General features: G+C 38.1%; 1 protein-coding gene and 1 pseudogene across 1 annotated transcript; both read right to left on the reverse strand.

Annotated features, from left to right (window-relative positions):
* Nucleotides 1–11,154: 11,154 nt before the first annotated feature.
* On the reverse strand, nucleotides 11,155–27,604 carry ADH6 (alcohol dehydrogenase 6 (class V)). Its single transcript, XM_025385677.1, has 9 exons — nucleotides 27,493–27,604; nucleotides 24,825–24,926; nucleotides 22,247–22,388; nucleotides 19,051–19,138; nucleotides 18,703–18,919; nucleotides 17,299–17,559; nucleotides 16,082–16,214; nucleotides 13,405–13,543; nucleotides 11,155–12,722 (listed from the first exon to the last, which is right to left on the reverse strand). The coding sequence occupies exons 1-9, from the start codon at nucleotides 27,508–27,510 to the stop codon at nucleotides 12,698–12,700; spliced, it is 1,125 nt and encodes a 374-aa protein (XP_025241462.1). The 5' UTR covers nucleotides 27,511–27,604; the 3' UTR covers nucleotides 11,155–12,697.
* Nucleotides 27,605–33,628: 6,024 nt separating this feature from the next.
* On the reverse strand, nucleotides 33,629–75,581 carry LOC112624342 (annotated as a pseudogene).
* Nucleotides 75,582–124,691: the final 49,110 nt, after the last annotated feature.

Genomic DNA, 124,691 nt, shown 5'->3' on the forward strand with positions numbered 1-124,691 from the left:
ACATTGTGGTAGAATTTCTTTGGGTATATATCCAATAATGAGATTGCTGGGTCAAATAGTAGCTCTAAGTTCTTTGAGAAATCTCCAGACTGCTTTCCACAGTGGCTGAACTAATTTACATTGCCACCAGCAGTGTATAAGCATTCCCTTTTGTCTGCAAATCTCTCTAGCATATGTTATTTTTTGAATTTTTAATCATAGCCATTCTGACTGGTGTGAGTGGTATATCATTGTAGTTTTGATTTACATTTCCCTAATGGTTAGTGATACTGAGCATTTCTTCATATGCTTGTTGGCTGCATATATGTCTTCTTTTAAAATGTCTGTTCATGTCTTTTGTCCACTTTTCCATAGGGTTGTTTGTTTTTGCTTGTTGGTTTACATTCCTTATAAGATTACGATTTGGATCTGGATATTAGAGCTTTATCAGGATGAGCTTCGTCAGATGCATAGTTTGCAAATATTTTCCCTCATTATGTGGGTTGTGTGTTTACTCTGTTGATAGTTTCTTTTGCTGTGTAGAAGCTCTTTAGTTTACATAGGTCCCATATGTCAATTTTTGTTTTTGTCATAATTTTTGTTTCTAGCCTCTTTGTCATGAAGTCTTTACCAGGGCCTTTGTCCAGAATGGCATTTCCTAGGTTTTTCTCAAGGACTTTTATAGTTTTAGGTTTTACAGTTGAGCCTTTAATTAATCTTGAGTTGTTTTTTGTATGTGATTTGAAGAAAGGATCCAGTTAAATCTTTTGTTTTGCTAGTCAATTATCCTGGTACCATTAATTGAATAGGGAGTTCTTTCTCCATTGCTTATTTTTGTCAACTTTGTCAAACATCAGATGGCTGTAGGTGTGTAGATTTACCTCTGAGCTCTCTATTCTGTCTCATTGGTCTATGTGTCTGTTTTTGAATAAATACCATACTGTTTTAGTTACTCTAGTTCTATAGTGTAGTTTGAAGTTGGGTAGGGTGATGATTGCAGCTTTGTTCTTTTTGCTTGAGATTGCTGTGTTGGTTAATATTGGGGGTCAACTTGATTGACTTGAAGGATACCTAGATAGCTGGTAAAATGTTTCTGAGTGTGTCTGTGAGGGTGTTTCCAACATTTGAGTCAGTGGACTGAGAGAGAAAGATCCACCCTCAATGTGTGTGGTCACCACCCAATTGGCTGCCACAGCAGCTAGAACAAAGCAGGTGGAAGAAGGTGGGATAAGCCTGCTTGTGGAGTCTTTTATCTTTCTCTGTGCTAGATGCTTCCTTCCATTCTTCCTGCCCTTGGACATCAGACTCCAGGTTCTACAGCCTTTGGACTCTTGGACTTACACCATTGGTTTTCCGGGGGCTCTCAGGCCTTCTGCCACAGACTGAAGGCTGCACTGTTGGCTTCCCTACTTTCAAAGCTTTTGGACTTGGGCTGAGATACTACTGGCTTCTTTCTTCCTCAGCTTGAAGATGGTCTATTGGGAGACTTCATCTTGTGATCGTGTGAGCCAATTATTCTTAATAAACTCTCTTTTATATATACATATATCCTGTTAGTTTTGTCCCGCTGGAAAACCCTAATACAATTGCTTTGGCTATTCAGGCACCCCCCCTCCCCCGTTTTTTTTTGGTTTCCAAATGGATTATAGAATGGCTTTTCTAATTCTGTGAAGAATGTCATTGGTGGTTTGATAGGCATAGCATTGAATCTGTAAATTACTTTGGGCAGTTTGGCCATTTTAACAATATTGATTCTTCCTATCCACAAGCATGGGATGTTTTTCCATTTGTTTGTCATCACTGATTTCTTTCAGCACTGTTTTGTAATTCTCATTGTAGAGATCTTTCACCTCCATGGTTAGCTGTATTCCTAGGTGTTTTATTTTTCTTGTGTGACTCTTGTGGATGGTATTGCATTCTTGTTTTGACACTCAACTTGCATAGTGTTGGTGTACAGAAATGCTATGTGGTTTTGTATGTTGATTTTATATTCAGAAACTTGACTGAAGTTGTTTGTCAGATCTACAAATTTTTGGACAGAGACTATGTGATGTTCTAGGTATAGTATATCATCTGCAAACAGAGATTGTTTGACTTCTCTTCTTGTTTGGATACCTTTTATTTCTTTCTCTTGCTGATTCGTATGGCTAGCACGTCCAGTACTATGTTGAATAGCAGTGTTGAGTGTGGGCATTTTTGTCTGTTCTGGTTCTCAATAGAAGAGCTTCAGGCTTTTGCACATTCAGTGTGATGTTGGCTGTGGACTTTTTTTTTTTTTTGAGATGGAGTTTCACTCTTGTTGCTGAGGCTGGAATGCAATGGTGTGACCTCAGTTCACCACAACCTCCACCTCCTGGGTTCAAGTGATTCTCCTGCCTCAGCCTCCTGAGTAGCTGGGATTATAGGCATGCGCCACCATGCCCGGCTAATTTTGTATTTTTAGTAGACACAGGGTTTCTCCATGTTGGTCAGGCAGGTCCCAAACTCCCAACCTGAAGTGATCTGCCCACCTCAGCCTCCCAAAGTGTTGGGATTACAGGAGGGAGCCATTACACCTGGACTGGCTGTGGATTTATCATAGACAGTTTTTATAATTTTAAGGTATGTACCTTTAATGCCTACTTTGTTGAGGGTCTTTCACACAACAGGATTTTGACTTTGATCAAAAGCCTTTTCGGCATCTTTTGATGCCAAGACCAGCTCAATCAGGGAGACCCTAACCCAGCAGCACTAGAGGAATTAAAGACACACATACAGAAATACAGAGGTGTGGAGTGGGAAATCAGAGGTCTCATAGCCTTCAGAGCTGAGAACCTGGAACAGAGATTTACCCGAGTATTTATTGACAACAAGCCACTGATAAGCATTGTTTCTATAGATTATAGATTAACTAAAAGCATTCCTTACAGGAAACAAAGGGATGGGCTGAAATAAAGGAACGGACTCTGGTTAGTTATCTGCAGCAGGAGCATGTCCTTAAGGCACAGATCACTCTTGCTATTGTTTGTGGTTTAAGAATGCCTTTAAGTGGTTTTCTGACTTGGGTGAGCCAGGTGTTCCTTTCCCTCATTCTGGTAAACCCACAACCTTCCAGCATAGGTGTCATAGCCATCACGAACATGTCATAGTGCTGTAGAGATTTTGTTCATGGCCAATTTTGGGGCCAGTTTATGGCCAGATTTTGGGGGGCCTGTTTCCAACATGTCCCCCTTATTTGATTTGCAAAGCAATAAAAGCAAAGGCAGCTTTGTCATGGTGAGCTACTGCTTGCAGGAGTCAGGATCCACATATGTGGACAATACAAAGACAAACAAGTCAGATTAAAAACACAATCATCATTGAAATCACAGAGCTTCCAAGTGTTTTTACCCATTTTAATGGGTTAGTAGCTGCTAATCTCTCTGTAGCTCACTCAAGCACTCCAGTTCCTGGCATTAAGGAAAGACATGCCTGGGATGCTTTAAATATTTGTTCTTTTAATTTTGCAATATATAAAGACAAGTTTGTAGTGTTTCCTTCTAGTTTTTTTTATTCTTTCCCAAATTTTGATCTTATTAAGAGCTATTAATAGTTTTCACAAATCTTTATGTTCAGTTCCTACAATGGGCCATACCATTTGAAGTTGAGGTGCCACTATACCACCATGGTTCCAGATAATAGGGACTCTTGCCATACCTCTTACCATTTCTACCATCTGACCGTTTTGTTCAGACTAGCTGAACATAGTGTGGCCGTGGCATGCAGACTGAGAGGTGCAATTCAAGCTAAACATCCCCTTAGGGGACCAATCAATAATAATTCCTAGGAATCACTGTGCAGCACCTCTGCCTGTTTTGCAATGCAGTCTTCCTAAGCAAGTACGTTCACTTTTTCTGGCCATGTTCAATTTTGTTTATGAATAAGTTTTTGAGAGTGGTATGCCTTAATTATAGGAGCAGATTTATTATGGTAAATACTGAGATCAGAAAGCATGTGTAACTGTGTCATAAAGTGATTACATCCAGGCATTATTGCCAGTCAAGATAGATAAATATGACCAATAAGTGTAACTGTTCTCTGTGTCAGCCCTTCTTGAAAGAATACGCATGGCAATGGTGATCACCGCTATCAGCTACCATTAAATTACTCACTGTGACTGGTTGTCCCGCTTTCCTCAGGTTTTCTTCCATCATCTGTGACAGCTTCTTGATCTGTCCCCAGGTGGGTGATGGGTGTTGCTTGTGACAGTTGGGGTCCTCCTCAGCATCAAGTCTTGACATGGCTGCAATGGGGGGTCCTTGGGATCCTCCTGGAATCTCTTCCTCGGCATCTAGCTCATAATAAGGTTTCAGGTGTCTTGGTGGTATCCAAATTGGCTATTGATTTTGGCCTGGAGAAACACAAGCATAACCTCTACCCTAGGTTATCATTTTACCTGTTTCCCAACTTTTTGTTATCGGGTCTCTCCACAAAACCAGTTGTTCTGCTTCTGTCTTTGAGGATGGTTTCTGTAGATGTTGTTCAGCTGCTGATAATATCTGGTCTTTAGGCAGACTCAAAAAATTTAAAGTTAATAATGCTAGATTCAATTGTATATGGGCTGTCCCCAAATCCCTGTTTCTCCCCCTTTTTTGTTTTTTTCATCAGTTGTTCATCTGTGTGAAATTGTAACTGAGCATTTTCAATTAATTGTGTGGAATGAACCACGTATGAGGAATCAGAAATCACATTAATAGGCATATCAAAAGCAGTCAATACCTCAATTACAGCTACAGGCTCCACTTTTTGAGCTGAAGTATAGGGCATCTGGAAAACTTTACTTGTCAAGCCAGAATAAGAAGCTTTACCATTACTAGACCCATCTGTAAAAACATTCTCAGCACCTTCAATTGGTTTAAATTTAATTATTTTAAGGAGAATCCAATTAGTTAATTTCAAAAATTGAAATGGTTTCATTTTTGGAAAATGATAATCGAGAATTGTTCAGTAACCAAGTCCTCTAAAGCCTCCAGTTTCTCTTTACTCAGTGGCCATTGTTCTATCCAAATTGGCTTATCTGTTAACCATTTTAAAGGTATAGGTTCTGGAGGCTTAGCAATGACTGTCATCAAAAATGATATACTAAACCTTGGCAAGGACTTTGTCTTTCTGCTTGAAGCAGTTCTTTCAAACCTTGCACATTTTTTCCTAGTCCCATACCAAGGACATACCCCATTTCATGCGTCATATGTTGACTTTGAGCACTATATAATTGTTCAGGAATTAGAACTTGTGCTCCCCATTGTTGTAATAAATCTCTCCCCATAAATTTATAGGTACAGAAGTTATAATTGGTTGAATAGTCCCAGGTTGTCCAACAGGCCCTTCACAATGCAAAATATAACTACTTTTATATACTTCAGGGGCTTTACCAACTCCATCTATGTTAAATTGAATGGGTGGAATTGGCCACTTGGATGGCCAGTGCTGTAGAGAAATGATTGAAATGTCTGTTCCTTTATCTACCAAAACTTTAAATTTCTTTCCCTGAATAGTTATTTCACAGGTAGGATGTTCATTAGTAATTTGATTTACCTGATAAGCTGCTTTGCTTTGTTAATTTGTGCTTCCAAATCTTCCTGTTCACTTAATTTCACTTTTCCCCATTCCCACATACAGCACAATCAGAAGCTGTGCTATATGCTTTCTTGGCTCTGCTTTCCAGGGAACAGAAGTAGATATAACAATTTGAATTTCCCCATTGTAATCTGAATCAATGACTCCTGTTTGTACTTGTACCCCTTTTAAAATTAAACTAGACCTTCCTAAAAGTAATCCTATCGTCCCCACTGGCATGGGTCCACAGACTCCTGTTCAGACCTTTTGTGGGGGTTCCCCAGGCAGAAGGCTCACAGCTTTTGTGCAGCATAAATCTACTGTGGAACTACCAGCTGTGGTGGGGGACAGACATTGTATATGGGTGAGGGAATGGCCTGAGCTGGAAATGCACCAGTTTGGAACAGGGCCCAGGATGGGCCCCTCATGGCATTTCCTGAATTTAAAAGGAAAAGACTCAAATGTAGCTATAATATTTCCTGTTGATCAGGTGGGTGGTTCTAACAGTGAACTGCCAAGCCTCTAAATCACCCTGTCATCTAGCTTGCTGAATTCCTGCCTGAACAGAACTGAGAGCAGGCGCTCGAGGTGCTGCTCGAACAGTCACTGGGGCAACTACTTTTCACCCTTGTCCTCTGGAAAAGAAAGATCTGGTGGGTCAGACCACTGTTTTTCTTCAAAATAATAATAAGGGGTGCAGAAAGTTAGGGATGAACCTCTCCCTCCTTTGCCACTTTAGCTTTAGCTGGCAAACAAACCTGCTCTGTCACTTCTTCTGTTACTTCGTTATACTCTCCTTCCCCTTATTATTAGTGTGAAAAGGTTCCAAGGTGGAATGAACCAGAGCCCACACTTGTCCCTTTGTTACCCTGATGCTTCTGAGCTCCCCTTCTTACTCACCATGGGGATTGCTTTAAGAGTACTCTAGTGTCCTCCAGCTTAGTTCCATGTTCTCCAGCGGTCACTCTGGCGACCCTTTGACCTGGATTTGAGCCCCCACGTATAGGCGCCACTTGCCGAGATCATCTCAGTTGGGGAGACTGTAACCCAGCGGTGCTAGAGGAATTAAAGACACACACACAGAAATATAGAGGTGTGGAGTGGGAAATCAGGGATCTCACAACCTTCAGAGCTGACAGCCTCGAACAGATTTACCTACATATTTATTGACAGCAAGCCAATCATAAGCATTGTTTCTATAGATTATAGATTAACTGAAAGTATTCCTTATGGGAAACAAAGGGATGGGCTGAAATAAAGGGATGGGCTCTGGCTGGTTATATACAGCAGGAGCATGTCCTTAAGGCACAGATCGCTCATGCTATTGTTTGTGGTTTAAGAACACCTTTAAGTGATTTTCTGCCCTGTGTGGGCCAGGTGTTCCTTGCCCTCATTCTGGTAAACCCACAACCTTCAGCGTGGGTGTCATGGTCATCACGAACATGTCACAGTGCTGCAGAGATGTTGTTCATGGCCAGTTTATGGCCAGATTTTGGGGGGGCCTGTTCCCAACACATTGATATCATCATATGGCTTTTGTTTTTAGTTCTGTTTATGTGATGAATCATATTTATTGATTTGAATATGTTGAACCAGATTTCATTTTTTTGGATAAAGCCTACATGATTGTGGTGGATTACATTTTTGATGTTCTGCTGGGTTTGGTTTGCCAGTATTTTGTTGATGACTTTTACATCTATGTTAATCAGTTGTTGGCCTGAACTTTTCTTTTATTGTTGTGCCTCTGCCAGGTTTTGGTATCAGAGTGATCCCAGCCTCATAGAATGAGTTAGGGAGGAATTCCTCCTCCTTAATTTTTTGGAATAGTTTCAGCAGGAAGGGTACCAGCTCTTCCTTATACATTTGGTAGCATTTGGCTGTGTATTTGTCTGGTCCAGGGCCTTTTCTAATTCTTTTAAATTACTGACTCAATATCAGAACTCATTATTGGTCTGTTCGGGGTTTAAATTTCTTCCTGATTCAATCTTTGGAGGTTGTATCTTTCCAGGAATTCATCCATTTCTTGTAAGTTTTCTAGTGTGTGTCCATAGATGTGTTCATAATAGTCTCTGAGGGCTTTTTTGTGTTTCTATGGGGTCAGTGGTAATGTCCTCTTTGCTCTTTCTGATTATGTTTACTTATATCTTCTCTCTCTTTTTTCTTTATTAGTCTAGCTAGTGGTCTGTCAATATTTTTATGCTTTTGCTGCCACCCTAGAAAGGGGTTATAGTGCTGCAGCGGTCCACTTTCAGGTGACGCCTGCATATCCTGCAGAATCATCTGTGAACCAGGCCCTGGTCTTCTCTTTCTCTGTCAACTGATCATAGGGAACTCCCCTTGAAGCCTTCGGTGCAGGCTGGGGGAGAGAAGACAGTGTGGCAGGAGTGGAGGCCATGGGTATTTGAGCCACTTCCTCATGTAACTTACTTGTGCCTTCAGGACCTGCTCAAGCCCGATCACGTATATACCACTTCCATTTGATGATGGAATGCTGCTGTGCATGACCCACTTTATGGCTACATGGGTCAGAAAGCACCCAGTTCATGATAGGCAGTTCAGGTCACATGGTGACTTGATGACCCATATTTAAACATTCAGTTTCCACCAAAGCCCAGCAACAGGCCAAGAACTATCTCTCAAACTAATTCCTAATTCTCCCCTCCCTGTAGCCCTGGCGACCACCATTCTACTTTTGGTCTCTATGAATTTGACTACTCTAGGTACCTCATGTAAGTGGAACATATAGTATTTGTACTTTTGTGACTGGCTTATTTCACTTAGCTTAATGATATTAACATGTCACTTAGACATTATGCTAAGTGAAATAAGCCATCCATGCCATAGCATATGTCAGAATTTCACCCTATTTAAGGCTGAAAAATATTTTACCATATGTACACACCACATTTTGTTTATCCATCTGATATGGTTTGGGTCTGTGTCCCCACCCACATCTCATGTCGAATTGTAATCCCCAGTGTTGGAGAAGGGGCCTGGTGGGTGGTGATTGGATCATGGTGGTGGTCCTTTATGAATGATTTAACACCATATTCTTGGCGCTTCTCTCATGATAGTGAGTGAGTTATTGCAAGATCTCATTGTTTAAAAGTGTGCAGCACCTCCCCACCCCCTGCTCCTGCTCCCACCATGTGAGATGGCTTGCTCTCCCTTTGCCTTCTGCCGTGATTTTAAGTTTCCTGAACCTCCTTGGAAGCTCAACAGATGCCAGCATCGTGCTTCCTGTATAACCTGTATAGCCTGTGGAACTGTGAGCCAATTAAACCTCTTTTCTTTATAAATTACTGAGATGTTTCTTTATAGCAACTGAAGAATGGACGAATACAACATCTATCCATCAGTTAATATTTGGGCTGCTTCTACCTTTTGGCTATTGTGAACAATGTTGTTATAAACATGGGTGTAAGAGTGCATTTTAAAACTGGCTACCAAAGTAGACAACTAGAGTTTTATCCCATGGAAAACTCTCTGGCCTTGTTTATTTTGTAGAGACTTCTACCAGTCACTTGTGGAGGGCTGCTTGGTGGGGCATAAATTCCCCAGGTCTTCTGGACTGCTTTAACAGAAGTAGGCAGATCAATCTTCTATAGTTCTGGCAAAAGCCCTCAGACATGAGAGTGCCAACACCAGCAGCTGAAAGCCAATAGGGCACAGGGAAGTGGTAAGGTCCTAGGAATATGGATGAGGCACTGATGGCAGCAGCTACAAAAACCCATTGTGTAACTTGTACTCACAGCTATTGGCTTTAGATGCAAAATTTTTCTCCTTATTTGCACCTTCATAAACAGCTTCTCAATTGTGCCTTAATGCACAGCTTGTCAATTATTTTTCCTACTTCCAGTCTCTGTCATCTTCCTACTGTCCTCCACAGTGCTGCCAAAGGATTTTTTTTTTCTTTTTATGAGACAGGGTCTCACTTTTTTTGTCCAGGATGGAGAGCAGTAGCATAATCCTGGCACACTGCAGCCTCCAACTCCTTGGCTCAAGATTCTCCTATCTCAGCCTCCCAAGTAGTTGGGACTAGAGGCGTATACCACCATGTCTGACTAATTTATTTTTATTTTTTTTTTATATTTTTAAAAACTCTTTGTAGAGAATAGGTCTTGCTATGTTGCCCAGGCTGAAAAGTCATGTTTTTTTTCTGAAACACAGATTTGGGCATGCCAATCCTTTCCTTGAAAACCTTCTGTAACTATCCCTAGTCTATAGAATGAAATCCTTCCCCCTCTTCATTGTTTGGTCCAGCCACACCTCTCTCCCACCTTTCTCATATACACCATCACAGACCATACTCTTTCACCAACTTGAACTTTTCTCATGCTATTACATAGGTTTGCAATATTCTTTCTCTACTTGGTAAAACCTGATGCAGCCTTCGAGGCTCAACTCAAGGTTTCCTTCTCTGTGAATTTTTCTCTAATCTCTTCTAGGTAGGACTAATTATTTTCCCTCTGTTTATTGGTTGATTGTTCCTCTGACATAATAGCTATTATATTGCATTTTGATTACTTTCATATATGTGTCCCTAGATGTCAAGCTGTATGAATCATTTTTGTGTCTTCAATACTATGTACATTACTAAATAAATGTTGGTTGAGTGAGTGATTAGTTAAGAGACTATTAAAGCTCATCAAAAAGGCAAAAAAAAAAACAAAAAAAAACGGAGAATGAAGTTCATATTCTTGTCAGTCCTCCAATGATTGGTCACCTGGCTTATGAATGATGCTAGGGATAAATAAGTGGGAGAAATCAGATTCTTTTGAAATTATTGTGTAAGCAAATGTCAAATTTCACCACTAGAGAGAGAGAACCCTAGTGTAAACTTACAACATTTCATAGGAAACTGAGGGTGTGTATAGGATTTAAAACATTTTCAGAAGTTTGTGCCAACACCAATATAAAGGCTTCCTTGCGAATATGTAGGAGCTGATGGTTCTCACTTGAAAATTGTCAGGGCACATTAACTCTCAATGTCTGATAGTGCATATTCCTGGTGGTGCAATTATCGGCTTCTGCATGGACCTCGTGTGTTAGTATGAGGCATTTATATTGTATGGACACACATTATTTTATTATTGTTGGGTGATAGCCTAGAATGTAATTATTCTTGTTCTCAGGTAAAAATATGAAAAGCTTAAAGCTTCTCATTATGCACGCAAAAGCTGGAAAAAACTATAGTTCTCCCTGAAGCCTGGACTCTTATAGTGTGGATCTGGAGTTAGGTAAACATTGCTGAAGTCTGTAAACTGCCCCCATGTAGTGACTGTCTAGGGAAGTACAGTGACAGGGATTGGAAAGAAAGATTTTGCTTTGTGCTTGAAACAAGACATTTAATGTGGACAAAACAGTGGGACTCAGAGACAGTTCACAGAGTCTTTTCACAGAGTTTACTGGGCCTGATAGGATTCAAATGTGGTCTTGAAACTGGCAACAACAGTGAATGGTTATATAGTGATGTAGATAGTCTCCAGTACTTGATAATATGTTTGATTGTATATTAACAGGAAGAAAAAAAAAGTTCCTGCATTTGTGATAAAATTAGGTGAATTTTGCAATGAGCTACAACATAACAAGACATTCAAAGTCGCTTAAGGAACTGAGCTTTATTGGAGCAGAGTGTGGACGCTGTTTACAACAAAACATTTCTGGGAAAACTTGGATTTCCCAAGACCTGAAGACTCCTCCGAGTTCTCACTGTTGTTAGTAAGGTTAATTTGGGGGCAGAACAGGAGCATGCCTTAGCTGCTGTCAGGAAATAGAAGAGCAGAGCAGAGTTGGTCATGGAGGCTCCAGCTCAGACTTGGGAAGATGGAGAAGAGCCATCCCAAGTCCAGAGTGAATAGGTTTCATAGCACCCATCTCCTCTATTTGAAGGGAGCAGGCCCCTAAAGGGAAACACAGGATGCCCAACTCATGAGAATCAGACTCTCATGAGAGTCCTTTGATACCATGTGAAAACCATGACGGCAGAGAGAGACTGAGGGTGCAGCCCACCTTCCTGGCCAATGTTAAATCAGGAAACTATTTTGTTTAGATCAAAACATGATATTCTATTTTTTGGTCTCCCAAGGTCAGCCAAAGTTTGCTGACATGCAGAGGCCCCTCTGTGATCTAGTTGGAGCCCAGAGCTAGGGGAGTCCAGCTGGAGTAGAAGAGCCTGCAACTAGGAAGGGAACTGTTGTTTTGTGTATGGGGGTTCTTTTTGTATCAAGAGGCTTTTTTTGTATTAAGTGCCCAAGAGGGCACTTAACCTTAGTCCTAATTCTAGGAGAACTAAGAAGGGCTGGGGCAGAAAGTCAAAGGGTCAGGGTAGAAGGATTGGATGCCACAAAGAATTACTGGGGCTCATTTTCCCCTTAGCCACTTCTTGGAGGAAGAACTCCATGGGACACATTAGTAAGAAAGTATACAATTATTCCTGTTTTATGTGAAGATTGGAATAAAAAGCAGTTTTGCTGTTTAATATTACAACTGCTTTGTAGGAAGTGTGGATCCTGGTAAATGATGACTCCCCTCACCCCCTTTTTTTTCTGCTGGATCCCTAGGTGGCTTAGCTATGAAGATGGGTACTATGAGCTGCTGATAGTCAAATCATCCTGAGCAATTGAAGAATAATTTGAATTTCCTTTGGCAATCCACGAGAGGAGAAATTTTTGCCAAAGAGATAGGATAAGTGAGCATTTGAGACTGGGTTAACTTGATTCAGGTTAACCTGAATCTTCAATAGACTCATTAATGCGGAGTTTTGTTTCTTCAGAGTAAAATGGCAGAGTTTCATGTCTAGGCCTGTGAGAGAGACATAGTGTACAAGAATATAAAGGTCCACAGGTAGAGGAACTATGAAAATGGAAGCATGTTGCGTTGATCTTTTATGTCTGAAGGATGTGGAGTTGGGAGATTCAAGCCAACCTTAATCTAGCTCTGAAAAGGAGGCTGATCCTGGGTGACACTGGGTTACATAAGAACAATTTTGATGAAATGGTTAGGTCAGAAGCCAGATGTAGGTCCACTGAGGAGTGAATCAGAAGTCAGAATATAGAAACAGGATTGTGTGAATAATTCTTCTAAATCATGAAAATTACATCGAATGCCATTGAGTTGGTGAAATATCCTTCGGAGTCTGTACTTAAAGTATCAGGATACAGCGGATACTGAAAAAAAGAAGAAAGAAAAGGTTGGAACATTTCTAGAGCAATATTTGTGTTGTGGATTTCAAATTCTCACTTTGTAGACCAGTAAACTAGATTTTCTTCTCTTTAGTTTAGGTGAAAAATGAAAGATTAAATAAGCCATGGGAAGATTTTTAAAAAATGACATGAAACTTGAAGGGTAAAAAGTAGGCAAGCAAGTTTATAGTCATGTGGGGAATGCCAATTTCTGGGTTATGGCTGGTTTCTGTTTTTTGGGCCCAAGATAGGATTCAGAATTTGGAATCCTATGAATAATTCCTCTCCTCCCCCAAAGTAGAACAACAAATACAACAATGGCCTATTTGTAAACTACATTCTTATGTTTTTAAACTTGACATACAATTTTACAAGCTGACTTCCATTAATATGTCATGAAAAAAAAAAAGCCATATTGGAAATACAGTGCTAATGGCAAAGGTAACGCTAGGGGAACACTTAAATACTGTCAGGATTATGTATTTTATTAGCTACAAATAAAACAAAATGCAGAGGGGAAGGAGATGCTTTACAAATTCCTGAAAGCCTCTTCATTCATCTGTATATAACTTCTGCAGCAGGGACGACCTTTCTTCTACTCCCAAGCCCATACACCCTTTCTCTTGGTCTCAAACACACAGACATAAAATTTATGTGGGCAGTTTACCATTTTCCAGTTTTCATTAATTCAACTGCTTCATTGATTTTATCAAGACTCCGAGTATGAGTAATTAGTGGATCTAGATTCAACTTCTCTGCCATATAATCAGCAACCAGTTTAGGGATGTGCTCTCTGCTCTTCCAGCCTGAAAATACAGATTAGTGATGAATTTTATACATGAGGCTTCATTATGAAGGAAAGGCCATTTAAAGTAACTGCTGAAGATGCTGGCTTTGACTGAGAAAATCTAAGGCTGTCCCATTTACTTGCCTCAGTCATCAGGAGAATGCCTACCCCAACCACACACCTTATGTAGAGGGTTGGGTTCCTAAAGGAGATGGTACTACAGAGGATAATTAATTCAAAGCAGATAGACCGTGAACCTTGCCGTGAGGTGTTCCTGGTGTCATGTTGCAATCTGTGGAGAGCAGTGAATCCATATCTAATGTATAACAAAGGCCAAGGTCTTGCGAATCATGGAAAGAAGCAATTCAAATGTTAAATATAGCACATTTTTGTGTGTGTGTGCATGCCCTCATGTGTATGTTTTGATCTGCCGCTTCATAAAAGAATCAAATAGCTTAAAGGAAAAGAAGAACTCTCACTGTGGCAGTGGTCCCAATGAAAGCTCTTGGGAAAAGAATGTGTACAAAGCAATGCAAGAATAAAATGTGCTTTCTGGAAGTAAGAATTACACAAGCAAAGATGGAGTTAGCTAAGGTAAGATAAGTTTAGCATTGTATTTTCTCTATTCCCATGATTTTCAAGAAATGCATTAAATTTAGAACTCTGCTAAGTGCCATGCTCAGTGAGTTACCACACAGAATTTGGCAGTCTGCTCATTGCTGGAAAGGGCGGGTGTGGTGTAATTGTGCAAAGTGTAATGTGGCGTAATCTGCTCAGTGTTCTATGCAGATTATTCTGTGATAGAATCTTGGCAGTTACTTGCTTTTCTTGGTTCCAGCTTGGGTTAGGCTCCCCAACTTATTCCCCAAACTATCACAAACTCTTCCAATAGATTTATTTTTAATTTAAGTTGGTTTCTGTTATATGTAACCAAGAATTCTAATTACTGCTCTACGTCATGACATGAAGGGCCAGTGTATATATCTATTTGTTTTTATATTTTGATTGGTGATCTGATAAAGCATTTTTACATCTATATCAACCCCCCACTTTTTTATTATTTCAACCAAATGACAGGAAGGAAAATTCTAGGATCACAGACGGGACTAGGCAGTGTTTCTCAACAAGGACACTCCTGGCATTTTGGGTGGGGAACATTCTTTATTTTGCACATGGTAGGAGGTTTAGCAGGACTGCCCAACACCCATTAAATGCTATTGTTGATTGAAAATCATTGAACCAGAGGACTATACTATTTGTGGAAAAAGTGATTTACATTAATGATCACTATATGAGTGCTAGAGTGGCCAGTGAATCAGGTTCATTCACTGAGGGCTTTAAGAATATTGGTGATCTTTTTTTTACAAGACTTAGCTGAGTATGTATATTTTGAATTAACATTATCATCTATAAATACAATAGAGAGAAATGGCAATGGGTGTATTCAATGATCTTAAATAGAGGAACTAAAATTACAGTTATGAGAAGATTAAATAAGCCATGGGAAGAGTTTTAAAAAATGACATGAAACTCGAAGGGTAAAAAGTAGGTAAGCAAGCTTATATTCATGTGGGGAATGACAATTTCTGGGTTATGGCTGTTACTGAAATTACAATTCCTCTATTTAATAGATTATATGTATAACTGAATTATTATTATTTTTTTCTTACTGGTCCTGCCATGTATCTACTCTTTATAAATGAGTTAGGCAAGGCTTCTAATATTCGTAATAACATGCTGCCATAGCTTACTTGGGGACTACAGATAGCTCCCTTGTGCAAGTAATTCAGGTACTCCTCTAATTCTCATCTCTTTTTGTCCAGGCATTCAGATTGCCCAGAGTTTCTGGATAAATACATTTCTTCATAAATTTCAGATTTCTTGCTTAAGAGCCCAGAATCTTAAGCAGATTTATTTAATTTAGTTTGTCTTCTACTTTTTCAATAAAATACTCTTCTAAAGTCTGTAAAAATGTTCCAGGACAGGTAAAAAACAAAACAAAACAAAACAAAACACAAACAGAAAATCAAAGGATTCTATGATAAGATATTTTTCCTCGGGGTAAAATCATTCTTACTTTTTTATCAATAGTATTTCTTTTAAATCATGAATCCATTGTGTTTAATATATTTGAGTTGGTAGCATGACAACTCATTTGTTTGGGATAAGATTTTACATGAGTTGAACAACGACAACTAATGGCTAAGTATATCCTCCAAAGAATCCCAGCTGGCAGGTGTATAATTTCGCTGAAGTATAGTTATAGATTACACTATTGCCTCCTTTTCAATTTAGAGTTTGCTTTAAACTTTGGACACTGGATTCTTAACCAATCAATTAAAAAACCTCTTTTCCATCTTTGCATGAGAAAAAGCTTTCCAAGAGGAACTAGATACACCCACTATCCATCCCTTTATATTGGGTATTCATATATTGAAAAAAAAATTGTAATATAAAGCTGTTGTTTTATGTCCTTTCTTAAGCATTTATGATATATTTTTCTATTTCCCACCTTCACCTCCTCAGGCATTTCCACCCTTTCCTGCTTCATCCATACCTCCAAAAACAGAACCCTTCAAAGAACGTCCTGAGAATAACTGGCCACTGATGTTGAGTTGACCACCGGCAGGCAACACCCCAACAACCACACAGACCCCATAGCTCTCATTGCAGGAGGCGAGGGCAGCTGCCTGTTATAAAGTGATGCAATACAGTACAGGGGTTAAAAAATGTATGTGAGGATTGAGCCTGCATCTTAATTTCAGCTTAACTCCTGAATGGTCTATGACTTTCTTTTCTGATTCTCCCTATTCTCATTTGAAATAACATTTATCTTGTAAGGATGCTATGAAACACATATAAGATCTTGTATGTTGCCTAGTATAGTACCTGGCATTTTAGGACTCAATAAATGGAAATAACAAAAATGAAAATAGTAAAAACATCCACAGTAGTGATAATAATAAAAATAATTTTTATAAAAATTATTACTGACGCAGGTGGCTGGTAAGAATTGACATTTTTCTTTTAGACAGCTAAGAAGACAGATATTTATATAATAAGATGCTAGTAAAGTGAGAAACAGATACCGTTACATTCATTATGTTCAAAGGCTATTTCTCAGAGTAAGAGTGTGAGAAAGGTTTTGCTGTATCTTCTTACAATAAAGGAATTTATGTATGGTGACTCATGAAAATATTTTTTATGCTGGGAAAAGAGCCCAAGTTGGAAGAGGCAGTTGTTGAGTTTCCATACAGCTGACTAGAAGACAGAGCCATACAACCCAATAATACACTATTTCTCCAAATCTCCAAAGAAAACAAGCCTCAGATTTTGAAGTAACTTCCCCTCAGTTTCTATTCTCTTATGTAAACCATGTTTAGCCAGAAAAACCACCACTTTTTTCCCCTTCAGTTTTGAAATGAACCCGTTTAATCATGACTAGTAAATATTTTTCTTGGAAACTTATATCAGATCTGACATGAAAGACTACCGAAAGTGAAAACACATTGATTTGTAAGGTCAATAATCAAATTTTAACCTTATCTTGCTTAAAACTTCTGGCTTTGAAATTATATGAAAGTTCTAGATTTAGTATCTGGGATAGTGAATAAATTTGTAGGAGTAGACAGAGGGCACCAGCTGAGATGTCATGGAACACAAAGAAAATTAACTAGAGCAAAGTGGAGGGAATTTAAGAAAGCTCATCCAACTATAATCTAAAATGATGACTGGTAAAAGTATTGGTAATTTTCACTCCAGAGGATTACATACCAGAGTGTCCAGATTTCCAATGGCCTCAAAGCAGAAGTCTATACCAGAATCTGTCATATCAAATAAAACTTCTTGAATGGGTTTCTTTAAGTCCAGAGGGTTGAGGCACTCAGTGGCACCCAATTCCTGTGCCTTCTTAAATTTCTCCTTGTTGATGTCCACTCCAATGATCCTGGCTGCTCCTGCCGCTTTACAACCCATGACAACAGACAAGCCAACTCCTCCCAGGCCAAACACAGCACAGGTAGAACCTGGAGTCACCTAAACACATACAGGCAGAAAACCCAGAAAACAAAAAGCAAAGAGAACGTACATCTTTACTCATTTGGGAAGGCTAAGTCTATATGCATGTATTTTTTAATGAGTCATAAGCAAACGATGTTTACATACATAATGTATTATAACTAGAAAGTTTGAATTTTTAAAAATATTTCTAGATATGGAATACTCTTGTCACAGGAACAAAAAACTACCTGAAAGCAGAGTTTCAAGTCATAGGAATTAGTCTGAGTAGTAGTTTAAATGAATTTTCATTGAATCTTAAGACTTATTTGACAGTGTATTTAATTCCAGATTTTTTTGAGTTCTTTAAAATTATCTCTATCTTCCTACAACCATTTTTTTCTCTCTCTCTCCCTCTCTCTCTTTCTTTTGGTATCTGTAAAATTTTCATTACTTATAGGGTCAATGTCTTGTGAAGGCAAAGGCTTTTTTTAAAAAAATTGAGTACTGTCCTACATAGGACTAATTAAAATTTTTTTTTCTATTCTTTCTCTCTGTATAGTATTGGGACTGATGGACAAAATTCAACAGCATCTTTAAGAAGGGAGCTGGGAAGGTTTCAGTGATGTTTTAGAAATAAGAGTTCAATAGCAGCCCATTCAGCCAGAATGGGATCCCCTGGTCAATCTGTCTAACGTAGTAACAATTCCTTCATCACTTGGTTCCTTTGCTCTCCTTTTCTTTTTATTAGCATTTATCACTACCTAATATATCATGCAATATAATATTAACTTCATGAGTTTTGTTAGCTGCTGAATTCTCGCACCTGGGACAGTAAATGGCTCCAGAAATATTTGTCTAAGGAAAGAAAGGATAAATTGGAATATAAAAGGCCACAGAGTCATGTTGTAACTATGTTAGATTTAATTTTCAGGAATTCCTGATATTTCCACTTGTGAATGGCATCCAGACTTAATCTGTCATTTACTACTGACCGAGAGGGAATGGGAAAAATGTTGAAGAGGGTGTGGGAAGACTAGGTAGATAGCAGAGAATTCAAGGATGTTTGGAGTCAGGCTTGGGATTTTTCCTTTGATATGATAAGACATGACCAAGATGCATGAGGCCTTTCAACTCCATATCCCAATAATTCCATTCCAAATGGGTATAAATGCCCCTCACCTTAGCAGTATTGATTGCAGCACCAAACCCAGTGGAAAAGCCACAGCTAATTAGGCATACTTTATCCAGAGGAGCAACTGCATCAATCTTGGCAACTGAGATTTCCTTTATCACTGTGTATTCAGAGAAGGTGCTGGTATTACCAAAGTGATATATTGATTTTCCATTGCAGGTAAACCTGCTGGTACCATCAGACATCAGTTGGGGTTTTGACTGTCTTTTATGGACAAAAAAGAAAAAAAAAATACACATACACACACACAAAGTTTATTTTGAGTTAGAAAGTTTAGATCTTCTCCAATGAAAGTGAATTAAGTTTTCAAAAAGAAAATATTAGTAAAAACTTACTTGACTTGTATACAAAAATTGCCCTCAGAATTCAAGCAAGAGGTACATTCTCCACACTGTGGCAGAAAGAGTGTGATAACTTTGTCACCTAAGAGCAAAATCATGTCTTATTAACATATCATTTTTTAAGGAAACAGATAGCTGTCTTTCAGGATTTTGAGAACAAGGCACCCAAGAAGAAATGACAGCTGAGAATTATTTCCACATTCAGTTGTTCTTGATACCACAAAGCAAATCAAATACTTACAAAAAGAGAGAATGTCTTCAGCATCTGGGCCCAGCCCTGGGCTCAGTGGCTGAATCTTGAGGAACTGGCTCCAGATTTGCCTCCTTTGTGAGTTCTTCTTGGAGTATCAAATAGTTTTTTGTCATATATCCATTCAGTCAAGTCTTATCTCTTCTTAGATTTTCAACACTAATTTCCTTTCTCAGGGATTGAATTTAAAATAGTATGGATACCACATACTCACAGAATAAGTTCTGGATTGGGGAGAAAAAAATTGCTTCTATGCTGTTCTCTGTGTTTGACATCAACCCTTTCTTCTTGACCTTAGAGATCAAAGGTAGGCAGACTTCTGTAGTAGTGGTCAAAGTATCAGGACATGATTAGAAGAGCTTGCCTGTGATGTATTTTACTGGCTGCCCCCATGGTCTAACACTGTAAACCAGATAAATTTGTTTTATACTTTTAGTTAAAAACCTTATTAAGATTTAGTTTCTTCTATTTATTTTTATTTTTAAAAAAGTAACACATACATATGATAAAAATTTAAACTGCACAAAAGTAAAAATTATCACTCTATTCCCCAGTTCCCCATCTTAGAGACAGGTACTCTGACCAGTAACAATGATATTTTTCAGAGCTGAAAAATGCAAAGGTAAGCATACCATCTACCCTGGTTTGGGCCTAGCTTTTTTACTTAACACTCTATCATGGAGCTTTCTATTTTAGTACATATAGTGCTCCATCATTAATCAGTGCCATGAACACTGATAGATATTTAGGTTGTTCTTTGTTTCCCTCCACCCCAACACTAAAACCAATAATGCAATGAGTATCTTGTTGTAGACAGAGTTCTAAAATGTCCTCCCAAAGATATCCTGCACAAATCCCTAGAAACTGTGACTATGTTGTGGTATCATGCCTGTGAGTATGTTATGCTATGTGGCAAGGGCTACTCTCTAGATGTAACTATAGTTACTAATCAGTTGACATTAAGATAGGGAGATTATACTGAATTATCCAGGTGGACTCAAGGTAATCACATGAGCCATTGAAAGAAGAGCAGAGGAAGGCAGAAGAGGAAGTAAAAGTGACTTAACACCTGTGGAAGGATTTAGTGGGCCATGGCTACTTCAAGGCTGGAAGGTGCCACAGAAGAAGAAATGTGAGCAATTTCACGGAGCCGACCGCTGGTGAGGAAATAAGGACCTCAGTCCTACAGCCTCAAGGAATTGGATTCTGAAAACTACTTGAATGAACTTGGAAGTCGATTTTTCTCCAGAGGCTCCAGATAAGGACCCACTTGGCTACTACGATTTTGACCTTGAAACGTGAGCAGAAAACCCAGCCAAGCCCACTCAGATTTCTGATCTATGGAAACTAAGATAATACATTTGTGTTGCTTTAAAATGTTATATTTGTGGTGATTTTTTCCAGCAGCAATAGAAAATGAATATATGAACATATATCTATGAAATAAGTTTCTAGAACTGAAACTGTTGTGTCCAAGAATATCTACATTTAAATGATATTACATATTGCCACATTTAGAGTTGAGCAAATCTACAAATCCAGAAAATCTATGTTCCAAACAATAAGATATGAGGGAGCTGTCTGCCTATATTCTTGTCAACCCTACATATTATCAAACTTCTTAACCTTTGCCGATCTGCTAGATAAAAAGTGTTTCTTCATTGCATTTAAAAATTTTACTGTACATTGACAAATTATGTATTTATGGAGTACAATGTGATATTATGTGTATATAGTATGGGATGATTAAATCAAGCTAATTAATATGTTAAACACTTGAAGATTTATATTTTGTGGTGATAACATTTGAAATGTATACTCTTAGCAATTTTGAAATATAGTATAATTCATTATTATTAACTGTAATCACCATGCTGTTCAATAGATCTCAAAAAACTTATTTTTCCTATCTAGCAGAAATTGTATACCATTTGACCACATCTCTCCATTTTTCCCACCCCCCAGCCTTTTAAAATGTTATTTATTTTTAATATGTCTGAGGTTGGGCATATTTTAATGTATTTAAGAGCATTCATATATATATATACACACACACATATGTATATATGTACATTTCTTTAAACTAGATATGTATTTTGTTTGCCCATTTTTCTACTCAGCTTTTAACAATTGCTTTTAAAGAAATTATTTCTATGTTAAGAAAATTGGTCCATTGTCCTACTGGGTTTTGACTTCTGGGGTTTTTTTAAACATGCAGAATCTATGTAATTTTTACATTGTCAAATTTATTTATATAAATATCTATTTTATATCTTCTGGGTATTTTTTTGTATTGATTAAAATTTTCTTCCCTCCTCGTAGATAATACAGTGTTCTCCCATGTTATTTTATAGTACTTCTATGGTTTTCCTTTTCACATTTAATTTTTAGATTCATGTATATTTTTTTTATATAAAGAATGAGATGGCAACCCAATTTACTTTTTTAGTCCAGATAACTATCTAGTTGTTTCAACACAATTTGTTGAATAATCTGTTTCCCCTCTTGAGTTTGAAAGACAAAACTCATGCTGCATTAACTTCTTATGTTTATTTGGATCCAATCTGGGACTGCTGCTTTATTTGGTTCCACTAATGTGTTTGATTGTTTATCATAATGCCTCATTTAAATAATTGTTCAATAATTATTTAAATTATTCAACCTTTTTTTCATAAATGTTTGTCTCATTTGTACTTTCAAGTCCAGTTTCAGTGCATTCTACTTCTTGTTTTCTTCTTATTTTCAAAATGTAAATGCAAAGAATACAATATATTTAGTATTTTATGTAACTTACAAGTAATTATCCCTCCTTTTCTAAGAAGTTGGCAACATTTCAGCTTTTATTTCACTTGATCCTGACATACTTAAGGGGTGCTTATAATTTTCTTGATGTTGGTTCCAAGTTGTTGCTTTTTTCTATTACCAGGTGCTAATTCCTACCTGGTTTCACTGTGCTTACTCCTTCTCCAATACTCTCAACGATTCCAGCCCCTTCATGACCCAAGATGGTGGGATACAAGAGGTCCAAGTGTTTACTCCCCAATATTTTCATCTCTGTACCACACAGTCCGGTGGCCACAACCTGCATGGAAGGCAAAGAGTACTGCAGTTCCCGCTGTTTCAGATAATGGCGTTTTAGAGTTGTTGATTGTAAGGCTTTTTGCTAGTTTGATATTCTCCATTTATACACTGCATTCATTTCTTATCAGTTTTAATTCTAGGGAAGGGTCAATAATAATTTGTTAAAGCAATGAAATGTTTTTCATTAGCTGATTTCAGAATCAAGATTATGATTGAAAATTTACTGGGGAGGGTGGGTAGAATGGGGTCAGAAGAGAAGCTGTAAAATTACAGTGTGACTTGATGTCTGAGATCTCAATTGGCTTCACTGAGCTTGTAGGTGGAAGTGTGGAGGAGAAAGACCAATTATAAAAATAAAGGAATTGAGCTGAGTGCAGTGGCTTATGCTTAAAATTCCAGCATCTTGGGAGGCTGAGGGAGGAGAATCACTTGAGGGCAGGAGTTTGAGACCAGCCTGGGCAAAATAGTGAGACCCCCATCTCTACAATAAATAAATAAATTAGCCAGGCATGGTGGCATGCACCTGTAGTCCAAGCTGCTTGGGAGGCTGAACTGGGAAGATCACTTGAGCCCAGTAGTTCGAGGCTCCAGTGAGCTATGATTTTGTACCACTGCACTCCAGTCTGGGTGACAGAGTGAGACCCTGTCTCTAAAATGAAATAAAATGTAATGAAATAAAATAAGATAGAATAAAATAAATAAATTGGAACACAGGAGGCAAAGGAATAATGTTTCCTATTATAATATAATTAAAACATTAATTTATTTTACAAGTGAACTTTATAGTTTTGTTATTTGTACAAGTCATAATCTCACTTTATTGTAAGTTAGCCAGACAGTTTAAAATGAAGGCACTCCAGAACAGTGGTTAAGAGTTCAGGGGTGAAAAACTGGCTCTCCCCCTTCTCAGCTGTGTGAACTTGGGGGTAAATTTTTCTTTCTGGGTCTCAGTTTCTTCATTTCTAAAATAAATATGAAGTTTGCATACATGCAGCCACACACTCACACACACACACTCCTTAGTCAAGAAATGAAATATATTGAAATTTGTGCATGTAAAAGGAGGATTATTGGAACAATATCATAAAATTGCCTGAATTACCTGCGACCCAACTGTAGAAACTGCTGTCAGACCTCATAGACCTAGACATTTACCAAATAGTCCTTGTCTTTATCTCTTTACTTGATTCAATATGGGCATAGTTGCATTCACCTATTATTCTCTGCAGATCGGCTTTCTCCATTTATTTTGCTGATCATGGTTAAAAACAGTTACCAGTGATGAGTCTGCCCAACCTAACCATTGCCTGCCATCACTCACTCTGCTATAGTGCCCATATCTTCGTTCAAATTCACTGGTGAGAGCTTCAGATGTGTAGCTTGTCTGATAATGGCTGAATGTCTTTGAGTGAGGGTCTAAACCTGGTTGCATGAGTTGTGACCCTGTGGGTGGGGAGTGGATGCAGACAACCCAATAGCGCACTGCTTACTCCATGGGGGATGTAGGGTGGAGAAGGCACTCTGAAAAGAAGGCACGAACTGTGCAGATGAGATGACTTAGAAAATGACTGTCTCTTTGTAATCTATCATTAAACAGTACTTTTTCTTTATTGTTATAATTGAAATAATAACAAAGGACTCTGAACTTCAAGTCAGGTAAACGATTTTCTAGTTTGGAGGACGCCTATTAGAACCATCTGGAAGTGATTTAAAAAATTTGCATGTCCAGGCTGCACCCCAGACTAATTAAATCACAATTTCAGAATTTCTGGGGATGGGACTTGGTTATCAGCATTTTTCAAAGCTTCCAGCTGATTCCAAATAGGTAACCAAGGTTGAGAAAAACTGTTGTCATCTCCTGCACTCAAGCAATCTTCCCGCCTTTGCCTCCCAAACTGCTGGGATTACAGGGATGAGCTATCACGCTCAGCCGAGAAAAATTAGTCTATATTTTTATTCTACTAGCTGTGTGACCAGTCCCTAAACCGCAGCTGGCTTCAGGCTTCGCATCTGTAAAATATCGGGTTTTCCTAAGGCCCTTCCAGCTCTAACTTGAGTTTCCAGACTCAGCTATGATTTGTTTGTAATCAAACAATTTTTTATTCAAAATATTTCAAGATAAATGTTATGAAGAATGCCATAAAAATTTACAAGTAGAGATTAAAATAGGGCTTGAGGGTAGAAATTTTTTAAATTAATAGTTAGTACAATAGCTGTAAATTAGCCTCAGTTTTATTCTTTGGGCAGTTAGCCTATGCTTTACTTCCCTAACCTTTTATCTGGCTGGATTTAAAAATTGATGGAAATGTTTATGAAAAAGAAATGCAAAGATATGCAGTTTTATTTTTTTTCTGAGTTGAATATCCTGAGAAGAATATGTAACTTACAGTAAGAAGCTCTGGCTTTTGGTGTGACTTTTTTTGTTTGTTCGTTTTACCTTTATGCGAACTTCCTTTGCCTTTGGTGGGGCCACTTCTACCTCCTCAATAGAAAATGGTGCACCAGGCTTCCAGAGTATGGCTGCTTTGCATCTTATAACCTGGGAAATAGAATATGGGGGCAGAATGAGAAACTCCGTAAGTTTGAGAGTTGGAAGATTGCTATATTAGTGATATAGAATCACTAAATTGGATTAGTCCAATTTTCTGCACTCAAGAAAACAAAAATAATAAATATATGCTGAAGGTAGTCTTTCTGACCCCAATTTAAGTTTTTTTGTATTATCAGCCTCGGTTGGTATTAGTTTTGCAAATACCAACTGTATTTACAAAATGTAACATGACCAAGAGGATAGATGTCATACTTTTAAAGATTCTAATTAAAAAAATTGTGCCTATTGGCTGGGCACCGTGGCTCACGCCCGTAATCCCAGCACTTTGGGAGGCCGAGGCCGGTGGATCACGAAGTCAGGAGTTTGAGGCCAGCCTGCCCAACATGGTGAAACCCTGTCTCTGCTAAAAATATAAAAATTAGTCGGGCGTGGTGGCGTGTGCCTGTAATCCCAGCTACTCAGGAGGTTGAGGCAGGAGAATCACTTGAACCTGGGAGGCGGAGGTTACAGCGAGCCGAGATCATGCCACTGCACTCCAGCCTGGCAACAGAGTGAGACTCCATCTCAAAAAAAAAAAAAAAAAAAAAAAATTGTGCCTATTTATGGGATACCTGAAAAATTTTGTTACATGTATATAATGTGTAGTGACCAAGTCAGGGTATTCAGGGTGTACATTACCTGAGTATAATACAGTTTTGTTGAGTATAGTCATCTTACTCTGGTATCAAACATTGAATTTATTCCTTCTATCTTATTGTATGTTTGTACCTTTTAACCCACTTCTCATCATCCTCTCCACTCACCCTTCCCAGTCTCTATTATCTATTTTTCCACTCTCTACTTCCATGTGTTCAAACTTTTCAGATCTCACATTTAAGTAAGAACATGTGATATTTGTCTTTTTGTGCCTGGCTTATTTCACTTAAGATAATGATCTTCAGTTCTATCCCTGTTGCTGCAAATGACAGGATCTCATTCTTTTTTGTGGCTGAATAGTACTCCATTGTGTATATATACCACATGTTGTTTACCCATTCATCCGTTGATGGATAATTAGGTTGATTCTATATCTTTGCTATTGTGAGTAGTGCTTAGGCAAGTTCAGGTATACCTTTAATATATTATTTTCGTGTAGGTAGGTATCCTGTAGTGGGATTGCAGATGTCATACTTTTTATATTACTATGAATAAAGTGGCCTGGTGGCTGTTTCAGGGTAGGAATGGCATTACAGTGTGGGAGTTATTTGTGATCCTAAGCATGGGAAAAATCAGTTTTGGAGTGGAAGGGTGAGTTATGGAGCAAGGAATGGAGGCAATCATCAAATGGTGTCTATTGGCAGACTGAGATTGGAGAATTTGTTGGTGGCAAGGTAGTTCTTAAAGGTTCTGATTTCAGGCCACCACTGTTGTCACTATAAATTCTCTTTCTGTGTGGTCTTATCTATTTTGCAGATTCAACCAGTACCTTTATGTGAGTAATCTATATTTATGAGGCATATTTCTCCCTAGACTAATGTATTCATTTGCTGTTTGAAGTTCCTGGAGGTATTTCAAACTCAACATGTTAAAACATGAACGTGTCATTATTTCTTTTTCCCATTTCCACCTTCCTCCATGCTCTAGTAGACAAAACACTCAATATATTCCTCCCTCTGCTACCTCTATTTCAACTAGCAGCCATGCAATGTGTTCACTCACTCAAGATAGAAACCTGGGAAGTAGCCTCAATTTTTCTCTCCCTCAGTCTTCACAGTCTAAATTTTTCAGGGATATGTCGCCTTTTCTCCACTCCTGCTACTACTGAAAAAGCTTCCTGCTTTATCTCTGTCTTGCTTTTACCACCTTCGAAATCACCCTTTATACCATTGCCATTTGAAGTATAATCCTAGTCACACCAATCTCTTATCTAAAAATGATGTTGTTACCTTTTGCTTAACTGGATCCACTGACATCAGGATTCTCTCTCTGTCAGTCTCTCCAACCTTATATCCCGTCTTGTGCTTCAGGCTTTACCTTTCAGCTCCCAAACATATTCTGAAATTTCTTACATGGGATATTTTCTCAGTCTCTGTATTACTCCTCATGTTGTTTTATCTGCCTGCACACACTTCTTCTTTACCTGGTGAATTCATATTTCTCCAGTGATTTCCCCTTCGGTATCACCTCCGGGAAACCAAACTGGGTTAGGAGCATTTCCTTGAGGCTCCCATCCTCTTTCTCTTTACTATTCTTGTATATTGCTTTATAATTGCTCTTTTATAATTATTGTCTCTCTGTGAGATCCTTGGAGAAGGGGATATATCTTTGACTCTGGAAATTCTGATAAAGAGCTTGGACATTACTTATTGAAGAGATGAGAGAACTGAGGGAAGTCAAAGCAGATAAAGTGAATTAAGAAAAAGGGAGAGGAGGAGGAGGAGAGATACTATGATTATGACAGCTTCTCACCTTTAGGAGCCCAAAGACTAGCTCTGGGTGATTAGATGTTGGTAAAGAGATGAGCACACAAACTAACAAAGATATGACACAACATAAAGAATAAGACTTCACCTACTTGGCCTGTAGTGTTCATGCTGATTTTCTCCACCACGGACAAATTTATTGAGAAAGGGAGGCCCTGTCGCAACTTTCACTGTAGAAAGTACAAAGGTACACAGGTGACTGGTAGATCAGAAGGCTGGGTCCTGAGCTTTCTATGCAGTCAGGTGATTATTAAACAGGAAATACAGATTCTCCTGCTTCTTGAGGGAGGTTCCTAAGTGTAATCTGAAATAAGCTCAGCTCAATGAAAGAGCACAAAAGGTGAAATTGCAAACTATCTTTTTTCCCCTTAATCAAACAGGTCCCCTCTTAGTATCCACTCTTTCGAGTTTTAAATTTGGACTTTTAAACGTCCAAACTTAAAGTTTCTAACAGAGTGTGTAAAATTATTTCTTTTCTGTTGTTTTCAAAATACAGAAATGGTCATATTTGTCTCTAAACTTGAGTAATTCTTTCGAGTTTCTGAATGTAGACCCCTTGTTGAGAGATAAGGATGGTATCAGATTTTCTCTTGTAGTTTATCAAGAGCTCCTCTTTGGTGTGCAGAACTGGTTACTCAGAGGAAGTGAAACTAATTTGCATACAGGGCCTACCAACTTGGATTTGGCCCCAAGAAAATCTCTGTGTGTGGACCTGGGTCTTGAGCCAAGGCCCAAGCATCTTGATGAAGAAAGGAGATAAAATACTTTTCCAATGAAAGGCAACACCAGGGGGAATGGTTTAGCTAGAAGACAAGAGAGAATAAGTAAATGCTTGTTCTGTGTAAAATGATACAATCATATTATTTTTCATTTTTAGCATGTTGATATGGTAGATTACATTGATTACTTTTCAAATGTTGAACCAGCCTTGCATACCTGGAAAAAAATCACACTTGTTGTATGATTCTTTTTTACATATCAATCACTGGATTCACTTTGCTAACATTCTGTTAAAGATTTTTGTGTCTATAATCATAAGAGTTATTAATGTTTTCTTTTTTTGGCACCATCTTTGGTTTTGGTGTCACAGTAATTTTATAAAATGAACTTGGAAGTATTTTCACCTCATCCATTTTATGGAGGAGATTGTGTAGAACTGTTATTTCTTTTTCATTTTTTTTTTTAGAGACAGATTCTTGCTTTGTCATCTAGGCTGGAGTGCAGTGGTGCGATCATAGCTCATTGCAGCCTCAACTTCCCAGGTTCAACTGATCCTCCCACCTCAGCCTCCTGAGTAGCTGGAACTACATGTATGTGTCACTAAACCCAGCTAATTGTTGTATTTTTTGTAGAGGTGGGGTCTCACTATGTTGCCCAGACTGGTCTGGAGTCCCTGGGCTCAAATGATCCACCCACCTTGGCCTCCCAAAGTGCTGGAATTACAGGCATGTGCCACCATTCCCAACCTATGTTAATTCTTTAAATGTTTGGTAGAATCTCCTTTTTGAGATGTCTTAAGTTATAAATTAAATTACCTTAATAATTGTAAGGTTATACAAATAATGTATTTCTTATTTGATGAGTTTTCATAGTTTGCAATTTTGAGGAATTGGTCAACGTTACCTAAATTGTCAAATTTATCCGTGTAGAGTTGTTAATAGTGTTATTCCCTTATTATCTTTTTGATGTCTGCAGTGTCTGCAGCCATATTCTTGTTTTATTATTATTTTTTTTTGAGATGAAGTTTCAATCTTGTTGCCCAGGCTGGAGTGCAGTGGTGTGATCTCTGCTCACTGCAACCTCCGCCTCTATTGGGGGACCTGGCCAGCAGCCCACAATACACGGGGCTCTCTCTTTGTTCCCAGGTTGATCGGCAGGTTGAGAAATAATAGACACACACAAGATAGTGAAAGCTGGGTCCAGGGCGGGCACCACCTTCTGGTCCTGCGGTGCCAACAATGTGCTGGATATGCCAGCATTTATTATTAAGTTTAGTGAGGGCAGGGGTAGGTTAGCGAGGGATTTAGGGTCATTTGATTATGAGGTGAGATGGTCACATGGGGATGAAGTAATTCTTTAACGTAACATCTGTATGCAGAAGTACAGTATACAGAGGTAAGAATTTACAATATAGTGTGTGCATCAGTAATTTCTAACAGAGCCTTAAAACAGAAACACAGTCTTTCCATAACCTATGATTAGCAAGATATTAATCAGCAGTAACAGTTGCAGCAAGAGCTGGATACAAACAATCCATAGTAACAGGATGTGAAGTTAGACAACCGGTTAGACTAGAAATTCTCAGAAGGGAGTATGCCTTAACCCTAAAGAGGCCTGGAAGAGCCATGGCAAGATGAAGGCATTTATAGCCCTATCTTATCCATATGGACAGGCGCCCCCCATGCATCCGCTTCTAGGCTCTCCACGGGGGTTGAATTCCATTCCCAGAGCTATGAACATCTGCTTTTCTGGGATAGGAATCTTGGTGATGTGAAACCTCCCTGACTGCATGTCCACTCATAGGCTCTCTGCAGGGGGGAGCACATCACGCGCTGTTGGCTCATTCTGGCAGTCCAGCTTGTCATTGTCTTTACACAATCCTGCATGCAATTTTGTATTTATAATAACCAGGGGCATTTCATCTTTTATTCAGTAGTAATAGTTTCAGGGGGTCTCCCTACATGCCTCCCAGGTTCAAGTGATTCTCCTGCCTCAGCCTCCTGAGTAGTTGGGATAACAGGCATCTGCTACCATGACCAGCTAATTTTTGTATTTTTTTAGTAGAGACGGGCTTTTGTCATGTTGACCAGGCTGGTCCTGAACTCTTGACTGCAGGTGATCCACCTGCCTTGGCCTCCCAAAGTGCTGGGATTACAGGCGTGAGCCTCCACACCAAGCTGTTTAATTCTGAATATTAGTAATTTATGTCTTCTGTTTTTCTTAGTTTATTAATTCTATTGATCTTTTCAGTTGCTCTTGTTTCTTTGATTTTTCTCTTCTGTTTCATTAATTTCTGCTCTTATTTTTCTTATTTCCTTTCTTCTGTTTGTTTTGGTTTTGTTTGCTTTATTTCTTTTGTTTATTTATCTCTGGGAACTGAGAGACAGTGTATATAACCTAGATATCTGAGAACTTAGAGGCCTTGCTAAACTGTGATTTGGACAATGAATAGGAGTTAATGAGACATGGAGTTTGATGAGAGTGGGGTATGGCATGGATGGATTCCAAAACAAAGAACTACAAGTGTGAAGGCTCAGAGACAAGAAAGCCTGAGATCATTCTTTGAGGGGCAGACTTTGAGGGAAGCATTGACAGGACCTCAGTGTGATTGAGGCATTGAATTCAAGGGGTGAAATGACAAAATGTGAGAATAACATGGAAGGTTGATGTAGAGAAAGGAGTCGTAGGCTGGACGCAGTGGCTTACGGCTGTAATCCCAGCAGTCTGGGAGGCCTAGGTGGGCGGATCACCTGAGGTCAGGAGTTTGAGACCAGCCTGGCCAACATGGTGAAACCCTGTCTCTACAAAAAATTATAAAATTATTATATAAAAATTAGCCAGATGTGGTGGTGCACCCCTGTAATCCCAGCTATTTAGGAGGCTGAGGCATGAGAATCACTTGAACTCGGGAGGCAGAGGCTACAGTGAGCCGAGATCATGCCATTGCACTCCAGCCTGGGCGACAGAGTGAGACTCCATTTCAAAAAAAAGAAAGGATTAGTTGAGAATCCAGGAGAATCTGCTTAACTGGTAACTAGCTATGTAATTCCAGAAAGTCACTGTACTTCTTTGGGTCTCGATTTCCCTCTCCATAAATGAAAGAGGCAGTCAAGTGATGTCAGAGCTTACATCAGTTCATATCCTATAAATGCTAAGTTCAAGAGGTTCCTCTAACAAATGGCTTCTGTTTGTGGGGTTGGAGGGGGTTAATACCATTCTTGCCTAAGAGTCTTTGTCTAAGCTCTGGAGGCTCGGTCTGCATTTTTCTTTTTTTCCTCTCAGGGAAGTTTATCCCAGATCCTCTTTAGCACATTTTATTCTGTTACACACATCATGCTAATGTTACAAAGGCAATATTAATGTTTTACCACTGGTGCCAAAATCAAATGTTCCTAAGTCATTAAAAAAAATTATCAAGTCAATTCCAATAAAGTATATTTAAAGAGAAGTAGTATTTCCTGACAGCTATTTCAGTAATGTAAGTTGTGTGAGGTCTTTGTGAATAAGTAAATGAAAAATGCCTTCTTCCAGGGTTAAGTTCTGGAATTAGGTTTCAAGGTAGGGATAATACTGCTTAAAATAAATTTCTAAGGCTCATTAGTAGTCACTACCTATTAGTCATAGTTAATGTGAGTGGCAGAAATGGCAGATTTTCTGTTCTTTTTATTGCTTCTCAACTTTGCAAAAGTGGCCATTCCATAAATAAAGCATGCCTTCCATCAAATTATTATCAATGCCTATCTCATCTCCTCAGGTAATTAGATTTACTCTTTGCATTTTCCCCCAAAACTTTGGTGGCTTTGGTCTTTAAGTATTTTTGAGAATTAATTAAAAAATAACATGATAACTCTATGTGCTTTCTAACCTTTAGCTTAGGTTTTCTCACAGACACTGTTGTATGAAACATTGTGTTAGTCTGATGCTTTGAATATGAATACCTGCAATTTCACTAAATTCTCAGTGTGTTTATGATTTCCTATAGAGGTGAAGCTTCTAATCCACTGTTAGCAATGGAAGGGTGTCTTTTACTTTTCTAGGACTAGTGATGGATGGATTTCAATACTGCCTCGCTATTGGTGACTGATGGATTGCACCTCTTTGAATACTGCCTGGGTGTAGGAGTCAAATATTTAGCTAAAGATTTTTTAAAGACAGCTAATTAAAGGTAAATTTTAAAGTTCTATAAATCTATTTGATTATATTGTTATAGAACCCACAACACTAGTCTCATTTGCTCTGATCTCAATTTACATAGAGACACAAGTGGCATCACCAAGCTGGAAAGTGGCTTTAAGGTCAAACAAACTAGATGCTTTGGAGCTCTACTGATTTCAGCCAATCCACTCAATCCACTAGTAATTTCAACTGAAACGATTGTTGATTTTTGTCAGTCAATACTAGATGAGATTTCATAGCAGTATCATATACTTAGGTTCAGGAAAAGCAAGGTCATAGGCTAGGGAAACCTAGTTCTCTTTAGATATAAAAGTTCTTGCACTCTAATTTATTTAGATTAAAAACATACTTTGGAATCAAGACCTTTACATTCACTACTCAAACACAGTGTGGTCCTTGCAAACTATATTTTTTGCTATTTTCTATATGCAAATTTTATTTTCTGTCCTATGGATTCTTGTCCCAATTTCTATGATGCTTTTTACCTAGAAGTTTGTGTTATAGATCTACAAGCTCCCAAGTCCTAACTCAGTGGTGTTTTCCCAACTCTATCCAGTTAGTAATGAGGTCCCTATGCCCTGAATCTTGAGTCTTAGCCTTTCTGACCAGACTTCACATCCAGCGTTCTATTGTGAGTTATGCAGATATGTAGCACCGTAAACTCCAGGACTGATCCATCAACCACCTGAAGACAGTAATTACATTCAATTTTGTCTAGAATAGAATCTTGTTGGTAGGTGCTTAAGGAATGTATGCTGAATAGAAATACTTCTGAAATGTCAAATAGTAAATGCTTGATTGAAAATAAACCCTTAGAAGTAGCTTTTCCTTTCTTTTTCCCTAAAAAGATGCAACTAATTTTTATTATAAATTGACAGTCTATAATTGTATAAATTTATGGGTTACAAGGTGATGCCATAATTGTGGATACAGTGTAGAATAATTTAATCAAGTTAATTAACATATATATCACTTCAAGTATTTAACATTTTTGTAGGGAGATCATTTGAAATTTAACCGTCTTAGCAATTTTGAAGTATCTAATCATCTATTACTAACTATATTCACCAGCTCTACCACAGACCTCAAAAAAGGGGGTAAAACAGATCCTTCCTATCTGAGATTTTGTACTCCTTGATAATCATTTAAAATTTTTAAATGAGATAAAATATCAATTTCAAAACAGCGTCAAAAAGTGAGTGTATTTACCCATACACTCATAACAGAGAGCATGGGCAAATAGAATAATAATTCATGGTATTGCATGTTTAATGAACTGGTAGCAAGAAAAAGTTGGTGGAAGAAAGGCAGAGGAACTTTATCTTGTATGAATTAGAACTGAGGGGCTCCATAATCATCTGGCATCTGTTCAAAGTTGTAGCCATAATAAGAAGTGCACATGATTATGATCTCTAGGAATCTTATGCATTCATCTTTTAAGGTCCAGTCATGGCCACAATGTAGTCATGGCCACAATGTAACACTTGTACTGAATCAGTCATCTGCTAAGCAGTCATCTGCATAGGTTCCTTTGTGTGTGCATGGTCATTATTCAGATCTTGGATCCTTGGCAATCTGTAGAATCACTTGATACTTCTGCCCCAATTTCTCAATTTCAGCCATTACATGATCAGTTATACAAGGGATATACTTGGCGTAGAGACAGCCCATCATTGACTGTGTCTACTAAGTCCAGTTTGGCTTTAATGGAAAAGTTGATAAAGTTGGTATCAACAAAATTACCAATGCGAGTAAATGGGCCCAGCTGTGTAATGTATTGGAAAAATAAGCAGAACGGGTGTTGGGGAACTTCTCTTTCCTTTAGCCTGCTGAGATCTTTCTTTTCTTTATTTTTAGGTTTTAACCTATCCTTTTCTTCAAGCCTCTGATCTCTGACACTAAGTATTCACTTCACGGTCACACGCTTCCTTGTTTTCTTTAGCTTCTCTATGCTCACACCACTCTCTTGTTTCTTCCAGAATCCCACTGTAGCTTGTTAGTTTTGTAGGTAGCTAATTAAGATATAATTTTTCTTTGTCATATCTACTAGCACTCAAGATAATAACAAAGAAAATTTTATTATAATATACTTTGATAGCATGTTTTCTTTTTTTTGTTCTTTTTTATTTTCACATTTGATCTTCGTAGGAGTCTCTCAAAAGATGTGGTATCACTATCTCCATTTTATAAATGAGGACAGCAACATGGACAAAAGGCTGATGGCACCTCACAAATGACCCAAGGCTCTTTTTTTTTTTTTTTTGGCTATTCTCTGAACCATTTCCTACAACTGCTCAATTTTACACTTAATCTGAGCCCTCTCATTTTTCATAAAACTTCAGGTAAAAGTAACATGTAAAAGATCTCTCACATAAATTCTTCTTACACACACACACACACACACCACTCGCACACAGTCATCAATGCCCACTTTGGAACAATTCAAATGCTTTATTGATTCTTTCAAAAGGAAACGTATGGATTATAAGTGGGTCTTTGTTTATTTATTTATTTATTTATTTATTTATTTTTGTTATGTAGTCAGTTATCAGTTTAGGAATAAGGTCTCTGGTTTTGAACTCTGTAGAAAGAAAGGTCAACAATAACAGGACCTGAAAAATATCAAAACCAACCACAGAATCCAATGAACTACTCATTCATAAAGTTGGCAAAAGCATTCATGGCAAATGGTAAATCCTTCACCTTTTGATCCTTTTCCCAATCATCATCAGTGAGGCAATTTATTCCATAGTAGAATCCAGTTGCTGCTCAGGAGTATTAAAATCACCCAGTGTCATACATGAACCCTGTATACGTGAGCCTAGTGGACTGTCAGAGCAGACCCAACACTGTCATGATCGTAGCCCATCAACCTGCAGCTCTCTTCAGGGCACTAACAATTTCCTGTAACAGCATACTTTCCCCTGGTCTGATGTGAGTTCTCCCTTCTCCCTTCTCCTTCTAGATGTATCGGCTTCACAAACCTAACATTTCGACCTCAGAAATGACTCTCTTTAGTTCTATAGCAGTGTTGTGGAGAGTGGTGGGGTAGAGTAGTTTTAGTAGGTGCTGGCAACACCCTGCCAAGATCCCATTTATTATTCGATCACCAGGATTAAGGCAGGGATTGCTTTATTCGTTTTCGTAACTTTGAGGAAGCTGAGGATTGGAGAGGTTAAATATTTTTCATTGATATATTAATCATGTTTATTTTCTATATATTATGATGCTTCCATATTTTGGGACCTTGGGGACCTGGGAAGAGATTGCTCCTCCCAAGGTTAGTGAATTTCTAGAGTTACTAATCAGATTGCTGAGAGCATACATTTTTCATGTGAACCAGCCAATCTGGAGTCCATATACCCCCTTCCACCTGTCTGTTTTTTAAAAAATCAGGTTCTAATTGTTAGGGACATTATCTTCCTTCCCTAACTCACCATAGTGCCAGTTACTAGAAAGCAAGGGACCACCCCACATATTCCAGGACAAATGAAAATTATTCAAATTATCTAATCCTAACTTATTTAGCTTGCCTGCTCTGTCTTGATTTTTTTTCCTGGGAAAGCCACAATAAAGACTCTGACCCATGCTTTCTACTACACCCCTTTTGCCTCTTGACTGGCCCCAGTGCTTTGCTGTGTGGCTCTGCATGGTGTGACATGCACCCTCCTCTTGGGAACCATAAGCCATAAGCTCTTCTCTCAAGGTAGCTGTCTGTGTGTCTGTCATCTTACCACATCTGATTAAAACAAATCCTGGGTATATTTTAAAATACTGATGGAGTTCTAGAAAGTGACAAGGCTGAACCTAGAACCCGAGTTTTTATATTCCTAACAGAGTTCTTCATAACTCATTTGTAAAGAATATTATGTTCTTCATAAATGCCACTTAAAATTTAATTTAAGGTTATTATATGATATTAAAATGAAGTTTAAAAAAGGTTAAACTCTTTTTAAAAAAGACAGCTGGTACTCTTGATGAAGCTCTGGTTACAAACATTTTATGTTGCTTACTAGAACTGTCTGTACTAAAATATCTAGGTCTTATGTAACTGAGCAACTTAGAAATTTGTCAACATAGAAATGAATGAAAGAAAAAGACTGTCACAAAGTTTTCCACCCAGAATGATTTTCCTCAGTATGTTTAGATACAGTGAGGAGGAAGGAGACATGCAGATACATGATGAGGAATGTTATAGTATAGGAATAAGTTCCTTTAATGAAGCCAAGGATGTTTAGTATGAAATGAAATATCAGGGTCGATTATGCTTAGTCATTCTCAACACCAACCTAATTACTTCTAAAAAGGTTAATTTTTTTTTCTTTTGATATGGAGTCTCACTCACTCTGTCACCCAGGCTAGAGTGCAGTAGTGTGATCTTGGCTTACTGCAACCTCTGTCTTCTGAGTTCAAGCGATTCCTCTCCCTCAGCCTCCTGAGTAGCTGGAATTACAGGAGTGTACCACCATGCCTGGCTGATTTTTGTGTTTTTAATTTTTTATTTTTATTGTTATTTTTATTTTTTATTATTATTATTTTTTTTTTTTTAGTAGAGATCAGGTTTCACCATGTTGGCCAGGCTGGTCTCGAACTCCTGACCTCAAGTGATCCTTGTGCCTCAGCCTCCCAAAGTGCTGGGATTACAGGCGTGAGCCACCATGCCCAGCCAAAAGGTTTAATTTTTAAACTGGGTTTTTATTCAAGTTGGAAAATTCAGACATTTAGGTTTTTTTGTTGTTTGTTTGTTTTTTGACTCAGAGTCTCACTCTGTCACCCAAACTGTAGTGCAGTGGCACAATCTTGGTTCACTGCAACCTCCACCTCCTGGGTTCAAATGATTCTTTGCCTTGGCTTCCCAGTAGCTGGGATTACAGGCATGCACCACCATGCTTGGCTACTTTTTGTAACTTTAGTAGAAACGGGGTTTCAGCATGTTGGTCAGGCTGGTCTCGAACTCATGGTCTCAAACAATCTGCCCACCTCAGCCTACCAAAGTGCTGAGTTTACAAGCGTGAACCACCCCGCCTAGCAGCTACAGTTTCTGAAAGAAGAAATTTTCACAGTAGAAGACTGGTCAATGGCAAAGTTTTCTCTAATATTTAATGACTATATACAAATTCAATTTTAATTACAATCAACTCATATAAATCTACACCAATGAATAAATGAAACAGCACTAAGATATTTCAAAATAGGAAAAAGAAAAAAAAATCCTCCAGTCATCTTTTGCAATATATGTGCTTTCCTCTTCATCTTTTGTCTAGACCAGTCAGCTACTGTTACCATTGTTGTTACTGCTACAATTAAACAACTTATTTTGTGTCTATTATGTGTCAGCTTGTTTGCCAAGTGCCTTATCTGCTGTCTTATTAATTTAGTGTTGCTCTAAAGGAATATCTGAAGCCAGGTAATTTGTAAAGAAAAAGGTTCATTTGGCTCATGATTTTGATGGCTGGAAAGTTAAAGATGGGGCATCTGCTTCCAGTGAGAGTCTCAGGCTGCTTCCACTCACGGCAGAAGGTGAAAGGGAGCTGGTGTATACAGAGATCACATGGTGAGTGAGGAAGTTGAGAGAGAGAGAGGTGGGAGGTGCCAGTCTATAACAACCACTCTTGCAGGAACTAACAGAGTGAGAACTCACTCACCACTTAGGGAAGGCATTAGTCTATTCATAAAGGATCTTCTCCCATGACCAAAACATCTCCCATTAGGCCCCATTTCCAACAATGGGAATCAAATTTCAACATGAGGTTTGGAGAGGAAAAATATCCAAACCATAGCACTTGCATTGTTTCATTTAGTTCTCACTTCATTATATAAGAAAGAAACTATTATGTACTCTGTTTTTCAGATGCTGGGCTGTGAATTAGAAAGTTTAAATAACCTGCTTAAGATCTCATGTCTATTAAGTAATATGACAGCAAAGCTCATATTTTTAAGCTCCATATCATAATTCCCTCAAATTAATTTATCTTATCTGAGCATTCTAGCTGAAGTCAGGGAACAAGATAATCTCACCTGCGTTGTCCAATAAGGTAGCCACTAGTCATACGTGGCTACTTAAGTTTAAATTAATTAAAATTAAATATAATTAAAAAGTCAGTTCTCCAGTCCTTCTAGCCACACTTTGAGTGTTCAATAGTCATATATGGTTAGTGGCCGCTTATCGGGCAACACAGCCATATGACATTTTTATCATTGCAAACTGTCTCTTGGATAGTTCTTGTCTGGAAGCATACTGGGTGTGGGTGTGAGGTGTGGTAAGAGAGGAATTTAAAGGTGTCATTTGGGGAAGAGAGATTCAAATACACCACATTAGAGTTGGCTGTTTTGTTCTTAAACAGCAAATCAGGGTAATTATTAAGAAGAGAATTGGGAGCCAATACAGTGAAAATTTCTTCTTGTCTTATCCTGTGGTGGAAAATACCCTAGAGACATATAATGGCTCTCCATGAATTATGGTATGTCTGGGTGCCAATGGGTACCCTAAAATGTGACTCTTCCGTATCTTATCAGTAATGTCAAACTATTAATGTATTTTTGCTCCTATAGGTTACAAATACTTTAGGGAGGGTAAAGATGTGCTTCTTTTCTATTTGTGACATGTTGTCTTCTATTTCTTCATAGAGGAATATTTTTCCTACTTTCCCTCCCCTCCATTTTTTGTCAAGGAGCATACAGGCTGTCTAGGTTTCTGGAACAGGCAAAAGAACAGTGAAAGACCCACCCGCTATAATGTCACCTTTCAGGGTTCTCTCATAGAAATTCAGCATTGTGTAAAGAAAAAGTTGTGAATTTGAGGGTGCTAATAATCATACGTACTCTATAGTTCAAACGGCATGATTCCAAAGCTGTGACTTAATTTCAGAAATAGACTGATTAGCCTCTCAATAGCCCCAAATCATACTTCTGATTAACAATCTTAAAACATATTCAGAGTGATTATATGGGAGAAATAATTTAGAATACAACAGTATGTGGTACACTTGCTATGAAATCTTGGGCAAGCTCCTTTATATTTAAGTTTTTCACTCTTTAAAATGAGAATAGAGGAAAATGGCAGCTAGGAGACAGGACTACATTGCAGCTTTCACTTGGACAGACAGAGCAGTGGGCGGAGGCTTGCACTGTGAACTCTTGCTCCAGAACTACCTCAGGAATAAACCAGGAAAGACAACAGAATCCACAGGTCCTCTGGAGAAGGCAGATTGCTCCTGCAGGAACTGGGAGACAGCCCAAATACTGTGAGTGCCCAAACTGTGAAAGTGGGAAAAGGGCATCGTCCTTCCCCGAACACGCACCCTTACTGGGGAACCTGAAGGTCTAGATCACAGGAGAAGGATTTGACCTTATCTGGAGCTGAGTCAATTTAGAGAGCCAGGCAAAATACAGGAGAAGAGGAAGCAGCAGGAAAAGCCCTGTGGGCTCTCTGGGTCCCCAGGGAACCCATTTCTGACTTGTCTCACAGGGGTCCTTGGGGAGGGCTGCCAGAGGCACTGGGAAAAGACCACAGAGAGAAGGAAACTTCCAGCTGAATTTTGTAACCATTCCAACCGAACACGAAGTCTCCTGGTCAGAACTCAGGGGAGGGCATGAATCCAGTGTGCAGGCTCCACAGGCACGGAGGTAAGAAAGTCCTGCTTGCTTTCATAGCTGGGAGGCTGGTAGCCCAGAGCAAGTTCTCAGCCCTGTTCACCCACTGCCTGGAAACAAACTTGGTGCTGTTGTGGGGGACATGGTGGGAGTCAGACTGGTCTTTTGGGTGGCATGGGAACTGGTGAGGCCTATAACTGCCAGCTTTCCCCAACTTCCCTGACAACTTGCATGACACAGCAGACGCAGCTATACTCCTCTTGGGAATACAATTCTATTGACTTGGGAACCACACCCCCATCTGCTACAGCAGCTGCAGTAAGCCCCGCCCAAGGAGAGTCTGAGCTCGGACACCCCTAGACCTTCCCCAACCTGATGGTCCTTCCCTACCCATTCTGGTAACTGAAGACAATGGGCATATTCTCTTTGGAGTTCTAGGGCCCTGCCCATCACCTGATCCTTCCTTTACTACATAGCTGATGCTCTCTGGAAAGTGCCACCTCCTGCGGGAGGTCAACCAGCACAAAAATAGTGCATTAAGGAATCAAAACTGAGGACCTTCACAGAGTCCATTTCACTCCCCTGCCACCTGCACTGGAATAGGTGTTGGTATCCATGGCTGAGAGACCTGCAGACAGTTCATATGACAGGACTCTGTGCAGACAACCCCCAGTACCAGCCTGGAGTCTGCTAGCCCTGCTGGGTGGCTAGATCCAGAAGAGAGATAACAATCATTACAGCTCAGCTATCAGAAAGCCACATCCCTAGGAAAAGGGGGAGAGTACTACATCAAGGGAACACCCCGTGGGACAAAAGTATCTGAACAGCAACCTTGAGTCCCAGATACTCCCTCTGACATAGCCTACCCAAAAGAGAAGTAACCAGAAAAACAATTTTGACAATATGACAAAACAAGGTTCTTCAACACCTCCCAAAAAATTATACTAGCTCGCCAGCAATGGCTCCAAACCAAGAAGAAATACCTGATTTACCTGAAAAATAATTCAGAAGATTGATTATTAAGCTAACCAAGGAGGCACCAGAGAAAGGTGAGGTCCGATTTAAGGAAATTAAAAAAATGATACAAGAAATGAGTGGAGAAATCTTCAGTGAAATAGATAGCATATATAAAAAACAATCACAACTTCAGGAAATAAAGGACATACTTAGAGAAATGCAAAATATTCTGGAAACAGAATCTAACAAGCAGAAGAAAAAACTTCAGAGCTTGGAGACAAGGTATTTGAATTGGCCCAAACCAACAAAGACAAAGAAAAAAAGAATTTAAAAAAAGGGACAAAGTCTCCAAGAAGTCTGGGATTATGTTAAATGACCAAACTTAAGAATAATTGGTTTTCCCGAGGAAGAATAGAAATCTAAAAATCTGGAAAACATATTTGGGGTAATAATCAAGGAAAACTTCCCTGGCCTTGCTAGAGACCTAGACGTCCAAATACAAGAGGCTCAAACAACACCTGGGAAATTCATCACCAAAAAGTCATTGTATAGGCACATTGTTATCAGGTTATTTAAAGTCAAAATGAAGGAAAGAATCTTAAGAGCTATGAGACAAAACACCAGGAAACCTATAAAGAAAAACCTATCAGATTAACAGCAGATTTCTCAGCAGAAACCCTACAAGCTAGAAGGGATTAGGGCCCTATCGTCAGTCTCCTTAAACAAAACAATTATCAGCCAAGAATTTTGTATCCAGCAAAACTAAGTTTCATAAATGAAGGAAAGATACAGACTTTTTCAGACAAACAAATGCTGAGAGAATTTGCCACTCCCAAGCTGGCACTACAAGAACTACTAAAAGGAGCTCTAAAATCTTGAAACAAATCCTGGAAACACATTAAAACAGAACCCCTTTGAAGCATAAATCTCACAGGACCTATAAAATAAAAATACCATTAAAAAAACCAAGGTATACGGGCAACAAATAACACAATGAATGAAATAGTGCCTCACATCTCAATACTAATGGTGAATGTAAACGGCCTAAATGCTCCACTTAAAAGATTCAGAATTGCAGAATGGATAAGAATTCATCAACCAACCATCTGCTGCCTTTAAGAGACTCATATAACACATAAGAACTCATATAAATTTAAGGTAAAGGGGTAGAAAAAGACATTCCATGCAAATGGACACCAAAAGTGAACAGGAGTAGCTCTTCTTATATCAGACAAAACAAACTTTAAAGCACCAGCAGTTTAAAAAAGACAAAGATGTAAATTATATAATGATAAAAGGCCTTGTCCAACAGGAAAATATCACAATCCTAATTATATATGCACCTAACACTGGAGCTCCCAAATTTATAAAACAATTACTACTAGACCTAAGAAATGAGATATACAGCAACACAATAACAGCAGGGAACTTCAATACTCCACTGACAGCACTAGACAGGTCATCAAGACAGAAAGTCAACAAATAAACAGTGGATTTAAACTATACCTGGAACAAATGGACTTAACAGATATTTATAGAACATTCTGCCCAACAACCACAGAATATACATTCTATTCATCAGTGCCTCGGACTTTTTCCAAGATAGACCATATGGTAGGCCACATAACAACTCTCAATACATTTAAGAAAACTTAAATTATATCAAGTACTCTCTCAGACAACAGTGAAATAAAACTGGAAATCAACTCCAAAAGGAACCTTCAAAACCAAATACATGGAAATTATATAACCTGCTTCTGAATGATCGTTGGGTCAACAAATAAATCAATATAGAAATTAAACATTCTTTGAACTGAATAATAACAGTGATGCAACCTATCAAAACCTCTGGGATACAGCAAAGGCAGTGCTGAGAGGAAAGTTCATAGCCTTAAATACCTACATCAAAAAGTCTGAAAGAACACAAATAGACGATGTAAGGTCCCACCTCAAGGAACTAGAGAAAAAAGAGCAAACTAAACCCAAACCCAGGAGAAGAAAGGAAATAACCAAGATCAGAGCAGAACTAAATGAAATGGAAACAAATGAACAAAAAATAATACAAAAGATAAATGAAACAAAAAGCTGGTTCTTTGAAAAGATAAATAAAATTGATATGCCATTAGCAAGATTAACCAAGAAAAGAAGAGAGAAGATCCAAATAAGCTCAATTAGAAATGAAAGGGGAAATATTACAACTGACACCACAGAAATACAAAAAATCATTCAGGTCTACTATGAATACCTTTGTATGCATATACTAGAAAACCTAGAAGAGCTGGATAAATTCCTGGAAAGATATAACCATCTTATCTTTAATTAAGAAGAATTAGAAATCCTGACTGAGCACACCAATAACAAGCAATGAGATTGAAATGGTAATTAAAAAATTACCGACAAAAAAAGTCCAGAACCAGGTGGATTCATAGCCGAATTCTATCAGACATTCAAAGAAGAATTAGTACGAATCCTATTGACACTATTCCACAAGATAGAGAAAGAGGAAATTCTCCCTAAATTATTCTATGAAGCCAGTATCATCCTAATACCAAAACCTAGAGAGGACATAATTGAAAAAGAAAACTACAGACCAACATCTCTGATTAAAATAGATGCAAAAATCCTTAACAAAATATTAGCTAACTGAATGCAACAGCATATAAAAAAGATAATCCACCATGAGCAAGTGGGTTTCATACCAGGGATGCAAGAATGGTTTAACATACACGAGTCAATAAATGTAATATACCACATAAACATAATTTTTAAAAGTCATGTGATCATCTCAATAGTTGCATAAAAAGCATTTGACAAAATCCAGCACCCCTTTATGACTAAAACCCTCAGCAAAATTGGCATACAAGGTACACACCTCAATATAATAAAAGCCATGTATGACAAACCCACATCCAACATAATACTGAATGGGGAAAAGTTGAAAGCATTCCCTCTGAGAACTGGAACAAAACAAGGATGCCTTGTCTTTTACTACTTCTATTCAACATAGTGCTGGAAGTCCTAGCCAGAGCAGTCGGACAAGAGAAAGAAATAAAGGGAATCCAAATTGGTAGAAAGGAAGTCAAACTGTTGCTGTTTGCTGATGACATGATCATATACCTTGAAAACCTAAAGACTCATCCAAAAAGCTTCTACAACTTATAAAATGAGTTCAGCAAGGTTTCAGGATAGAAAATTAATGGACACAAATCAGTAGCTCTGCTGTATGCTAACAGCGACCAAGCTGAGAATCAAATCAAGAACTCAACCACTTTACAATAGCTGCAGAAAACAAAACAAGACAAACAAACAAACAAAAACAAACAAACAAAAAGCTTAGGAATATACCTAACCAGGGGGGTGAAGGACTTCTACGAGGAAAACTACAAAACACTGCTGAAAGAAATCATAGACAACACAAACAAATGGAAACACATCCCATGGTCATAGATGGGTAGAATCAATATTGTGTAAATGACCACACTGCCAAAAGCAATCTACAAATTCAATGTAATTGCCATCAAAATACAACCATCATTCTTCACAGACTTAGAGAAAACAATTCTAAAATTCATATGGAACCGAAAAAAGAGCCTGAATAGCCAAAGCAATCATAAGGAAAAAGAACAAATCTGGAGGCATCACATTACCTGATTTCAAACTATACTGTAAGGCCATATTTACCAAAATAGCCTGGTACTGGTATAAAAATAGGCACATAGACCAATGGAACAGAATAGTGAACCCAGAAATAAGCCCAAATACTTACAGTCAACTAATCTTCAAGAAAGCACACAAAAACATAAAGTAGAGAAAGGATTACCTATTCAACAAATGGTGCTGGGGTAATTGGCAAGCCATATACACCGTAGAATACTATGCAGCCATAAAAAAGGATGAGTTCATGTCCTTTGTAGGGACATGGATGAAGATGGAAACCATCATTTTCAGCAAACTATCGCAAGGACGAAGAACCAAACATCGCATGTTCTCACTCATAGGTGGGAATTGAGCAATGAGAACACTTGGACATAGAAAAGTGAACATCACACACCAGGGCCTGTCGTGGGGTGGGAGGAGTGGGGAGAGATAGCATTAGGAGATATACCTAATATAAATGACGAGTTAATGGGTGCAGCACACCAACATGGCACATATATACGTATGTAACAAATCTGCACGTTGTGCACAAGTACCCTAGAACTTAAAGTATAATTTACAAAAATTAGCCAGGTGTGGTGGTGCATGCTTGTATTCCAGCTACTTGAGAGGCCGAGGCAGGAGAATGGCTTGAACCCAGGAGGCAGAAGTTGCAGTGAGCTGAGATCAGGACACTGCATTCCAGCCTGGGCGACAGAGAAGACTTTGTCTTGGGGGGGAAAAAAATAATAATTCAGTGACTCCTAATGCTCTTGCCTGGGGAAACGTCTCATTGATGTCAACCCTGATGAGCCTAGAACTAGAGACTTTGTAGCCCAAGAAAATGGCTGAGCCAATTCCTTAAAATCCAAGGCCATACAGATGGAACTGGCAGTGACCTACGAATTCAGAAGATAAACTTCAATTAGGTATCCAAAGCTGATGCATCTGTGTTGATAGGAAGACGAAAAAAAAAAGTCCGCTTAGTTTTATCTGTGATGGAAGGACCTCTTTGTCTGCATGACTCCCCATGTGACATTGTATAGAGTCACTGAAAACAATGCAATAGACAGAGTCACTGAAAACAATACAAAAGTACTTTCTTCCTCTTGCGGTGTTTAACACAACTCCAAAGCTTGTAGGCACCTCGTGGCTGATGATACAGGCCTTATCCAGAGGAGCAGAGCATTGATTTTCTCCACTGTGATTTCATGCACAACAGTATATTCAGTGACTGTGCTTAGGCCATAAAGGTGATAAGTCTTACTTCCTCTGCAGGCAAGTCTGCTAGTTCTGTTTAATGTTAATGTAGTTGGAGAGAGAACAGTGTTCCACAGGGACATAGAGTGACAAGAAAAGAAATAAAAGATTTTAGCTCTGAATCAATAACTGTACCAATGAAAGCAAATCGGATGAAAGGAAGTCAAAGAAACTGAAACTAACATTTCCTTCAAGCAGAAGTTGCCCTTGAGATACAAGAAAGAGCTGCATTCTCTACTCTCCGCAAGAGGGAGCATTAAGACTTTATTTCCAAGCTCCAAATTACCAGCTTGAATGGAGACATAGAATGCGATTAACACCATGTTTATTGATCAGAAATGGTTTATGGTATCAATTTGTTGTAATGAAAGTTGCCGTTATTTTTGAAGTCAGTTATCATTTCACTTTGGAATGAAAAAAAAAATTTTGATGCAAGCAAACCTTCAAAGTTCACAAAAAGAATTTGAGATTTATGTCTGTAATAATGTTCAGGTTCAAAGGTAATATAAAGCTAAATGTGAGTGACATCAATATTTGTGGCATAAGGCTTGTCTATTTTGCTCAATGTTTTATTCTAGGAGCCTAGCAGAGTTTGTACTTGGTATATGCTTAATATTTCTTGAAAAAATAAATTAATACTCTTATGTTAACATTAGAATTAACACTCATTATGAGATATTATATTATCACACGAGTCCAGAATTTGAGATAAGACACTTATGTTTTAATCCTAACCCCACCATTAAGTACCTAAATCAATTGAATATGATCATTAATTTAAGAAAGGTTATATTTCTACATACATAAAAGTGCATAAAATATCTATGATGTATGTTTGTTGCTAGAATAATAGGTAATATCGTAAAATGTTTGAAACATTGATGTATCCAATGTGGAATAAGAAAATACAAATTCTGGAGGAAATTTTGTCATAGGTGATGGCTACGTCAAACAATTTAAAGGATTATCACGTGTGTGTATATGTGTATAGAAAAAAAGCTCTTAATCATATATATTTTAAATCTGAGGATATTTCTATATACTGCGTATATTTGCCATTCTTAATTTAACTTTGATTAGGTAGACTTGAGGTAATTTCTTTAGAAGTGGAGAACTATTCTTTTGCTTTGAGTCCTTTTAGTCAAACACAAAATTGGAAGATTCTGAATCTTAGGCTGCCTATTTCTTGTATCTGGTGTGTAAATGCATTTTAATGTTTCTGTCAACATAGGACAAGTTCTGCCATCTTTATGGTGCCTTTGGGGAGAAATCATGGAATGAGCTAGGAAAGGAGCTGGCACCATATATTACCTAGTTACCTCCCTGATTTCACACTGGTTTCATCTTATCTGAAGCTCTCTACAACTCCAAATTCCTCATGGCCTCGAACTGTAGGAAGTGGTACTTCGTTTTGCCTTCCAGACTGTGCTTATCCTTACCACAGAGCCCAGAGGATGTAATCTGAAAGGTGATTAAGTGATTGGAGAGAAAATGCACCATAAAATAAAATCTTTTCCCAAAATGTAGTATTTCCAAGTCTGGAGGCAGAATATATTCCTTAAAGGCTGAACTACACATTTGATGTATTATTGATTGTGCCTGTCTAGTACAGCTCTTTCAGAAAAAGGACAAATGTAGTTAGTCTCTATCATTAGAGTTTTCCCCTAGGTCTCTTTTGAATTATTTTGAGCTGTGTGTTCTATGGGATATGACAAAGCAGACAACTCAAACTTTAGGGTCTATGTTGATGTCTCAAATAGAAGGAACTTGTGGGTGATAACATATGAATCCTTCTCTGCCTGTTTTGCCCTCAACCAGCCATTGGAAGAAGCTAAAACAGAAGGCTTTTGTTCTGTCAAGTTTCCTGTCCTGATCCTGGTGTGCTAGTTCATGGCTTGTAGCTAATATCCAAAAGGAAAAGTGAGAAGGCCTTTTCATTGAAGATTGTGCCGTGTTTCATAATGATTTTTCCTCCTTGTAATTTGTTTCTTTTTTTCAGCTATCCCAGTACAAAATGTCAGCTGTCATTCCTCCAGGCTAAAAAGGTTCCACAGTTGAATGGAGGTGGTGGCAAATCACAAGTTCAACCTCTTTTTACACATTTCACTTGGTGCATGTTTAAAGCATTAGCAAGTTACATCTAGAAATTCTCTTTACTGTATTTTCTTTTTTCTGGTCAGCAGACATTGGTCCTTGGAGCTCTGATACCTTTTTCCTTTATTTCTTTCTGATTTTTGGAGTGGAAGACATTTATGTCTACGTCTTCTTGGTCTATTTGCTCAGGCTTTTGGTCAAAATAGCTGTCCTGGCAAACTCATGTCTTTCTACCTTGAATTTAGAATGCAGGAAATCATTGACTAATCATGTGTCCTGGTTATTGGTACTCTGAGCAAAATAACTTTCTAGCTTTACTTCCCATAACTAAAATAATTTTACTCTTCACCCCTTTTTGTTTTCCAAATTAGTTTATGCTTTCCCCCATCTTTTGTACTCTGAATAAACTGTGTGTTCTATTTTTTTTCCTATTTTGATGAACATTTTGATGAGCTGGTTCAAGGCTATACTTTACCTGTTAAAACAAGTTTTGAATTTTATTACTAACTATTTAGTTAATGTAGGAAAAAATATCGATTCTATATATCTAATGTGAATAAAGTGAAAAGGCAATAAAATTCCATAAATGCTGCTACTGAGAACTTTTAATGACATTACATGGAAAATGTTCTGACTAAGATCAATGGAAAAATCTACTTTCAGATCTGACTATTTCAGGAAGTATTATTTTCCACTAAAGAGTGTTTAATAGGGTTTATCTATTGCCAATGACCATGAAAAAGAAAAAAGATGCCAGAGAGAGAGGAAAACAGAGTGTTCAGAGGAGAGAAAGTAAGAAATTATTTTACCCTGGTTAACAGGTAAAGCAGGCAGACAAATTTTCATAGTATGTATTGAATACATGTACATTTTTCTGCAGATAACAATTGAAAATTAATTGGTCCTTAAAATGCTCTACTTTGAGCAGTGCAGATTGAAAGCCTGAAAATTGACTATGATTAATGATAAAGGTTTGGAAGCAAGATGTGACATTCAGTGTAGATTGTACTTCTCATGATAGGAAAAGATGTAGTGCAGTTCTCTGAAACCTGGAAGAAGAATCCTGGCAGTGAACTAGAGCCTATGAATAGAATCTTATACCTCATAGGTTTTTAGTAAACCACATATATGCATTTAACAAATTTCAAAATGTGGGTTCTGTTATTAGCAACAGAAACCTAGTATATTTGACATCTGAAGTAGATAGGTATATTTTCAACACTCCCTCATCTTCCTGAAAGTTTAAACTTTCATCCTTTTCTTACATTCCAATATAATAACATTTAATGTAAATTATTTTTCAGCAACTGAAATATGAATTTAATAAAAGTGAAACATCTATAAAAGGTTTAATGTAGACAATTATGAAATTGTCCCACTGATGTTTTATTTTCTTGAATTGTGCTTTAGTTTTAAAACAAAATACTATTTAAAAAGAATAAATATCAATTTTGAAGACATAATTTTGAAGACATCTGTAACTTAAATTCAGTAAAATATTTTATGTATGGAGTAAAATTTGCACTTAACAAGAAAGAGCATTGTGTTTTGTAATCCAGCCTGAAGAATTTCCTTGAGGATCTCTTCTAAGTCAGGTTCATTGGCAACAAATTATATCAACCTTTTAAAAAATATGTAAATACCCTTATCTCACCTTCACTTTTGAAAGACAGTTTTGCAGGATTCTTGATTAACAATTTTTTTTTCTTTAAGCACTTTGAATATGTCATCTCATTGCCCTCTGTACTTTGTTGTTTCTGGTGTTAAGTCAATTATTAGTCTTATTGAGGTCCCCTTGCACATGTTATTTTTCTCCAGCTCCTTTCAAGATTTTCTCTTTACCTTTGTCTTTTATTTTATTTTAATTTATTGTGGTAAGAACATGTAATGTTAGTTCTACACTCTCAATACATTTTTTTTTTGAGTACAATACATTATTGTTGACTACAGGAAGAATGTTATAAAGCAGATCTGTAGAGTTTATTTGGCTTTATTAACTGAAAATTTATGGCTGTTGATTAATAATTTCCCATTTCCCTCTTCCCTCTACCCTGGAAAATACCATTTCACTCTTGGATTCTATGAATTTAACTATTTTAGATAACTTATAGAAGTGGATCATGCAGTATTTGTCTTTCTGTGACTGACTTATTTCATTTAGCATAATGTCCTCAAAGTTCATCTATGTTATCCCTTATTGCAGAATTTCCTTCTTTCTTTTTTCTTTTTTGAGATGGAGTCTCGCTCTGTCACTCAGGCTGGAGTGCAGTGGCACAATCTCGACTCACTGCAACCTCCGCCTCCTGGGTTCAAACGATTCTCCTGCCTCAGCCTCCTGAGTAGCTGCGGTTACAGACTCCTGCCACCATACCCGGCTAAGTTTTGTATTTTTAGTAGAGATGGGGTTTCACTATGTTTGTCAGGCTGGTCTCGAACTCCTGACCTCGTAATCCCCCCGCCTTGGCCTCCCAAAGTGCTGGGATTACAGGCATGAGTCACTGTGTCTGGCCTCCTTTATTTCTAAAAGAGAAATAGCATTCCATTGTATGTGCATACCACATTTTGTTTATTCATTCAACAACATTCTTTAGCCAAACAACATTTAGGTTACTTCTACATTAAAATTGCGAATAGTTCTTCAATGAACATTCAAGTGCAGATATCTCTTCAACATACTGATTTCAATTCTTTTGGATAAATATCAAGAAGCGGGATTGCTGAATCCTATGGTAGTTCTGGTTTTAATTTTTTGAGGGGTTTCTATACTATTTCTATATGGCTGCATAATTTAAAATTACTACCAACAGTGTGCAAGAATTCCAGTTTCTCTATATCCTCACTAACACTTGTTATCTTTGGTTTTTGATAATAGTGACATAACAGGTGTGAGTGATAGCTCATTGCGATTTTGATTTGCATTTCCTTGATGATTAGTGATATTGAGAATTTTTTTCATATACCTGTTGGCCATTTGTATGTCTTCTTTGAAGGAATGTCTATTCAGGTTATTTGCCCATTTTTAAGTTGGGTTATTTGTTTTCTTGCTATTGAGCTGTTTGAGTTCCTTATACATTTTGGAGGTTAACCCTGTAGGTGTATGGTTTGCAAATGTTTTCTCCCATCCCATAGATTGTCTCTTCAGTCTGTCAATTGTTTTCTTTTCTGGGCAGGAACTTTTTAGTTTGATACAATCCCATTTGTCCATTTTGCTTTTGTTGCCTGTATTTTGGGGTCATATCCAGGAAATCATTTCCTAGACAAAAATTGTGGAGCTTCCCCTCGATGCATTTTTCTAGTAGTTTTAGTAGTTTTACAAGTTTCAAGTCTTATGTTTATGTTTTTAATCCATTTTGAGTAGAGTTTCGTGTGTGGTGTGAGATGAGTCCAATTTTATTCTAAGTGTGGATGTTCAATTTTCCCTACACTATTTATTAAAGAGATTATCTTTTCTGCATTGTATATTCTTGACACCCTTGTCAAAGTTCAGTTGATGATATATACAGAGTTTTATTTCTGGACTGTTTATTCTGTTCCATTGGTTTATATGTCTGTTTTTAAGCTAGTAACATTCTGTTGTGATTTCTGTAGCTTTGTAATATGTTTCAAAGTTAGGAAGTGTGATACCTCCAGTTTTGTCCTTTTTCAGTATTGCTTTACTATTTGTAGTCTTTTGTGCTTCTATATGAAATTTAGAATATTTTTCTGTTTAAAAAATCAAATTGGAATTTTGATAGAGATTCTGTTGGATCTCCAGATGTCTTAGGGTAGTATGGAGACCTTATCAATATTAATTCATCCAATTTATGAACATGGGATATCTTTCCATTTGTTTCCATCTTGTTTGTTGTTCTTCCATGTTTTGTAGTGAACAGGGTTCAAATCTTTCACCTCCTTAGTTAAGTTTATTTCTACGTATTTGATTCTTTTTGGTGTCATAAATGGGATTATTTTCTAATTTCCTTTTTAGATAGTTCATTGTTAGTGTATATAAATGCTACTGAGTTATTAAAAAAATTATACTTTAAGTTCTGGGATACATGTGCAGAACGTGCAGGTTTGTTTCATAGGTATACACATGCCATGGTGGTTTGCTGCACCCATCAACCCATCATCTACATTAGGTATTTCTCCTAATACTATCCCTCCCCAGGCCTCGCACCACCCAACGGACCTCAGTGTGTGGTGTTCCCCTCCCTGTGTCCATGTAGTTCTTATTGTTCAACTCCCACTTATGAGTGAGAACATGCGGTGTTTGTTTTTCTGTTCTTGTGTTAGTTTGCTGAGAATGATGGTTTCCAGCATCATCCATGCCCCTGCAAAGGACATGAACTCATCCTTTTTTATGGCTGCATAATATTCCATGGTGATATGTGCCACATTTTCTGTATCCAGTCTATCATTGATGGGCATTTGGGTTGGTTCCAAGTCTTTGCTATTGTGAATAGAGTCACAATAAACATGTGTGTGCATGTGTCTTTATAGTACAATGACTTACAATCCTTTGGGTAGATACCTAGTAATGGGATTGCTGGGTCAGATGGTATTTCTAGTTCTAGATCCTTGAGGAATTGCCACACTGACTTCCACAATGGTTGAACTAATTTACACTCCCACCAGCAGTGTAAAAGTGTTCCTATTTCTCCACATTCTCTCCAGCACCTGTTGTTTCTTGACTTTTTGATGATTGCCATTCTAACTGGCATGAGATGGTATCTCACTGTGGTTTTGATTTGCATTTCTCTAATGACCAGAGATGATGAGCTTTTTTTCATGTCTGTGGGCTGCATAAATGTCTTCTTTTGAGAAGTGTCTGTTCATATCCTTTGCCCACTTTTTAATTTTTTTTTCTTGTAAATTTAAATTTGTTTAAGTTCCTTGTAGATTCTGGATTTTAGCCCTTTGTCAGATGGATAGATTGCAAAAATTTTCTCCCATTCTGTAGGTTGCCTGTTCACTCTTAAGATAGTTTCTTTTGCTGTGCAGAAGCCCTTCAGTTTAATCAGATCCCATTTGTCAATTTTGGCTTTTGTTGCCCTTGCTTTTGGCATTTTAATTGTGAAGTCTTTGTCCATGCCTATGTCCTGAATGGTATTGCCTAGGTTTTCTTCTAGGGTTTTTATGGTTTTAGGTCTTACATTTAAGTCTTCAATCCATCTTGAGTTAACTTTTGTATAAGGTGTAAGTAAGGGATTCAGTTTCAGCTTTCTGCATATGGCTAGCCAGTTTTTTCAGCAGCATTTATTAAATAGGGAATACTTTCCCATTTCTTGTTTTTGTCAGGTTTGTCAAAGATCAGATGGTTGTAGATGTGTGACATTATTTCTGAGGCCTCTGTTCTGTTCCATTGGCCTATATATCTGTTTTGGTACCAGTACTCTTTTGGTTACTGTAGCAGTGTAGTATAGTTCGAAGTCAGGTAGCATGATGCCTCCAGTTTTGTTCTTTTTGCTTAGGATTGTCTTGGCTATGCGGGCTCTTTTTTGGTTACATATGAAATTTAAAGTAGTTTTTTCCAATTCTATGAAGAAAGTCAGTGGTAGCTTGATGGAGATAGCATTGAATCTATGTATTACTTTGGGCAGTATGGCCACTTTCATGATATTGATTCTTTCTATCAATGAGCATGAAATATTTTTCCATTTGTTTGTGTCCTCTCTTTCTATCAATGAGCATGAAATATTTTTCCATTTGTTTGTGTCCTTTCCTTGAGCAGTGGTTTGCAGTTCTGCTTGAAGAGTCTGTCACTTCCCTTGTAACTTGCATTCCTCCAAATTTTATTCTTTTGTAGCAGTTTGAATGGGAGTTCACTCATAATTTGGCTCTCTGCTTGTCTATTGTTGATGTAGAGGAATGCTTGTGATTTTTGCACATTGATTTTGTATCCTGAGACTGCTGAAGTTGCTTATCAGCTTAAGGAGATTTTGGGCTGAAACTCTGGGGTTTTCTAAATATACAATCATGTCATCTGCAAACAGGGACAATTTGACTTCCCCTTTTCCTAATTGGATAACCTTTATTTCTTTCTCTTGTCTGATTGCCCTGGCCAGAATTTCCAAAACTATGTTGAATAGGAGTGGCGAGAGAGGGCATCCTTGTCTTGTGCCGGTTTTCAAAGGGAATGCTTCCAACTTTTGCCTATTCAGTATGATATTGGCTATGGGTTTGTTATAAGTGGCTCTCATTATTTTGGGATATGTTCCGTCAATATCTAGTTTATTGAGAGATTTTAGCATGAAGGGATGTTGAATTTTATTGAAGGCCTTTTCTGCATCTATTGAGATAATCATGTTTTTGTCATTGGTTCTGTTTATGTGATGGATTACATGTATTGATTTGCAGATGTTGAACCAGCCTTGCATCCCAGGGATGAGGCCAACTTGTTCATGGTTGATAAGCTTTTCGATGTGCTGCTAGATTCAGTTTGCCAGTGTTTTATTGAGGATTTTCGCATCAATGTTCATTAGGGATATTGGCCTGGAATTTTCTTTTTTTGTTGTGTCTCTGCCAGATTTTGGTATCAGAATGTTGCTCGTCTCAAAAAAATGAGTTAAGGAGAATTCCTTCTTTTTCTATTGTTTGAAATGGTTTCAGAAGCTCTTCTTTGTACCTCTGGTATAATTTGGCTGTGAATCCATCTGGTCCTGGCCTTTTTTTGATTGGTAGGCTATTAATTACTGCCTCAATTTCAGAACTTGTTATTGGTCTATTCAGGCATTCGACTTCTTCCTGGTTTAGTCTTGGGAGGTTGTATGGGTCCAGGAATTTATCCGTTTCTTCTAGATTTTCTAGTTTATTTGCATAGAGGTGTTTATAGTATTCTCTGATGGTAGTTTGTATTTCTGTGGAATCAGTGGTAATATCTCCTTTATCATTTTTAAATTACATCTATTTGATTCTTCTCTCTTTTCTTCCTTATTAGTCTAGCTGGTGGTCTATTTCATTAATCTTTTCAAAAAAACAGCTCCTGGATTCACTGGTTTTTTTGAGGGATTTTTTTGTGTCTCTATCTCCTTCAGTTCTGCTCTGATCTTGGTTATTTGTTGTCTTCTGCTAGCTTTTGAATTTGTTTGCTCCTTCTTCTCTAGTTGTTTTAATCGTGATGTTAGGGTGTTGATTTTAGATCTTTCCTGTTTCCTCTTGTGGACATTTAGTACTATAAATTTCACTCTGCACACTGATTTAAATGTGCCCCAGAGATTCTTGTACGTTATGTCTTTGTTCTCATTGGTTTCAAAGAACATCTTTATTTGTGCCTTCATTTTGTTATTTACCCAGTAGTCAGGAGCAGGTTGTTCAGTTTCCATGTAGTTGTGCAGTTTTGAGTGAGTTTCTTAACCCTGAGTTCTAATTTGATTGCAGTGCGTTCTGAGAGACTGTTATGATTTCCATTCTTTTGCATTTGCTGAGGAGTGTTTTACTTTCAATTATGTGGTTGATTTTAAAATAAGTGCTATGTGGGGCTAAGAATAATGTATATTTTGCTGATTTGGGGTGGAGAGTTCTGTAGATGTCTATTAGGTCTGCTTGGTCCAGAGCTGAGTTCAAGTCCTGAATATACTTATTAATTTTCTGTCTCATTGATCTGTCTAATATTGACAGTGGGGTGTTAAAGTCTCCCACATTATTGTGTGGGAGTCTCAGTCTCTTTGTGGGTCTCTAAGAACTTGTTTTACGAATCTGGGTGCTTCTGTATTGTGAGCATATATATTTTGGATAGATAGCTTTTCTTGTTACATTGATCCCTTTACCATTATGTATTGCCTTTCTTTGTCTTTTTTGATCTTTGTTTTCTTAAAGTCTGTTTTATCAGAGACTAGAATGGTAATCCCTGCTTTTTTTTGCTTTCCATTTCTTGGTAAATATTCCTTTATCCCTTTATTTTGAGCCTATGTGTGTCTTTGCACTTGAAATGGGTCTCCTGAATACAGCACACCATTGGGTCTTGACTCTTTGTCTAATTTGTCAGTCTGTGTCTTTTAATTGGGACATTTAGACCATTTACATTGAAGGCAAATATTGTTATGTGTGAATTTGATTCTGTCATCATGATGCTAGCTGGTTATTTTACACATTAGTTGAAGTGATTTCTTCATAGTGTCATTGGTCTTTATATTTTGGTGTGGTTTTGCAGTGACTGGTACCAGTTTTTCCTTTCCATAGTTAGTGCTTTCTCAGGAGCTCTTGTAAGACAGGTCTAGTGGTGACAAAATCCCTCAGCATTTTCGTGTCTGTAAAGGATTTTATTTCTCCTTTGCTTATGAAAGTTAGTTTGGCTGGATATGAAATTGTGGGTTGAAAATTCTTTTCTTCAAGAATTTTGAATATTGGCCCCTATTCTTATCTGGCTTGTAGGGTTTCTGCAGGAAGATCCACTGCTAGTCTGATGGGGTTCCCTTTGTAGGTAACCTGGCCTTTCTCTCTGGCTGCCCTTAACATTTTTTCCTTAATTTCAACCTTGGTGAATCTGATGATTATGTGTCTTGGGGTTGCTCTTCTTGAGGTGTATCTTTGTGGTGTTCTCTGTATTTCCTGAATTTGAATGTTGGACTCTCCTGCTGGGTTGGGAAAGTTCTCCTGGATAATATCCTGAAGGTTGTTTTCCAACTTGTTTCCATTCTCCCTGTCACTTTCAGGTATACCAATCAATCGTAGGTTTGGTCATTTCACATTGTCCCATATTTCTTGAAGGCTTTGTTCATTCCTTTCCATTCTTTTCTCTCTAATCTTGTCTTCACAACTTATTTTAGTAAGTTGATCTTCAATTTCTGATATGTCATGAAACTTTACAATTTTCTTTTTGATTTCTTCTTTGACTAAATGTTTGCTCAAGAGAATACTATTTTGTTTTTACATATTTGTGAATTTTCCAGCTTTCTTTTATTGTTAATTTTAAATTTCATTTCATTGTGGTTAGAAAAGATACTTGATATGATTTCAATCTTCTTAAATTTGTTAAACTCTGTTTTGAACCTAACATGTGATCTATCCTGGAGAACCATCAATGTGCCCTGGGAAAGAATGAGTATTCTGCTTCTCTGTTAGGTGAAGTGTTTTGTGTACATATCTGTTACGTTCATTTGATCTGTAGTATTGTTCAGTTCTACTGTTTCCTTATGGATTTTATGTCTGGATAGCCTATCCATTATAGAGACTGGGATGTTTAATTCTACTATTGTTACTGCGTTGTTGTCTATTCCTATCTTCAACTATGTCAATGTTCATGTGCTCAGGTGTTAGGTGCATATATAGTTATAATCATCTATTCCTATCTTCAGCTATGTCAATGTTCATGTGCTCTGGTGTTAGGTGCATATATAGTTATAATCATTACATATTCTACTATGTTGATCATTTTATAATTATATTATGTTCTTCTTTGATTTTTGTTTTTTAGATGGAGTTTCACTCGTGTTGCCCAGGCTGGAGTGCAGTGTTGTGATGTCAGGTCACTGAAACCTCTGCCTCCTGGATTCAAGTGATTCTCCTGCCTCAGCCTCCTGAGTAGCTGGGATTACAGGCACCTGCCATCATGCCTGGCTATTTTAAAAAAATTTTTAGTAGAGATGGGATTTCACCATGTTGGCCAGGCTGGACTTGAACTCCTGATCTCAGGTGATCCACCTGCATTGGCCTCCCAGAGTGCTGGGATTACTGGCATGAACCACCGTGCCTGGCCCTTCTTTAACTCTTATAACGGTTTTGAATCAAAGTCTATTTTGTCTTACATAAATGTAGCTACTCCTGCTCTGTTCTGGTTACCATTTTCATAGAATATCTTTTTCTGTACCTTTATTAATAGCCTATATGTATCCTTAAATGTAAAGTAAGCTTTCTTGTAGACAGCATGCAGTTGGGTCATTTTTTTTCTTTAAAAAACTATGAGACACTCTTTGTCTTGAGCAAATGCAATGAAGTGGGAATTTTAATCCACTTGCATTTAAGGTAATTATTGACAGGGAAGGATTTATTATTGCCATTTTATTAGTTGTTTACTGTTAACCTTATCTTTCATCTGTCTTTTTATCTATTGTTGTTTTCCTTGTTTTTTGATGACATTTTATATTGATGTGCTGTGATTCCTTTCTCCTTTCTTCAGTGTAATTTATATATTATTTTTTGTGGTTACCTTGGGCTTACTTAAATTATCTTATTATAACAGTCTATTTTTAGTTGCTAACAATTAGTTTCATTGCATTTAAAGACTCTATACTTTAACTACCCCCATACACTTTTTGTTATTGGTATAATAATTTACATGTATTCATACTCGTATCTGTAACATACTTTTTGATTATAGTTATATTTAATATATTTGTGTTTAAACATTTTAATAGAATTAAAAGAGCTTTAACCAGGGCCAGGTGCAGTGGCTCATGTCAGTAATCCCAGCACTTTGGGAGGCCAAGGTAGGCAGATTGCTTGAGCCCAGGAATTCGAGACCAGCCTAGGCAACATTAAGAAACCCTGTCTCTACTAAAAAAATAAAAAAGTTTGCCAGGCACAGTGGCACACACCTGTAGTGTCAGCAACTTTGAAGGCTAAGGTGGGAGGATTGCTTGAGCCTGGAAGAGAGGCTGCAGTGAGCTGAGATGGTGTCACTGCACTTCAGCCTGGGCAACAGAGCAAGACCCTGTCTCAGAAAAAAAAGTACTTTACCTGTTATTTTTATAGTAATGTAGTATTTTGTATTCATCTATATATGTACATTTACTAGTGAGTTTCATGTTTTCTTATGTTATTGTGTTTCTGTTTAGCATCCTTTTACTTCAACTTGAAGAAATCTTTTAGCACTTTTTTGTAATGAAGATCTGGTGGTCAACTGCCTCAGGTTTTGTTTTCCTGTGAAAGTTTTAACTCTTTTTCCATTTTTGAAGGATAGCTTAGCTAGGTATAGTGTTTGGGGTTGGCATTCCTTTTTTTCTTTCAGGACTTTGAATATGTCATTTAACTCCCTTCTGGCCTGACCTACCCCTAAACCACAATAAAGATCAAAGCCTCACCTTGTTCTCTCAGACCAATTTTGGACCTGATTGAGAACAGGCCCTGTTCTCCCCAGAAAGTTTCATTATGTTAGTGATAAATCTTTTCATATCCTTTTGGTACATGTGTGGCATCATCAGTCTATATGATGATGAGAGGTCATCAGTGTTAGATGAGAGGTTCATCTCATCTCTAAGGGGTGGGTGATGACAATAATTCATGCTGCAAGCAGTGTATTTCAGCAATGACCACCACCACCACCAAGGGTCTTTTCTTGTTTCGGCTTGCTAATTGGCCCTCCCACCTGCTGGGAAACTTGTACTTTGAGTTGCTGCTGGAACACGTTCTTTGAGTTGTGTTGCTGCCTGTCGGCTAGCTTGTGCTTTGCACTGTGCTGCTTATTGCTGCATTTGTTGAGTCCTGTGAAACCTCTATTATAGTTTTAACAGATCTGGCAGAAGTTTTGACAACGTGTATCTGTAGACAGGAGTATGGGATTAGGAAACTCCTGAAATGGCCCTGAGCTGTGTGTCTTGGCGTAGATTTATCTGTGTATCTCAGATTGAATCACGTGTTTTGATTCCTGCATGAGTCATGACTAAGGCTAGCATCAGGGAAACAACTCTTATTCTGTGACTACTGGTTGCTTGATTCACCCAGGCATTGGTCCCATTCTGTTGGGAACTCAGGGGAAAGACTGACACCTTGTTCAGCTGGCCCACTGGGTGGTCACTTGTGTGGAGGAAAAGTGGTTACCATGCGCTTGTTTATTTACAGTTTTGATTTATTTTTTTGTTAGGTGAGAGGAGACAGGAGAGCCCGAGGAAATTCCTGGTGTCACTCCCTATTCCATCTTCCTATTGTAAACAAAAAATCTTTTTACTGCTTTGGTGTTCTGAAATGTCCTAATTTTATTTCACTTGTGAGTGTTTTTTCATCAATTGTTTTAGGCACTTGATGAGGGACTTTTAAAAAAAGTATTCTACACCTTCAGATCTGGGAATTTTTTTGTTTATTTCTCTGAACATTTCCTGAATTTTTGTTTCTTCTGTCTTTGAAATTTCTATTAGTTGCATGTTTGATATCCTATATCACTTAACGCTTCCTTTTTATCTGTTGTAATTTCTGTTTTTTTTAAAAAGCCTTTTTTTTTGGTTTTCTTGCATAGTTCAAGTCCTTTTATTATGTTTATTATAATTTTAGAAATAATATTTTAACTTTTCAGGGACTGTTTTCTGTTCCCTTTTTATATCATCCTCTTCTCATTTCATAAAATCAGTATAATCTCTATTATCTCTAAGCACTCACATTAGGTTTCTAAAAGTTAAGCTTTTTCTATTTTTTTGATATTTTGTTTCTTATATTTTGTGCTACTAGTTATATATTTTTGATTCTGGTCTATCCTGATTCAAGAATGAAAGATTAGGCTGCTTTAATGGGTAATTGTTCTTATTTTTCTTTGCTGTTGTGTAGGTTAGTATGTTTCCTCAGTAACCCATCTCCTGTCTGGCAGTTCTGACTGGAACTTTGTGTAAATGTGTGTGAGTGAACTGCTTTAATATCTCTAGGCAAGGTGCTGATCATTAGGCTAAGTACCTCTCAAACTAAGGAGACCAAGGAGTTCTTAACTCAGAGATCCTAGCACCACATTACATACACTGGTTTCCCCAGACTTTTCAACTTCTTTAGATTAGATTTCTCTAGCCATTTTTTAAAATAAGAAAATACATTTACAGGTGCCTGATATGTGTCGGGCGGTATGCTTAGTGTGGCGGAAAGTTTTTTGAGAGGAGAAATAGCCTCTTCCTCATAAAAATTATAATTCAATAGGAGAGAAATCAAACCATCACGGGATAAAGGTAATATTTCAAGAAGTCATGGCTAGGGAGGGATCTCCCTGTGAAGTCCCAAGCCTGGCCTATGAGGAAAATCAGGTAGTTTTTCACTTCCCAATTTAGTAATGGGAGAAAGTGAAGGAAAGTGCCTGTTGCTAGGCATTTGACAGTTTTATATCATTACTTTTTCAATGCTGTGAAGTGATTCTGAGGTTTATCTCACTTAATGGGTGGTTAACTTGAAGCTTAGCTGCACACACATTCCTCGCTGTGTGAGACCAAGAGAAGCCAACTAGAGAAGGGACTGTCCCACATAGAAGGGTCTCTGAGAAGGAATAGGTTAATCACCAAAGAGACTTTTACTACTCATCCCAAACTTATACTCACTAACAATGAGGAACCTGAAGGGAAGAGCGAGGAGATCTTTCCCTTCAAAATCTCAGAGCACTGAAAGATGGCCGAGGTCAAGCTTCTCTCTTTTGCCTTTCAGCAGAGGAGAAGGAAGTTATTTTAGATCACTGGAGTCCCTGAAATACATCTTAGTATACTTTTGAAGTGTTACAGTGGGTTATATAAGAACTGTAGGTAGGTAATTATGAGAACATTATTGAAAGGCATGCATTTACATAGGGATGAACACTTTAAAATATATTTCAAACTCTTTTCATTTCCTAGAGATACAGTGACTTGAACTGATTATTTATGATTTCTCAACCTGCATTGTTATGATTGTTTGTATCTTGATTGTCTGAGGACAAATAAATCCTTCCACAGTGTGATCAGTGGAATTCAGAGTGAAATTTCAGAAATCCTTCTTAGTGGGACGTTTGAGGTATTTTGATACTCTAAAATTTCTGATTGTTGGTCTTCTTTGTAAATTCTAGCCCCATGTCTTAAAAAATATCAGCTATTTGGATTTAAACACTTAAAGGAAACATGTCAAACCAGTTTTAAAATGTATTTTTTAATCCATATGATAAATCTAATATAAAACATTCTAAATTAGGACGTGCTACCCTTTTTAGTCATAGGCTTAGAGACTCATCTTCTAATCAGCACAAACCTGTCAGCTTTTAACAATACTGGATTCTTGTTGCTTACTTTAAATTTATTACTTATCAGAAATGATGTGATACAAAAATGAACACAGAATTAGGTTTCTACACATCCAAAGGAAGCACATAGAGTTTGTAAAATGCTGTAACCTTTGCCAGTTTATGAGTTAAAATTATTAGTTATGGCAGCTAGTTTTCCAATTCAAAATATTTTTGTCAAGTTGTCTGAGGGTTAACTATTTACATACTTCCTATGTGCCACATATCTACTTTGTAAAGAGTCAGACTAAATTTGGATTCCCCTGTCTGTGAGACCTTGGGAAAGTCACCTTATATTTCTGTGCCTTTTATTTTTCTTATTTGAAAAAAGGGGCTAATAACACCCTCCTCTTTATGTCCTTATTGTGGCTTAAATATGATAAATGAAATTGACAAAAGCATTTGTTTTCTATTGCTGTGTAACAAAACAAAGATCTCACAAACAGAGGGACTTAAAACAACACCTCTTTATTAGCTCACAGTTCTGTAGATCAGAAGTCTAGACAAGTTCAACTGGGTTCTCCACAAGGTTAACATCAAGGTGTTGGCTGGGCTGGGCTCTTAGCTGGAGGCTGTGAGGAATAATCTTCTTCCAAGTTCATTCAGGCTATCTGCAGAATCTAGTTTCTTTTAGTCTCTGAGATCTCTGTTTCCTGGCTGACTGTCAACCATGGACCACGCTCAGGCTTAGAGGCCACTTTCTAGTCCTTGCACATGGTCTCCCCATCTGCAAGCCAGCAACAGTGCAGCAAATCCTTCTTGTGTTTCAAATCTCTCTGATTTCTCCCTTTTCCTTTAAGGAGCTCTTGCAATTAGATTAGGTCTCTTATTTAATCTCCTATTTGCTATATAACATAACCACGGAAATAACATCAATCATATCGACAGTTCCAAGGATTAGGGTGAGAAATTTTGGTGGTTGGGATGGGTAGGGTACATGGAATTCTGCCAATCATAACAGCATAGCAGCATGCTTGGGAATATGTCAATAATAAGTACTATTTCTCCTCACCAATTCTACATCCTAGCAGTCACAGCATGTCTCTTTGATTTACTGTTAGAACAAACTGTGTCAGTCATTTAGTTTATATAGGTCGAGATATAGCTTTTTTTTCCAGCTTGAGGAAATCCAATTTGGTTCAGCTTGATATTTCTGTGCCTGTTGCATGCTAAATACTCTAAAACCCACCAAAAGGAAATTGATGAAAGTAAATTCTCTTCAGGAAGTGATTCTATAAATGTCTCAATTTTGATGAAGAGAACATAGGAGTTCTTAACTGAGAGTGGGGAGGGCTGAGCTCTGGTACAGACTCTACTTTTAGTTAATTTTTCCCATTGGACAGGGTTCTTAACACTTACAGGCTTTAATTTCTTTGTCTATGAAGTGAGAAGACCAGACTATAATACTGCTTTGTTTCCTTTCAACTCTAAAAATTCTATGCATTTGTGATTTGCTTTCTGGTTTTATAAGTTTTTAATTATTAGGTCCAGAGTCCTGAATATGTTCACATTCATTCTTTGTCTGCATTCTTACACACACACATTTTATTGACCACAAAAATCAAGAATAGTTTTCCCACACATCATCTGGCACATCACTCTTTTATTTTGTTAATTTTATGATTAAAATTCATTCTTTGTCTGCATTCTGACACACACACACACATTTTATTGACCCCAAAAATCAAGAATAGTTTTCAGACATCATCTGGCACATCACTCTTATTTTTTAATTTTATAATTACAGTCATAGTCTTATTTATCTGCTTGTTCTTTATGTCATTCCATAAACCTAGAAAATAAGAGTGGGGACCTTATTTTCTTTGTTGACCACTGTAACTTCAGAACAATGTAGTATATTTATTTATTAACCATATGGCAGATAATAAAACATAATTAAATTGAAGATAACTTTGGCAAATATCTGTATTGCTAATATTGGTCTTCTGTTTTAATACTCTCATTTTTTCTCTGGATTCATACTGTGCTTTTGTAATTAAAAACATAGTATTCACATTTACTATGTTATAGGCACCAGGCTAACATTTTTACAATCTCTTATTTAATTTATTTGGAATGCTTTGCTTTTACAATAGCTTTCAACATGTGAAGTTTGATAATTAAAACTGTTTACACTATAATTGACCTACTGTCAATATATTAGGTAGGATATTACTTGGTTGCTCCAACATAAGGATGGCAAATTATAGTGGGTTAAAGAAGACGGAAGTTAATTTCCTTTTAATGTTTGTATGGTAGACTCTCTGAGGCTGTTATGGCAGCTCCATGACCATCAGGGACCATGCCTTCTATTATCATGCTGCTCTGACATCTTCCACATACAGCTTCCATCCTGTGGCCACGATGGCTGCTCCAGCTCCTTTATCACTGTCTTATTTCAGCTAGTTGGACAGAGAGAACATGGAAACATGCTCTATCTTTTAAGGGCATCACCTAGGACTTCATTAATCATTTCTGCTTAAATTCCATTGATTACAATTTAGTCACATTGCCATACTCAACTGTTAGTGAGGTGATGAATGTGGTCATTATTTGAGAAAGCTAAATTTCAATGTTTTTATTACTAAAGGAAGAAAGGAAAAATGCATATGGGTGGATAATTAGTGGTTTGTACTCCAATAAATAAATAGATTTAATGCTTTCTCAACTCTGAGAAGACACTAAGAGGTTAATATTCATGTGTTTTTGTGGGCTTTGCTAGTACCTAGATGATTGGTTTGTGCATATTTTAGAAGCTAAGAAGAAATAGGTCTATATCTTCTATATTCATTTTAGAAGTTAAGAAGAAATAGACCTATATCTTCTACATTCAACCCGAAATTTAAAAAGAAATTTTGTTATGTGCATTCTTAAATAATTCCCTTCTTGGAATTCCAAATGCCTCGCAGACTTGATTTCAGATATTGTTCCCTCCACTTCAGCAAAATAAAAATAATAGTGATCTATCTAGTCACTTTCACAGATTTATTAATTCATTACACAAATAGGTTTTGATAACCTACTCTGAGCCAGATTCCAAACCAGTTAATGGTATTTGAAACATAAACAAGTTAGGCAAGTTTGCTATTCATTATGAGCACTTCCCTAGGATTTTGGTTGGAGTCTTGAGCGTTTCACAGAGGTTCATTACACAGGAAAAGACTGATAAGAGGAGGCAACAATTGTAATACAAATGTTTGAAGAAATAAAGAAGAGGCTGGGCACAGTGGCTCACGTCTGTAATCCCAGCACTTTGGGAGACTGAGGCGGGCGGATCATTTGAGGTCTGGAGTTCAAGATGAGCCTGACCAACATGATGGAACCCCGTCTCTACTGCAAATACAGAAAACATTAGGTGGGCGTGGTGGTGCATTCCTGTAGTCCCAGCTACTCGGGAGGCTGAGGCAGGAGAATTGCTTGAACCTGAGAGGCAGAGGTTGCAGTGAGCTGAGATCGTGCCACTGCACTCCAGCCTGGGTGACGGAGTGAGACTCCGTCTCAAAAAAAGATTAATAAATAAACTTAAGAAAGAAAGAAAGATGAGATGGCAGAACCTGCATGTTGAAGAAAAATGAAAAGCTGGGCTTCCTTATAACACTGGGTTAAGATGGTCCTGCATTCTTTATTAGGCAAAAATCAGAAATTTATATGAAAATACCATATTATAGCATTTAAATTCCATTATACAAAATACATTTCAGCGAATTCTGTCCTTTTCACAGTGCAATTCTAGTCATTATTAATGAATCTACTCTCCCATTTTTACAAAGCCCCAGAAATAAAGTATCCACTAGGTATTGTTAACAAAACTGCAGTGAGTGGACTCTACCTGGTGAGAATTTTTTTTTCAAGTTTTCAACAGCGATATTTTATTTGTAAATGATTCCTTTCATGGGAGTAGACTTTCTTCTTCCACCTCAAGAAATCAGACATGTATAATTGATCTTTGGGTGGAAGTTAAGATTCTGAGTCACTCCTAAATCTTCTGTAGGATTTACTAAGTTTAGAAGTGTGTCATGAAGATAAGAAGGGAGAGAACAGTTTTAGGGCTCTCAAGGTTAGGAGCATTTAGGTGATCTGTCACCAGTTCATGGATTCATATAATAGCAAGACTGTAAAGGACCTTCAGGGCATCACTGCCACATTCCCGCCAAGGTGTGGCCAACCTCTGGTTCACCACATCCAGAGGAAAGGAACTCACTAATCCTGAGGGCAGTTATTCTGTTTATTTGAGAAACATAAAAGTCAGCAAGTTGTTCCTTATATTGAGCCCAAATATGTTTTCTGGAGCCTTCAGATGTTGCCCTAGTTTAATGTGTTGTGAGTCCTGTAACCATTCTCTGAAGTGTAGTGGTTGGATGATACACATGCTGTAAAATACACGTATTGAAGATTTTTTGATGAAGTTCACTGTAATTATCAAGTGATATGATTAACTCCTTGCCGATTATGGGGAATACATTTTCCCAGAGGTAACATGGTACACGATCATCTTCAACTTTGTGCAGGTGGTCCACCTGAGAGATGTTCAAATCCCAAAAGATGCATCTGATATCCAAAGAAATGCTTCTCTGCTTGTCAACAATTGACTTAAAGCAACTGTTTGCTCTGATTCCTGATAACAATGGAGAGCTGATCCACAAGGCAAATGTTTGGTCAGTGTTTGGCCCAATGTTTTCCTGCTCCTTCTGTGCTTGACAAGGTGGCCAACATAAGATACAGTTTGCATGGCTGTCTTTTAGAACATGTTCTAGACAGTAGTGTAAAAGAAGATAAAAATGTGCTGCAGAGAGGTAGTAGCTTGGATGTTAAAATGCTGCTTTTAAAAACAAGTTCCACAATTGGTCTACAGAGTCCAAAACCCTAATATATTTTTATTCACAGCCAGAATTTCTATAGCTTCCTGGAAATAAACAGATGTATTAGTCCCTTCTCCTGTTCTCTCACATTGAACCATCCATCATGTCAGCCCTGGAGTTGAGGCTTGATGATTCAGTATCCTGTCTAAAAGTGAAGATGGAGAGAGGATATTATTTCAGTCTGAATTTCTCCATTTTTCCTTCCAACCTCAGATGAACTACTTCTCCACTCCTAATCTTGGTCTCTACATCTGTTAAATGAAGAGAATGATCTATACCAGTTTTATGGGCCTGTTCAGCACTGATGCATTCTGCTCCAGAAAAAAATTTTGGAAAATGTCTTTATCTGTCTTTTCAACCACAACAAATTACTCTCTGCAGATTGACTTCTTAAAGCAAACTCCAGTATCAGATCCCTTCCAAATGGCTTCATTGAGTTATTTGGGTCATTCCAGCTTTGGGTAGAATTCCGATAAATCATCAGCAAAATTCCACATGCCATGGGGGTAAAAAGCAGCTTCTTTTCCTCCTTCCTGGCCTGGGTTTTTGGAAGTGACTCTCTCCGCTCTGTCCATGTGCATTCAGTAGGAATGCATTTGGATGGAAAGTATCCTGGGCTAGGCCCTCATTCATTACCACACCCTCCCTTGGACTCTTGCACCAGTGCCCTTGTTGGTCTCCCCAACCCCAGGTTACTAGGAGTAGTTCACCAACTTTAGTATGTATAACAGTGACTTGAGGAGTAAACTTAAAGTGCATATTTTCAGGTTTCACCCTGGGCATTTCTGTTTCAGTAGGAAGACAGTAGCCCCAGGACCATACTTTGAGAAACACTGAACTACAGCACAGGGTGCTTGTAGGGAATGCATTTTAAGGCCAGGAAGGACAGGGCCAAATCACTGGAGGCCTTTAATACCAGGATTAGTAATCAGGGCCTTGGACTTTCTGTGCTAAGTGATTAATGGAAAGGCAGGGTAGGCTGTATGGACCAGGATAGAAGCAACATGAGAACTTTGCTCTGGTGGGAGCATTTACCTGGTGAGAAATTTTAAGGGAAGAAATGATGCACACCTTGTATTGGCCTAACTAATAGGGTGGTGCTATGGAAGGAAAGTGGCAGACATTCCAGAGACAACCTGATTCATGTGCTCCACAGCGAAACCCTTAGGGCTTCTGGAGAATTTGTCAACTGAAATTGTTTTCTTTGACAGTCCAAGTAAAGCCTATTGGAAGACAGAACTAACCTCTTCTCTGGCTGCCTACTAGTCAGTTTCCTTACCTTCCTACCAATGTGTGAACACTATTCAGTCTTCCTAGATTTTGTTTTCTGCAGAAATTCTTCTTTCCTCTCTCACCTGTCTCTTTTATAAGAGTTTTGTTTTTATTTTTGTTCCTTTACTGTTCTGACCCACAGACACCCTCAGAGGCAATTAAATACTCTGTTTATAAAATAGCTAAATGTCCTACTGTCATTCTTTGACAGTTTATTTCTGGAAGATTCACAGAGGTGTTGTTCACCTGGATCTATCATAGCAGATACGTAACTGGAGAGGGAAAGGGTATCTGTAATGTTCCTTATCAGTAGGAATGATAGTGTTTTAAAAACACTTCAGCATCTTCTCACAAATCAACATAACCCTACTAGTTGGAGATAGCCACTTCAACATTTGGCACAAAGACTCCCAGATTTGTTGATTTATACATTCCAAAACAAGATCATAACATATGCGTTGTTTTGCAAACTGCCTTAGATGTCTGGATTTGTTTTTAAACTTAACAACGTATTGTAGGTATGTTTCCATATCAACAAATGGAGGGCTTTTTGATCATTTAAAAAACTGTGCAATATAACATTATATAGATAAATAATTATTTATTTAGTTGATTGCAACTGTTGGAAATTTAGGTTGTTTCAAGTTTTTACTGTTTTAAACCATGTTTATATGACTATCCTTAAACAAACACGTATGGAAAGTTCTTCATGCTCTGTCTCCTTCCTGCCTCTCTAGTCTCATTTATTGCCACTGCCCAACCCATTCTCTATATGCATATCATAATGAACTACAATTCCTTATATGTACCATGCATTCTCCTGCCTCTGAGCATTTTGCACGTTATTCCATTTCCTCAGAATACTCTTCCTAATCACTCACTGCCAGGCTAATTTTTACTCTACTGAGATTCTTTCCTCTGGGAAATTTCTTGGATTCTTTGCGTTACACTAGCTAATGGTGTGAATACACACTGCAGGAGAACCCTGACCTTTATTATAACTGAATATGTAGCCCAAAGTCTCTTCTTGCTTGTAACTCCATGACAGCTGAGGATGGGGTGCACAGCATTTTTTTCACTGCTGATCCCCCACATCTACAGCCATGCATGGCATACAGAAGGTTCTCAAAAGTATGTATTGAATGAAATGGAGACATTTATTAATTTGTTGTGTGCTTGGGATACATTGCGGGAAGAAAAGTTGCTGGGATAGGGAATGCTTAAGACTTTTGATACTTTATGTCAAATTGCCTCCAAATAGAAGCACAAGTTTCTCTATATCTTGGCATACATTGAGTGTTATTTTATGTTTTGCCAACCTGATATACAGAATTATTATCCCATTATTTGATTTTACATTTCTTTTTGGGTGAATTACCTATTAATGTCATTTTTCAATTTTTATTGGGGTATTTATCACATTTTTATTAATTTGTAAGGAATATTTATATATTAAGGTATTTACATATTACTATGTCTTATAGAAGATATATATTTCTCATGTATGTCATAAATATTTCCTTCCACTTTTTTGTAGATCTTTTGCTTCATTTATAATCTTTTTCTCAGGATCAAAGTTTTGATTTTTTGGTAGTCAGATATCCGAGCTTTGTCTTCATGGTTTCTATCTTTAGCGTCAGGCTAGGAAAAGCTTCCTCCATCCTAATGCAAAAAAAAAAAAAAAAAAAAAAAAAAATTGCCTTTACCTTTTTTTTTCTTTGAGACAAAGTATCACTCTGTCACCCAGGCTGGAGTGCAGTGGTGCCATCTCGGCTCATTGCAACTTCTGCTTCCAGGGCTCAAGTGATCCTCCCACCTCAGCCTCAGGAATAGCTGGGTCTACAGGCCTGCATCACCACGCTTGGCTAATGTTTGTATTTTTTTTTTTTTGTAGAGATGGGGTTTGGCCATGTTGCCCAGGCTGATCTCAAACTCTCAGACTCAAGTGATCTGCCCACCTCGTCCTCCCAAAGTGCTGAGCTTACAGGCCTGAGCCATTGCTCCTGACCTGCCTTTACTTTACATATTTTTATTATTTAATTTCTACATTTTAATTTTTAATCCATCTGGAATTTTGAGTGCAGACAGTGTAAGGAATCTAACTCAAACATCTTCTCTCCCCCAACACACACATACCAAACTTAACCAGTTGTCTCAAGCAAAAGGTGTGAATACTTATTAAGTGCTCCATTCTTCTTAGACTGAATTTGTGGTCTGCACATAAGCTCTATAATTTGGGGGCCATAGGGCCAACCTGATGTCTCTCTAATCATGCCCGGGAACACGAGGCTGTTGGTGAAGGCCAAGAAAACCCTCTCATGAGTGCTGACTGCCCCAGCCCTGCAGCATGCTTCATCTTTCCTGCTTCCCAAGCTTCCCTATAAGAGCAAGGTCCCCTAGCTGGGGAAACTGTCTTTGGTGGCTGGGCATTGCCAACTGTAAACTTCTAATAAAGATGCAATTTTTTGCCTCCAGCTCTTTTCTCTTTTTTGCATTTGTGTTTTATTAAGAATGTGTTCTGTTACTGCTTTATTATCTTTTCTTTCTCATGATTTTAGGTTGTTTTGATAGCTTTTATATTTTGTTTGAAATAGTTATTGTTTTCTTTTTTGAAACCAAATTCCTCCAGTTTTACTTGTATTTTTATTCTTTAAAATGTTTTGATTTGATAGTTATTTTTTCTAAATTTTCTTAGCTTAAGTTCCAAATATTTTATTCTTTAAAATTTTAGAGTTCTTTCTGTTTTAGTTTTGTACTTATCCACATGATCTCCAGTCTCAAAAATCATTCTACAACATTGCTCTTATTTCCCCCATTTTGGAATGAGAGAATGGATACTCGGAGAGGGGAGGGTTTGTGAAGGTGACAGAGCTAGGCTGACACGATCGGATTTAAAATACTCACTTTTTTTTAGTCTTTGTGTATTCTCTTTGATACTTGGACCTTTCCCCATTAAGCAAATGATACTATTCTGAGCCCCATATCTCAGGAAGGGATACTGTAACTGAAACAGTGGTAAAAGGAATTCTTCTCTTGCCTTTTGTGTTTCAAACTTGAGGAATTGAGTAGAATGGAAATGACCCAAGGTAGAGATTTTAAAAAATCAGAAAAAAAGCTGGATAAGAGGAGCTAAGTTTCTCCCAACCTCCCAACCCCAAATGAGGAAATGATTATAACAGTTTGGTGAAGACAAAAGGCTTGATAGGAAATAACGAGGTTGTGGATGTGGATGAGTCCCTCTATAGGAGACCTTCTCCTTGGGGGTGGAAGTGACAGGTTTTCTCATATGGGTGTGTATGTTTGAAAGCAGGTGAAGACCATGCCTAACTTCTTGGGTAGAGGGATATAGGATGATATGAAGACCCCGGGATAGAAAATGGCTCATTTCATCTTGAAGTACCCTTTCAAAGATTTATGACATCCCAGCATGTTGGAGAAGCAACAAAGTCATCATGTCACCTCTAGAGTGGCAAGAAATATGCAATAAATCTACCAGAAATGAAGGTATCTCAAGGATGGGTACAGGGGATAACTCAGGGGCAGCGTTCATGGGCTGATAACAGAGATCAGTTGGGTTGATGGACATATTAGTGTTGTTTCCTTTCAAGCCTTTTTTCTTCACCAATTAAACCCCATCATTTGTCTTTTTAAGGTCACAAGATGAGTTACATAACATCAGTTCTCAGAACTTATTTTATTGTGATTACTTTAAAGAGGCTAAATTCTAACTCCAGAGAATAAAAGGAATTGCTTTCCCTCCACAGAGAGAGACTGTTTCTGAGGCATTTACTACAAAGGGTGGTTTTTGGGTTGCAGAGCTATGGATAGGATATTGATTATGTTTAGATCCTGTCTTTAGCTAGCCCCCATAGGCTCTAGGATGACAGGCTGGGTGGGTGGGATCTGGGAAGAAAGTCAATTAACACAGTTATTGCAGATGTGAAATGAAACTGTAGGTAAGACCCCATGCTCTTGAGATGAGGTGGACTCCCTGTGGTTGACAGAAACCAAATTAAGATAATAGGAATGCAGTGGTAAGAGCAAGGATGTCATGGCTTATTTGTTCCAGAAAGGGCAGCTCCAAACATGTTTGCATCTCTGAGCTGAGATGGTGAGTTGCTGTTCCTGTAAAACAGCAGGAGTGCTGGAAAACTCCTCCCACCAACTGCCTGTAAGGGGCATACAACTCAGACATCTGGTTTTGAGCTTGAAAACTACCTAACTGGGACTCAGTTGTTTTCAACCAATCAGGAATTAATGAGTTTTAATCCTTCATTTGCATATACAAACCTCATTGAGGGAAACTTTCCCTGTTTAAGCCCTATTCCCTCTTTGATTCCCATGGCACACCTTCATTTTACATCAGTGTCTCCCCGATCTGCAGATTTTTGTTGTTGTTGTTATTTTAATAGATTGGGTTTTTGTTTATTTGTTTTTTGTTTTAATAGAAAATAAAGCTCTCCTTTTTTTTTTCCTCCTTAGGCCTCAAGGTCTTTTGTTTACACAGACTTATTAAGTCCTGGCAAGAAGTGTACAACATTGCTTTGTTAAATTTAGCCTAAAGCTGCCTCCTTACACATTTTAAGTTCAGCCTGTTTCTCCCTAAATAGTAAACGGCAACCTAACTGGATGTGTAAACGGATTATAATCTACTCTTTTGTCAATCATGGGTTTCAGCTAATCAAGGGTGGCCAACTGTTCGAATCATGTTCAAATAAGGCAGATGCTGAGTTGTAATCAATCTGGCTATTTCTGTACCTCACTTCCATTTTTTGGTGTATCATTTCCTTTTTCTGCCCATAAATCCTCTTCTGCCACGTGGCTGCACTGGAACCTCTATGAACCTATTCTGGTTTGGAAGCTGCCCAATTTGGGAATTATTCTTTGCACAATTCAACTGTTTAATTTGTTTAAGGTTTTTCTTTTAACAGTTTTTATACTGCTCCTTATAAATTTTTATAACACAGAAACAACTCCCCTTTGGCCTCTTGCAGAGATTATATGGCATTAAAGGCATCTGGTAAGTTTCGATAAGGCATACCTTGGTTTCATTGGCCTTAAACATTTCCAGGGACATGGATGCAGCCGGAAACTATCATTCTCAGCAAACTATCACAAGAACAGAAAACCAAATCCCACATGTTCTCACTCATAGGTGGGAATTGAACAATGACATCACTTGGACACAGGAAGGGGAACATCACACACCAGGTCCTATTGTGGGGAGGGGGTAGAGGGGAGGGATAGCATTAGGAGATATACCTAATGTTAATGACGAGTTAATGGGTACAGCACACCAACATGGCACATGTGTACATATGTAACAAACCTGCATGTTGTGCACATGTACCCTAAGAACTTAAAGTGTAATTAAAAAAATGGTAAACTGTTAAATACTTCAATATGACAAATGATATTAAGTATCAAAAAGATACTCTAATATAATTATGTCTGTGCTTAATACTAAACTTTTTATGATTAAAAACATCACAAGGAAACAGTAAGAGCAACTCAAATAAACTGGAAGTTCATTCACATCTTTTTCAGTATACGCAGCTAAAAAAGTTCTTGGCAAGAATTTGATATTTGCTGTCTCCTCCCCCCATCTCTAGTAGAGTCCTATTTATTTTTATTATAACAAGGCTTCAATATGATATCAAAGGATTGAACTTTCAAAACATGAGTGTTAGTTTATATATTATCTTATTTTCATTTTAATTTTCAACCCAATCCCCAGATTTTAGCTATCAGTTTTACTAATTTTTTAGATGTCTAAATGATTTATTTATTTGACTTTGAAGACATGCTGATATCTTCTCTCCACTTAAAGACTCCTTACCATTGTAAAATTCAAATGCATGTATCACTCTTTTATATAATTTTGAACTCATTTGTCTCATTTAGCTGGCAAGCACGTTATACAATTTTCTGTATTTTTTCCCTGTTTTGCAAGTTAACAGCTTTTACATGTTAAGATGACCTCCTAATGGGTCGAAAATTTATCCTGTGAGTTTCTCTGATCCTGTGGTAAAACTCTAAAGCCATGTTGATAACAGTAATAAATATTTAATTAGAGTTGAAACTAAGCCTCAACTAGTATTCAGAGATTACTTGTGTAATGGGTACTCTAGCAGATGGGTACTGTCTTAAATCATTTCATGTTGCTGTAAATGAGTGCCCAATGCTAGGTTAGGTATGAAAAAGAAGAGGTCTGTTTGCCTTACAATTCTGATGTCTAGGAAGATCAAGATAGGGCATCTGCACCTGGTGAGGGCCTCAGGCTGCTTCCACTCACGGTGGAAGGTGAAGGGGAGCCAGTATGTACAGAAATAACATGTCAAGAAAGAAAGCAAGAAAGAAAGAGGGAAGGTGCCAGGCTCCTTTTGACATTAGGTCTCATGGGAATTAATAGAGTGAGAACTCAGTCACCATAGATGGAGGGCATTAATCTGTTCATAAGAGATATGCCTCCATGACCAAAACACCTCCCATTAGGCCCCATCTCCAACAATGAAGATCAAATTTTAACATGAGATTAGATGGGGACAAACAACCCACATTCAAATGATAGCAGGTACCCCATTTGATATTCAAATTGTCTTTATTTCTTCTTTTCTAGAGGGAGAATTGTCAGGCAACTATCTTGAAACCATTAAGAATTACCTCTTTTAGAAAGTTTGGGAAGCAAAGGACATGAGTAAACCCTTTGGCTTTTGAGGGTTCACCATAAAAACCTTTAAAAGCACTAGATGATACAGGTGAAGGGGGATAAGGAGGTGAAAACTATAGGAAGTACATTTATGCTCTGGAGCCTTTTGTGGGGGATGCTTCTGGAGCCAACTGATACCCATGTATGTGATTGTTCACAGGAACTAAAAAGGTATCAGTAGTTAAGAGCTACAACTTTGGTTGAGATGGAGGAGGTCCCTTGACCAAAGGATGATAGTATGATGTTCAAAGGCCTGTCTACTTATACTGGACCACAGACTCAATAGCAACATAGTTGGACTTCAAAACAATACCAGGGGTGGACTAATCAGACTTTAACACTTTCTCTGTTTGTCTGTAGGAATCGGAATCATCAGTTTTGAATTGTTTAAGAAATTAGGATACTTGAACAATTCATAGGGTTCTGAAAAAAGAGTTGATGAGTCTTAAGCAATGAATTAGCGAAATCAAAAGGAGGTGATGATCCTCTCTGCCTCAAATTTAACAACCAATTAATAAACATTGGAATTTCATCTGAAAAACAAAACAAAACAAAACAAAAATTTCCAAAGGTACTATATCTTGGATTCAGAAGTTCTGCTCTCTTATCTAGTCTTTTCCTTCATATGCATGTCATCATTTCCCACAAAACTTCCACTAGAGTTTTTTCTAGCTAAGCAGGAGTTAGACTGTGTTTCTCTCCTATTTGCATCATATTGTTGGACATGCAGACCATATCCTCTTACTTTTGTCCCTCTTACACTTACTAGTGTCAGATACATGATAGCCACTTTGTAGCCACTTGTTAATTGAATACATTCATGATGGCTTCATGAATGTCCTGACACAGAAGTGCCTTCCTCACCTTGGCCAAATGAACAGCTGCCCCATAACATACAGGTACCTCACAGCTCATGAGATAAGCTTTATCCACAGGAGCAGCATGGTCAACTTTTGCCACTGCAATCTCAGGCACAACAGTATATTCAGTGAACATGCTCATGCAAAAGGGTGGTAGGTTCACTTCTTAAATCACTTCAGTTTCCTAAATCTCTTCCTATGCCAGGCTGCAAGATGTGGAGGTCCCATATTACCTTAATCATGTGATTGCTCTCATTCACCCTGATCATTTCAGGTATGCTAAGAATAACAAGGTCAAGATCCTTTTTGATATGCCTGGGGAAGAGCATATCATTGCTTTCTATTGGTTCTTTGAAATGTCACTGTCATCCTATCAACTGAAATTTGACCTCTATTTTCTAGTTGATTAGAACATTGATTCATTTGTCAAACACTCAATACATTCCAACTCTGAGACAGGCACTGTGCTGAATACTGTGAGGGATGCATGTGTGTGTGTGTGTATATATATGTATGTATATATGTATATGTATACATATGTGTGTGTGTATGTGTGTATGTATATATATGTGTGTATATATATACATAGCAGTGCCTATCCCCAAGAAGCTCTCAATCTATTTAAAAGTACACTGGTTATATCTCAACCTTCATTTGGCTGTAGATATATAGACTTGACTCAGCCACTGTCCCACTAGATTGCCAGAGACAGAGGACACAGATGATAGTGATGCAACTCTTGGAATCACCAGCTATATCTGATATTGTGATTTGTCATTAGTTAGAAGACTCTAGAGGCATGATATGTGATTTGTTAGAATAATCTAGAGCAAACTAATTTACTTTTTTGGTAAATTCGTTAATGCACTTTAAATTCCTCCTCTGTGTCGAAGGAACTCTTTGGAATGCTGTGGTAAGAAGGTTTTTGCTGGCCCATTTTTCCCTTGGTTTCATAGAGCTCGCTCCATTGATGATATCCTCCACAATTTCAGCTCCTTTGTGGCCTGGGATTAAAGGAAAATTTACTGGGAATAATACTTTCAGGACATGTTCATCAGACTCACAGCTCCTGAAGATATTATCTGCATAGGAATAAAGTGACCAAGGATCAATTGGTTTGTGATTTTTAAATTTCTTTTATCTCAGACTGAATGTTAAAAATATTTTTATAGAAATTATCTCATTTGATCTCTCCAACAAGACTCAGAGGAACACAGGGCAGAGCTTATTTTTCCACAACTTAAAGATGAGAAAAGGAAGATTCAAGCACCTAGAATGACTTGTCCAAAGTCACATGGCTCATGTTCAGACCTAGAGATAAACTGAGGCTTTTGAAATCTAGTCTGTATACTTTATGTCATCAAAGAGATTTGAAATGTGAGGGACTATCTCATACAATAAAGGGTTTTGTTTGACCAAATATTAATAATACTATCATTGAGAAACACAGAACTTTAGGCCCAGTATTGTGGAAGATTTCTCCAATGCTCTGGGAAAACAAACTTTCAAAATTTTAAACTTGTACATTGAAAACATTCTTTAGGTTAATAATGTAAATTAAGTTTAATTTAAAGTAACATTGAAAAGTTCAAAAGCTTCTTAGTTTATGGCCTAAGTTTTCTTTACTGTGGGTAGGACAAACCCCATTACATTGGATCAAAAAAGTGAAATATTTTATGTACTGTAACCCATATATTAGTATTCTTCCTGGAATGCTGCCAGAAAAGCATACTAACTAGTTTTCTGGTATCTGTAGTGGGAGAGGCAGCATTTTATAGCTGGAACACTGGAAACTGCTATGGTACAATTGCAGCAAATTGGTGAGAAGATACACTCATGAGAAATGCTGTGGTTTTGGCTCCACAGTGTTAAAATGACTTCAAGATGCTATTAAAGGGTAGGAGTTATGATCTTATGTATATAGCAATTTTGTACTACATATCAAAGAAGAATGTGCAATTATCTATGGGAAGCTATCCACAGCATAAGCTGGGGGTGGAATTATCTGTCCTGAGTAACAGAGCCAATCTTTAACTGATTTTATACAGGGTTCAGGGTCCTTGCTCCTGCAATTTTCATGTTGGTGGGCTGTTCGGATTTATTATTTAGGGAGTAGCCTTTGAAGTTAAGGAACATATCAATGTGAGACCAGGAAATAGTGACTAATTAACCAGTAAACATTTCAGTGGATGGTGACCCAGCATACAATAGCCACTGACTAAATGCTGTTTGGATGAATGATAAACAGAAGAATATAGCTTCTGGCAGTTAAAACAGATAATTGAGCTCTTTCCTTTGTGTACATTCTTATCACTCTTCATTTTGTTATTCACTTCCTTTCATCAATAAAATAAAGTCCTTAGCATATCGTCGGGCAAGGAGTTGATAATTTATTGTGTTAGTTCTTCTTTTTCCTGTTTCATCTTTCATTCCCCATCTTTTTCTTACCCCTTCTTTTCCTCCATCATTTATTTTCTCCTAGCGTCTTTCCAATTCTCTTCATTCCTTTTTGCTCTTACTCTTGTAACCATCCCCCTAAACCTTCTTCCACTTTGATGAGATGTGATATGGACTACAAGCATATAGCTGTTTGTATTTGTTGCATTTGTTGAATCGGCTGTTGAATTTCCTGGACTTAATTTAAAAGATTTGTGAATTTAATGTGTAATGAGATTCTAATCAGTAATATTCCTAATCTTGATATTTAGCAATTTCATAAAACTTGAGATGCACTATATGAGAGCTTGATTTGAGAGTGGCAAGGCAGGGCCTTTGATAGGTCTTTTTTTTCCATTTCTGGTCTAAGCTCTGTTCAATAATTGTTAACTCTTTCAAATCATGGAGTAATTGCTATTTATTCTTGGAAATTGAAATTTACTATATGGTACACTTTTTCAGATGAATTTTCCGAGGCTCTTAAAGTTTGCAAGCACAAAGCAATGCAGTAGGATAACTAGTCTGTTAGTCACTGAGGATGCATTTATTATCAGTTTTGTATCATAGAAGTATGGAAAAATGCATTCCCTGTCCCTTCAAAAACCAAAAAAGTATAATACTTAAAAAACCTTCTAGGTCAAATTGTAAAATATATAAGTCTATGATATTACATCACTTAATTAGGAATTTCATTATAAAGAAAAATAATTACCAATTGAATCAGTTACCAATATTTTACAGTTATGAAAAATATCATCAACTCTATTCATTTATCTTAGTTTTTAAAAATATACTTAAAGTTCTAGGGTACATGTGCACAACATGCAGGTTTGTTACATATGTATACATGTGGCATGTTGATGTGCTGCACCCATTACCTCGTCATTTACATTAGGTATATCTCCTAATGCTATCCCTCCCCGCTCATCCACCCCACCACAGGCCCCGGTGTGTGATGTTCCCCTTCCTGTGTCCAAGTGTTCTCACTGTTCAATTCCCACCTATGAGTGAGAACATGCAGTGTTTGGTTTTCTGTTCTTGTGATAGTTTGCTGAGAATGATGGTTTCCAGCTTCATCCATGTCCCTACAAAGGACATGAACCCATCCTTTTTTATGGCTGCATAGTATTCTATGGTGTATATGTGCAACATTTTCTTAATCCAGTCTATCGCTGATGGACATTTGGATTGGTTCCAAGTCTTTGCTGTTGTGAATAGTGCTGCAATAAACAAACGTGTGCATGTGTCTTTGTATTAGCAGGATTTACAGTCCTTAGGGTATATACCTAGTAATGAGTTCACTGGGTCAAATGGTATTTCTAGTTCTAGATCCTTGAGGAATCGCCACTCTGTCTTCCACAATGGTTGAACTAGTTTACAGTCCAACCAACAGTGTAAAAGTGTTCCTATTTCTCCACATCCTCTCCAGCACGTGTTGTTTCCTGACTTTTTAATGATTGCCATTCTAACTGGTGTGAGATGGTATCTCACTGTGGTTTTGATTTTCATTTTGCTAATGACCAGTGATGATGAGCATTTTTTAATGTGTCTGTGGGCTGCATAAATGTCTTCTTTTGAGAAGTGTCTGTTCATATCATTGCCCACTTTTTGATGGAGTTGTTTGATTCTTTTCTTGTAAATTTGTTTGAGTTCTTTGTAGATTCTGGATATTAGTCCTTTGTCAGATGGGTAGATTGTAAAACTTTTCTTCCATTCTGTAAGTTGTCTGTTCACTCTGATGGTAGTTTCTTTTGCTGTGCAGAAGTGCCTTAGTTTAATTAGATCCCATTTGTCAATTTTGGCTTTTGTTGCAATTGCTTTTGGTGTTTTAGTCATGAAGTCCTTGCCCATGCCTATGTCCTGAATGGTATTGCCTAGGTTTTCTTCTAGGTTTTTTATGGTTTTATGTATAACATTTAAGTCTTTAAACCATCTTGAATTAATTTTTGTATAAGGTGTAAGGAAGGGCTCCGGTTTCAGCTTTGTACTTGTGGCTAGCCAGTTTTCCCAGCACCATTTAATAAATAGGGAATCCTTTCCCCATTTCTTGTTTTTGTCAGGTTTGTCAAAGATCATATGGTTGTAGATGTGTGGTGTTGTTTCTGAGGCCTCTGTTCTGTTCTGTTGGTCTATGTATCTGTTTTGGTACCAGTACCATGCTGTTTTGGTTACTGTAGGCTTATAGTATAATTTGGAGTCAGGTAGCGTGATGCCTCCGGCTTTGTTCTTTTTGTTTAGGCTTGTCTTGGCAATGCAGGCTCTTTTTTGGTTCCATATGAACTTTGAAGTAGTTTTCTCCAATTCTGTGAAGAAAGTCATTGGTAGCTTGACGGGGATGGCATTGAATCTATAAATTAATTTGGGCAGTATGGCCATTTTCACGATATTGATTCTTCCTATCCATGAGCATGGAATGTTCTTCCATTTGTTTGTGTCCTCTTTTATTTCGATGAGCGGTGGTTTGTAGTTCTCCTTGAAGAGAACTGGGAAGTTCTTCACATCCCTTGTAAGCTGAATTCCTAGGTGTTTAATTCTCTTTGTAGCAATTGTGAATGGGAGTTCACTTATGATTTGGCTCTCTGTTTGTCTGTTTTTGGTGTATAGGAATGCTTGTGATTTTTGCACATTGATTTTGTATCCTGAGACTTTGCTGAAGTTGCTTATCAGCTTAAGGAGATTTTGGGCTGAGATGATGGGGTTTTCTAAATATACAATCATGTTATCTGCAAACAGGGAGAATTTGACTTCCTCTTTTCCTAATTGAATACCCTTAATTTCTTTCTGTTTCCTGATGGCCCTGGCCAGAATTCCCAACATTATGTTGAATAGGAGTGGTGAGAGAGGGCATCCCTGTCTTGTGCCAGTTTTCAAAGGGAATGCTTCCAGCTTTTGCCCATTCAGTATGATATTGGCTGTGGGTTTGTCATAAATAGCTCTTATTATTTGGAGATACTTTCCACCAATACCTAGCTTATTGAGAGTTTTTAGCATGAAGCGTTGCTGAATTTTTTCGAAGGCCTTTTCTGCATTTATTGAGATAATCATGTGATTTTTGTCTTTGGTCCTGTTATGTGATGGATTATGTTTATTGATTTGCATATGTTGAACCAGCCTTGCATCCCAGGGATGATGCCAAATTAATCTTGGTGGATAAGCTTTTTGATGTGTTGCTGGATTTGGTTTGCCAGTATTTTATTGAGGATTTTCGCATTGATGTTTGTCAGGGATATTGGTCTAAAATTCTCTTTTTTTTGTGTGTGTGTCTCTGCCAAGCTTTGGTATCAGGATGATGCTGGCCTCATAAAATGAGTTAGGGAGGATTTCCTCTTTTTCTATTGATTGGAATAGTTCCAGAAGGCATGGTACCAGATCCTCTTTGTACCTCTGGTAGAATTCGGCTGTGAATCTGTCTGGTCCTGCACATTTTTTGGTTGGTAAGCTATTAATTATTGCCTCAATTTCAGAGGTTATTGGTTTATTCAGTGATTCAACTTCTTCCTGGTTTAGTCTTGGGAAAGTGTATATGTCCAGGAATTTATCCATTTCTTCTAGATTTTTTTGTTTATTTGTGTAGAGGTGTTTTTAGTATTCTCTGATGGTAGTTTGTATTTCTGTGGGATTGGTGGTGATATCCCCTTATCATTTTTTATTGTGTCTATTTGATTATTCTCTTTTCCTCTTTATTAGTCTTGCTAACGTTCTATCAATTTTGTTGATCTTTTAAAAAATGAGCTCCTGGATTCATTGATTTTTTGAAGGGGTTTTTGTGTCTCTATCTCCTTCAGTTCTGCTCTGATCTTGGTTATTTCTTGCCTTCTGCTAACTTTTGAATGTGTTTGCTCTTGCTTCTCTAGTTCTTTTAATTGTGATGTTGTTAGGATGTCAATTTTACATCATTCCTGCTTTCTCTTGTGGTCATTTAGTGCTCTAAATTTCCCTCTACACACTGCTTTAAATGTGTCCCAGAGATTCTGATATGTTGTGTCTTTGTTCTTATTGGTTTCAAAGAACATCTTTATTTTTGCCTTCATTTCGTTATTAACCCAGTAGTCATTCAGGAGCAGGTTGTTCCATTTCCATGTGCTTGTGAGGTTTTGAGTGAATTTTTTAATCCTGAGTTCTAATTTTACTGCACTATGGTCTGAGAGACTGTTGTGACTTCTGTTCTTTTACATTTGCTGCAGAGTGCTTTACTTCGAACTCTGTGGTCAATTTTGGAATAAGTGCGATCCGGTGCTGAGAAGAATGTATATTCTGTTAATTTTGGGTGCTGAGTTCTGTAGATGTCTATTAGGTCTGCTTGGTGCAGAGCTGAGTTCAATTCCTGGATATCCTTGTTAACCTTCTGTCTCATTGATCTGTCTAATGTTGACAGTGGGATATTAAAGTCTCCCATTATTATTGTATGGGAGTCTAAGTCTCTTTGTAGGTCTCTAAGGGCTTGCTTTATGAATCTAGGTGCTCCTGTATTGGGTGCATATAGATTTAGGATAGTTAGCTCTTCTTGTTCAATTGATCCCTTTACCATTATGTAATTGCCTTCTTTATCTCTTTTGATCTTTGTTGGTTTAAAGTCTGTGTTATCAGAGACTAGAATTGCAACCCCTGCTATTTTTTGTTTTCCATTTGCTTGGTAGATCTTCCTCCATCCCTTTATTTTGAGCCTATATGTGTCTCTGCACATGAGATGGGTCTCCTGAATACAGCACACTGATGGATCTTGACTCTTTATTCAGTTTGCAAGTCTGTTTCTTTTAATTGGTGCATTTAGCCCATTTACATTTAAGGTTAATATTGTTATGTGTGAATTTGATCCTGTCATTTTGATGTTAGCTGATTATTTTGCTCGTTAGTTGATGCAGTTTCTTCCCAGCACTGATGGTCTTTACAGTTTGCCATGTTTTTGCAATGACTGGTACTGGTTGTTCCTTTCCATGTTTAGTGCTTTCTTCAGGATCTCTTGTAAGGCAGGCCTGGTGGTGAGAAAATCTCTCAGCATTTGTTTGTCTGTAAAGGATTTTATTTGTCCTTAACTTATGAAGCTTAGTTTGGCTGGGTATGAAATTCTGGGTTGAAAATTGTTTTCTTTGAATATTGTTCTGAATCTCTTCTGGCTTGTAGAGTTTCTGCTGAGAGATCTGCTGTTAGTCTGATGGACTTCCCTTTGTAGGTAACCTGATCTTTCTCTCTGGCCACCCTTAACATTTTTTCTTTCATTTCAACCTTGGTGAATCTTTCAATTATGTGTCTAGGCGTTGCTCTTCTCAAGGAGTATCTTTGTGGTGTTCTCTGTTTTTCCTGAATTTGAATGTTGGCCTGCCTTGCTAGGTTGGGGAAGTTCTCCTGGATAATATCCTGAAGAGTGTTTTTCCAACTTGGTTCAATTCTTCCCATCACTTTCAAGTACACCAATCAAACATAGATTTGGTCTTTTCACATGTCCCATATTTCTTAGAGGCTTTGTTCATTTCTTTTTACTCTTTTTTCTCTAATCTTCTCTTCTAACTCCATTTCATCATGTGATCTTCAATCACTGATACCCTTTCTTCCACTTCATTGAATCCATCACTGAAGCTTGTGTATATATCACGTAGTTCTTGTGCCATGGTTTTCAGTTCCATCGGGTCATTAAAGGTCTTCTCTATACTGTTTATTCTAGTTAGCCATTCATCTAATCTGCTTTCAAGATTTTTAGCTTACTTGCAATGGGTTTAAACATCCTCCTTTAGCTTAGAGAAGTTTGTTATTACTGAACTTCTGAAGCCTACTTTTGCCAACTTATCAAAGTCATTCTCCATCCAGCTTTGTTCTGTTGCTGGTGAGGAGCTGTGATCCTTTGGAGGAGAAGAGGCAGTCTGGTTTTCAGAATTTTGAGCTTTTCTGCTCTGGTTTCTCCCCATCTTTGTGGTTTTCTCTACCTTTGGTGTTTGATGATGGTGACCTACAGATGCAGTTTTGGTGTGGATGTCCTTTTTGTTGATGTTGATGCTATGCCTTTCTGTTTGTTAGTTTTCCTCCTAACAATCAGGTCCCTCAGATGCAGGTCTATTGGAGTTTGCTGGAGGTCCACTCCAGACCCTGTTTGCTTCAGTATCACCATTGGAGGCTGCAGAGCAGTAAATATTGCAGAACAGCAAATATTGCTGCCTGGTCCTTCCTATGGAAGCTTCGTCTCAGAGGGGCACTCGGCTGTATCAGGTGTCAGTGGGCCCCTACGGGGAGGTGTCTCCCAGTTAGGCTACACAGGGTTCAGGGACCCACTTGAGGAGGAATCTGTCTGTTCTCAGAGCTCAAACACCATGCTGGGAGAACCACTGCTTTCTTCAGAACTGTCAGACAGGGATGTTTAAGTCTGCAGAAGTTTCTGCTGCCTTTTGTTCAGCTCTGCCCTGCCCCAGAGGTGGAGTCTACAGAGGCAGGCAGGCCTGGTTGAGCTGTGGTGGGCTCCACCCATTTCGAGCTTCCAGGTTGCTTTGTTTACCCACTCAAGCCTCAGCAATGGCAGACACCGCTCCCCAAGCCAGGCTGCCACCTAGCAGTTCAATCTCGGACTGCTGTGCTAGCAGTGAGCAAGGCTCCATGGGTGTGGGACCCTCTGAGCCAAGCATGGGATATAATCTCCTGGTGTGCTGTTTGCTAAGATCATTGGAAAAGTAATATTTAGGTGGCAGTGTTCCGATTTTCCTAGTACAGTTTGTCATGGCTTCCCTTGGCTAGGAAAGGGAAATCCCTGGACCCCTTATGCTTCCTGGGTGAGGCAATGGCCCACCTTGCTTCAGCTTGCCTTCCATGGGCTGCACCCACTGTTCTACCAGTCCCAATGAAATGAACCAGGTACCTCCACTGGAAATGCAGGAATCACCTATCTTCTGCATTGATCACACTAGGAGCTGCAGACCAGAGCTCTTACTATTCAGCTATCTTGGAATGGATCCCCTCATTTATCTTGGTTTTAAAAATTCTTCTTTTACTAAGCAAAGTGGACAGACTAAAAATGTAAATAAAATATATATAACTCACTCGAATATATGTCTACAAATCTTTTTAATGAAACAGGATTTCCTTTTATTTGCCTTAAAAAGTAAAGGTGAAACCACTTTAATTTACCTTAATACAAACTCCCCCAGCCTTTAGAGGTTCAGCTTGCATTTCTTCAATTGAAAGAGGAGAACTGGCTGCCTGGCATGTAATTGTCTGCAGATGCAAGGAAAACAAAATGACATTATTTAGCAATAACATTTATGTATTAGTTCATTCTTACAGTGCTATAGAGAAATACCTGAGACTGAGCAATTTATAAAGAAGAGAGGTTTAATTGGCTCACAGTTCTTCAGGCTGTATAGCAAGCATAGTGGCTTCTGCTTGGCTTCTGGAGAGGGCTCAGGAAACTTACAATCATGGTGGAGGCAAATGGGAAGCAGGAACATCTTATATAGCTGGAGTTGGAGGAAGAGAGTGAGGGGGGAGGTGATACAAACTTTTAAACAAACCGATCTCATGAGAACTCTGTCATGAGAACAGCACCAAAGTGATGGTGCTAAACCATTGAAGAAAGATCCACACCTGTGAGCTCATCTCTTCTCACTAGGCCCCACCTCCAACACTGGAGATTACAATTCAACATGAGTTATGGGTGGGGACAAAAATTGAAACCCTACTAATTTATCTTTTTTTCTGATTACACAAATGACTGTTACTTGTTATAATTTGTAAAAATACAAAAAAAAAATTAAAAAAAGATCACATGCAATTTCAGGTGCAAGCTGATGAAATTTTAGCATATTTCCTTCCAGTCTTTCAGTGTAATTTTTATATAGTTGAGATGTCATACAAGCAATTTTGTATTCTGCTTATTAAAATTTTTTTAATTTTAGTTTTTGTGACTATATAGTAGGTATATGTTTTTATGAGAACATTAACTGTTTGAGATAACCATGTGATGCATAATAATCAAATCATGTAAATGGGGTATCCATCTTCTAAAACATCTATCCTTTGTGTTGCAAGCAATGCATTTATACTTTTTAATTTATTTTAAAATGTGAAATCAAATTATTATTGACTATAGTCACCCTGTTGGGTTATCAAATACTAGATCTTATTCTTTCTACTTTTTTTGTACCCATTAACACTTGCCAGCTTCCCTCCTACCTCTCTACTCCCCTTGCTGGCTTCTGGTAACCATCCTTCTATTCTCTATCTCCATAAGTTCAGCTGTTTTGATTTTCAGATTCCACAAATACATGAGAACATGTAAAGTTTGTCTTTCTGTGCCTGGCTTATATCACTTAGTACACGGACCTCCAGTTCCATCCATGTTGCTGCAAATGACAGCATATTATTCTTTTTTTCTGGTTGAATAGTACTCCATTGTGTATAAGTACCATATTTTCTTTTTTCAGTCATCTGTTGATGGACGCTTAGGTTGCCACCAAGTTTTTGCTATTGTGAACAGTGCTGCAACAAACATGGGAGTGCAGATATTTCTTTGATTCATTTATTTCCTTTCTCTTGTGTATATACCCAGCCATGGGATTGCTGGATTATGTGGTAGCTCTATTTTCAGTTTTTTGAGGAACCTCCAAATTGTTCTCTGTAGTGGTTGTACTAATTTACACTCCCACCAACGGTGTGTGAAGGTTCCCTTTTTTTCACATTCTTGCTAGCATTTGTTATTGCCTGTTTTTTGGATACAAGCCAACTTAACTGGGGTGATATAATATCTCATTGTAGCTTTGATTTGCCTTTCTTTGATGATCAGTGATGTTGAGAACCTTTACATATGCCTGTTTACCATTTGTATGTCTTCTTTTGAGAAATTTTTATTAAAATAGTTTGCCCATTTTTAAATTGGATTGTTAGATTTTTTTCCTGTAGGGTTGTTTGAGCTCCTTATATATTTTGATTATTAATTCATTGTCAGATGGGTTGTTTGCAAATATTTTCTCCCATTCTGGGGTTGTCTTTTCACTTTGTTGACTATTTGTTTTACTATACAGAAGTTCTTGAACTTCATGTGATCTCTTTTGTCCATGTTTGCTTTGGTTGTCTGTGCTTGTAGGGTATTAATTAGGAAATTTTTGCCCAGACCAGTGTGCCAGAGAGTTTCCATGATTTTTTCTTTTAGTAGCTTCATAGCTTGAGTTCTTAGATTTAAGTCTTTAATCCATTTTGATTTGATTTTTGTATATGATGAGAGACAGAGGTCAAGCTTCATTCTTCTGCTTATGGATATACAGTTATCCTAACACCACGTATTGAAGAGATCTTTTTTTATACTCTACTTTTTTGCCAGTAACAGCCACCATTTGTTGAACAGTTACCATTTACTTCTTCATATGAATTTTCTCATGACTTTGAAATGCTTTCTAATCATAATTGTAAATGGCTAATTTTAGTACTCTAACTTTTTAAGTTATACTTCAAGTTCTGGCATACATCTGCAGAACGTGCAGGTTTGTTACATAAGTATATATGTTCCATGGTGGTTTGCTGCACCCATCAACCTGTCATCTACATTAGGTATTTCTCTTAATGCTATCCTTCCCCTTCTCCCCTTCTTCCCAACAGGCCCTGGTGTGTGATGTTCCTCTCCCTTTGTCCATGTAGTTGTCATTCTTCACCTACCAATTATGAGTGAGAACATGTGGTGTTTGGTTTTCTGTTCCTGTGTTAGTTTGGTGATAATGATGATTTCCAGCTTCACATATATCCCTGCAAAGGACATGAACTCATTTTTTATGACTGCATAGTATTCCATAGTGTATATGTGTCACATTTTCTTTATCCAGTCTATCATTGACGGGCATTTGGGTTGATTCCAAGTCTTTGCTACTGTGAATAGTACTGCAATAAGCGTACGTTTGAATGTGTCTTTATAGTAGAATGGCTTATAATCTTTGGGGTAGATACCCAGTAATGGGATTGCTGGCTCAAATGATATTTCTGGTTCTAGATCCTTGAGGAATTGCCACACTGTCTTCCATAATGGTTGAACTAATGTATACTCCCACCAACAGCATAAAATCTTTCCTATTTCTACACATCCTCACCAGCATATGTTGTTTGCTAACTTTTTAATGATCACCATTCTAACTGGTGTGAGATGGTATTTCACTGTGGTTTTGATTTGCATTTCTCTAATGACCAGTGATGATGAACTTTTTTTCATATTTTTTGGCTGCATAAATGTATTCTTTTGAGAAGTGTCTGTTCATATCCTTTGCCTACTTTTTGATGTTTTTTTTTCTTGTAAATTTGTATAAGTTCCTTGTAGATTCTGAATATTAGACCTTTGTCAGATGGATACATTGCAAAATTTTCTCCCATTCTGTAGGTTGCCTGTCCATTCTGATGATAGTTTCTTTGGCTGTGAAGAAGCTCTTTAGTTTAATTAGATTCCATTAGTTGATGTTGGCTTTTGTTGCAATTGTTTTTGGTGTTTTAGTCATGAAGTCTTTGCCCATGCCTATGTCCTGAATGGTATTGCTTAGGTTTTCTTCTAGGGTTTTTATGGTTTTAGGTCTAACATTTAAGTCTTAAATCCATCTCAAGTTAATTTTTGTATAAAGTATAAGTAAGGGGTCCAGTTTCAGTTTTCTGCATATGGCTAGCCAGTTTTTCAGCACCATTTATTAAATAGGGAATCCTTTCCCCATTGCTTGTTTTTGTCAGGTTTGTTGATGATCAGATGGTTGTAGATGTTTCGTGTTATTTCTAAGGTCTCTTTTCTGTTCCATTGGTCTATATATCTGTTTTGGTACTAGTACTATGCTATTTTGGTTGCTGTAGCCTTATAGTATAGTTTCAAGTCAGGTAGCATGATGCCTCTAGTTTTGTTCTTTTTGCTCAGGATTGTCTTGGCTATACAGACTCTTTTGTGGTTCCATATAAAATTTAAGGTAGTTTTTCTAATTCTGTGAAGAAAGTCAATGGTAGTTTGATGGGAATAGCATTGAATCTTTATATTACTTTGGACAGTATGGCCATTTTCACCATATTAATTCTTCCTATCCATGAGCATGGAATGTTTTTCCATTTGTTTGTGTATTCTCTTATTTCCTTGAGCAGTGGTTTGTTTTTTGGCTGCATAAATGAAGAACCTCCTTGAAGAGGTTCTTCACATCCTCTTTAAGTTGTATTCCTAGGTATTTTATTTTCTTTGTAGCAATTGTGAATGAGAGTTCACTCATAATTTGGCTCTATGTTTGTCTGTTATTGATATATAGGAATGCTTGTGATTTTTGTACATTGATTTTGTATCCAGAAACTTTGCTGAAGTTGCTTATCAGCTTAAGGAGGTTTTGGGCTGAGACAATGGGGCTTTCTAAATATACAATCATGTAATCTGCAAACAGAGACAATTTGACTTCCTCTCTTCCTACTTGAATACCCTTTACTTCTTTCTCTTGCCTGATTGCCCTGGCCAGAACCTCCAATACTATGTTAAATAGGAGTGGTAAGAGAGGACATCCTTGTCTTGTGCTGAATTTCAAAGGGAATGCTTCCAGCTTTTGCCCATTTAGTATGATATTGGCTATGGGTTTGTCACAAATAGCTCCTATTTTTTAGATACATTGTGTTAATGTCTAGTTTTTGAGTGTTTTTAGCTTGAAGGGGTGTGAAATTTATCAAAGGTCTTTTCTGCATCTACTAAGATAATCATGTGCTTTTGTCATTGGTTCTGTTTATGTGATGGATTACGTTTGTTGATTAGCGTATGTTGAACCAGACTTGCATCCCGGGAATGAAGCTGACTTGATCGTGGTAGATAAGTTTTTTGATGTGTTGCTGGATTTGGTTTGCTAGTATTTTATTGAAGATTTTCACATTGATGTTCATCAGGGATGTTAGCCTGATATTTTCTTTTTTTGTGTGTGTGTTTCTGCCAGGTTTTAGTATCAGCATGATGCTGGCCTCATAGCATGAGTTATGGAGGACTCCCTCTTTTTCTATTGTTTGGAATAGTTTCAGAAGGAATGGTATAAGTTCCTCTTTGTACCTCTGGTAGAATGAGACTGTGAATCTATCTGGATCTGGGCTTTTTTTGGTTGGTAGACTATTAATTCCTGCCTCAATTTCTGAAGTTTTTATTGGTCTATTCAGGGATTCAACTTCTTCCTGGTTTAGTCTTTTGAGAGTGTATGTATCCAGGAATTTATCAATTTCTTCTAGGTTTTCTAGTGTATTTGTGTGGTGGTGTTTATAGTATTCTCTGATGGTAGTTTGTATTTCTGTGGGTTCAGTGATAATTTTCCCTTTATCATTTTTTATTGTATCTATTTGATTCTTCTCTCTTTTCTTCTTTATTAGTCTGTCTAGTGGTCTATTTTGTTGATCTTTTCAAGAAACTAACTCCTGTATTCATTGATTTTTTGAAGGAATTTTTGTGTCTCTATCTCCTTCAATTCTACTTTGATCTTAGTTATTTCTTGTCTTCTGCTACCTTTTGAATTTTTTTGCTCTTGCTACTCTAGTTCTTTTAATTGTGATGATAGGGTATCAATTTTAGGGTGTCTTTCCTGCTGTCTCCTGTGGGAATTTAGTACTATAAATTTTCCTCTAAATACTGCTTTAGCTGTGTCTCAGAGATTCTGGTGTATTGTGTTTGCTCTCATTGGTTTCAAATAACTTATTTATTTTTGCCTTAATTTCATTATTTATCCAGTAGTCATTTAGAAGCAGGTTGTTCAGTTTCCATGTAGTTGTGAGTTCTGAGTGAGTTCCTTAATCCTGAGCTCTAATTTGATTCCACTGTGGTCTGAGAGACTGTTATGATTTCTGTTCATTTACATTTGCTGAGGAGTGTTTTACTTCCAATTATGTGGTCAGTTTTAGAATAAGTGCTATGTGGTGCTGAGAAAAATGTATATTTTATTGTTTTGTGATGGAGAATTCTGTAGATGTCTATTAGGTCTGCTTGGTCCAGAGCTGAGTTCAAGTCCTGAATATCCTTGTTAATTTTCTGTCTCATTGATCTGTGTAATATTGACAGTGGGGTGTTAAAATCTGCCACTATTATTGTGTGGGGGTCTAAGTCTCTTTGTAGGTTTGTAAGAACTCGTTTTATGAAACTGGGTGATATTGATGTTATTGCTTTCTCTTTGTTAGTTTTCCTTCTAACTGTCAGGCCCCTCTGGTGCAGGTCTGCTGGAGTTTGCTGGAGGTCCACTTTAGACCCTGTTTTCCTGGATATCACCAGTGGAGGCTGCAGAACAGCAAAGATTGTTGCGTGCTCCTTCCTCCTGAAGCTTTGTCCCAGAAGGACACCCACCAGATGCCAGCTGGAGCTCTCCTGTATGAGATGTCTGTCGATCCCTGCTGGGAGGTGTCTCCTAGTTAGGAGGCATGGAGGTCAGGGACCCACTTGAAGAGGCAGTCTGTCCCTTAGCAGAGCTTGAGCACCATGCTGGGAGATCTGCTCCTCTCTTCAGAGTCAGTAGGCGGCAACGTTTAAGTCTGCTGAAGCTGCTCCCACAGCTGCCCCTTCCCTCAGGTGCTGTGTCCCACAGAGATGGGAGTTTTTTCTACAAGCCCCTGACTGGGACTTCTGCCTTTCTTTCAGAGATGCCCTGCCCAGAGAGGAGGAATCTAGTGAGGTAGTCTGGCTGCAGTGGCTTTGCTGTGCTGTCTTGCAGTGGGCTCTGCCCAGTCCGAACTTCCTGGGAGCTTTGTTTACAATGTAAGGGAAAAACAACCTACTGAAGCCTCAGTAATGGTGGCAGTCCTCCCCCCATCAAGCTTGAGTGTCCCAGGTTGACTTCAGACTGCTTTCCTGGCAGCAAGAATTTCCAGCCAGTGGATCTTAGCTTACTGGGCTCCATGGGAGTGGGACCCGCTGAGCAAGACCACTTGGCTCCCTGGCTTCAGCCCCTTTTCCAGGGGAGTGAATGGTCCTGTCTCACTGGGGATCCAGGCACCACTGGGTTATGAAAAATATCTCCTGCAGCTAGCTCGGTGTCTGCCAAATGGCCACCTAGTTCTGTGCTTGAAATCCATGGCTCTGGTTGTGTGGACATCTGAGAAAATCTCCTGGTCTACAGTTTGCAAAAACCATGGGAAAACACAGTATCTGGGCTGGATAGCACTCTCCCTCATGGCACAGTCCCTCATGGCTTCACTTGGCTAGGGGAGGAGAGTTTTCCAACTCCTTGTGCTTCCCCTTGAGGCGACACCCCACCCTGCTTCTGCTGGCCCTCCATGGGCTGGACCCACTATCTAACCAGTCCCAATGAGTTGAACCGGGTACCTCAGTTGGAAATGCAGAAATCACCTGCCTTCTGCGTTTTTCTTGCTGGAAGCTGCAGACCAGAATGGTTCCTGTTTGGCCATCTTGCCCAGCTCTCCCTTGTAGTCTATCATTTGAGTGTGTTCTGATTTGCTTAATCAGTAATTACCTAGACATAGAAATATTTCTATTGTTTTGACTATTATAAATAATATTGTGATGAACACTATTGTTCATAATTTTTACTTGTTTGGTTTCCTTGAGAATTACTTGTGAAAAGATAAAGACATTATTTGGGTTAAATTGACTTACATACCTCTTTTCAGAAAGGCTGAATCATTTGGCATGCTGCCTAGAAGTAAAATAGAATGTCTATGTCATTATTTACTCCACCCAAATTAGCACTGACTATAACTGTTAAACACAAAATATCTTGACAGGCATAAAAAGCTAACTATTAGCTTGCTGTAAAAGTGATTGCAGTTTTTGCCATTAAAAGTAATGACAAATCACTTTTGCACCAACCTAATATTTCTTTTTCATTAGCATTTCTTTCTTTCTTTTTTTGTTTTTTTTTTTTGAGATTGAGTTTCACTTTTGTTGCCCAGGCTGGAGTGCAATGGCATGATCTTGGCTCACTGCAACCTCCGCCTCCCAGGTTCAAGCTATTCTCCTGCCTCAGCCTCCTGAGTAGCTAAGATTACAGGTGCCTGCCACCATGTCCAGCTAACTGTTTTGTATTTTTATTAGAGATGGGGTTTCACCATGTGAACTCAGGCTGGTCTTGAACTTCTGACCTCAGGTGATCCGCCAGCTTTGGCCTCCCAAATTGCTGAGATTACAGGCTTGAGCCACTGCGTCTGGCCTTTCATTAGTATTTCTTTCAGTGCTAGTGATGTTGAATATTTTCTATGTTTGTTTTAGTCATTTGTATTTTCCCCTTTTGTGAAGTATTTGGTCATATAGTTTGTGTAAGTATCTACTGGCACCTTTTTCTGATTAATGCATTCGAGTTCTTTATATGTTAAAGGAGTGAATTATTATTTGTCACCTTGTCAGACATGTTTTTCCTTTGTTAATTTTTGACCTTCAATTTTGAATGAAATTATATATATGTTTAAAAATTTTGGTTCGTAAAAATATCTTTTTCTTCGTTATTGTTTCTATACTTTGAAAATTCTCTTCATATAGAGACCAAATACATTTTTTATCTTTCTTTCTAGATTTTTTTTTGTTTTTGTTTTGAGATGGAGTTTCACTCTAGTCACCCAGTCTGGAGTGCAACGGTGCAATCTTGGCTTACTGCAACCTATGCCTCCTGGGTTCAAACGATTCTCCCTCCTCAGGCTCCGGAGTAGCTAGGATTACAGGTGCATGCCACTATGCCCAGCTAATTTTTGTATTTTTAGTAGAGACAGGGTTTCGCCATGTTAGCCAGGTTGGTCTCAAACTCCTGACCTCAGGTGATCTACCCGCCTCAGCTTCCCTAAGTGCCGGGATTACGGGTATGAGCCATCGCAGTTGGCCCCTTCTAGATTTTTATAGTTTGATTTTTAAACATTTAACTCTTAAATTCAGCTGAAAATTATTTTGTGTGAAGTAGGAAGCTAAACAAATTGTCCCAGCATGAACTCGTGATTATTTTCTATGTTAATTAGCATCTTCGGTAAGAAGTTCTTATATTTACAAGTTCTTTCTTGGAGACTGTCTATTGTTCTATGTGACTTTCTGTCTATTCTTGCAGCAGCACTTCAATAATTTAAATGCTTTATCTTTTCCATATACCTTAATATATGGTGATACTAATTCTCTTCATAATTTATTTATGTTCTATTTGCAGGGTATTATTATTGCACTAGTAATTGTAAAGTATACTGAGCTGAGAAAATCTGTTGTGTTATCAAGAAATTCAGACTCCAATGTAGGAGATAATACATGTCTTGCCATACAAGAAAAAGGGACAAATGTCACAAGAGAAGTTCAAATAAAATGATAAAGAAAATATTACTTGTTTCTGAGGATAAATTAGTTTTGATTTCACCTACCAATCTTGTATAAAAAATATGCTTCATGTTAAACTCATGGAGATGGAGAGTAGAATGATGGTCACCAGAGACTGGAAAGGGTGGTGAGGGGGCTGGGGGAAGTGGGTTTGGTTAAAGGGTACAAAAGATAGTTAGAATGAACAAGATCTAGTATTTGATAATACAACAGGGTGACTATAGTCAATGATAATTAAATTGTACGTTTTAAAATAACTAAAGGAGTATAATTGAATTGTAGGTAACACAGAGGATAACTGCTTGAGGGGATGGATATCCCATTTACCCTGATGTGATTATTGTGCATCCTATGACTGTATCAAAATATTTCATGTACCACATAAATATATGCAGCTATTATATACTCACATAAATTAAAAATAAAAATATAAAATGTATACCTGAAAAAATGTATTTCATGAAAAAATTTTCCTAATTTCAAAAATAGTACACGCTCAACACAAAAATCTTAGAAAACTCTGAGAAATGTAAAGGGAGATCAACTGTGACAAAAGGCACCTAGCTACTACCACTGTTAACATTTCAGGATGAGTCCTTCCAGTCAACATGCAGGTGTATGTGTGTCAGTATGATCATACTGAGCATGCTGTTTTACAGCCTGTTTGTATTAGTTCATTATTCCACTGCTGTAAAGAAATACCTGAGACTGGGTAATTTATAGAGACTGGGTAATTTAATTAGCTCATAGTTCCTCAGGCTGTACAGTAAGCATGGCTGGGGAAGCCTCAGGAAAGTTTCAATCATGGAGGAAGGTGAAGGGGAAGCAGCCATGTCTTATATGACCAAAGCAGGAGGAAGGGGGTCGGGGAAGCGCTACACACTTTTTAAACAACCAGATCTTGCGATAACTCATTATCAAGAAAATAACACAAAAGAGGAAATCTGCCTCATGATCCAATCACCTCCCACCATACCCCACCTCCAACATTGGGGATTACAATTTGACATGAGATTTGGGGACATAGACCCAAACCATATCATTGTTCTTCTACTTAACATTATGAATGCATTACAAGTAATTTGTTAAGATCACTTGGGATTTTATTGACTAGTATATCATGTTTTGTTTAATCAGTTTACTAGTACTTGACATATATTGCTGTCAGTGTTATTTTCTTAAAAATAATACTACAGTTAATCTGTTTATAAAAACATACATAATTACAAATGCTCCTACATACAATGAAGTCATGTCCTGATAAACCCATTGCAAGTTGACAATGGATTTAATGCACCTAACCTATGAAACATCATAGCTCAGCCAAGCCTTCCTTAAATATGCTCAGAACATTTATATTACCCTATAGTTGGATAAAATCATCTCAGAATACAGTACATTGTAAAGTCCTGGCTGTTTACCCTTGCGTGACTGACTGGGAGCTGTGCTGGCTGCTGGTGCCTAGCATTGCAAGAGAGTATCATACTGCATATAACTAGCCCAGGAAAAGATCAAAAGTTTGAAGTATGATTTCTACCGAATGCGTATACTTTTTGCACCATTGTAAAGTCAAAAGGTTGTAGGACGAACAATCTTGAGTTGGGGATGTCTGCATTTTGTTGGATAAATTTTCAGGTCACATTTTGGAGGCTTTTACACTATTGTCACTTTGCCCCAGTTCACCTCATTAGACATCATTTGTCTAGCATCCTTCACAGCCTCCACGGAGGGAGACAGTGAAGCAGTTTCTCTGCTGAGGACTGCCACCTTCGCAGTTTACAGCCACTGTAAGGGGAGGGTAGTTTGGGAAGGAGCGGGTGAGACAGTAATTTGGGACAAGGTTCAGCAATTGCAAGCCTCTACATTTGGAGATTTTCTGGCAACAGCAATCTGTTACTCAGTTGTTTGTGTTTCATGTGAAGGATTTTATATCTGCAGATAATTCAGAAATTCTGTCAGGGTCCTGGCCCCTTTATATTGCTTCTGTCTTAGCATACAGTGTGGGGACCTGCCCTTTCTCTTAGGACTTTTTCAGGCTTTTGCTTTAAGACTTGAAACAGAACCTGGGCTAGGGTGAAGAGACTTGCCTCAATTGTTCTGAAATTTGGCCAAGAGAATTCTCTTAGGAGGCATCCCAGATAATTATGCTTTACATAGCGATGTATTACATTTATGGGCAAGATAGTTTAAGAAGACAGGTACTTGGATGGGGCTAAAAGGGCTGAGGCCTGTTCATTCTTCTCTCTCCTTAGATAACCTTCTCCTGCAGTATCCTGGTTCCCATGCTTTCTGTACCTACGTATCTGCTCTTGCAATCGATATATTGTTCCTGTTCAGCAGAGTTTGGATGAATACCCAACAGCCTGAGGAGACTGACTGTTACTTGAAATGAAGGAGTGTTCTGGTTTGAAATATCCTGCTCAGAAGGGCCAGCCTGGGCTTGCCTTTCTTATAGTATGGTACTAAATCCTGCAACGGTAGCCACTTTTTTCCCAGCCAAGTTGTCTAAATGTGGAGCTTCCTGTGGTCTGAGTTTTAAGAGATTACAGGTGATAATTAACCAATTATTTGCTTTACTATGGAATCTATGTATAGGTGGAATCGAAGGGGGCGGAATCTTTACTGATTCCCTGACCCACTTCATTCAGTGAGTTACATATTTGAGGGATATCAGTGAAGTGTATCACTATGGTCCACTTGTTTCCAACCTATGAAAACCCAGCATGAATAACCTTGCTCTCCGTGGGCTCTTGTTTCCAAGTTACAAAAGCCTAGCATGCATAACCTTAGGGAATAGAGGGAAAATTTTGACTGATAGAAACCGTGAAAGGAGTGAACAACCAAACAAAGAAAGTGGGCAGAAATACAAGTGGGAGCAGAAACTTGAAACCATTCAACTTAAAGACTTTCCCTCTCTCTTATGTGAAGTGGTGTAGCATAGTGGTTAAGAGCAGAGATGTTAGCCCTAGTAGATCTGGGTTCAAATCTTAGCTTTATTTCTCACGTTCTGTGACATAAGGCAAGAAACAAACTTTCTGTGCCCCAGTTTACCTATCAATAAGCTATGATAATAGTAGTACCCACCTCATAAATTTGTTATAAGCATTAAGAGAGTTATTATATGACAAACGCTTGAATTTGTGCCTAGCACATAGCAGGACCCATGTATAAGTGCTACCTGTTATTATTATGTTATCTCTCAGAACATTGATTTCAGTTGCTCGCTATTGACTTGCTTTTGTTATAGAGTTAGGAAATATGACCAATAAAAATGTTTGATTCTTAAGTCTAACTGTAACAGGGGAATTCTGCTCTTTCCCTCATCTTAAGTCCAGAGATGTAAGGAAGGCTGTCTTTGCTAGCATGAGTCTGGTGCTCACTCCTCAGCCAATGAAATCTTACCAGATTCTTGGGGTTTGGGAAGAGTTTGACAGCTACTCTGGCAGTCATGTGGACATCCTTGAGCAGTTGAAGGTGGGTGGGGAAAGTCACAGGGCAGATTGGTTCCATTGTATGTACAGTGTCCCTTGGAACCTGAGGGATTTGTTCCAGGAACCCTGGAGACATCAAAATCTGCATATGCACAAGTCCCTCATATAAATTGCATAGTATTTACATATAATCTATGCACACCCTCCTGTATATTTTAAATAATCTCTAGGTTACTTATAATACTTGGTAAAATGTAAATGCTATGTAAATAATTGTTACACTGCATTTTAAAATTTGTATTTTTTAATTGTTGTATTGTTATTTTCAATTTAAAAAAAAATATTTTGGATTCATAGTTGGTTGAGTCCATGGGTGCAGAACCTCAGAACCTGCAGATATGGAGGACTGACTATACTTGATCAGCAAGATCAAATGAAGCCTCAACATTGCCTGGCAATCCAATGACATTTTCCTAGCCAGCTTGCTGCCCAGTCTCCTGAAATAGCTATCTTAATCTTTCAACACTCACGTCAAACCTCTGAACATCATCATCCTATTTTCCTCCATCTCCCTTTGCCTCAGGAGATGAACTTACTGTACATAGAATATTCACACTCTAGAGAAAAGTCTTTCCCCTCTCCATGTCCAATTCATTAACAAACCCTGCCAGCTCTGCCTCCAAAGTATATCTTAAAGTTTTTAGTGCTTAATGTCTAAATGCCTCCTCTAGAATTGAATTTCTATGAGAGTAGGGACCTTCAATCTCTAATATTTCTCTACCTTAGCTGCCTGATACATAGTAGAAAGTCAGTAAGTATTGAATAAATAAATTACAATAAAAGGTAGACAGAAACTCCCTCAGCTTCCTATTACTTCAGCACCCACGCTCATTCTACCCTTCTTCTCCATCATGTACATCTTTTAAGGAAACTCACTGTTACTTATTTTTGCTTATTCACAATGTGATTTGTCAGCTTTCTTTCTTTAAATAATACTTTAAGTTCTGGGATACATGTGCAGAACCTGCAGGTTTGTTACATAGGGATGCATGTGCCATGGTGGTTTGCTGCATCCATCAACCCGTCATCGACATTAGGTGTTTCTACTAATGCTATCTCTCCTCCAGCCCCCCACCCCCTGACAGGCCCCAGTGTGTGATGTTCCCCTCCCTGTGTCCATGGGTTCTCATTGTTCAACTCCCACTTATGAGTGAGAACATGCGGTGTTCGGTTTTCTGTTCTTGTGTTAGTTTGTTGAGAATGATGGTTTCCAGCCTCATCCATGTCCCCTCATCCTTTTTTTTTTTATGGTTGCATAGTATTCCATGGTGTATATGTGCCACATTTTCTTTATCCAGTCTACTGTTGATGGGCATTTGGGCTGGTTCCAAGTCTTTGCTATTGTGAATAGTGCTGCAATAAACATATGTGTGCATGTGTCTTTATAGTAGAATGATTTATAATCCTTTGGGTATATACCTAGTAATGGGATTGCTGGGTCAAATGGTATTTCTGGTTCTAGATCCTTGAGGAATCGCCACACTGCCTTCCACAATGTTTGAACTAATTTATATTCCCACTAACAGTGTAAAAGCATTCCTATTTCTCCACATCGTTTCCAGCATCTGCTGTTTCCTTTTGTTTTGTTTTGTTTTGTTTTTGTTTTTGTTTTGATACATTAAGCTCTGTGGTACACATGCAGAACATGCAGGTTTGTTACATAGGTATACACGTGCCATGGTGGTTTGCTGCACCCATCAACCCGTCATCTACATTAGGTATTTATCCTAATGCCATCCCTCCCCTATCCCCCTACCCCTTGACAGGCCCTGGTGTGTGATGTTCCCCTCCCTGTGTCCATGTGTTCTCATGTTCAAGTCACACTTATGAATGAGAACATGCAATGTCTGGTTTTCTGTTCTTTTGTTAGTTTGTTGAGAATGATGGTTTCCAGCTTCATCCATGTACCTGCAAAGGACATGAACTCATCCCTTATTTTACTTTATTTTTTTTGCCTGGAGGTTTTTTTTTTTTATACTTCAAGTTCTAGGGTACATGTGCACAACGTGCAAGTTTGTTACATATGTATACATGTGTCATGTTGGTGTGCTGCACTCATTAACTTGTCATTTACATTAGGTATATCTCCTAATGCTATCCCTCCCCCTTACCCCCTCCCCACAATAGGACCTGGTGTGTGATGTTCCCCTTCTGTGTCCAAGTGATCTCATTGTTCATTTCCCATCTATGAGTGAGAACATGTGGTGTTTGGTTTTCTGTTCTTGTGATAGTTTGCTCAGAATGATGATTTCCAGCTGCATGCATGTCCCCACAAAGGACATGAACTCATCCTTTTTTATGGCTGCATAGTATTCCATGGTGTATATGTGCCACATTTTCTTAATCTAGTCTATCATTGATGGACATTTGGGTTGGTTCCAAGTCTTTGCTATTGTGAATAGTGCCGCAATAAACATACGTGTGCATGTGTCTTTAGAGCAGCATGACTTATAATCCTTTGGGTATATACCCGGTGATGGGATGGCTGGGTCAAATGGTATTTCTAGTTCTAGATCCTTGAGGAATTGCCACACTGTCTTCCACAATGGTTGAACTAGTTTGCAGTCCCACCAACAGTGTAAAAGTGTTCCTATTTCTCCACATCCTCTCCAGCACCTGCTGTTTCCTGATTTTTTGATGATCACCATTCTAACTGGTGTGAGATGGTATCTCATCGTGGTTTTGATTTGCATTTCTCTGATGGCAGGTGATGATGATCATTTTTTCATGTGTCTGTTGGCTGTATAAATGTCTTCTTTTGAGAAATGTCTGTTCATATCCTTGGCCCACTTTTGATGGGGTTGTTTGTTATTTTCTTGTAAATTTGTTTGAGTTCTTTGTAGGTTCTGGATATTAGCCCTTTGTCAGATGGGTAGATTGCAAAAATTTTCTCCCATTCTGTAGGTTGCCTGTTCACTCTGATGGTAGTTTCTTTTGCTGTGCAGAAGCTCTTTAGTTTAATGAGATCCCATTTGTCAATTTTGGCTTTTGTTGCCATTGCTTTTTGTGTTTTAGACGTGAAGTCCTTGCCCATGCCTATGTCCTGAATGGTATTACCTAGGTTTTCTTCTAGGGTTTTTATGGTTTTAGGTCTAATATTTAAGTCTCTAATCCATCTTGAATTAATTTTTGTATAAGGAGTAAGGAAAGGATCAGTTTCAGCTTTCTACTTATGGCTAGCCAATTTTCCCAGCACCATTTATTAAATAGGGAATCCTTTCCCGATTTCTTGTTTTTGTCAGGTTTGTCAAAGATCAGATGGTTGTAGATGTGTGGTATTATTTCTGAGGGCTCTGTTCTGCTCCATTGGTCTGTATCTCTGTCTTGGTACCAGTACCATGCTGTTTTGGTTACTGTAGTCTTGTAGTATAGTTTGAAGTCAGGTAGCATGATGCCTCCAGCTTTGTTCTTTGGGCTTAGGATTGTTTTGGCAATGCGGCGTCTTTTTTGGTTCCATATGAACTTTAAAGCAGTTTTTTCCAATTCTGTGAAGAAAGTCATTGGTAGCTTAATGGGGATGGCATTGAATCTATAAATTACCTTGGGCAGTATGGTCATTTTCACAATATTGATTCTTCCTATCCATGAGCATGGTATGTTCTTCCATTTGTTTGTGTCCTCTTTTATTTCATTGAGCAGTGGTTTGTAGTTCTCCTTGAAGAGGTCCTTTACATCCCTTGTAAGTTGGATTCCTAGGTATTTTATTCTCTTTGAAGCTATTGTGAATGGGAGTTCATTCATGATTTGGCTCTGTGTTTGTCTGTTACTGGTGTATAAGAATGCTTGTGATTTTCGCACATTGATTTTGTATCCTGAGACTTTGCTGAAGTTTCTTATCAGCTTAAGGAGATTTTGGGCTGAGACAATGGGATTTTCTAAATATACAATCATGTCATCTGCAAACAGGGACAATTTGACTTCATCTTTTCCTAACCGAATATCCTTTATTTCTTTCTCTTGCCTGATTGCCCTAGCCAGAACTTCCAATACTATGTTGAATAGGAGTGGTGAGAGAGGGCATCCCTGTCTTGTGCCAGTTTTCAAAGGGAATGCTTCCAGTTTTTGCCCATTCAGTATGATATTGGCTGTGGGTTTGTCATAAATAGCTCTTATTATTTTGAGATACGTTCCATCAATACTGAATTTATTGAGAGTTTTTAGCATGAAGAGGTGTTGAATTTTGTCAAAGGCCTTTTCTGCATCTATTGAGATAATCTTGTGGTTTTTGTCTTTGGTTCTGTTTATATGCTAGATTACATTTATTGATTTGCATATGTTGAACCAGCCTTGCATCCCAGGGATGAAGCCCACTTGATCATGGTGGATAAGCTTTTTGATGTGCTGCTGGATTCAGTTTGCCAGTATTTTATTGAGGATTTTTGCATCGATGTTCATCAGGGATATTGGTCTAAAATTCTCTTTTTTGGTTGTGTCTCTGCCAGGCTTTGGTATCAGGATGATGTTGGCCTCATCAAATGAGTTAGGGAGGATTCACTCTTTTTCTATTGATTGGAATAGTTTCAGAAGGAATGGTACCAACTCCTCCTTGTACCTCTGGTAGAATTTGGCTGTGAATTCATCTGTTCCTGGACTTTTTTTGGTTGGTAAGCTATTAATTATTGCCTCAATTTCAGAGCCTGCTATTGGTCTATTCAGGGATTCAGCTTCTTCCTGGTTTAGTCTTGGAAGAGTATAAGTGTCCAGGAAATTATCCATTTCTTCTAGGTTTTCTAGTTTATTTGCATAGACGCGGTTATAGTATTCTCTGATGGTAGTTTGTATTTCTGTGGGGTCGGTGGTGATATCCCCTTTATCATTTTTTATTGCATCTATTTGATTCTTCTCTGTTTTCTTGTTTATTAGTCTTGCTAGCAGTCTGTCAATTTTGTTGATCTTTTCAAAAAAGCAGCTCCTGGATTCATTGATTTTTTTGGAGGGTTTTTTGTGTATCTATCTCCTTCAGTTCTACTCTGATCTTAGTTATTTCTTGCCTTCTGCTACCTTTTGAATGTGTTTGCTCTTGCTTCTCTAAAACAACTACCTTTTGAAGTTCTTTTAATTGTGATGTTAGGGTGTCAATTTAAAATCTTTCCTGCTTTTTCTTGTGGGCATTTAGTGCTGTAAATTTCCGTCTACAGACTCCTTTAAATGTGTCCCAGAGATTCTGGTATGTTGTATCTTTGTTCTCATTGGTTTCAAAGAACATCTTTATTTCTGCCTTCATTTTGTTATGTACCCAGTAGTCATTCAGGAGCAGGTTGTTCAGTTTCCATGTAGATTGAGTTTCTTAGTCCTGAGTTCTAGTTTGATTGCACTGTGGTCTGAGAGGCAGTTTGTTATAATTTCTGTTCTTTTACATTTGCTGAGGAGTGCTTTACTTCCAACTATGTGGTCAACTTTGGAATAAGTGCGATGTGGTGCTGAGAAGAATGTATATTCTGTTGATTTGGGGTGGAGAATTCTGTAGATGTCTATTAGGTCTGCTTGGTGCAGAGTTGAGTTCAAGTCCTGGATATCCTTGTTAACTTTCTGTCTTGTTGATCTGTCTAATTTTGACAGTGGGGTGTTAAAGTCTCCCATTATTATTATATGGGAGTCTAAGTCTCTTTGTAAATCTCTAAGGACTTGCTTTATGAATCTGGGTGCTCCTGTATTGGGTGCATATATATTTAAGATAGTTAGCTCTTCCTGATGAACTGATCCCTTTACCATTATGTAATGGCCCTCTTCGTCTCATTTGATCTTTAATGATTTAAAGTCTGTTTTATCAGAGACTAGTATTGCAACCCCTGCTTTTTTTTGTTTTCCATTTGCTTGGTAGATCTTCCTCCATCCCTTTATTTTGAGCCTATGTGTGTCCGCATGTAAGATGGGTCTCCTGAATATAGCAGACTGATGGGTCTTGACTCTTTATCCAATTTGCCAGTCTGTGTCTTTATTTGGACCCTTTAGTCCATTTACATTTAAGGTTAATATTGTTCTGTGTGAACTTGATCCTATCATTATGATATTAGCTGGTTATTTTGCTCGTTAGTTGATGCAGTTTCTTCCTAACATCAATGGTCTTTACATTTTGGCATGTTTTTGCAATGGCTGGTACCGGTTGTTCCTTTCCATGTTTAGTGCTTCCTTCAGGATCTCTTGTAGGGCAGGCCTGGTGGTGACAAAATCTCTAAGCATTTGCTTATCTGTAAAGGATTTTATTTCTTCTTCACTGATGAAACTTAGTTTGGCTGGATATGAAATTGTGGGTTGAAAATTCTTTTCTTTAAGAATGTTGAATATTGGCCCCGACTCTCTTCTGGCTTGTAGAGTTTCTGCCAAGAGATCTGCTGTTAGTCTGATTGGCTTCCCTTTGTGGGTAACCCGACCGTTCTCTCTGGCTGCCCTTAACATTTTTTCCTTCATTTCAATTTTAGTGAATCTGACAATTATGTGTCTTGGAGTTTCTCTTCTTGATGAGTATCTTTTTGGTGTTCTCTGTATTTCCTGAATTTGAATGTTGGCCTGTCTTGCTAGGTTGGGGACATTCTCCTGGATGATATCCTGCATTGTGTTTTCCAACTTGGTTCCATTTTCCCCATCACTTTCAGGCACACCAATCAGTCGTAGATTTGGTCTTTTCACATAATCCCATATTTCTTGGAGGCTTTTTTCATTTCTTTTTACTCTTTTTTCTCTACACTTTTCTTCTCACTTCATTTCATTCATTTGATCTTCAGTCGCTGTTACTCTTTCTTCCAGTTGATCGAGTCAGTTACTGAAGCTTGTGCATTTGTCACTTAGTTCTTGTGTTATGGTTTTCATCTCTATCAGTTCTTTTAAGGACTTCTCTACATTGGTTATTCTAGTTAGCCATTCGTCAAATCTTTTTTGAAGGTTTTTAGTTTCTTTTCCCTGGTTACATAGTTCCTCCTTTAGCTCCGAGAAGTTTGATCAACTGAAGCCTTCTTCTCTCAACTCATGAAAGTCATTCTCCTTCCAGCTTTGTTCCGTGCTGGCGATGAGCTGCCTTCCTTTGGAGGGGGAGATGAGCTCTGATTGTTTGAATTTCCAGGTTTGCTGCACTGCTTTTTCCCCATCTTTGTGGTTTCATCTGCCTTTGGTCTTTGATGATGGTGATGTTCTGATGGGGTTTTGGTGTGGGTGTCCTTTCTGTTTGTTAGTTTTCCTTCTAACAGTCAGGACCCTCAGCTGTAGGTCTGTTGGAGTTTGCTTGAGGTCCACTCCAGACCCTGTTTGCCTGGGTTATCAGCAGCGGAGGCTGCAGAAGATAGAATATTGCTGAACAGCGAGTGTTGCTGTCTGATTCGTGCTCTGGAAGCTTCGTCTCAGGGGTGTAGCCAGCCATCTGAGGTGTCAGGTGTCAGTCTGCACCTAGTGGGGGATGTCTCCCAGTTAGGCTACTCAGGAGTCAGGGACCCACTTGAGCAGGCAGTCTGTCCGTGTTCAGATCTCAACCTCCGTGCTGGGAAATCCACTGCTGTCTTCAAAGCTGTCAGACAGGGACATTTACCTCTGCTGAGGTTTCTTGTGCTTTTTGTTTAGCTATGCCCTTTCCCCAGAGGTGGAGTCTACAGAGGCAGGCGGGCCTCCTTGACCTGTGGTGGGCTCCACCGGCTTCGAGCTTCCCTGGGGCTTTGTTTACCTACTTAAGCCTCCAGCTCAGACTGCTGTGCTAGCAATGAGGGAGGTTCTGTGGGCTTGGGATCCTCTGGGCCAGGTGTGGGACATAATCTCCTGGTGTGCCGTTTGCTAAGACCCTTGGTAAAGCGCAGTATTAGGGTGGGAGTTATCCAATTTTCCAGGTGTTGCATGTCTCAATTTCCTTTGGCTAGGAAAAGGAATTCCCTTCCCCCTTGCGCTTCCCAGCTGAGGCAATGCCTCACCCTGCTTCAGCTCTCGCTGGTTGGGCTGCACCCGTGGACCAGCACCAATTGTCTGACATGCCCCAGTGAGATGAACCTGGTACCTCAGTTGAAAATGCAGAAATCACCCGTCTTCTGTGTCACTCATGCTGGGACCTGGAGGCTAGAGCTGTTTCTAGTCGGCCATCTTCACTCATCCCTTATTATGACTGCATAGTATTCCATGGTGTATATGTGTCACATTTTCTTTATCCAGTCTATCATTGATGGGCATTTGTGTTGGTTCCAAGTCTTTGCTATTTTGAATAGAGCCGCAATAAACATACCTGTGCATGTGTCTCTATAGTAGAATGATTTATAATCCTTTAAGTATATACCCAGTAATGGGATTGCTGGCTTAAATGGTATTTCTGGTTCTAGATCCTTAAGGAATCTCCACATTGTCTTTCACAATGTCCGAACTGATTTACACTCCCACCTACAGTGTAAAAGTGTTCCTATTTCTCCACATCCTCTCCAGCATTGTTGTTTCCTGACTTTTTAATGATCGCCATTCTAACTGGTGTGAGATGGTATCTCATTGTAGTTTTGATTTGCATTTCTCTAACGACCAGTGAGGATGAGCTTTTTATCATATGTTTGTTGGCTGCATAAATGTCTTCTTTTGAGAATTGTCTGTTCATATCCTTTGCCCACATTTTGATGGGTTTTTTTTAAATATAGGGATTAAATGTTTTAATATACAGACAATAGGAGGTTATCACCTTTGTAAACAAAACAGTTTAAGAGCGTAAGAAGTACTCTAAAGGAAACAAACAGAAAGCTGGAACAAAGAGCAATGAGTGAGACTTCTTTCTGATAGAATTTTCGGGTAAGAGCTCTCAAAATAAATTTTAAAACTGAGACTGAAGGATTCACATTAAATGCTTAGTGCAAATTTTGAAGAGTAAGGAGATGCATATACCAGAATGAAGGTAAAAAATGTAAAGCCCTGAAAGAAAGAAAGAACTAAGCATGTTTAAGGAACAGGAAGAAGATAAGTAAGTGTAAGTTACATGAGCAAGGGGGTGGGTAGGTGATATGTCGTCCATTCCTTCATTCATCCATTCAACAAAAACAACAACTAAACACAAACACACAAGTAAAATGTGTGCATGCACACATGCACTCACATACGTACACAGAGACAGAAAGAGAAGCTACTATGTGTGCCAAGCACTGTTCTTGGCTTTGGGAATACATCAACAAATAAAAACATCTCCAGACTCATGAAGTTTTATATTATTGAGCAAGGGACTTAAACCATAAATATAAACCATATAGTATTTTTTAAAAATAAAAACAATGATATAGATATATAAGGAGAAATATGTTAGGAGCTTCGATTTTAATGAGGATGATTTAAAATTTCTTACATATGTGAATATGTAGGAAAATAATATTCCAGGCAAAGGCACTAAGATAAAAGAATGAGAAACATATTTGAAGAATACCAGGGAAGCCAGTGTGATTGGAGAGGAGGGAGCAAAATAGAAGAAAGCATCAGATGAGCTGAGAGAGGAATGGGGGCCAGATTATTTAGGTACTTCTACACCATTGTAGGGCACATTGTGCAGGTACTTCTAGACCATTGTAAGGGCGTTATTTTTTACTTTTTATTTTTTATTTCTTTTATACCTTAAATTCTAGGGTACATGTGCACAACGTGCAGGTTTGATACATAGGTATACATGTGCCATGTTGGTTTGCTGCACCCATCAACTCATCATTTACATTAGGTATTTCTCCTAATGCTATCCCTCTCCCAGTCCCCCTCCCCCTGACAGGCCCTGGTATGTGATATTCCCCCAACTGTGTCCAAGTGATCTCATTGTTCAATTCCCACATATGAGTGAGAACTTGCAGTGTTTGATTTTCTGTCCTTGTGTTACTTTTCTGAGAATGCTGGTTTTCAGCTTCATCCCAGTCCCTGCAAAGAATATGAAGTCATCCTTTTTATGACTGCATGGTATTCCATGATTTATATGTGCCACATTTTCTTAATCCAGTCTATCACTGATGGATATTTGGGTTGGTTCCAAGTCTTTGCTGTTGTGAATAGTGCTGCAATAAACATACAGGTGTGTGTGTCTTTATAGTAGTATGATTTATAATCCTTTGGGTATATACCCAGTAATGGGATCGCTGGGTCAAATGGTAAATCTAGTTCTAGATCCTTGAGGAACCGCCACACTGTCTTCCACAATGGTTGAACTAATTTACACTCCCACCAACAGTGTAAAAGTGTTCCTATATCTCCCCATCCTCTCCAGTATCTGTGGTTTCCTGACATTTTAATGATTGCCATTCTAACTGACTTGAGATGGTATCTCATTGTGGTTTTGATTTGCATTGCTCTGTTGACCAGTGATGATGAGCATTTTTTTCATGTATCTGTTGACTGCATAGATGTCTTCTTTTGAGCAGTGTCTGTTCATATCCCTTGCCCACTTTTTGATGGGGTTGTTTGTTATTTTCTTGTAAATTTGTTTGAGTTCTTTGTAGATTCTGGATATTAGCCCTTTGTCAAATGGGTAGATTGCAAAAATTTTCTCCCATTCTGTAGGTTGCCTGTTCACTCTGATGGTAGTTTCTTTTGCTGTGCAGAAGTTCTTTGGTTTAATTAGATCCTATTTGTCTATTTTGGCTTTTGTTGCTATTGCTTTGGTGTTTTAGTCATGAGGTCCTTGCCCATGCCTACATCCAGAATGGTATTACCTAGGTTTCCTTCTAGGGTTTTTTGGTTTTAGGTCTTATGTTTAAGTCTTTAATCCATCCTGAGTTAATTTTTGTATAAGGTGTAAGTAAGTAGTCCAGTTTCAGTTTTCCACATATGGCTAGTCAGTTTTCCCCAACACTATTTATTAAATAGGGAATCCTTTCCCCATTTCTTGTTTTTGTCGGGTTTGTCAAAGATCAGATTACTGAAGATGTATAGTGTTATTTCTGAGGCCTCTGTTCTGTTCCATTGGTCTATATCTGTTTTGGTACCAATACCATGCTGTTTTGGTAACTGTAGCCTTGTAGTATAGCTTGTAGTCAGGTAGTGTGATGGCTCCAGCTTTGTTTGTTTGTTTTGCTTAGGATTGTCTTTGCCATATGGGATCTCTTTTGGTTCCATATGAAATTTAAAGCAGTTTTTTTCTAATTATGTGAAGAAAGTCAATGGTAGCTTGATGGGGATAGCATTGAATCTATATATTACTTTGGACAGCATGACCATTTTCATGATATTGATTCTTTCTATCCATGAGCATGGAATGTTTTTCAATTTGTTTGTGTATCCTCTTATTTCCTTGAGCAGTGGTTTGTAGTTCTCCTTGAAGAGGTCCTTCACACCCCATGTAAGTTGTACTCCTAGGTATTTTATTCTCTTTGTAGTAATAGGGAATGGGAGTTCACTTATAATTTGGCTCTCCAGCTGTTATCAGTGTATAGGAATGCTTGTGAGTTTTGCACATTGATTTTGTATCCAGAAACTGCTGAAGTTGCTAATTAACTTAAGGAAATTTTGGGCTGAGACGATGGGGTTTTCTAAATTTACAATCATGTCATCTGCAAACAGAGACAGTTTGACTTCCTCTCTTCGTATGTGAATACCATTTGTTTCTTTCTCTTGCCTGATTGCCCTGGCCAGAACTTCCAATACTATGTTGATTAGGAGTGGTGAGAGAGGGCATCCTTGTCTTGTGTCGGTTTTCAAAGGGAATGCTTCCAGCCTTTGCCCATCAGTATGTTATGGGCTGTGGGTTTGTTATAAATAGCTCTTATTATTTTGAAATACATTCCATTAATACCTAGTTTATTGAGAGTTTTTACCATGAAGCACTGTTGAATTTTATTGAGGGCCTTTTCTTCATCTATTGAGACAATCATGTGTCTTTTTTTCATTATTTCTGTTTATGTGATGGAGTTTGTTTATTGATTTGCATATGTTGAACCAGTCTTGCATCCCAGGGATGAATCTGACTTGATTATAGTGGATAAGCTTTTCAATGTGCTGCTGGATTCAGTTTACCAGTATTTTATTGAGGATTTTCACATCGATGTTCATCAGTGATATTGGCCTGATATTTTCTTTTTTTGTTGTGTCTGCCAGGTTTTAGTATCAGGAAGATGCTGGCCTCATAAAATGAGTTAGGGAGGAGTTCCTGTTTTTGTACTGTTTGGAATAGTTTCAGAAGGAATGTTACCAGCTCCTCTTTGTACCTCTGGTAGAATTAGGCTGTGAATCCATTTGGTCCTGGTCTTTATTTGGGTTGGTAGACTATTAATTCCTGCTTCAATTTCAGAAGTTGTTATTGGTCTATTCAGGGATTCAACTTCTTCCTGGTTTAGTCTTCAGAGTGTGTATGTATCCAGGAATTTATCAATTTCTTCTAGATTTTCTAGTTTATTTGTATGAAGGTGTTTATAGTATTCTCTGATGGTAGTTTGTATTTCTGGGGGATCAGTGGTGATTTTCCCTTTATCATTTTTTGTTGTGTCTATTTGATTCTTCTCCTTTTCTTCTTTATTAGTCTGCTAGTGGTCTATTTTGTTGATCTTTTCAAAAAAACAGCTCCTAGATTCATTGATTTTTTGGATGGTTTTTTGTGTCTCTATCTCCTTCATTTCTGCTCTGATCTTAGTTATTTCTTGTCTTCTGCTAGTGTGTGAATTTGCTTGCTCTTGCTTCTCTATTCCTTTTTTTTTTTTTTTTTTTGATATGGGGTCTCACTCTGTTGCCCAGGCTGGAGTGCATTGGCATGATCTTGGCTCATTGCAACCTCCACCTCCTGAGTTCAAGTGATTCTTCTGCCTCAGCCTTCTGAGTAACTGGGAGTATGGGTGTGTGCCACCATGCTTGGATAACTCTTTGTATTTTTTTTTTTTTTTTTTGGAGAGACAGGGTTTCTTCATGTTAGCCAGGATTGTCTCAATCTCCTGACATCATGATTCACCTGCTTCAGCCTCCCAAAGTGTTGGGATTACAGGCATGAGCCACCATGCCCAGTCAATCTCTATTTCTTTTAATTGTGATGTTAGAGTGTCGATTTTCAATCATTTCTGCTTTCTCTTGTGGGTATTTAGTGCTATAAATTTCCCTCTAACCACTGCTTTAGCTGTGTCTCAGAGATTCTGGTATATTGTGTATTCATTCTCATTGGTTTCAAATAACTTATTTATTTGTGCCTTAATTTCTTTATTACTCAGTATTCATTCAGGAGCAGGTTCTTCAGTTTCCATGTAGTTGTGCAGTTTTGAGTGAGTTTCTTCATTGTGAATTCTAATTTGATTGCACTGTGGTCTCAGAGACTGTTTGTTATGATTTCTGTTCCTTTGCATTTGTTGAGGAGTGTTTTACTTCCAATTATGTGGTCAATTTTAAAATACGTGCTATGTGGTGCTGAGAAGAATGTATATTTTGTTGATTTGGGGTGGAGAGTTCTGTAGATGTCTTTTAAGTCCACTGGTTCTAGAGCTGAGTTCAAGTCCTGAATATCCTTGTTAGTCTTCTATCTCATTGATCTGTGCAATATTGACAGTGGGGTTTTCAAGTGTCCCACTATTATTCTGTGTGAGTCTAAGTCTCTTTGTAGGTCTCTAAGAACTTGCTTTATGATTTTGGGTGCTTCTGTATTGGGTGCATATATATTTAGGATAGTTAGCTGTTCTTGTTACATTGATCCCTTTACCATTATGTAATGCCCTTCTTTGTCTTTGTTGATCTTTGTTGGTTTAAAGTCTGTTTCATCAGAGGCTGGGATTATAACCCCTGATTTTTTTTTGCTTTCCATTTGCTTGGTAAATATTTCTCCATCACTTTATTTTGAGCCTATGTGTGTCTTTGCACATGAAATTGGTCTCCTGAATACAGCAAACTGATGGGTCTTGACTCTGTAACCAATTTGCCAGTCTGTGTCTTTTAATTGGGGCATTTAGCTCATTTACATTTAAGGTTAATATTGTTATGCGTGAATTTGATTCTGTTATTATGATGCTAGCTGGTTATTTCACCTCTTAATTGATGCAATTTCTTCATAGTGTCGATGATTTTTACAATTTGGTATGTTTTTGCAGTGGCTGGTATCGTTTTTTCCTTTCCATATTTAGTGCTTCCTTCAGGAGTTCTTGTAAGGCAGGTCTGATGGTGACAAAATCCCTCAGCATTTGCTTGTTGGGAAAGCATTTTATTTCTCCTTCACTTATGAAGCTTCGTTTGGTTGGATATGAAATTGTGGGTTGAAAATTCTTTTCTTTAAGAATGTCGAATATTGTCCCCTTGCTCTCTTCTGTCTTGTAGGGTTTCTGCCAAGAGATCCACTGTTAGTCTGATGGACTTCCCTTTGTGGGTAATCCGACCTTTCTCTCTGGCTGCCCTTAACATTTTTTCCTTCATTTCAACCTTGGTGAATACGACGATTGTGTGTCTTGGTGTTTCTCTTCTTGAGGAATATCTTAGTGGTGTTCTCTGTATTTCCTGAATTTGAATGTTGGCCTGTCTTGCTAGGTTGGAGAGGTTCTACTGGATAATATTCTGAAGAGTGTTTGCCAATTTGGTTCCATTCTCCTCGCCACTTTCAGGTACACCAATCAAACGTAGGTTTGGTATTTTGATATAGTTCCATATTTCTTGGAGGCTTTGTTTGTTCCTTTTCATTCTTTTCTCTCTAATGTTGTCTTCATGCTTTATTTCATTAAGTTGATATTCGGCCTCTGATATCCTTTCTTCTGCTTGATCTATTCAGCTATTGATACTTGTGTATGCTTCACAAAGTTCTCATGCTGTGTTTTTCAGCTCCATCAGTTCATTTATGTTCTTCTCTAAACTGGTTATTCTAGTTAGCAATTCCTCTAACCTTTTTTCAAGGTTCTTAACTTCCTTGCATTGGGTTAGAATGTGCTCCTTTAGCTTAGAGGAGTTTGTTATTACCCACCTTCTGAAGCCTCCTTCTGTCAATTTATCAAACTTATTCTCTGTCTGGTTTTGTTCCCTTGCTGTCAAGGAGTTTTGATCCTTTGAAGGAGAAGAGGCTTTCTGATTTTTGGAATTTTCAGCCTTTTTGCACTGGTTTTTCCTCATCTTCATGGATTTATCTACCTTTGGTCTTTGATGTTGGTGACCTTCAGATCGGGTTTCTGTGTGGATGCCTTTTTTTTTTTTTTAATGTTGATTCTATTTCTTTCTGTTTATTAGTTTTCCTTCTTACAGTAGGGCCCTCTGGTACAGGTCTGCTGGAGTTTGCTGGAAGTCCACTCCAGACCCTGTTTGCCTGGGTATCAGCAGCGGAGGCTGCAGAACAGCAAGATTGCTGTGTGTTCCTTCCTCTGGAAGTTTTGTCCCAGAAAGGCACCTGCCAGATGCCAGCCAGAGCTCTCCTGTATGAGGTGTCTGTTGGCCCCTACAGGGAGGTGTCTCTCAGTCAGGAGGCACGGGGGTCAGGTACCCTCTTGAAGAGGCAGTCTGTCCCTTAGCAGAGCTTGAGTGGTGTGCTGGGAGATCTGCTGCTCTTGTCAGAGTTGTCAGGCAGGAATATTTAAGTCTGCTGAAGGCAGAAGTCTAGCCACCCCTTCCCCCAGGTGCTCTGTCCCAGGGATATGGGAGTTTTATCTATAAGCCCCTGACTGGGGCTTCTGCCTTTCTTTCAGAGATGCCCTGCCCAGAGAGGAGAAATCTAGAGAGGCAATCTGGCTACAGTGGCTTTGCTGAGCTATGGTGGGCTCTGCCCAGTCCAAACTTCCTGGCAGCTTTGTTTACACTGTGAGGGGAAAATCGTCTACTTAAGCCTCAGTAATGGTGGATGCTCCCCCCTCTATCAATGTCGAGTGTCACTGGTTGACTTCAGACTGCTGGGCTGGCTGTGAGAATTTCAAACCCATGGATCTCTGCTTGCTGGGCTTCATGGGGGTGGGATCCACTGAGATAGACCACTTGGCTCCCTGGCTTAAGCTCTCTTTTCAAGTGAGTGAATGGTTCTGTCTCACTGGCATTCCAGGTGGCACCGGGGTATGAAAAAAAACTTTTGCAGCTAGCTTGGTGTCTGGCCAAATTGTTGCCCAGTTTTGTGCTTGAAACCCCAGGCCCTGGTGGCGTAGGCACCTGAGGGAATCTCCTGGTCTGCAAGTTGTGAAGACCATGGGAAAAGAATAATATTTGGGCCAGAGTGCACCTGTCCCTCAGGGCACAGTCCTTTATGGCTTTGCTTGGGTAAGGGAGGGAGTTCCCTGACTTCTTGCACTTCCCAGGTGAGGCGATGCCCCACTCTGCTTCGGCTCACCCTCCATGTGCTGCACCCACTGTCTAACCAGTCCCAATGAGATGAACTGAATACCTCAGTTGAAAATGCAGAAATCACTCACCTTCTGCATTGATCTTGCTGAGAATAGCAAACCAGAGCTGTTCCTAGTCAGCCATCTTGCCAGCCACCATTGATTTGTCAGCTTTTTAACATATTCATCTCTCTCTTATTAAAAAGGAAAACATGGAAACCAACAACAAACTCTCCATTGCCCCACATCTTTCCAACTACCATTGGGAGAGTCAAGAGGGATATTTACACACTCTCTGAATTGAGGGTTGAGAGCTCTAGTCACTCAGTCTATAGTAATTTGTTACAGTAGCACTAGAAAACAAATAGAGAATCCCTGTTTATCATTCCCTGTATCTTCCTGTTTCCCTGATTCTCTTCTCTCTCCTGACTTAGTGGGAGTGCTTCTTCTCCACTCTTTGTTTATCTGCTCCACTGTCCTTTAGCTCTCTCTCCACATTACTAATGTGGTGCTTCTTGTTTATCTAACTCATTTGGAACTTAGCATGCACATGTTGTCTCTTTTATATACAGAGACTCTTTTCTAGGTTAGATTTGAGTCAAGAAATGCAGAAGTCAAAATTGAAGAGTGAAGCTTTCTTCTTTTTTTCCTTCTCTTTCTCTTCCCTCCTGAGTAGCTAGGATTACGGGGCATGCCACTATGCCTAGCTAATTTTTGCAATTTTAGTACAGACGAGGTTTCACCATGTTGGCCAGGCTGGTCTTGAACTTCTGACCTCAGGTGATCCACCCTCCTCGGCCTCCCAAAGTGCTGGGATTTTGGGTATGACCCACTACACCTGGCCGGTTTTGAATCTTTACATCAGCATCTTAATAGTTATTCTTAGGAATTAAATTCACTAAGATATTTTTAGTCTTGATTTCAGTGCTGAATTAAATTGTTGTTCATTCATATCAATTTCTGTTTCACTGTTGGAAAGTACTGCCAGTCAAAACATTTCGATAGTGAAATTGACATACACTAAAATATGCTAAGAAATATTCAACTGAAATGCATTTTTTTAGAGTTCATTTTTATAATATAACTTTCAGTGTTCTTCCTATCATATACATTGGAAATAATAAAAATAATCATGTCTTATTTTGTAGATGAAAAGACTGAGGCTTAGAAAGAATGAGCAATTTTCCCATGATCACATGGCTGATAATGCACAGATCTGAGACAGAATTCAGCATTACCTGGATCCAAAGTTCTATTATTTTCTTTATCCCAGGATCTGTTTAAACACTGTATTGAAAAGTTAAATAATAATAATGACAATGCTAATAGCTAACATTTATTTGTCTCTTACAATACGCCAAGCACCTTATGCTTTATGTTATTCAATAATTTAATCCTCATAGTAACTCTATGAGTTATTATTAACTTTTGAAAGAGTAGAGGCCTTGTGAAGGCACGCAGTTATGAAAGGGTTAAACAGAGATGACTACTGTCTGATGTAGTTTATAGGTGGGGAGGATTTAGTACCTATTCATTCTTCTGTTCTCCTCATCAACATTTATGCTTTTCCCTTTTTAGTTCTTTATTGATACTTTTTCATCCAGACTTTGGTGTATTTAATTTTTCTTTCTGCTGGTTATTTTTCTACCTCATTTGGAATTCGCTAGTCAACTATGAATGGTAATCAGCAATGAATATTTGAATAGAGTTGGAAAAAGACAATTGAAAACTGGTCACTTGTTAGCTGTTTCTAACTACTTTGCTGTGCCTTTGTGTCTGCTTAAAAACCATAGGAACTCTGACTTGAATGGTTATTGCTATGTGATCAACTTTCAGTATAACAAATGTACTAGAAAGAGCTTCAAAGCTCTTTGAGCTTAGTAAAACATACTTTATGAGTTGAATGTGTATAATCTCTATGTACGTGTGTATCTGTATATATTTTATAAGTGTGTATCTACATGAAATTGAAGCATAATATATGTTTTTAGTGCTAATCAGTTTTCAAAATTGTATTACTATCACTTGCGATAAGAACCATGATGACTTTTAAGAATGAGAATACTGCTCTGTGTGTGTGTGTGTGTGTGTGTGTGTGTGTATATATATATATATAAAATCTGTGGAAATTTTATTAACTATGTTAAAATATGTGTAATAAAACTTTTTGTACTTATTTGGCTTGCTTAATTATGACATTTCTAATGCTTTGATTTGCTGTGCTTTAGTAATTTGACATGAAATTTTGCAGAAATGATTCAAAGCCCTCTGATTCTAAGTCTTTATATAAAACCATTTGTCAGTTTGAACTTTCAGGTGTATAAGACTTCAAAGTATAGTTCTTGTAAATTTCAACTTCTTCATATAAAGATAAATTCATGATTAGAGACTTTTATAATCTTAGATTTACCAGAACAGTTATATTTAATTTGGCATAAACCCGCAATAAAATTATTTTTGTAGACACAGAAGAAAGATGATGATAAGAAGCCATACATTGTGAGACATTTAGGTAAACTGTTTTTCCAAAATAAGTCAACATAATATGTGTTATTTCTTACTTATAGAAAAATATTAAGCCATTCTTTAACTCTGTATTACTTTATCTGTTACACGTATAGAGAATCTTATTCCACATGAAACTCTTGCATGTACTTTTCCTGCTGCACATATGTGATTTCTTTCCTCTCTGCATTACAGGAGATTTCAATGAATTATTTGCCTTAGTCAGCAAAGCAGAAATAGTACTTAATTCTACACATGTTATCTGGAGTCTTTAAACCACATACATCACGTATTATTCAATTAACACCATTTTCAGAATGAATGGGCACTGAATCAGCATTTGAAATCTGGACATTGTTTGCAATATACCAATTTCAGATAACATCTTGATTAGATTAAATATTTCCCACTTTTAATCTCTCTTTTTTCACTTGCTAGACTTTGTATGTGTCCTTCAGGCTCACTCAGGCCATTCAGAGTTCTGTTTTTCCTTTGACTGGACTAAGCTCCAGCTCTGAACCCAAGTGGTGCAGTTAAGAAGAAGGAGGAGCAAGAAAGCAGGACAAATAAAGCAGAGAGCTAGGCACCAGAGGGATGTATTTGATCCAGCACTCCCCTTCTCTTCATAGCAGAGAATCAGACACCCAATCAATCACAGCAAAAGTGCTCACTGTGCCTGACATTGCTGTTCTACCTAAAATTAATCAGCATTGACTGAGCATCTCCCTAGGTCAGGCTCTAAGCTGGGTCCAGTGGAGCGACAGAGATGAGTAAGACATGACCTCTACCTGTGCCAGAGGCAGTATGGGGCAGTGGTGATGGCATGCCTTTTGGGACCTGGCAGACCCTATTCCTTACTAGCTCTGTGTGCTTGCACTTATTATTTCATTTTTTTGTTGTTGTTGTTTGTTTGTTTTGCCTTAGTTTCCTTATCTGTAAGATGAAGAGGAATAACAGCACCATTTTAAAGGACTGTTTAGTGAATAAATTAAATAATCAATTTAAAGTACTGATCACAGAGTTTAGCAGGTAGGAGCACCCTCCTAAATGTTAGCTACAATTATTATTCATAAAAGGAAGCTCACACTCTGTGAAGAAAAGACACACAGGCAGCCAAGTCTACCTATCAGCCTGGCTGGGAAGTGTCCTATCACAGGGATCAGTTGTTGCTTTGAGAGTAGAGACAGAGGTGCTATTTGGAATGAAGGACTTGGGGAGGCATGGTAGAGGAACAGGCGTAAAATTTGTTTTGTCTTTCACAAAAATTGGATCATACAATACAAATTACTCTGTACCTTGCTTTTTATAGTGATTTAGAATTTTAATACTGCCAGATTTCAAGATATATATGTATTTTTTAAGACAGGGTCTTTCTCTGTTGCCCAAGCTAGAGTGCAGTGCACGGTCATGGCTCCCTGCAACCTCTGCTTCCTGGGATCCAGTGATTCTCCTAACTCAGCTTCCCAAATAGCTGAGACTACAGTCACATGCCACTATGCCTGGCTAATTGTGTAGAGACGACTTTTTGTCATGTTGCCCAGGCTGGTCTTGAACTCCTGAGCTCAGGTGATCCTCATACCGTGGCCTCCCAAAGTGATGGGATTACAGGCATGAGCCAACACACCCAGCTCCCTGTTTTTAAAGAAAGATCCACTTACCATTCAAAATTGGGAGTTATCATTCCTTATTCTGTCCATCACTCAGTTTAAAAATTTTTGTTTCTTCTACAAATAAGGCTGCAGTAGGTAGTCTTGTCTCTATGTCCTTATGCACAGATATTTTTATTTATATGGATTCTATTCCAAAATGCGGTATTGCTGGGGACAAGCACATTGTAAATTTTAATAAATATCACAAATTTCTTGTCAGATACCTATGACAATGCATATTTCTACCCATACCAAAAGTTAATGTGTGATATCTCATTTTGCTTTAGTTTGTATTTTTTTGACAACTACCAAGGCTCAATACCATTTAATATGCTTGTTGGTCATTTTAATTTCCTCTCCTATGAAATTTCATCATTGTCCATTTTCCTACTGGGTTGTCTATTTTTAAATAAAATGCACTTGGATATTAGAAATATCTATTTCTTGTCAATCATATATGTTGAAAATATTTTTCCTTGTCTATTTCTTTCTTTTTTGGTTTATTTCTTTATACTAGAATTTGAGATTTTTCTCCATGCTAAGAATTTGATTTTAAATATATTCATGAAATTATTGAAGTCAACCTCCCATTTTGTTTTCATTTGATTTGATTTATTTGCTCCATAATAAAAATTCATTTACATAATATTCTTGAAAGTCTTTAATAGAGGCAGGACAATCAAATTTCTTTAATAATTTCTTCAAGAATGTCAATTACATTCTTTAATAATTTACAGGAATTTGACATCGAGAGCATCCTCATGAATTCTACTGTCATGTTGTGTGGTACAGACTGAAGGTTTGTGTTCCACCAAAATTCATGTGTTGAAGTCTAATCCCCAATGTGACGGTATCTGGAGGTGGGGCTTTGGGAGGTGATTCCATCCTCAGGAATGGGGTTAGTGCCATTATAAGAAGAGACACAAGGTGATCATTCTCTCAGTCATGTGAGGATACAGAGGGAAGGTGTATGTCTACAGGCCAGGAAGTTGCCCTTCACCAGGCACAGTTCTATTGGCCCCTTGGTCTTGTACTCCCCATCCTCCATAATGGTGAGAAATAAATGTTTGTTGTTTAAGCCATCCAGTCTGTTATGTTTGGTATAGCAGGCCAAACTTACTGAAACATGATGGTAGACAGAATTCTAAGCCGACTCCCAAGATTCCACCTCCCTGGTATACATGTCTTGTATGATCCCTTATGCTTACATGAGGATGGAAATTTTGACTATGATGGGACATCCACTCCCTGGATTAGGTTGTGTTACAGAGCAAGTGCTGATGGAATAGTCATGTGTGTGATCATCTGACATTGTAGGAGACTCTGTTGTGTTAGACTTGAGGGGTTTCAGAGTCAGGAGTTTGGGAACATGAGAGGGTATGCAGAGAGAGCCATGCTGAGATTGTTCCCTGGTCGACAGCCAGTAAGAAAGCAGAAGACTCAGTCCCACAGCCACTGGGAACTGAATTCTGGCAACAGCAATGTGAGCCAGAAAGAGGACCCCAAGCTCCAGAAAGGAACACAGGCTAGCTAATACTGTTGAGACTCTAGTTGGAGCAACTAGTTCAGCTGTTTCCAGATTTTTCACCTGCAGAAGCCATGAGAGAATAAATGGTGTTCATTCAAGCCAATAATTGTGTGGTACTTGTTACTCAGAAATAGAAAACTAACATATGTGTGAAGAAATGCTTTATATAATTAACCCTCTTCAACTGTGTTTATTTTTTCAAGTACAACAAAAAAAATTGAGAGTAAACTTTTATGTGTAATCAAGGGAGATGTTTAGAAAGGGATCTCTTCACAGAAAGGCTTCAGGAAGGAGAGAGAATTTGGGGAAACTTCACCATGATATGATGAAGACGGGTGAGTAGAGCTGGGACTGTCACTTGGGATAAGATTTTGACTTGCAGGAAGGCATGGAAGATACTGGCAATATAAGCTACTGGCTAAAATTATTTAAAAATGAAAAATTCAATTTCAAATAGAAAACGTTATATAATAGAAACAGGGTCTAGCATAATTTATGAAAGATTATGATATAAGAATTGAGACATGGTATAACATAATTTTAAAAGTCCTATATACTGGCTAAAAGCTAAAATTGCTTTTGTTTCTACTTCTGATATTCACATTAAAGAGTTTTAAGTAGAGGATTTAACCAACAGTTTTTGCAGTTATGAAAGGGGAACAAAGAGACTGTAAGGACTCTGCTATTAATCGCAGTTAGAGATCCCTGTCACACAAAAATGACTAAAGGTTGGCCTTACAAGAAATGTACCTCCCATGTTTAGCTCCGGACTTTGTATAAACAACTATATTAGAAAATCCTAGAAGGCCTTCAAACTCATCAAGTCCATTTCCAAATTTAACCATTGCTATCTCCTCCAAGACTTATGTTGAAGTTTAGTTGCCAATGTAAGAGTATTAAGAGGTGGAGGCCAGGCGCAGTGGCTCACGCCTGTAATCCCAGCACTTTGGGAGGCCGAGGCAGGCAGATCACGAGGTCAGATGGAGATCATCCTGGCTAACCTGGTAAAACCCCGTCTCTACTAAAAATACAAAAAAATAAAAAATAAAATAAAAAAATAAAAAAAATTAGCTGGGCATGGTTGCAGGCACCTGTAGTCCCAGCTACTCAGGAGGCTAAGGCAGGAGAATGGCATGAACCCAGGAGGTGGAGCTTGCAGTGAGCCGAGATCGTGCCAATGCACTCCAGCCTGGGCAACAGAGTGAGACTCCATCTCAAAAAAAAAAAAAAAAAAAAAAGAGGTGGAACCCCTTAAGAAGTAAGTAGGCCAGTAGGCTATACCGTCACGGCTAGGATTAATCACATTGCAAAAATGTGAGTTCAGCCTCCTCTTGCTCTCTCTCACTCTCATACCTTCTACCATGTAATGATATAACAAGAAACCTTTGAACAGATGTTGACACATCGATATTAAAATCCGCAGCCTCCAGAACTGTTAGCCAATAAATCTCTTCATTGTAAACTACTCAGTCTCAGGTGTTCTGTTATAGTAGCACAAAACGGACTAAGACAACCCTCTTTACCACAAATACCTGATAATGTCTTTAGATCGCAAGTTGGTGGAGGGACCGACCATCCACACCAAGTTGTCAGGCAAACACTTTGGAACTAGCCTCCTCCCTATCCCTTGTGTCCCACACACTTATCATCTTGATGCCATGTCTCTGAATTTTCCTGACAATACTTAGTCAAGCTGGGACGAGGTTAATGAAAGAGTTTTGCCCACTTGGAAGGGTCTTTTAAACGTAGAGAACATGTGATTGTTTTGTCAAGAATGCTGAAGGAGATACTCAGGGTCAAGACCGTTTTCTTAATCTCCCTAAGATAACATCATGGGACACTACCTGTTGCTGGGTACTCTGTGGCTTTTACACTGATGCTGATGGTGTGAGATCCAGAAAAAGAAAATGGGATTCTACATGTCCGTGTCACAGCAGTGGTCATCAAATCCTGCCAGTGGAACAGAAGTTGACATCTAGCTTCCACCCTCCTTCCTCCCAGGCTAGGGGAGCAGGTGGAGTGGGGGGCATTAGGTGGGCACTGCCAGTGTTGTCATAGAGTGGCACAGTCCTCCATGGGGTGGGAGTGGCACATGGGAGGCTTCTGCACCATGCACTGGCTCCTAGTTACATTGACATTGGTGGGGAAGGAGGCAAGTCAAAATCAAAATATAAAAGTGTAACCACAGAGTGGCTTGTGTCCTGGTGGACCTAAAGTGGTGCACATGACCTTTTTGTAAGGAATCCAGGAATCGCTGTTACTTGGCCACAGACCTTTCCCATTATGAAATTTATGGGCCACTAATACTAAATACTTAGAATTTCCTAAATATGCTCTGCTCTTTCCTGCTGAACCCTTGGTCTTGGATGCCCTCCTCCAGTTTTGCTTCTGTCAAACTCCTCCTCATCCTTTAAATGTAGGCATAAATATTTGCATTGGGTACCAATGAACAGAATGGAACTTTCAGGTTAAATATTGTCATTTTTTCCTTTAGGTATTCATTTTGGATGTAATGGTTATCTCTGCCTCCCTGCTGGCTAAAATGAGTACAAACCATGTACATTCACAAAGTTTCATTATGGAGAGGGGATCGGCAAATAGAGAAATTCTTGATTCCAGAGTCAAAATTTGCTGGAAGTCACTCCAGCCTGGTCAACAAGAGCAAAACCGTGTCTCAGAAAACAAAACAAAACAAAACAAAAACAATAGATAATAACTTGCAATAAGTTCTATTTGTCACATTCTTCATGCATTTTCTTACTGAAACTTCAACCTAAACAATGACACTAGGAGGTAGGTTTTCATATTATTTCCATCTTAGAGATTATATAAACTGACACTTAGCAGGATTTGTAACTTGCTCTGGTTGTTAGTATAGAGCTTGAGGTTTGATAGACCTTTGATACAGAGATGTTTAAGGATTCTTAGAAAGAGAGAATAAAGTTGATTTGTATTAATTTTGACACTTCATTTTTTTTTTTTTTTTGAGATGGAATTTCACTCTTACAGCCCAGGCTGGAGTGCAATGGCAGGATCTCAGTTCACTGCAACCTCTGCCTCCCAGGTTCAAGGGATTCTCCTACCTCAGCCTCCTGAGTAGCTGAGATTATAGGCATATGCTACCATGCCTGGCTAATTTTTTTATTTTTAGTAGAGACAGGGTTTCACCATTTTGGCCAGGCTGGTCTTGAACTCCTGACCTCAGGTGATCCACCCACCTCATTTACACTAGAATCAATGTCCTATCTATAAACCAACTTCTGATGATTGGAAAAAGATGGTCTTTGTGACTCTTTAAAAATTATGTACGTGTGAATACATGCACATAATTTGGAGAATACAGGACAGCAGAAAGAAGAAAGGAAAAGGAATCTATAATCCCACAGCCTAGAAATAATCAATGTCAATGTTTTATTGAATTTCTACCAACTTTTTTCTGGAAATATGTACATTTTTTCTGTTCTTGTTGAAAATTTGTGACCATTTTGTATAATATTTATATTCTTTATTTTATGAGCCTAAAATTACATTATAAGGATTTCCCAGTGAAGTCATTTCTTTCATTTCTAATAGTTGGTTGGAATTTATTAAATCATGTTCTTAATGTTGGAGTTTTAGAATGTTTCTAATTTTTGACATTACAGATAACAAGTAAACAGACTTAAACCTATATGTATGTTTGAATAGTTGATTATTTCTATAGAATATGTTTCTAGAAAGGGACTCACTGGGACAAAGGATCTAATTTTCTTTTGTAAGGCTTCTAATGCAAATTACCAAATTGCTTTCCCAAAAGAATGTATCCATTACAATTGAAAGTATGTGAAAGTGCCCATGTCACCTTACTTTTAACAATATTGATCATTACAATTTTAAATCTTTGCTTATTGATAGAATTCATTTTATTTAAATATGCATATTACTATATGACATTCTCATAAAGTGAATTTAGGCATGCTTCATGACTTCTTTTGTTGCTCACCACTGTCCTTTTGTTGTGGTCATCTCTGTATTTGCCATCATCTTTTCAATCCTATGATGATGATCATGATGATGATGTCATTGATAATAACGATGACAATGATAACTAACCTTTGATGACTGTTGTTTTCCATATATGTATACGTTTATATATCCATGCACTCTTGAGGGGTGGTGTGGTTTAATAGAAAGTGAATAGATTTGCTAACAACAAGATCTACCTTTGAATTCTGGCTCCCCTTTCTACCACCACCTGATGATTTTGGCAAAGTCATGTCTTCTCCAAGTCTCAGTTTTCTCCTCTCAAAGATAATGATATTGAGACTGACACTGAACATTGTCTGGTAATCACATGCGATAATGCAGGTAAGACACTTAGTCAAACTTGCTGGTGCTCTGAGGGTGCTAGTTTCTTTCCCTCATCAAGACTATTTGTTGGATAAAGTATCTAGTATAGCAGATTGGTGAGTGCCTAAGAAATGCTACTTAAACTTGAAAGCCTCATGAACATAAGAGTGGGATAGCAGAAAAATCTCAGACTCTGGAGCTAGAAGGCAGAGGTTAGATATAACTGTCTGTTTCCAGTTGTGCCTCATATAAATGCAGGTGACAAAATTCATTTTATTAGCTGGTTGTAAGTGTGAAATGTTAGCGGTAGGAAATTAATTGTCTTATTTTTCTAAGCGTTAGTGAAAATGTAAGGCAGACATTTAAAATAGGGTTTAGTCAGCTGGGCGCGGTGGCTCACACCTGTAATCCCAGCACTTTGGGAGGCTGAGGCGGGCAGATCATGAGGTCAGCAGATCGAGACCATCCTGGCTAACATGGTGAAACCCTGTTTCTACTAAAAATCCAAAAAGTAGCTGGGCGAATTGACAGGCGCCTGTAGTCCCAGCTACTTGGGAGGCTGAGGCAAGAGAATGGCGTGAACCCAGGAGGCAGAGCTTGCAGTGAGCCAAAATCGTGCCACTGCACTCCAGCCTGGGTGACAGAACGAGACTCCATATAAAAATAAATAAATAAAATAGGGTTTAGTACCCTTCTCTTTTATAATAACTTTTATTGATAAAAAAAATTTGTAAACTGCAAAGAAAAAATAAAACTAGTAAGTTTCACCTATTCCCATAATGAAAATGTTGAGGATGTCCTGAAAATAATTTAAATTTACAACCATTAAGTGTCAGCATTATTTAGGCGACAGGCAGAGGCTTCACTGACTCCATGTTATAATTATGGTTGTTTAAATAGACTTTATCCATTTATTTAGT

The sequence above is a fragment of the Theropithecus gelada genome, chromosome 5, assembly GCF_003255815.1.
Source record: "Theropithecus gelada isolate Dixy chromosome 5, Tgel_1.0, whole genome shotgun sequence".
Lineage (NCBI taxonomy): Eukaryota > Metazoa > Chordata > Mammalia > Primates > Cercopithecidae > Theropithecus > Theropithecus gelada.

Bases quoted from the DNA above. Each gene is read 5' to 3' on its own strand.
- ADH6 (XM_025385677.1), bottom strand. The intron at 18,920-19,050 runs GTAAGTTTTTAC...TGTCCATAAAAG, and splicing joins AATTTTTGTATACAAGTCAA to ACAGTCAAAACCCCAACTGA. The intron at 13,544-16,081 runs GTATGGATGAAG...CTGTATTTTCAG, and splicing joins GAAGGGTTCTGTTTTTGGAG to GCTGGAAGAGCAGAGAGCAC.